Below are 119,365 nucleotides of genomic sequence, written 5' to 3'. Positions count from 1 at the left end.
AGGCAAGCAGCGCTGGTGGCCCCAGTCCGCCCTTTTCCGTCCTACCTCCCCAGTCACTCACACTTCTTTTCCCAGATTAGCTATTATCAAAATTTTAAAAATTCACTTCTCTCTATTTCCAGATTTTCAGTAGTGAGCATATATTTATAGTGGGAGAAAGGGACTTGTCAAAGCAAAGGCGTCAATATTATGAAGCAGAATCCACCTGACTCCTGTATAGGGGAGGTAGAATGTGATTTCTTATGGGGGACAGAGGCTGGGACAGTATGGCCCTATTTGTCTTTGTTAGCGTCTAGCAAGTGTTTCCGGGAAATTTCTGCCCTGGACTCACTGCAGGGACTCTACTCCTTAGGATGGTGAGGATGGAGGGAAACATTCCTTATTGGGGGGGATGGACTGGGGGCGAATAGGAGGTCTCACTTAGCTCAGATGATTCTGTGTGAAATTCCTGCAGTCCTGGCAGCCAGCCACCTCCCTCGATTCCTCCCCGCTTCCTCCTTCCCTCACTTGCTCACGCATCTCACCTGGAAGTTATGTGGATGCAGGGGGGAGAGTGGAGATCTCAAGTTGCAGGAATGAGACATCCTTTTACTTCCCAGCCGAGCTGATCAATTTAGATGGACAGGCGTGATCTAATCAATTGTCTTGTAAGGAAAGCAAGGTGTTCATCAAATTCGAATACATTTTCACCACACTGTTCTCCCTCTCACTTGTTATCTTGGGCTCAAATTAAACAGTGTAGATTGGACAAATATTTGGATAAATACAGTCACTTATCTTGAAGACCCTTGAGATTGTACACTTCTTTCCTTTCTCCCCCACCTCGTCTCTCCCACTCATTACTCATATAATTTATGTAATTAATTTATATCCCAAGTCATTCCAAAAAGGAGTTGTTGTGGCTTACCAAATGACAAAACCCAGATAATAAAACCAATGATATACGAACTCAAATAGGAAAACAGATTGGAGAAAAACATTAAAAACCAAAAGTTCATTCCAGTTACTCCAAGGGACCCTAATGCCAGATTTGAAGTGTTTTGCTGATCAGGGTGAAAAAGGAAACTGGATACACATCTCTCTTGATCAGAGAAAAGGATACATTGTGATTTTCTTTTTCAGGGAAGACTTAGCTTTTCTTGGTGCTAAACTTGGAAAGAAATTTCTCCTACAGTACCTGGTAGAGAGACAGAATGGACTATCTTGACAACCGTTTGGGGTCAAGTCAGAATTTTTTCCTAAAAGAAATTCATATGACTTATTCCAATAATGACTTTTGGTAACAGTCAAAATCCCTGACGCTGCAGATTTACCCAGAGATGCTGATTCAGTGTGAGCATTTGAAAGCACACTGGAGGAAGCTCAGACTGCCAAGAATTTTTGGAGGCAAAGGCTATTTTCTAATGTATTAGCCATTCTTTTATTTTGCATCTTTGAAAATGTAAACATTATGTCACCAGTGTTGTCATCCAAATCATTATGATTTTTAATAGGATGCAATTTTGGGTAAATCCTGTGACATGCAACTATAGACCTATCTCCATGATTAAGGAAGAACTGGGGATTTGATCATTCAGACACGAGTCCACTTAAGCTAATTCTCATCTGAACGATGTATTCATTTATACCATGTCTCTTTTCACAGTTGGGCCAGTGGGGCATACAGGAGATGCGTAATATAAAATGGTCAGCTATAAATTAAAAATCAAGGCAAGGGAAACATTAACTATGGAGTCAAGACCAGGGTGGGTATAGGGTGAGGTTGGACAGAGTGCAAATACGATGGCAATACAATCCTACTGTTGCTACAGACTGGTTGCAAATTTGTTTTGGGCTTTGGGGGTCGGGCAGTGATAAAGTTCACTTTTCCCCTGTGGACCACAAACGTCTTGCTGAAACACAACTATACTGTATCTCCATCATTCTCCTGATCTGTAGCCCGTTACCTCCACGAAAAACTAACTAGAGACAGTGCGATTTGCTCTTTGCCAACGAGGGCCCCCGGGGCCTTCACTTACGTTTGTGAGAGCTCTTGGGGTCTCTCTGTCTTGCTCTGTGCAGCTGTTCCGTTCTCACTTCTACCCCAGGCTTCCTTCCACTGCTCAGACTTTGTCCCCCCGCCCCCCCCCCCGACTTTAGCTCACCTATGGCTTTGCCCCACCATGGGCCCGATTCCACCTCAGGGCTTCTTTGCAGATCTGGCCGCCTCTACTACTGGCTCACGTGGTTCCTCCAGGAGTGATAATCTGGTTGGTCCAGTTCATCATTTGACACTTGGCCATGTTACAGGTTGTTGGCCTCTCTATGGACTGGTGGCCTGGGTCAGGTGCTCCAGTGCCGCCGGTCCAGTTAGCCATGGGTCAAGTCACATGGTCGAAAATATGAGCCAGGGAGTGGGGGGAAGGGACATGGAGGGACCTGTAGGTGAAACCATTTTCCTCGCGGCGACGTTCAAGTCCTGCAGGCAATCAAAGACCCGTCAGGTGGGCTGGCTCTGAACTCGGATTCGCCACTCCCTCTTGCATCTCCAGCCAGTTGTGGAACCTTTTCCCCATCTTATCAGTGAGGATACTGCACGCTCCTTGTGCTTCTTCTTTGGGGGGGGGGCTTGGTTTTGGTTTTAAGATTACTGAGCTACTACATATGATCTCACTTATAGGTGGAATCTAAAAAAGTGACACAAATGAACTTATTTAGAGAACAGAAACAGACTCACAGACACAGAAAACAAACTTGAGGTTACCAAAGGGGAAAGGGGTGGGGATAAATTAGTTCGGGATTAACAGATACACAAGACTATATATAAAATAGACAATCAACCAGGACCTACTGGATAGCACAGGGAACTCTACTTGATATTCTGTAATAACCTATATGGGAAAAGAATCTGAACAAGAATGGCTATATGTATACGTATAACTGAATCACTTTGCTGTACACCTGAAACTAACACAACATTGTAAATCAACTATACGCCAACATAAAATAAAAAATTTTAAAAAAGCACTTAGAACTATGACTGACAAGTGTCCTAGATGAGGGGGACATTGTAGGGTGGGGGACACGAATATGACTGGGACTCCGGACACCTGGATTCTGATCCCAAATCCATTGCTGATCCACTGGGGGACGTCAGGCAAGGCACAGGTGACACAAAGTGATACAGGTGGCCACTCTAGATATCTAAAGTTCTTTTCTAGTTTACAGAGCCCGTTCACATCTGTTAAGTAACTTACACAGCATAAATATCCAATGACTAGATGATCTTAAAGTTCTAGCTTTTCAATAAAATCCGATTCTCCAGTAAACACACACACACACACACACACACACACACACACACACACACACAATCTCATAATAGACAAATCACCATCTAACCTAATTGAGCAAAAAGAGAGAAAGCCCAAATCAACAAGAGAATGGGGAAACAATTACAGACACACATCAGTTTAAAATGATTCTGAAATTACTTTGCCCGTCCTGATGAATTTGGGAACCTGGACGAAATGGGCGGTTTCTCGCCCTCTGTCACGCACCATCGCGGCGGCCTCGCCAGGGAGGGCGCTGCATCTCATTGCTTTCTGGCAAGTCATTTCCCTGTGAATCAACCAGACCTCAGAGTCTGGCTTCTGAAACGCTTATACTAGCACTTTAACCCAGAGCTAAGATGTCAGAGTGGCGTGGCAGGAACTCGGCTCTTCCGCTGAGATGGGAACCAGATTATCAGAAGACTTGTTTGCTGACTGCCCGTCTGACGGCAACTGCGCACCTGCCCTCTTCTGACGTCAGCGTTATCTGCCACGCTCGGGCGCCCAGCTCTACAACGAAAAACAGTCAAGTCCCTGGCCCTGAGAATCCTGCCTGTTAGACCTGGGAGGTCTCACCCTGTCGGAGACTGGTTAGCTCTAGTCCCTCCTTTATAGATGAATAAATTGAGGACAGGGGAATGATGTAGTTGTCAAGTTGAGACTATTTTCATTCATTTTGTGCTCTTTCTATTACACTATCTTTAATGATACTAATATTAATAATAGTAACAACGGATATCTATTGATTTGTGTACTCCTTTACCTCCCCTTAACAACCCTGTTATCTAGGCGGTCATTGTGCCATTCCCATTTTACAGAAACTGAAGCACAGAGGGATTAAGTAACTTGCCCAAAGTCACACAGTTTGTTCATTAGTAAATAGCAGAGTTGAGATTTGATCCCACGTAATCTGACTCCAGAATCTGTACTCTTACCTCCATTGACTACTCCAAGACTTCTTGTATTATTCTGAGATAATATAGGTCTCGGACTATGGGTATAAAGAAGACACTAGGAATGGTAATTTTTAAGAATCCCAAGAGACATAAGAGAAACTATGGTTTATTTGACATTCACCGTGTGTCAGTCACGGTTCTGTTTTTTTTTTAATTTAATTTTTATTTTATATTGGAGTATAGTTGATTTACAACATTGGGTTAGTTTCAGGTGTACAACAAAGTGATTCCGTTATACAGATACATATATCCATTCTTTTTCAGGTTCTTTTCCCATATAGGTTATTACAGAATATTGAGTACAGTTCCCTGTGCTATCCAGTGGGTCCTTGTTGATCATCTCTTTTGTTAATATGTATAGCAGTGTGTATATGTTAATCCCAACCTCCTAATTTATCCCCACCCCTTTCCCTTTGGTAACCGTAAGTTTGTTTTCTGTGTCTGTGAGTCTGTTTCTGTTTTGTAAATAAGTTCATTTGTATCATTTTTTTTAGATTCCACCTATAAGTGAGATCATATGATATTGTCTAAGTGCTTTTTACATGTATTAGCTCAGTAATGTTAAACCCAAATCAACCCCCCCCACACACACACAAAGAAAAAGCACAGGGAGTGTGCACCATCCTCATTGACAAGATGGGGAAAAGGTTCCGTAACTGGCTTGAAACCGCACAGCCAGTGGAAATTCCGGGTTCGGAGCCAGCCCATCTGAGGAGCCGGGGCAGCATTCCTCCCCGCCAACCACACTCCACTGCCGGTTAGCCCGGTTACTCATTCCGTCCTCACAGTACCTGACACACAGGTGTCCCTTCCAACCCACTCACTTGCTTTTCTCCCGTGAGAAGAGGAGACCGATGCTCTTACGCAGTTTGCTAAGGCCCATGCAGGGAGCTGGTGGCAGCCCAGCCAGGGGGCCAACGCCCGTGATGCACTGTTTTCGCTCCCCGGGCTTTGGTGCTGCGGTCCAAGCTCATCCCCTGCCGCAGAGCCTCCCACGCGGGTCCCGGGCGCGCGGGGCTCACCTGCGGCTCCGTGGGCCCCGGCGGAGCCTGACACCGCCCCCTGGCGGCGGGTGGGCGCCGGCGCAGAGCACGCCCGGCCCGCGGCGCGGCGCGCTGATTGGCCGGCGCGGATTCGGGCAGCTTCCCGGGGGCGCCGCAGGCCGCACCACCCGGCCCTCGCACGGGGACGCCGGCGCGCTCTCCGGGGGCTTCCTCTTCCCTCCGGTGGTGTCCAGGTTCTGCGTCCGCCAGGGTCCAGGATGACAATCCGACACCAAGGTCAGCAGTACAGGCCGAGGATGGCATTTCTGCGGAAGGTGAGCGCGGCCCCATCACCTGGGCCCGGGAGGGGCGCGGGGACCAACTCCGGGAAGTGCCGGCGGCGATGTGGGCAGGGGCGGGGGGCAGCACTTGTGGTCTTAATAACCACAGGATCTCAGTTTCCAGGCTGCCTCTTGGTCCATGTAGGGCGGTGAGGAGCCCGTTACCAGAAGCTTCCTCCCCACTGGGGCCGCACTGTCCTGGGGGTGTTCTGCCCTCCACGCTCTTGTTCCCAGAGGCTCCCTGTAACCCCAGTGACCCACGGAGGCGGGGGGGAGCCTGCACACCTGCACAGGAATGCACGGGGTATTGCCCTTCTTTCTTTCCCCGGCTCCCTTTCCAACCCCTACGGCCACTTCTGGGCGTCAGTCCTCCCACTGACACTACAGCGATAGATTTGACAATTATCCCCATTTTACAGGTAAGGAAACTGAGGCGAGTAAGGACCAGCACTGGAAGAACGGTCGGTGTGATACAGTGAAGCTGGTCTCGCTACAATGCTAGGAACATAAAGTACAGAGTCTAGTGGGCAGGGGCTTCCGATTCTACTCCAGGAGCCGGGGAGGCCCAGCAGACCCTTGAATCTAAGACTGAAGGATGCTGCATCGGGGCTTCTGCTGGGCCCAGAAGAGGCGGAAGGAGACCCAGGCAGCGGGAGCAGCGTGCGTCAGAGCAGAGGTGTGTGCGAGTCTGGTGTGTTTAACGCAAGTTGTTCCTTGTTGCTGAGATTTTTATACACGGGGAGTGTGAGGTCAGACAGGCAGGCAAAGATACATGGTAAAAATCTCCTGTGCCTTTCAAAGGTGGTCTGATTTTTCCCAAAAGAAGCCACGGAGGCATATGAAGCAGGCAAGCAATGTCAGATTCAAGTTCAAAGGACCACTTGGCTGTGAGCCAGAGGAATGGATGGGGTCACTTTTCCCTGAGCTTAGAGAGTTTGCTCAGGGTCCTCCGGTGTCCACTCCAAGTCCAGCTGCTTAGGAAATGACAGGCTTGTGACAGGGCTGGGGGGAATGGTGCTGGTCAGAAGGGCCCTTCTTTCTCCTGTGGCTCCCAGGCTGCCCTCTCGGGCCCAGTGCCACCCCTACGTGGTCGTGACCACCAGCCCCATGTCTGATTTCTTTTTGCACAGCCTGGTGATGGGCGCCCACCACGGAGGGTCCTGGGCTTGTTTAAGATGTGGCAGAAAGAGGTGGGGCATCCAAAGCCAGGAGCTTCACCTGGTGGAGTAGCTGATGACACACAGTGTCCGCAGAATGTGGCCTCCGGCACCTTCAGGGCTCTGTTCCCGGCCCAGGCTGTCATTTCCTGTGTCCCGGCAGCCCTGACCATCTAGGGGGAGGTGGGAAAAAACTTGCTGCAGCCCTCCGAAAAGCTTTCCTCTTGATTTAGGGAAAAAGGTGGTCCTCGGCGAGGACTGCAAGGAATCGGGGTCATAATGAGGCTTTTGGGCTGATTTATTTATTTACTTATTGAAGTGCAGGTGATTTATAATGTGTTAGTTTCAGGTGTACAGAACAGTGATACATACATCTAATATATATGTGTATATATATACACATGTGGCCTTTCTCCGAGCCCCCCATCATCTCTGTGTTCTGTGTGCATCCCTCCTGCGGGTCTCCTTTCATCAGACACAGGGATGACCCCCTGTGTCTGGCCCTTTCCTAACACACAGACACACACACACACACAGACACACACACACACACACACACACACACCCCGAACTGACCCTGCTTTTTCAGATTCTTTTTCAGATTCTTTTCCCTTACTCTACAAAATACTGAGTAGAGTTTCCTATGCTGTGCAGTAGGTCCTTGTTGGTTAGCTCTTTTATATACAGTAGTGTGTATATGTTAATCCTAGACTCCTAATTTATCCTTCCCCCCCTTTCCCCTTTGGTGACCACAAGTTTGTTTTCTATGTCTGTGGGTCTATTTCTGTTTTGTAAATAAGTTCATTTCTATCTTTTTCTTTTTTTAGGATTCCGCGTATAAGCGATATCATATGATACTTGTCTCTCTCTGTCTGACTTACTTCACTTAGTATGATCATCTCTAGGTCCATCCATGTTGCTGCAAATGGCACGATTTCATTCGTTTTTATGGCTGAGTAATAGTCCCTAGTATATACATACACATATGTGTACATGTACCACATGGTCTTTATCTGTTCCTATGTCGATGAGCATGTAGGCTGCGTCCATGTCTTGGCCGTTGTGAATAGCGCTGCTATGCACATTGGTGTGCATGTATCTTTTCAAATTATAGTGTAGGGTTGGGCTGATTTAGAATTGCTGGTATCATTTATACAATCCTCCCACAACAAGCATTTATTAAGCACCTACTGTGTGTCAGACATCGTTAGATGCTGGATAACAAAGACAGTGGGGCCGTGGTCCCTGTCCTCAAGTGGCTTCTAGTCTAGTAGTGGGGGGCGGTCACGTACACCAAGCCTGTGGCACATCACGGGTGCAGTGGCAAACGCCTGGCGGGTAGAGGAAGCGCCCTTGCGGGCATTCACCTTATCCTGGGTGGAGTGTCACAGAAAGGTTCTGGAAGATTTGGTGGTGGCTTAGCTGGAGCTTGGAGGATGTTCTTGAGGGCGGAAGAGGACCAGGACACAGGAGGAGGGACGTGCACAGCGCCGTGGATCTGTGGCCTGTGTGTTGTTGACTGGGGCCCAATGGCGATGGCCAACAGGCAGTTTTGTTTCTAGAGGGAGGCCCTGGAAGACTTGACAGTGGTTCTCAGTGGTTACTGGGGATGTAACAAAAGTTTTATCGAGGCTGGATGCAGCTAAGAGGCCACATGGTGGGGGGCTTGGGCATTCGGGCTGTGGACGGCAGCGCTGTGGTTGGGACACGAGCCCTTATGAGGAAAGAAGGATCACTGCTTACAGCTTTGCACAGCAAAGGACGTGATGAGTCTTGTCGGCAGGGAGCCCTCTCTGGTTTATGGGAGCTCTGCTCGCTGAGAGCTCGTGGAGAGTGACAGCCATGTAATGTGAGGAGAAACCATGAGTGTGGGCAGATGGGTGTTGAAGCCATGGCTTCTGACACTTTGAGTGACTGGGTTCCTTGAAATGCTTGATGTCATACCTCAGTGAGCTGGAATCAGAGTGGAGACGCTAGGCCTACTGTGGGGTCTGACAGGCCAACGATGACCTCTTGTTACAGCCGGGAAGCTGAGGCTGTGGTCTGGTCAACTGTGTGTGTGTGTGTGTGTGTGTGTGTGTGTGTGTGTGTGTGTCTGTGTGTTGGGAAAGGGCCGGGGGGTCTTCCCTGTGTCTGATGAAAGGAGACCTGCAGGAGGGATGCACACAGAACACAGAGATGATGGGGGGCTCGGAGAAAGGCCACAGCATCATCCTTTCTGAAGAGCTTTAAAATCAAGGCAGTTTTCTGTTGTTGGTGGACAGAGTTTCTGCTTCAGAAAAGGAGGTGGCTGAGGCTGCCTCTCTGAGAGCCTAGGGGTCAGTCATATTTTGTTTTGCACTTTACATTTATTATAACTTTTTCAAAGGGAACCACTTAAGTGAATTTACCGAGGAAATTATTCTGTGCCCTAATGGGAAGACTCCTGTCTGAGTCCATTGGGACTGCTGTAACAAAATACCACAGCTTCCAAACAACAGACATTTATTTCTCCCTCTTCTGGAGGCTGGAGGTCTGAGATCAGGGTACCAGCAAGCAGGGTTGGGCTCTGGTGAGGACCCTCTTCCTGGCCGCAGACTTCCGGCTGTGTTCTCACATGGTAGAAGGGGCGAGGGAGCTTCCGGGTCTCCCTTATACGGGCACTGATCCCACACGTGAGGATTCCACCCTCGTCACCCCACCTACTGTGGGAGATGATTGCTTTGGGGGTTAGGTTGCATCTGGGGGGACACAAACATTCAGACCACGGTAACTCCCTAAGAACATACACGGTGCACACGCTCCCCTCTTCCTGGCAAACCCTTTGTGCAAAGTGGGCCCTCCCTGCTGGAAAGAAATTTGTCTCTGTTGCGTTTTTGAAAATAGCTCTTGTTAATCCCCTTTGAAGGGTTTCAAATTCTTTGTAGATTGATTTTTTTTAACACAAAGGGAAAGGAATGAGCCTGCTGATTTTTTTTTTTCATCAGAGGAGGTTACATTTCTAACTGGCAAAGCAGGTAAAACGCCGAACTAGCTCCCCCTGAGTTTCTACTAAGAAGCTGGTGGCTTCACCCAGCGAAGTACAGTATTTTCAGGAAGAGTTGTGTATAACTTGCAAAGCTGTGAGGGAGAGGATGGAGCTCTAAGCCCTGTCACCAGAAATGAGCGTAACAGTTGTGTGTGTGTGCGTGTGTGTGTGTGTGTGTGTGTGTGTTGGGGAAGGAGTGACCCCCCCCCTGCCGCCCCTCGGTCCCCGCCCGCGTCCGGGGGAAGCAGCCGCCCTCCGGCCACCTCCTGGGGTGTCCCGCGCCCTCTTCTCCGCTGGGAGCCGCTCGGTGCCCCCGTGGCCCGAGACGCCCCCAGGCCCCGACCTTGCAGGAGGCCAAGCACTGCAGCTCCGAGTGGAGCGGAAACGCGTCATTTCCGTTCCAGAAGGATCCCGCGAGCCGAGAGCGCGTCTGTGCGGACGGGCTCGCGCTGGGTCTTGCACGAGGAGCCCCGGGCGGCCCTGGGCCCCGGCCGGTCCCGCGGGCAGCTGAGGGTCCGGCGCTGGGCCCGGAGCGGCCGTGACCTTTGCCCCTGATCTCGGCCGCTTCTCGGGGTTGTGGTTCTGCTGCTGGTGCCGGTTTAGCAGCAGGTGGAAATAGGACAGCCCAGCCCTCGGCGCTGGCCTAGGACGTCGTGTGTCCCCCTCCTCCCGCCCTGGGGACGTGGGGGGCCTGCCAGCCTCCGGGGTGGCGGGTGGCGTGTCTCCAGTTCAGGGCTCCCCGCCTGACCTTTCACCTCCAGCGCACCCTGGCCTGGCCACATCGTGGGCTCCCTTCAAAGTCCACTCCCTCCAGGAAGCACCCGTTGACCATGCAGAAGATCTCCGCTCCCTCTGAGCCCCTGTGCAGCACCCCCGTACGCCCAGCTGCGACACGCTTTATCCTGTGCTGTGTCATCTCTACCTGTCTCCGTGTTTTGCTGCCCCAGCTCCCAGAGGACAGAGATTATGTTGTTTATTTGTAGCGATCATACAGTTGGCTCCAGAGGAAGCACTCAGTTCAGTCGCTCTCTTTGGATTCGGTTGTCTGGCTGAGCTTTTCTCATGTAACCTTATTGGTTGACCCCTAAAGGGCATCATGTGACAATAACTTCTATCACTGCCACTCACCCCAGATGTCACTGTTCCTGGATTGCCTTAGAGATGATAATGCTGTTTCACATTCGGTGTTTTCATTTGATCTTCACAACTGCTTGTTTAAGTACATGAAGCGGGTATTGCGTATTTCTGCAGTGGATGAAAACCCTGAGGTTCAGAGAAGTTAGATGACTGGCCCAGGGTCACAGAGCTGACATAGAAAGCGTCCGCGAGGCTGGGAAGACCACTGCCCCGTTCAGACCATGGGTACCTTCATGCCTGTAAAAGGGCCTTGTGAACCGAGGGTTTACACAAGGTTACATGGAACTGGATGAACTGCAGGAAAATCGCTAGAGTGAGACAGTGAGATAAGGAGGGAGCAATCGGTCTGGACGGCTTTGGACTAGGTGGGCAGGAGTCAGGGCGTTGGCCGCATTTGGGGGGCCCCCGGTGGACGTGTAGCAGCAGGAGGTAGTGGTGTGAGGGGGGGGAAGGGAGACCCGAGTTCCGAGGGCGGTCGTCTGCACACACGCTGACACCTGCAGCCCCATCCCTCTGCTTCTGCTCTGCCCTCCCCCTGGCTGCCCGTCCGCCCTCCTCCCCCGGAGCTGGGGGCGCTGTTTCCAGTCGTCCCCTAGACATTGTGATGCCACTCCAGCAGCACGGCGCAAACTGAAATCTTCCTCTTCCAAGACAGGCCGCTGCTTTTGTGCTTCCTGCGCTGGAGCCTGGACACCTTGCAGTCATGTTCTCCTCCCCTCTCCAAGGCGAATCCAGTCTCCAGGGACCAGCATGCCCCCATCCTCCCAGTCCTTGGGCTGCCGCCTGAACTGTTGCACTCACCCGCTCTCCGGGCTCCCACCTCTGCGTGCCCCCCTTTTTGTTGCCTTCTGTGATCTTGTGAATCAAGGCAAACTATGACGTTCCTCCCTGACAGCTTCCACGTGCCCGTTGTCATGGGCTGAATTGTGTCCCCCAGCTTCATGTGTCGAAGCCCTAACCCCCAGCTTCTCAGACTGTGACTGTGTTTGGAGACTGTCTTAGTCCGTTCAGGATAGCTACGTGCTGGGTGGCTTAAACAACAGAAATCTATTCTCTCGCCGTTCTGGAACTTCAAGATCGAGGGGCCGGCAAGGTGGGTCTCATTCTGAGGCATCTCTCTCTGGCTTGTAGGCAGCTGCCACCTCTCTGTGAGTTCCCAGGGAGAGAGAGGGAGAGAGCCAGCTCTCCGGTCTCTCTCCTCCTGAGCTCTAATCCTATCAGATCCAGGCCCCACCCTTATGACCTCATTTCACGTTAATAACTTCCGAGAGGCACCACCTCCAAATACAGTCACATCGGGTGTTAGGGCTTCAATATATGAATTTGGGGAAGATGCCAACATTCAATCTGTAACAGAGGTAAAGCCTTTAAAGAGGTGATTAAGGTCAGATGATGCCATTCATTTGGGCCCTAATCCAATTTGTCTGGTGTCCTAATGAGAGGAGATTAAGACACAGGGAGAGACACCAGGGGCACGTGGGCAGAGGGATGTCCGTCTGCAAGCCAAGGAGAGAGGCCTCAGGAGAAAACAACATTGCTGGTACCCCGACCTCAGACCTTCCGACCTCCAGAACTGTGAGAACATACGTTTCCAAAGTTTAAGCCCCACGGTCTGTGGTATTTTGTTACGGCAGCCCGAGCAAACTAATACACCTATGAAATGATCGTCCAGGCCTATTGGGTCCTAGGTCTCTTTGCTCTTAACGTTGCATACCATGCATTTTTATCCTCTCACGCCTTTGCACATGTTTGCTCCTCAGTCTGGAACGCCCCTTTTCTCAGTGGCAGAGGCTAAAAATTCTCACCCAATATCCCATGTGCTGTCTTAGAGCCAACAGGCTACAAGCAGTAGTGATATGTGTGGTTTCCAGGCTAAAAGCATTGAAAGACAGGTGCAAATTCTCCACTTTTGGTGTCTTCCCTGCACCACGCTCGTGAAGGCATGTGGACCATGGATGGTAGCAGCCTGCATCCCTGAGTCATGGCATTGGGGGAGTGCCCTGGACATTGCCAGGACAATGAATTAGCATTTGCATAAGAGAAACAAATCTTTGTTGTGTTAAACCTTTGTTACTGCAGCATAACCCAGTCTGTCCTGACTAACTCACCTTCATTCACTGCTGGTTAAAATTGTCGTCTTCTAAGTTCCAGTTTAAATGCTGCTTCTTTCTTTAAAGCTCTTCTAAACCAACCTACCCCCAGTCAAATTAATCTCTTTCCTTTACACTTTCACAGCAGGTGTAACTTATGTCAATTTGACACTTAAAGCTTAGTATTATGCTTAGTAATCCACACATAGAGTTAGTGACACAGAATAAATAAGACTATGAATTCGGGAACCAGACTGACTGCGTTCATATCTCAGCCCTGCCACGTATCAGCAGTGGACTTTTGATGAGTTACTTAATCTTCCAGGACCTTGATTGATATTTGTTTTTCTAGGACCTGCCAGAGCACCTGGTACAATAATTAATTGTTCAATAGTACCAGCTTGCTAGCCTCCTTCTGTTTTGTCTTGCAGATTGAAGCATCAGTAAAAGACATGCAGAACTAGAGATGGGGCTCAAAATGCAAAGCCAGAGGGTCCTGTAATCAGGGGTCCTTGTGACTTAACAGGTGATACCGCCTGTAGCTCAGGCCAGGCCAGGCCTAGAACAGACTGCAGTTTTCTCCTACAAATTAACTCAGACTGGAGGACTCAGAGGGCGGAAGGAAAGATGCATCTGATCTTGCTTCTTGAAACCACGTTCCCTGAGGTCATCACTTTCAGGTGTGCACCAACACGGTTTACGATTTTTTTTCCTACTAATGTGATGACTTACCTTGACTGACTTTAGTATATCGCATCACTTGCATTCCTGAAATAAACCCTAGCTGGATGCTTGGTTTTATTTGCTAGTAATTTATTTAGGATTTTGCATCTAATATTCACAAGTGAGGTTTTTTCCCCCTCCTGACACCAACCAGTTCTCTAATTCTCTGACACCAACTGGGTGTCTAACAATTCAACTCAATTTTGACACTGTCGACTGAAAGGAAAAAACGCACAACCTAAAAGTTGTGAGTTATGTTTTATTCCGGGACCTTACTGAGGACTATGGCCTGGGAGACAGCCTCTCACATAGCTCTGGAGAACATTCCAAAGAGGCAAGGAAGGAGTCAGGATATAGAGGAGTTTTTGCTGAAAAAAAAATTGTGTAGTCGAATGTCAAAAGATTACTGCTAATCACAAAAAACAGACGCGTCAAGCAAATGATTTTAGTCCTTTTCTGTGTATGGGAAGATGCGAGGGTCTGGGCTTATTGAAATTCCTTATATCTGCATCTTAACCCTCTGGGGCCAGGAGCCTGTTTTTCTGTATCCGGTGTTCCCCTCAGGGCAAACCACCAGGGTGGCCGCAGTGCCGCAGTGGCTGACGACTTGGCCGCGGGCACCATTCTTTGCTTGCTGAAATGGCCGGCCACTTTTTTTTGTCTGAAATACTAATTACCTGGAGTTAGGTGTAGGGGGCTCAGTCCCACAACACCACCCCCACTTCAGACACCAGTCCCAGGCTCAGGTCGCCAGTACTTCTGATCAACTGGCCGTAAACTGGGGGCTTCCACATGCCCGCCCCCCACCCCACCCACCAAGTTTAGATATTTCATTAAACGACTCACGGAACTCAGGGAAGTGCTTTACTTACTGCTACCGGTTTATTGTAAATGACAGCGTTCTGTAATAGGCAAATGGAAGAGAGGCATAGAGCAAGATATGGGGGTGAGGTAATGCTTGGAGCCTCCATGCTGTCTCCGGGCAAGTCACCTGCTGGTACCTTGATGTGCTCACCAACCCAGAAGCACTCTGAACCCTGTCGTTTAGGAGTTTTTATGGAGGTTTCATTATGTAGACACGATCGATTGAATCATTGGCCGTCGGTGATTAGCTCAATCTCCATCCCTCTTCCCTCCCTACGGTTTAGGGGTCTGGGCTGGAAGTTTCAATCCTCTAATCAGGCCTCTTTCTTTCTGGTGACCACCAAGGGCTTCCAGGCACCAGCCACCTCATCAGCATACAAGAGACACTCGTGTTACCCTGAGATTCCAAGGGGCTCAGAGCTGTGTGCCAGGAACCTGGGCAAAGGCCAAATATTTATTTTTATTATATCACAACGTGAGTGACTGGCCAGTGATTTTTCCTTCTTGTAAGATTCTAGTCCAATTTTCTATCAGGGTTATGTTGGCCACATAGAGTTGGGAAGTATACTCTGTTTTTCTGTTCTCGGGAAGAGTTTGTGCAAGATTTGTGTTATTTAAATATTTGTGAGAACTAACTGGTGAAGCCATGTACGCTTGGAGTTTTCTTTGTGGGAAGTTCTTCAATAACTTCAATTTATTTATTAGATATTAGATATTAAAATGTTCACTTTCTTCAGTGGGCTTTGGAAAGCTGGATTTTTCAAGAAAATTTTCCATTTCGTCTGAAATTTCAAAATTTTAGTGTGAAGTTTAAAAAATAATATGTTTATTAATCCTTTTGATGTCTGTAGGCTCTGTAGGGACATTCTTTTTCATTTCTAATATTGGGAATTTGTTTTGTTTTTGTAGGACAGTATTGTTAGTTTACCATTTAACGATATTTTCAAAGAGCCAGCTTTTGATTTTGTTGATTTTCCCCGTTGTATATTTGTGTTCTACTTCACTGTTTATCATCTTTCTCATTTACTTCCTTCTATTTTCCTTATATTTAATTTGCTGTTCTTTTAATACATTCTTGAAATAGAAGAATAAATCACTGATGTCCAGCCTACCATTTTTCTAACGTGTACATTTTTTTTGGATGTCTTTCTTCCAATGAATTCTTTTTTTTTTTTTTTTAAATATTTATTTGGTCGCACCAGGTGTTAGTTGCGGCTCTTGGGCTCCTTAGTCGTGCCATGTGAACTCTTAGTTGCGGCATGCATGTGAGATCTAGTTTCCTGACCAGGGGTGGAACCTGGGCCCCCTACATTGGGAGTGTGGAGTCTTATCCACTGCGCCACCAGGGAAGTCCCTCTAATGTGTACATTTTTAAGGTTATAAGTTTCTCTCTGTGCCCTGCATTAGCTGAATCCTGTGAGTTTTTATATAAGTTATGTCTTTATTATCATTCAATTAAAAATATTTTCTAATATCTGGGGGTTTTCTTTAGTTTATGAATTATTTAGGAATATATTTTAAAATTTCCAGACAATGCATATAATCTTTTTATTACTGATTTCTAAGCTTAATTCCACTGTGGTCAAATAACATTCTCTGAATGCTTTCAATGTTTTGAAATTGGTTGAGGCTTTCTTTATAATTCACTATACGGTCAATTCTGGTATATGTTTCACTTACACTTAAAAATGTAAATTCTGTCATTGTTGAGTACAGAATTCTACATATAGCCACCAGGTCAAGTTTGTTAATTGTGTGTTTTATCTTCTATATCCTGATTGGTCTTTTATCTGCTGGTTGTATAAGCTATTGAGGAAAGTGTGTTAGTTTTTCGCTATGATTGTGGATTTGTCTCTTCTTCGTTTAATTTTTGCTGTATGTATTTTGAAGTTATGTCATTGAATATGTACAGATTTGTGACTTGTTATCTTCTTGTTGGATTGACCCATTATGATATTTCTTTAGTTCTAGTAATGCTTCTTGCCTTAAAGTCTTATTTGATACTGGTATAGATACACTTGATTTCTTTTTGCTAGGGTTTGTGTATTCTATCTTTTCCCGTCCTTCTACTTTAATCATTCTGTCTCTGTATATTTAAAGTGTCTCTCCTAGAAGTTACATGTTTTCTTTTTCTTTATCCCATCTGACAATCTTAGTCTTTTTCTTGTATTATTTAGTCCATTTACATATAAAGTAACTGCTGATATAGTTGGATTTATTCCTACTTTCTATTTTTTTTTCTATTTGGCTAATCTGTTTTATGTTCCATTTTTCTTTTTTCTTGCCTTCTTGTGGATTAATACAATATTATCTCTTACTCTATTCCCCACCCCAAACTTGTAGGTTATATGTTCTGTTATTATATATTATTTTCTTTTAGTTGTTATCCTAGAGATTAGACAATATGTAATCTTGTCTTATTTCTGTCTAATACAATTTATTACTTTTACCAGTTTCCCAGTACTGCTAGAACCTTAGACAACTTTACCTTTCCTAAAAGTTTCTCCCTTTCCTCTTTTTGTGTTGTTTCATACATTTTTAGTTCTACACATAAATTTAACTCCACAAGACATGATAATTGTTGGGTTGACATTTAATATTTATTACTAATTCCCCATATTTTTATCCTTTCTGGTATTTTTCATTCCTTCCTGCATTTCCATGTTTCTGACTAGGATGATTCTTTTTTTTTTTTTTTTTTAATGATTTTATTTATTTTTGGCTGTGTTGGGTCTTCGTTGCTACGCGCGGACTTTCTCTAGTTGCGGTGAACGGGGGCTACTCTTCGTTGTGGTGCACGGGCTTCTCATTGTGGTGGCTTCTCTTGTTGCGGAGCAGGGGCTCTAGGCGCGCAGGCTCAGTAGTTGCAGCATGCAGGCTCAATAGTTGTGGCACATGGGCTTAGTTGCTCCACAGCATGTGGGATCTTCCCGGACCAGGGATCGAACCTGTGTCCCCTGCGTCGGTAGGCAGATTCTTAACCACTGTGCCAGCAGGGAAGTCCCAAGGATGATTCATTTTCATTCTGCATACCTATTGACAATGAATTCTCTCTTGCCTGTTGTGACCAGGAAATTATTTTTAAAATCTTTGCTGGTTGTTCTATGAAATTAATTAGCAGAAAAATTATATTTGGCCTTTCTCTTATGCCCCTTCCCTATTCAGACCGTTCTCAATCATAAAATTGGGGAACACTGTAATGCCTCTTATGGGGTGAAGGTCAAGGGCCTGAAAAACATCAATTGAGAATATATCAACAGATTGAAGGTGAGGGAGATCTCAGTAAAACGCATTTTGATTAGCATGTTATATGTACGTATATTTTAATCGAAATATAATATTCACTTAGAAAAGACAACGTATACAGATCTTTCGAACATGTTTTCACAACCATGATTTTCACGGACAGAATGTGGTGCATATACTTTAAATCATTAAATTCTGTTTAAAGAAGCAGAATTTTGCATCGCAGGCACACGTTACTCACTGTTCAAGCAGATGGCTTCCTGAAGAAACCTGTGTGACTTTGCACTATGTGGCCCTCTCCACCAGACCTCCCTGACTGCCCCAGCTGTGACCTTGCTTCTTGTCAAGGTGCCCTCCACAATCCAGTTCACCTGTGCTTCAGGCAGACAGAGACAGGGTCTCCCAAGCAAACTTCTGGCTTCCTCTGCCCCCAGGGAGGAAAGTCTCTGTGTGACCACTCAGTAGCCTATCTTTCTGCCCCAGGTGCAACTTCACGGAGGTCCAGCTGGATGGCGGCTGTAAACAGAAAAGATTGAACCAAGTCAGTTGCATTGTACTCCAGCTCGAGAAAGAATATGGGGCGAGCATCTCTGAAAGAGATGTTCAAAGAGATAAAATGGTTTATCTTGTCTCTAGCACCATGGATGAGAGTGCTTTTACCCAGGAAAAGGAAGATCTAGCTAACCTGACAGGTACATCTGTAGGGTGAAGACACCCAATGCCATTAAACTTGGGTATCATTCTGGTTCTGATTCCATGCCATGTGTCTCCTGTGTGATATACCCATAGTATATGAATCTGGACTCCCATGTAGATCTTCTTTCAAGAAGGAACACACTGTTGGTGAATAAAGTTTGCCAGCTGCCTGATAGTTACATTTTTCACTAGAAAGGAATTACCTTACACTCCGGGTTTATACATTGGTCCCTTCTGAGTTTGGTTAGCATTAGTGTGTCCTCTGGAGCCTGGTTATCTCTGTGCGAACCGTGTAGGTTTCTGGCCCAACAGGATGGAGGACCAGACACTGGAACAAGGACACTGTAATGTCTTGTTACTGTCACCCTTAGGCAGGTCCTGCTTGAAACTGCAGGTTTAGTAACATACTAAACTTCCAAGTCACTTCAAAGCTCCCCTTGATAGAGGTTTGCATCAAACACATGAATCAGCAGCTCAGTCATCGTGAATAAAGCTGAAGACAGTCCCTGTACTCAATTTTCTTCTATAATGTTAGGGGACGTTTCGCGTGAACGTCACTTCATATATACATACAACATACTTAAGCGTTTCTTAGCTGCATTCTATTTATAGCAGGAAATGTTAATCATGTTTTACTAAAGTAGGTCCTTCAACAAATGTCCAAGGTTTGTCATTCAGAAGCCCTGAATTGTAGAATTTCCACTTGGAACGATCTGTGTTTTTCAAAGTAATTATTCCTATTGCTTTATGAGTAATATGCTGACAATACGCTGATAATACCGGCGCAGTGATGTTAAGATGTTATTTACTGTCCATGATGCACGAAGGAGGAAGGGTGAGGAAGGTTCACTTCCTTTTCCAAATGTTAACAGCTTGTAGTACTTCATTATTTATGGACCAATTTCTCCAATGTCTGTAAAACTGAAACTATCCTTACTGAAATCCAGTCAGGTGATTTTCAAAAAGTTCTGAAATGTCTTTTGAGAAGTGAGAGTGACTGTTGCACAGGTCTGTGCTCACGCGAATGATTTATGTCAGCGTCTCCCAAAAATGTGTTCTGGTCAAAACCGCGTTGGGGAGATATTAATAGGGTGTTACTCAAGTTTCTGTGGTCAAATGCTGGAGAAACGCCCGCCTAAACAGAGTTAGGTGAGTTCCATTACTGCAAAGCTTCTCAGAACAATTTAATATTCTGTCAGTAACTGTGGCAAGAGACCGCAGTTCAAATCCCAAACTTGTCCATCTTTTATTTTCCCCTCAGGAACACACTGCGGTGAAAGTTTCTTTCTATGAAACATTCCCCCAACACGATCTTAGTGTCAGAGAAGGTAAATCCGGTTCACTAAAGAACATATGCCACAGTACAGTCACACGCAGTAGGACAGGATTACACACAGTAGGACAGGATCACATATGGTAGGACAGGATCACACAGTAGGATGGGATCCCACCCAGTAGGACAGGATCACACACAGTAGCATAAGATGATACGTAGTAGGACAGGATCCCCCCTTGCAGGACAGGATCCCACAGTAGAACAGGATGGCCGATACCATCCTCACTTTAAAATCGAGGACACTGAAGTCAAAAAGTCTAGGCAGTCAGCACCTGTAACGAGCGCGGTCCCGAAGAGGAAGAACCGCGGCCCGTGCTCCGCAGGGGTCTAATCGCCAGGCCCACTTCCGGGCGAGAGCTCGGTTCGGAGCCTCACCCACCCCGCCCCCCGCCCGGGGGAGGCCGTGCCGACCTTCCGGGCCGCCTTGTCCCCCGGCGCCCCGCTCCTTCCAGGGCGCAGGGCCAAGTCGTGCGCCCCAAGTCCTCCCCCCGCATCTGCACACGACGAAACACGAAGACACACTTCTTTGTTTTAGCTACTGGACTGTTTTTCACACAGGCAGCCGGTCGTTCTCTCAGATACCCCAAGACAAGCCTAAATCACGTATTTTTAGGGCGGGTTTCACCACGGCTCGAGGAGTTAAAACAAGGAAACAAGTCCACATCGCTGGGGGTTCGAGGGGCCGACCCCGATCCCCCACTTCGGGGAAGGGGCCCCAAACTTCCGGGGTCCGCGCCCCCCACCAACTCCCCGTTGGAAACCCACCCCCAGCTGGCACCCGGGCCCGGAGGGGCGGGGCCGGGAATGGCCGCCGGCGGAAGTCCGCCTCCGGGAGCCTGCGCTTCCTCCCTAGGACTTTGGAGGTATTCGCGCCTCTATGGTCTGGGCCGGGCCCGGCCCCTCTGCGGGAAGGGAGGGGGCGCTGGGGACCGCGGAACCCTTGCCTGACCTTTCGTGTCTGTGCGCACCTGGAAGCACTGCTAGCAGAGCGGCGGAAATTCCCCTTATCACGATGTTTAAAAATGGAGATGCAGGAACACAGTAGGGTACCCCCAAACTCCCCATCAGTTTTCTAGCCGGTTTTTTAACCAGTGCAGGCGCACATCCGTTTTTTAATGACGTGAAGTCTAGCTTTTATGCAATCACACAGCTGAAATGACGCTAAATAATTTTTTTAAAAAAAGGTTTTACACTGAAGTGCCTTTTGAACGTGAACCCCAGCCTGGGTGCTGGACCTGCGGCTCTTGTTTTCTTCTCCCAAACGCAGCCCTCTTCACCTCTAAAACGGCAGGGATGAACGGGCACACCTGTCCTTCCCTCCCACCGGGGCCCCTTCTGGCTCACCTGTGGATTCAGAGGGTCACCTTAACAACTTTGAGATAGTACCCTCTTATTTGGATTTTCTGGTCTAAAAAGGGAAAACTATGCACGTACAAATACAGAATCTAGGAAAAATTAGAATTGTCTACGTATAAGAAACTTAATAACACAAACAAGGGCGTGGTGAAATTAGTTCATTCTGGGCAAACAGAATGTAAATATGCAATCCTGCTGAAAAACTGCTTGGCGCTCTGTGTCAGAAGCCATTGAAGAAGTAAGTTCAGACTCTGACACGTGAGATAACCATCTGTGGAAAACTCATCCCAGGCCAACAATCCGAGAGAGAGGAAAAGCTGCATTTCTGAAGTGACTCTACCATGGACAGCTGTTGATTTTGCTTGCCCAGCACCCAGTTTTCTCTGTTTCTGGTTTAACACCATGAGTTTTCTGTGGGAAACCAGCTAGCTCTCAGTGCACGACTGAGGCGGGCACAGGACGCAGTTCCTGGCCGATCCGAGGACCCTGGCATCGCATGGAGGTGAGGTGTGAAGTCAGAGGCCAGGCTGCCTGGGTCCCAGTCCTGGCTCTGCTCTTAATAGGGGCAAAAACTTCAGCTTGTTATTTTTTCTCTTTACTCATTTAAAAATTTTTTTTTTAATTTTATATTGGAGTAGAGTTGACTTACAAGTGAGTCATATATGTACCTCTATTCTTTTTCAGATTCTTTCCCCATATAGGTTATTACAGAGTATTGAGTAGTGTTCCCTGTGCTATAGTAGGTCCTTGTTGCTTATCTATTTTATATACAGTAGTGTGTGCATGTTAATCCCAATCTCTTAATTTATCTCCCTCCCCGCCTTTCCCCTCTCTTTACTCATTTGTTGCCTGGGGGTCTTAATAATAGACAGCGACTCCTAGGTTGTTGCGAGCCCTCAGTGAATGGGCAGGTACACGAAGGCCTGTTACGCGAAACCATTATGATTTAATCTGAGCAGGCTCTTACCACCTTTCTGTTCTTTCCTTTTCTTTTTTGCCTTCCACATGCTCCCACACCATCCACTGCACTATCCCAGAATTATATTTTATGTCTTTCTTTTCTACCGGAGACATCTTCAAGGCAGGACCGTGTCTTATTCACCTTTATACCACGGGTGCTTGACATGGTTCCCAGCCCAGAAACGGTGCTCAGTCAAGGTTGGTTGAACAAAACTGAATACTCCCTGACACAGAGCAGAGAGTGCTGGAACAAGGAGTGAAAATGTCATGAACCCTAGAGGAGAAACAAAAGGGAAATGGCAAAAACCACATGAAACTAGAACAGTTTTCTTAACGAAAGAGGTGTGATCCCTGGAGACTGCAGACACCATTTCTTCCTGGCCCTGGACTTGCTCTCTTATGGTGGGCAGGTGAGTTCCAGCAATAGACTGGTACCCAAGACTGACTTTCTGAATTGCTGCTTCTTTTTTTCTGCCTTAGAACCTATTTCTTCCCTTGGCGACTGGCAGGCGAAATAACCACCGCCTTCAAGGAAGTCAAATCTACCCGCAAGATATCAGATACCACCCTGCAAGCCCAACGTTTGTGTGCAAAACTTCACACATACGATGCAGAGTGAAGAGTGTGCTTAAAAGGGCAGGCTTCCTTAGGTGCATGGAAGAGGTGGATCGGGGCAGCCAGAAAACCCTTTCTAAGGGGTGATTGCCCAGCTCTGAAGGTGATATTGGTGGAGTGATACCAGCCATACAAGACTCCCTTGGAACCACACCCATCTGAGACGCAATAATTCTCAGAGTCGGAAGAGATGCAGCCATTGAGTGTAGTGTAGGTCTTGTCTACAACATCCTAGACCATGGCCTCTTAAGCTGCGAATATTCCAATGACTCCCCGTTCCCTGGTCCATGAGATCACCTCTGAAGTTTCTGGAACAGTTCTAGTTGCTATAAAGTTTTTTTGTTGTTGGTGGTGGTTTTTTTTTTTTCTTTTGCGGTATGCGGGCCTCTCACTGTTGTGGCCTCTCCCGTTGCAGAGCACAGGTTCCAGATGCGCAGGCTCAGTGGCCATGGCTCATGGGCCCAGCCGTTCCGCGGCATGTGGGGTCTTCCCAGACCAGGGCACGAACCCGTGTCCCATGCACCGGCAGGCGGACTCTTAACCACTGCGCCACCAGGGAAGCCCCTAGTTGCTGTAAAGTTTTCTGCTCAGTGTTTATGTAACGATGCTCCAGTTCAGGTTTTGCTAATCCTTAGCAGTTTTTGGTGCTGCAAAATAATGAATCCAACAGATACAGAAGCATCTTCACGTCCCGTCCAGTGATTCTGTGGTCACTGATGTCACATTAACAGGAGTATTTACACCTCAGAAATTGGCAGTGCCACAGTCAGGTCTACCCCCGCCAGAACCAAAACCCAAACCCAGAGACCGCTGCTCACAAGCTGCTGGCTGACCTTATTCTTGGTGAAACTCATCGATTAGCAGGGGATGTAAGATGTTCACCAATGATGTCCCACCCAAATTTGTGCGTGAAAAAGTGCCACGGGAATGGCACCAACTCAGTGGTGAAGGAATGGGGAGGAGGGAGGTGTCAGCAGAACACCTGGTGGGAAAGACCTGAGGGGAGAAAATCCACCACAGGCTGGTGAAAAAGCAGACTTCAAGGCTGGCGAGAGAAAGAAACTCCATGTTGAGGGGCAGTGACACTGCAGGTGACAGTTCAGGTCGGGCCAGACTGGGAGAGAATTAATTTTATTAGGGAGGCGATAGGGAGCCGCTGAAGATTTTTGAGAAAGAGAGGGGGCCTCATAATAGCAAAACCTGGGGAAAATGATTTCTCTGAGCTTGCGCTTTAAAAAATTGAGGTATAATTCCCATACCATTACAGTTCACCGTTTTCAAGTGTACAGTTCAGTCCTTTTAGTCTATTCACAAGGTCGTGCAACCATCACCACTGTCTAATTCCAGAACATTTTGATTATCCCCAAGAAGCAACTCCATACTCATTAGCAGTCACTCCTTCCTCCCCTAAAGGTTTGCACTTCTTACAAAACACCAAATTTGGTTGTCTGTAAAGTGACTTGAGTTTGACCCCAGGAGGGCTGTGTACCAAACATAAAGAGGGAAAGGGAAAGAGCAGGACTGGCTTTTCTAAGGTTCAGGTGATGTAACCAGACATTATCTATCTATCTATCTATCTATCTATCTATCTATCTATCTATCTATCTATCATCTATCTACCTACCTACCTAGAAAGAGAAGAGAGAGAGAAGAGAGAGCAGTATTAGACCCACACACAGGAGCCAAGAGCATGGGTGAAGTTGATCTTCAAATGCAGCATCTGGGTGATGTGGAAGCAATGGATGTCAGAAGAAAATTCTTTTTTTTTTTTAACATCTTTATTGGAGTATAATTGCTTTACAATGGTGTGTTAGTTTCTGCTTTATAACAAAGTGAAATCAGTTATACATATACATATGTTCCCATATCTCTTTCAGAGAAACTTCTGTAGTAACAAACTATAAAAATGATCCCTGAAAGTATAGTCTTAGAAGAAAATTCTTGCATGGGCTAATATTTTTATTTCCCTGGCATCTCCTGTAGCATTCATCTTCCTGTACCCTTCCAGACATTGCTGTTCTGGGGAAACCAAGGGAAAGAGCAGACTGTGCAGGAACTTTGGAAAATCCCTTGCTTTGGAAAGCCCTAAGAAAGACACTTGCTCTCCGTGGACAGAGGTGGCTGCTGGGGCCAGGACGAGGGGCTGGGAACCCAGGGTTTTGGAGGCTGAGCCACCCCACCGGCAGGGGGAGCACCTGAGCATCAGTAGAGGACCCTCGCTGGCACGCTTTGGGTTTAAAAATCCTTCGCGGGATGGGCATGTTTGACAGAAGAGAAGGATTTCAGTACGATTGATACAGATGGGGTGCACCAAGTAATACATTTTCTTGGGGTCTCTTCTCCTAAGGTGGGTCCCTCTTGCCCCTCTCCCCCAACCCTCCCCGATCACGTGTGGCAGGAATGGTTGGGGGCACGTCCATGGTGGCACCCAGCTCTTCGGCTCTTTCGAATGTCTGCCACGTGGAATCCCGTTTTGGGATGGCCGGTCTAAGTCCAGAGAGGCCTCGCTTTGTAAGGAGCGCTAAATGCCACTTTGTTAAGGCTTCCCTGGTGGTGCAGTGGTTCTGAGTCTGCTTGACGATGTGGGGGACATGGGTTCGTGCCCCGGTCCGGGAGGATCCCGCTGGGCCCGTGAGCCACGGCCGCTGAGCCTGCGCGTCCGGAGCCTGTGCTCCGCAGAGAGGCCCGCGTACTGCAAAAAACAAACAAACAAACAAAAATCCCACCTTGCCAGCCTTCAGGCTGATTGAGCTGTGTATTTATTTCCGTTCACTAATTGAAGTCATGTGACTTTCAAATTGGAGGGGAATTTTGAATTCATCAAGTCGGGCTCTCTCTTATTACTACTGAGAAAGTAGAGACTTGGAGAGATCAGGTAACTTGATCAGATTCACCCCTCCCACTAATTCAGGGCGACAGAAAGCAGGTCGGGGGTTGCCTGGGGACAGCGCGGGGGAGGGATCACAAGGGGCATAAGGAAACTTCAGGGGGTAACAGATGTGCTCGCCGTCTTGACCGTGGGCGTAGTTTCACGGGGGTATACGTGTATCGAAACTCATCGAAGTGTGCACTTCAGACACACGCAGTTTAGTGTATGTCAGTTATCCCTCAGCAAAGCTGTTAGAAAAACGTCTCACGTCTGGTGAGAGGCAGAGCAGGGACCAGAGCACAGCCTGGAGGCCTTCACACGTCCCCTGAAGCCCTCAGCTGTCTTAAAACGAAAGCCTATTGCAAGCTGTGAAAACGCCTTTCCCCATAATGCCATTTTTTCCTTTTTTGAATTAAAATTTTTTTTAAAAAAATTGAAGTATAGTTGCTGTACAATATTATGTAAGTTACAGGTGCACAATGTAGTGATTCCCAATTTTTAAAGGTTATACACCATTGGTAGTTACTATAACATTTTGGCTATTATAAAGTATTCCCCATATTGTACAATGTATCCTTATAGTTTGTTTGATACCTAATAGTCTGTACCCCTTAATCCCCTACCCATATTGCCCCTCCCCTCATACCCCTCCCCACTAGTAATCACTAGTTTGTTCTCGGTATCTGTGCGTCTGCTTCTTTTTGTTACATTTACTAGTTTGTTGTAGTTTTCAGATTCCACATATAAGTGATATCACACAGAATTTTTCTTTCTTTGTCTGACTTATTTCACTAAGCATAATGCCCTCCATGCCCATCCATGTCGCTGCCAATGGCAAAATTTCATTCGTTTTTAATGGCTGAGTAATATTCCATTGTACATATGGGCCACATCTTCTCTATCCATTCCTCTGTCGATGGACATTTAGGTTGCTTCCATATCTTGGCTATTGTAAATAGAGCTGCTCTGAACATAGCGGTGCTTGTATCTTTTCGAATTAGTGGTTTTTTTTTTTCTTTTGGATAAATATCCAGGAGTGGAATTGTTGGGTCATATGGTAGTTCTGTTTTTAGTTTTTTTTTAATTGAAGTAGAGTTGATTTACAAAATTGCAGCAATCTCTGCTGTACAGTAAAGTGACTCAGTTACACAAATACCTACATTCGTTTTTTAAATATTCTTTCCCATTATGGTTTATCCCAGGAGATTGGATGTAGTTCTCTGTGTTATATAGTAGGACCTTGTTCTCCATTCTAAATGTAATAGTTTGCATCTACCAACCCCAAACTCCCAGTCCATCCCTCTCCCTCCCCCCCACCTTGGCAACCACAAGTCTGTTCTCTCTGTCTGTGAGTTTGTTTCTGTTTTGTAGATAGGTTCATTTGTGTCATATTTTAGATTCCACATGTAAGTGATATCATATGGTATTTGTCTTTTTCTTTCTGCCTTAGTATGATAATCTTTAGGTCCATCCACGTTGCTACAAATGGCATTTCATTCTTTTTTATGGCTTAGTAGTATTCCATTGAATATATAAACCACATGTCTTGGTTATTGTAAATAGTGCTGCTATGAACATAGGGTGCATGTATCTTTTAGAATTAGGGTTTTTTGGGGGGTTTTTTGCTTTTCTTTTTTGGATAAATACCCAGGAGTAGAATTGCTGGGTCCTATGGTAGTTCTGTTTTTAGTTTCCTGAGAAACCTCTATACTATTTTCCATGGTAGCTGTACCAATTTACATAATTGTCATTTTTAAAAGACCCATAGCTCCAAATCTTCTATAATGAGAAACAGTGCTGCCCTTAACAAAAACCAGTTCCAGCCTGACCTGCTCCACAGGTAGACAGAAGTGCACCCCACGGAGTTGGGAAGAGGGTGGAGCCAGAGGGAGGCGTGATCTTGTTCTGTTTTCCTGTGTTTATCTCTAGCCATGCTTGTGACAAGTATCACCTCTGGATGCATCCAATTCATTTAATTTAGGAGAAAAAAGATAAGGATGGGATTTTTATTCTAGGACTGTACTTGGTGGTGGTACCTGGTAGCCCCTGCTGGGCCAAAATAGTTTCCGAACAATCCCCAGTTGATGAAGAAGCTGGAAACCTTCCAGAAAAGTTCCCCGAAGTTCCTCTTTTTCTCTCTCTCTCCCAGGTCAAGCACTCAGAGCCACACCAGGTGTGGTCAGCTTCTGAAGGTCTCAAGTAGTTTCTTCTGGAGAAGGTGAAAGGCAGGGAGAAGCGTAGGTGTGGGCCATGGAGGGCTCCACCTACACTTCCTTCCCTTTATTGCTGAACTGGCGCTGACCAGTGGGTGTGCAGAGAGGGTCTGTCTGCGGGCCCAGTGTGCTCACTGCGTGGAAATTTAGGGCCTCTGAGTTCCCTCCCAGAATATGTTTTCATGAGCTATTGCCTCTCTCAGCGGAGCTAGGAAGAAACATTCATGCATCTAAGATTTTTTTATATATATATGACTTTTTAGAATCACCAGTGTAATACACATTTGTGACAAAATGCAAACGAGACAGAATTATATGAAATGCAAACATGGCCCAGAGCACGGGCAGTGGCCCAGGGAGTCAGGTGAATTCAACATGACTTCTGTCTGAGTCAGGGAGACGTCTGTGCGGGCTGGGTGGTGCTGTCACCGAGCTGTCCCGAGTGCTTGGGGACACAGAATCAACTCCAAGATCTGTGCTCTGGGCTTCCACGCTACCGAAGACATTTAACCCATGGTGCTGCTTCTTCACGATTTGCCTCCCCTAAGTCCTTCCCACCCCCAACCCTTTGCCCTTCTCTGCCTGGCTGTGTGCCCTGGGAGGCTGATCCGGACAGGCTGCATCCCCGGGCCTCTATCACCCTCTGGCTTCCGGTCAGGACTGACAAATGGGAAGCACTCAGAGGAGAGAGAGTCGGGGTATTTATTCCGCCAGCACCCTTTCTAGCCATGGCTGTGTCCCTCCAGGATGACAGCCCCTGCGTGACAGCCCCCCACCAGGGCTCCGGCTCACCATCCCTCGGGCCTGGGTGAGGGCCGTGGTGTCCCACGGCTGCTCTAACCCTGACCCCGCTAAGAAAGTCTGCCTGCAGGCAGTCTGAGGCATCCATCATGGAGAGATGAACTGTTGAGGATTCTGCCCCTCCTCCCAGTCTGGGAGGAGGGCACAAGGGCTGAGAGCAGGATGTTTTAAGTTTTATCTCCTGAGCACTAAGCACAGTGGACTGAACTTAGTTGTTGAGTTGACCAGAGGTGTTGGGACATTTTCCTGGGAGGTGACCTTGGAACTGGGGTTTAAAGGGCACTGCTGTGTAAATGACCATATCATTGTGCTTGGGTGAGGTTTATCCTACAGGGGCCAGGCTCATGGAGATCCCATTGTATGGTATCCAGGGCAGCAGGACCCCCATATAGGTCCTGAATCACACCTGTGTGTTGACGAAGAGGAGGCTGCAGATGACTATAGTGATGACGATGGTGATGGTGGCGATGATGATTAGATGTCCACTTACCTGACCGAGTCACAGGAGAATTTCATTTTAGCACGATGTCCCTCTGCCGTCTTGCAAGATAATACTTGCTTTTTTGGGTCAGTCTTTTTATTGAGGTGTAGTTTACAGACAATGTCATGCTCCAATTTTAAGAGTACAGTTGGATGAGTTTTGACAAACATGATTACCTGTGTATAACCATCACTCCCATCCAGATATAGAGCACCTTAAACAACAAGGATTTACTGTATAGCACAGGGAACTATATTCGATCTCTTGTAATAACGTATAACAGAAAAGAAACTGAAAAAATAGACCAGGCAGCTGGCCCAGCAGGGACTTCAACTTTCCTTCTTTATTCTTCACGTCCTTTCTTTTGTTAACCAACATCTTACCAATTCCACGTAGAATTTGCTTTTCCCCTAAACACTTCTAAACATTTTTAAAAATTTTAATTTTTTTATTGGAGTATAGTTGAGTTACAATGTTGTGTTAGTTTCAGGTGTATAGCAAAGTGATTCAGTTATACATATACATGTACTACCTATTCTTTTTCAAATTCTCTTCCCATTTAGGTTATTACAGAATATTAAGCAAAGTTCCCTGTGCTGTACAGTAGGTCTTTCAGGATTATCTATTTTATTTTATTTTTGCCATAAATGTCCTTTTTCTAAAAAATAATTTTTACTGGAGTATAGTCGTTTTATCTATTTTAAATATAGTGGTGTATATATGTTAATCCCAAACGCCGAAACTATCCCTTCTCTCCCTTTCCCGTGCCAGTCGCCCTTCCTAACCGAAGTCCCATCCTCCTTAAGGGCTCGCCCTCGGCCACAGACCCTCCCACGCGGGTCCCAGTCGCGCGGGGCTCACCTGCGGCTCCGCGGGCCCCGGCGGAGCCTGACACCGCCCCCTGGCGGCAGGTGGGCGCCGGCGCGGAGCACGCCCGGCCCGCGGCGCGGCGCGCTGATTGGCCGGCGCGGATTCGGGCAGCTTCCCGAGGGCGCGGGCGCGCGGGTCGGGGGCGCCGCGAGCAGCACAACCCAGCCCGGGCACGGGGACGCCGGCTCGCTCTCCGAGGGCTTCCTCTTCCCTCCGGTTGTGTCCAGGTTCTGCGTCCGCCAGGGTCCAGGATGACAATCCGACACCAAGGTCAGCAGTACAGGCCGAGGATGGCATTTCTGCGGAAGGTGAGCGCGGCCCCATCACCTGGGCCCGGGAGGGGCGCGGGGACCAACTCCGGGAAGTGCCGGCGGCGATGTGGGCAGGGGCGGGGGACAGCCCTTGTGGTCGCTTAGTGCCGCTTGATGTCATTAAGTGACTTATTTGCCTTGTGTTTCTGTCTGTCCGTCTTTTAAAGACTCTAATGATTAGGTTTCCTTGTTACCTGCTTATAGTGGGGAATCTGCAGCCGAGGGCGACTGCCGGCCGGAGGCTGAAAACAACCTGTTACTTGGGAGAGCAGGCGCAGGAAGGCAGTTCAGCGAGGCTGGGTCAGATTTGAGACAGTCTCCTGGTACTATTAGAGGCTCCCAGATGTTAAATTAACATGTTTGCTGTTTTTCTGATTCAACACTGCAGTATTTGAAAGCGTGTGTGTGTGGTGGGTGTGTACACATAGACCGTGAAAACGGTGTGATTTGCAGGCTAAAGGGACACCCCACTTGCAGCGCTCCTAGATTCCTTATTCAAGTGTGTGTGTTTGTGGATCTCAGGTCTCTCTGTGCGCAGCGGAAGTCAGGACCCTCCCCATGCAAAGGCTTTCTCAGAGCAAGTGGCTGGGCACAGGGGGTGTCCATACTGGCGACTTGTGCGGGGTGGAACGCACCTTGTGTGGTGATGTATTTGGGGATGAAATAGCTCATTTTGTTCTAGGCTTTTGAGATGACCGGTATCAGAAGGGGTCAGCAGAGGATTAGGTCCTGGGTCACTTGCCCGCCCTTCCTCCCACTTGCAGCCACTTTTCACAGTGTGGTGTCCACCGTCTTAGGCTTGTCTTGAGTAGAATTAGCTGAATGCTTTGTGACAGTAAGAGCCCTGCCCTGAGCCCTTGGAGCTCAGCAAATTGGCGTAGTCAAAACTGTCCTGATTTGTCTAAGACTTTCAACGCTAAAACCTGGCCAGTCCCGGGCACACTGGGACAGCTGGTCACCCTCGGTCCAGCTACTTGAATAAGCTTGTGCGTATTCCAGGTGGTAGAGGTGTGAGGATATAAAACAGAGGGGGAGTGTTGTCTCGCTGGGAAAGAGCCCTGAGAGCCTCTACTGCAGACACCACCTCCTAAAATCAGAGAAAACTGCCCAGACTGGATCTCTGAGAGCCATCAGGCATCTTCCAGGATTTCCCAGGACTGCCTTCTTCTCCCAGACAGGGCAGCTCGGGCGCTGAGGCTCTGAGAGCGATTGTCTGGAGACATTCTGTTTGTTTTTGAGCCTCAGACATTGTGTTTCATCAGGACTGTTATGTGGTAGACATTCCTGTCTTTACCTGGGCCTTCTGACTGGTGTGTTGGTCTCCAGCCCATCCTCCTCCACCGCTGCCTCCTCTTTTCCACCCCAGCCTCCCGTCCTCCACCCCTGCCTCCTCTCTTCCACCCCAGCCTCCTGTCTTCCACCCCACCTGCCGGCCTCCACAATACCATTCATCGGCATGTTGGGTTTCTTTCGCAAACCGACATGGATCCCCTCGCCCTGAAACCCTCCGCTGGATTCCCCCGTGCACAGGGTGACGTCCAGCCTTCCCAGCCTGGCCACTGAGGACCCTGCTCCCACTCACCCCTCTGACTTGACCTCCCGCCGGCCTCCCACACCTGCCCTGCAGGGACACAGAAGAGAGCAGCCCCCCTCACTCAGGGGGGCTCTGGCCTCAGCGACCTCCTCGTCTTTCCAGGAACCCTGTGCCCTTCAAGCCTCAGATCCCTCCACTGGGAAAGTCCTTCTTCCCCTTCTCACCGGCCGAGCCCCCGTCCCCCCCACTCCCGGGCCCAGCTCGGGGGCCCCTCCGCTGTGACGGCTGGCTCTCCCCACCCCCCCACCCCCCGCCCTGCAGACCCTGCCCGCACCACAGCCCTGCTCTCTCCCTTTGCCTTGTTGGATGGGGGGGAGACCCCCGTCTGTCTGTGTCTTCTGAGGTCCTCGGTCAGATCACAGAGCAGGTCCCAAGAGCCTGTGCCAGGGTGCCCTCAACCGTGAAGCAGCTGAACGAGGTGCCCAGCCTTTGGAGAGGAGCTCAGGCCTAAGGAATGTGGACTTGGGTGCAACTCTCACCCACCACTCAATGGATATTTTTGAAGTAGGCTGTGTCCCCAGTGGGGCCCTTACATGAGTGTTCTCATCTATTCCATGAGACAAAGTTATCATCACCATTTTACAGAGCGGGAAGCTCAGAGAGGTGAAGTCACTCGCCCCAGTCGTAGCCGCTAAGTGGTGGAACCAGGAAAAATACAGATTGTCGCCAAATGTGATCCAGTGCTGTAAGCTTTCCTGTGATGTTGGGGGCAGGAGAGGCCGTGGGAAGGCCTGCCCGAAGGTGCCTGGGGGACGCGGAGCTGAGAACTGAAGGATAAATAGGGGTTCTAGGCAGAGAGAAAGAAGGCTGTTCCAGACAGAGGAACGGCGTGTGCTAAGTGCGTGTGTGTGTGGGATGCCGCACAGTGGACCGCCTCCCGTGGCCCCTGTGAGCTCCTGTCCTAGTGCTGGCCCGTCCCCCCTCCATCCGCCCCTCCCCCGTGATGTCCCGATCTCCATACCAGCCAGGAACAGCTGTTGCTGCCCTTGGGATGCGCCTCAGGTCTGACTGTCTTGGTGCCTCATGGAGAAGCCTGGACTGCTTTGCTTTCCTGTGTGGCGTCCGGCATCTCCTTTTGCTGCGGGGCAAGGGGGGTGCGGAAACAAAAGGGAGGAGACCCGGGCAGAGCACGGGAGCTTTCGCTTGTATCATTCTTTCATTCAACACGTGCACAGAGTCGTGCGCGTCTGTGCTGGGCGCTGTGCCTGATGCTGGGGACACTGTGGGATTAGGACACGGCCCCTTCCTCCTGGAGCTTAGGGTCTAATAGAGAAGGATCGCTGTATAAGTAAGAAGAATGTTCTGCAGGTTGTGGGAGACGTCATTAGAGGAGATGCACGTATATAAAACGCAGAGCAGGGAGTGGTCAGTGCCATCTGGGTTGGGGACCAACAGCCTTCACAGGAGGGCTTGTAACTGAGTGAAGGTGTGAAAAATTAGTAGGTGTTTTTTTTTTTTTGCCAGGAGGACGGGAAGATGAGTGGCATTTGGGGGAATGCAGAGCTTGGAAGTGTGGAATAGCGTTGTGCCGTGGGAGAGTCTTCAGGGGTTGGGGTAGCTGGCCGGGGGGCAGGGGTGGGCAGGAAGTTGGTGATGGAAAGGCTGGTAGTGAAGGACGCTCCAGAACTGGGGGCTTCGCACATCCAGCCGGGGGTCTGACGCTTTCTGTGTTCGCTGAGAAGCCATTTGACGTTTTAAAATCGGGTACGAATAAAACGAGTTGGTTCCCATGTTAGAAAGATGATTCTGATTAGAGGGTAGGAGTGCTTCTCTACCCTGGCTGCACTTTAAAGAACATTGTTATCAGGTCACCTTCCTTAGAGTTTCTCATTTACTTAGGAGATAATTAAGTAGTCAAGTCAGATGGAGTCCAAACATTGGGTTTTTTTTAAAAAAAAATTTATTTATTTATTTGGCCACACCGGGTCTTAGCTGCGGCATGTGGGCTCTAGTTCCCTGACCAGGGATCGAACCCCCTGCATTGGGAGTGTGGAGTCTTAACCATTGGGCCACCAGGGAAGTCCCAAAACGTTGGTGTTTTCAAAGAAAAGCTTCCCACGGACTTCCCTGGCGGTCCAGTAGTTAAGACTCTGCACTTCCACTGCAGGGGGCAAAGTTTCCGTCCCTGATCAGTGAACTAAGATCCCACATGCTGTGCGGTGCGACCAAAAACCAATATATATATATGTATATGTATAAAATCAAATACAGAAAAGCTTCCCAGGTGATTTGAATGCACAGCCCAGAGGAAAGCCCCAGGACATTTGGTGACATCTGGAGATATTTGGGGTTGTCCCAGCTAGGGAGGGGGCTGCCCCTGGCAGCTGGAGGGAAGAGGCAGGAAAGCTGCTAGACACCTATGGTGCACAGGACAGCCGGCCCCAAATGTCAACAGCATCACCACTGGAGGGCGCCCTGGAGGCTGGGGACCTGCCAGGCCCAAGGCAGAGGCCGGGTGGGCCGAGCCGGACGGTCCAGGAGGGAGGTGAGACGTGCCACAGAGGCCTGTTAGGAGACAGGTCAGAAACAAAAGCAGAGTCCGCAGAAGCTGACCGGGGTCGTGGACGATGCTTCCTGGGCTTCTGGCTGGGGTGGCCTAAGCGCCGATCGAGCGTGTGTGGTGCCCCTGAGGGTCCGAGAGGCTTCGGGGTGAGATGGCCCAGGGGTCCGCTGGCCTCTGGGCGGACAGGCTGCTTAGTGGGAGCCCCTTCTGTTTGCCAGACAGCCCCGTGGTTGCAGGTCACTTGCTCCCTCTCTGTACAGAAAAGTACTGATTATTATCCCCCCGGGAACCTTCTCCGGCTCAGAGGAAAATCCCAGCCCGAGATCTTGCACAGGGAGTGACAGCGAGGGGCAGCGTGGGCGTGGAAGGTGGGATGTCGAGGCCTTCGGAGCCGTCGTTCCTGTTCCTTGGTGACACGCCTGCAGTCACGCAGAGGCACGTGGCATCTGACGCCCCCATCCCGCCCCCAGCTCGGCGTCACCCGGGGTTCAGCACTGCCTGGTTACCCCGCCGTCCTCGTGTGGCCCAGGATCGCGGGGAGCTGAGTGTGGGAGACGGGAGGGCGCCTGACGTTTGGGGCGGGGGTGGCCGTGCCTCCCTGTCTCCGGGGGGATGCCCACAAGGCGCGAGGAGGAGGGCGCGAGAGTTGGCAGCAGTTGGGAGCAGAAAGGCAAGGGCTCCTCACCCTCTGGGGACCTGGGGACACAACTCGGGTTGTCCCCTGTCTGTGGTGGGCAGAGGGGCTCTTCTGCTGGAAGCAGGGCTGGAGCCCAGAGCCTGTATGACTGGGCTGGGGCCGCCACGGCAGAGCACCGCCAGCCCGGGCACGGTGTGCGCAGCGTGCTTTCCGGCGGCCTCTGTCCGGGGCCTGCAGACGCCGTCTTCTCCGCGTGTCCCCACGTGCTCGCCCCCCGTGGTGTCCGTGTCCTCATCTCCTCTTCTTCAAAGGACACCAGTCACACTGTCACAGGGCCACCCTAGTGCCCTCCTTTTAACTCAGTTACCTTGTCAAGGGCCCTCTCTCCCAGTCCAGTCACATTCTGAGGTCCTGGGGCTTAGGTAGGACCCCCACCTATGAATTTGAGGGGTGGGCGCCGTCCAGCCCATAACAGAGACAGGACCAGCAGCCGGAGTCCTACGGTTTCCTTGTTGGGTGCCTGGGGAGACCCCTCAGAGGAACTGACACAAGGAAAGTTCTGAGGAAACTGGGTCCAAACCCCAATGGGCCGAACGCCCTCAGAATGTTCTCGAGGTCCCTGTGGTGTTCCCTGCTGCCCCCAGCCCTTCTCTTCTGTGAAGGTGACACACCTGCCAGAAAGAAATCTGACTCCCCTCATTGTGTTCCTAAAATAGCTCTCATTATTCCTCCTCTGAAGGTTATTTTCAAACTCTTTATAACTAGATTTTTTTTTTTTCTAATGCAGAGAGAAGGAATCAAACCCCCTGACTTTCTATTGGAGAAGCTCAGGTTTCTAACTCAGAGCGGGGGTTTCTCTTTCTTCTCCAATATATGGGCGCCCTGACGCCATGAAATGCTGCTGTTTCAGCTGATAAAAGTTTTGGAGCAAATGTGGACTTTCCTCCGGCAGTTACCCTGGGAAGGGGGAGGCCCGGGCTCCCACGTCAGAATGGCGGGCACTTCTGGGAGGAGCAGGTGAATCCGAGGCTCACGGCCAGCCAAGAATTCCAGAAAAGCATAACGGGAGAGGATGTGCATAAAAAAGAATGTCTGTGTGTGTGTAACTGAGTCACTTTGCTGCACAGCAGAGACCGGCACAACACTGCAAATCCACTGTGATTCAGTTAGAAAAAACAACTCCAGAAAAGGTGACCCCTGCCGCCCGTGGCCCCTCGGTCCCCGCCCGCGTCCGGGGGAAGCAGCCGCCCTCCGGCCACCTCCTGGGGTGTCCCGCGCCCCCTTCTCCGCTGGGAGCCGCTCGGTGCCCCCGTGGCCCGAGACGCCCCCAGGCCCCGACCTTGCAGGAGGCCAAGCACTGCAGCTCCGAGTGGAGCGGAAACGCGTCATTTCCGTTACAGAAGGATCCCGCGAGCCGAGAGCGCGTCTGTGCGGACGGGCTCGCGGTGGGTCTTGCACGAGGAGCCCCGGGCGGCCCTGGGCCCCGGCCGGTCCCGCGGGCAGCTGAGGGGCCGGCGCTGGGCCCGGAGCGGCCGTGACCTTTGCCCCTGATCTCGGCCGCTTCTCGGGGTTGTGGTTCTGCTGCTGGTGCCGGTTTAGCAGCAGGTGGAAATAGGACAGCCCAGCCCTCGGCGCTGACCTAGGACGTCGTGTGTCCCCCTCCTCCCGCCCTGGGGACGTGGGGGGCCTGCCAGCCTCCGGGGTGGCGGGTGCCGTGTCTCCAGTTCAGGGCTCCCCGCCTGACCTTTCCCCTCCAGCGCAGCCTGGCCATCTCTCTTTCTCTCTCTTTTAAAAAAAATTCTGTTTTATTGTGGTGAGAACACATCACACAAGAAACTACCCTCCTACATTTTTCTAAGTGTATAATTCACAATGTTGTTAATTATAGAAACAATATTGCAGGGCAGGTTTCTAGAACTTACTTCATCTTCTTGACTGTAACCTCATGCCCAGTGATTGCATCTCCCCGTCTCCCCCTCCCCCAGGCCCTGGCAACTGCCCTTCCACTGGTTCCGTGAATTAGCCGATTTTAGGTAGTGGAATCGTGCGGTCCTTCCGAGACCGGCTTACGCACTTAGCATAACGTCCTTCAGGTTCATCCAGGCTGTCGGAGATTCCAGAATTTCCTTCCTTTCTTTAGGGCTAAGTCATAATCCCTGGATGTGCCACATTTTCTTTACCTGTTCACCCACCAGTGGACACTTAGGTGGTTCCACATCTTGGCTGTTGACCACGGTGCTGCTGTGAACCGGGGAGGGTCCATATCTCTTCGCCATCCTTATTTTGATTCTTTTCGATAAATACCCAGAAATAGGATTGTTGGATCATCTGGTAGTTCTGTCACTGACCAGGGTTCTTGGCCTCCTTGAGCAACAGAAATTGAACAGAGACCAGACAAGAGATTCAGGCAAGGCTTTACTGGGGCCGCTGCTGCAGCAGGGGGACTGAGAACAAACAACAGGTCCCCTTGCTGGCTGGCTGGGGGGGGGGGGCAGCTGGCTCCTTACGTGGGGTGAGGGTAGGGGTGCGTCCGGGGGTCGGGCGGGAGTGGTGGCTCAGGCGTTCTGCCCACCTCTTGGTGGTGTCGAGTGCAGAGGGCCTGCGCAGCACCCTGCTGTCGCTCCCGGCTCCTTGGAAGTGGCAGCTGGGTTCTTTGGGCCTTTTTGTATCTTGTCCAGAATTTGCCCCAACTGGGCATGCGTGCAGTCTTTTTTCGTCCCTTATAGTTTCTTTGTATTTTGTTGCTTGAGGTGACGTGTGTCCAGGTGTGGGCACTGCAGCAAAGGGCCCCAGGTCCCAGCCTGTCTCAGTTCTATTTTTCATTTTGGGAGGAACCTGCATACATTTTGCATTCCCACCAACCGTGCCCGAGGGTTCCAAATTCAGCCTTTCACTTTCCTGCGTCAGCCAGCGCGGGGCCCCTCGCACCGTCCCTCCCTTGCAGTACGGCGGCCGGCTGGGAAAATCCTTCTCGCTCTGTGTGATGTTTGGGGATCATCTCAGCCATCCTCTCCTCCTCCCGGCTCTTACTCCCATCCCTGCTTTCCCTATTTTTTGGTGCATAATTCGGTCTGCAGTTGCTGTCTAATAGATTCTTTGTGCACAGCATGGTATTAGGTGCTTTCGCTGCTTCATCTCCCTTGATCTTCACAACATCCGTCTGACGTCGTAGGTACTGTGCTCATCTCTGCTTTACAGAGGATGAGCCTTAGTGAAGTTTAGTGATTCACCTCGCCTGCTCATTGGAGGATGATTTGAACTGAACTTTATTCGCACCCAGATCCCTAGTGTTTATCTTAGTTCATTTGTTTATCTTCACACCAATATCTTCCCAACTCTCTGAGGCCCGGGAGGCTGTCTTTTATCTTCCTGTACCAACCCGCCTGCCAGGGCTGGGCACCTAATACACGCTCAGTAAACATCTATATTTGGATGATTGGTAGAGCAGGGTTTTTATTCCCAGGCGTCTAAAGACAGCTCTGCATGCAAAATTTTAAAGATGCGCTGATTATACGAACACTACAGATGTTAATGATTCCAACCCACAAACACTAACAAATCTCTCTCCTTATAAAGTATGTATCTTTTTTTATTATTATGCTGTATTATTTGACCTACATGTTATTTATGATTGTATTGATTAATTTTAAATTCTTTTCCTTTTTTCTTTTTTAAACCCCGCATTTGTTTATTTATTTATTTTTTTGGCTGTGTTGGGTCTTCGTTTCTGTGCGAGGGCTTTCTCTAGTTGCGGCGAGCGGGGGCCCCTCTTCGTCGCGGTGCGCAGGCCTCTCACTATCGTGGCCTCTCACGTTGTGGAGCACAGGCTCCAGACGCGCAGGCTCAGTAGTTGTGGCTCACGGGCTTAGTTGCCCCGCGGCATGTGGGATCTTCCCAGACCAGGGCTCGAACCCGTGTCCCCTGCATTAGCAGGCAGATTCTCAACCACTGCGCCACCAGGAAAGCCCAAGTATATATCTTTCTGCTTATATATCTTTATATATCTGTCCTTACAAAGCATTTTTACACAATTACTTAGATTCTAAGAGGTAACAAAATGCTATCAATTGTGAATATACTGTCATTTTATGGTAGAGGAAGGGAATTCAGAGAGGTTGAGTGGACTCCTGCAGTTACGAGAGAACCTTGAGGACATGAGAATCTTGGGTTCCTTTTCTTTGGGCCACAAGCACACGCAAACTCTAAAAGGACTTTGGAAATTGTAAAGGTCTGTACAGTGTGAGGATGAGTTATTTTATGAAGCAGCAGGAGAGAAAGGATCATGTAACCAAGCTAGTTAAACCGGGGGAAGAGCGGCGCAATGAGCCATTTTGCTTTGGGTTGTGGTTGGGACGTGGACAGGTTGGGTTTGAGGGGAGACCCTCCGTGAGCATCTATCCAGCCGTGCGCAGCTGCCCTGACCTCAGGAGAGGGCTTCCAGCCGGAGGAGGACAGGAGAGGTCTTCGTTTCCACTTACTCGTTCGTATTCTGTGTTTCTGCTTTTGCTGCTCACTGAGCCTTAGGGTCCTCACCTGCCATCCTTTGCCCTTTCTGCCTCCTCATTCCTATTCGTCATTTTATGACCACTCCAGGAGTGTCTCTCCCGGCCACCTCCTCCCTGGCACAGGTGTGTTGTCAGGACACCGTGGCCTCACCCTGGTCACTGTACTTCCCGTATCGTCCTGTAATATCCTTGCACTAGACGGTGAACTCCTTAAGCTCAGGGACCAGAGCTCTTTACCTTTGGTTCCCTGAGTCCACCATGGCTGCCTGGTTGTTGAATGACGGACTGATCGTTTGCAGGCACCTGGGGGGGCTGGGGGTGTGCACGGTTTTCCCCTCGCGAGGAGTTTCCTGGAGCATGAACTTTGAAGCGTCTGCACGTGAGGCTTTGTCGATGCCTGTCATCAGCGTTGACCAGAGAAGTGCTTGGTGTCTTTTTTCAATTGTGTCAACCCATCCAGTTTGTTTTAAAATATCCTTCAGTTAATTTTACTCCTATTAATTTTTTCAAGTGGAAAAATGTTTTGTACTCATCAATGTTAAAAAAAAGTACTCTAAAGACAATCAGGGCTGTCCTTGTGGGTGTCTCCCTGCAGTTCCAGCTTCCTCCGATGGTTCGTGGATTCTCTCTGGTGTCAACTCTCTCGTCGATGTTCGTGAATCGAGTTCTTATCTCTGACGGTCGTGTCCTTTGAAGTTGGGACATTTCGTTTCCAATCCCCTTCCAGACGTCGTGGCTATCTCAGCAGCCCTTCGCAGTCAGCATTCCAAAAGCAGAAGTGTCTGCTCTCTCAAAGCGCTCCTCCTTTTGAAATTTCTATTTTTGTAACTGGCAACTCCGATCGTCTAAGTTATAAACTTTGCCGTTATTCTTTGCCACCCTCACTGCACCAGTCAGTCACTTGCACGTACAGTTAATCCTAGGTAATTAGAGTCAGAACGAGGGCTCTAAAAGCCATGCATTCTTGTTATCTTCTCTGCCCCTGCCTTTATTTATTTATTAATTCATGCGCCGGCTGTTTACTGGGTACTGTCCACGTGCTGGGCGCTGTTCCAGGCAGTCAGAATACAGCAGCAGACAGCAACAGACAAAAGCTTTGCCCTCGGGACTTCCCTGGCGGCCCAGTGGTCAAGATTCTGTGCTTCCGCTGCACGGGACGCGGGTTTGATCCCTGGTCGGGGAACTAAGAACTCACATGTTGTGCAGCGCGGCCAAAAAATTAAAAAAAGAAAAAGGAAGATTTGCTCTTGAAGACCTTACTTTCTAGGAGTGAGGGAGACACATGGCAAACGTTATGATCAGCAGGTAGATTATTTCGGACGTCGGAAGGTGAGTGCTATAGGAATGGGGGGGGACGTTCGAGGTTGCAGCACGAGGGAGGATGCAGCTGGGCGTGGCTCCTGAGCCTATGAGGGGGAGAGTCGGGGGGAAGTGATCCCAGCCATGTAGACCAGTAGGAGAGCTTGGCCACTGACTGAGTGGAATGGCCCTTGCGGAGTTTCAAGCGGAGGAGAGATACAGCCTAAAATAATTGAAAGTCTCGCACGGGCTGCCCTGCTGAGGACAGACCGAGGGGCAGAAGTGGGAGGGGTGGAAGCGCCATCATCCTGTGCCCGGACGGTCGCAATGGTGGTGAACTGGCCCCTGCTTTTCCCTGTTGGGGCGGGTTTCTTCGTGCTTCAGTGCTCCTCTCTCAGGTGCGGGCCCGATGACACCGCTCCCCAGCCAGAGCTGCTGGGACAGAGCCCACCCTCTGTGGCCCCCCTGAGACCTGGCCCCTCCCCTACCCCCATCCCACTCCCACCCTGGGCGCTGTCGTTCTCCCGTGCCTTGTAGCTCTCTCACTTTCTAACCAACAAAACCCTTTTTTTTGCCAAGTCCCATCTTCTCCTAAAAGCCTCTGCAGCATCTCCTTGGCAGAATGAATCCGTCCGAGCTCTCACACCTGGGGAGGTGTTTGTGCCTCTGACGCACGCGTTTAGTTCTCAGCTGCACGCTGCCCACCTAGGCGGTGGGCTCCTGGTTATAAGGGCCCCGTGTTCCTCTTTGCATCTTTTGCTCCCTCGGTGCTGCCAGAAGGGCCTCACTCAGCCTTCGAGATGGTTCTGCTTAGCCAGCTTTGGCGGTTCTGTCTTGCAGATTGAAGCCCTCGTCAAGGACATGCAGGACCCAGAGATGGGGGTCAGAGTGCAGAACCAGAAGGTCGCGGTCATCAGCGTCCCTCACGCCATGACGGGTAATGTATCTTGTGATTTGGTCTTGGCCTGGAACAGACCGTGCACAGAGGTTGGCAGACTATAGCTCGTGGGCCAGATGCGCCCCGTGTTCTGTATCTGTGAATAAAGGTTTATTGGAACAGATACACGTCCTCATTTATGTATTGTCTGCAATGGCAGAGTTAAGTAGCTGTGCAGAGACCGTGACGTGGCCCACAAAGCCGCGTATACTTACTGCTTACTTGCCCATTCGTGCAGGCTCCTTCTGGGCGAGGAGTCAGAAAGGAAAGAGAAAGGAATCCAGTAGGTCCCCTTGTGAAGCCATTCCTCGTCCCCAGGAGGTCATTTTAAAAACTTCTACTGTTGTTTTTTATTTGATTGTCTTGTTTGATTTGTTTTAATAAAATCAAGTAGCAGAAAAAATACTATTTGGCAAAAAAAAAAAAAAAAAAAAAAGAATTGGCCTTTGTTTTCTCCATCCTTCCCTGTCTTCTAATTAACATTCAGACCCTTCTTGACTCCCCCAAGGGCAGGGCACCTTAGTCTCCTTTCTCTGGAGGCGGGATAAAGGGCGTCATTTCAGGATATCGGCAGAAGGGGCTGGACCCCCAAATAAGAATGCATTTTGATCCATGCGTTGCGATGGTTTTGTGATTTTGGTAAAATCCGTGCGTTGCGTTTGTTTTGTGATGTTTGCAGTAAGGAGTCCCTTTCCCACCGAGTCGTGTTGTTGGCAGAGGGGGGCAGCTTCTCAGAGCGCGAGCCTGGGACTCGCCGCTGTGCTGAGTCCCCTGTGAGCCCTCGCTCTTGACCCCATCCATGACCTGAGTATTTGTCACTCAAGGCACTGGGGTCTCTGCAGAGGCAAGCCGGCCGGAAGGAGGCGTGTCCCAGCCAGCACAGCGTCTCTCGGGGCTCTCAGAGTGTGAGTGACAGACGGCGGAATGATTGGCATGCGACAGGCTAGCTCACAGAAGAAAAGAAAACTCCAATGGTCTAGACTTGGGAAAGACTAGGACCCAGAGCAGCCTGGGCGCCCCAGGACGTTGCAGGCTGCCTCTGACCCCTGACCCCACCCGCTCCCAGCTCCTGGTTGTCATGAATTCTGGTTGAATTCTCCACTGGATTGGGCAACCCTCGAGGGGAGAGATCTCGTCTAGCTCATCTGAGTAACCCCTGCGCTTAGTGCAGCTGGGGGTCAGGGTGGAAGTTTAACAAAAGTTTATCGAGCGCGTGAATCAATCCTGGTCTCGAACTGTCCAAAGGGCGCTGGACGTTGACTCAGGCACCCTGGGATTGAATCCTTTGGGTGCCTTTTTTTTTTTTTTTTTTTTCCGTGTAGCCCTAGTCTCCATTTCCTCATTTGACAAGCAGAAGTAGTGATCCCTGCCCCAGGGGGTGCCTGCAGGAACCAGACAAGGCTCTAGTGTGCACTGGCCGGTGCTCAGTGACTCCCCACGGGGCCCATAGCTGGCTGTGTCACCACGATAAGCGTAGGGAGAGATGTGACCCCCCAGCCCTTTCTTGCAGCCGGGGACACGGAGACGCAGAGTTCTAGCATCTTGTCCCCAGGTCTCTAAACGCATCCAGGGCTGAGCGTGGGCTTGAGCCCGGCTACACCGCTCCAGCGTCCATGCTCTCATCCCCCGTCCGGGATTGCAAGCTGCTTTCCTTCCTGGCAGGTGGGGCCCCTGGTTCCCTGGATTTGGTGGGGGGCCGCCCACCCAGCCACGTTCTGCCTTGTTCATCCTACTCGGGTGAGTCCCAGCTGCGGTCGGAGCCCAGGAGGAGCCCTGTCCTGCAGTATCGGCCCTAATCAAAGCAACCGGGATCAGTGCCACCCGACTCCTCAGAGGGCAGGGGACTCAGGACTTAAGGGGACGACGGTGGCCGACGTGGGCTCTGAGCAGCCTGTGGTGCTGTTGGCACAGATCACGTGGTGGACACACCGGGGCCCCCGTAACCTCATTCGACCCATTTCAGGAAGCGGTCAAGTGGATGAGAAAACCTTCAGCGCCTTGGTGGGGAGCGCTAACCTGTCTGCTCTCCGCCGGGGGCTCTCTTTCCTGGTCTGCACACCACCGTGTAGAGACTTGGGGTGGAGAGTCTAAAACACCCAGTCCTGGGATTTTTAAGTAGGGGTTTAGGTGAAGAATTTTGCTTTTGAATAAGCAAAGCGCTGACTAAAGCCAGGAGCCACAGGGGAGCCTCTGAAAGCCGTCGCGGTGGGCATGTGGGCGTGGAGAGCTGATAGCTGGATATCTGTGGCCCGGGGCGTGCGCAGGAAGGGCAGTTACAGGGGGTCCACCCTCAGCCACACTGCGGGCAGCTCCTTCAGCCCAGAGAGTGGGGGAGGGGCCCTAAGCCCTCCCACCCCCCCGCGGGTGTCAGAAGAAACGCCCCTTGGCCACCCCCAAGTGAGCGAGGAAGTGTCCTTTGCGACAGTCCAGCTACAAGGACACAGGCAGCGGGGTTTCAGACCCTGACCCTCCTCCTTGGTGTGTTTCGTGGGCCGGTTACCACACAGGCAGGGGACCCAGCTCGGCCTCTGGAAAGCAGGCCGGGGTGGCTGGAAAATATGGTTGTTGGCATTTGCAAGATGACGTCGGAGTTGGGGTGCATCTTTCTCCCGAGATGATCCCGCCCGCCTCCTGCAAGGAGTGTGTTCTGCCGATGGGGCCAGAGGGCCCGGGCCGAGTGGGAGGCCGCGGCTTCCCTGGGGTCCTGCATCAGCTCTGGACTTGGTGGGACCCGGCTTGCCTTGGCCCTTAGATCAATCTGAACACTTGCTGGGGGCGGAGGGGTGCACATTCCCTCCTGCTCTTGTCCCCGTGTGCCTCCCCTGGTTTCTTCCACGCCGGCCTGCAGTCTGCGTCGCTCCCAGGCCAGCCCCTCGGCCTCGCAGGGCCCAGGGCGAGAGGGCGCACGGAGCCCGCATTCCACGGTCTGAAGTTGTACATCACCCCACAAAGTGTTCCTAAAAAAGCGGCTCATCTTAACCGCTTCGACAAAAGCGTCATTACAATGACCTGGAAAGCCAGGTTTCGCTTTAGAATTCTCTGACTCCCCAGAGTTCTGCCTGGGAACTTGGGGGTGTGGGAGAACCAGCCCTGCCCTTGGCGCACCCCTTTCCCCTCCCGTCCCTGGCTCCGGGCTCCATTTGAGTTCCATGGACAGCTTGCTTTGGGTCTGTTTTTTTTTTTTTCATTGTTAAGTCTTAGTCTGTTTACTTCCTACTCGGTGAGTGACAGTCCAGGCACCAATTATTGTAAGGAAAGAGAATAAGTATCACAAGAGAGGTGAAGCCTGAAGGGTGTAGGGGACGTTAGGCTGGAAACCTGGCCAGAGTCGGATCATGGACGGCCCCGAATTATGGGCTGCAGGGTTCGGACTGAACTTTGCTGGGGGGAGGGGAGGAGGGGCATCCCTGAAGCTTTTGAGCAGAAGGACGAGATCACGGCTGAACAGGGAGGAGGCCGGCTGGGCGACCGTGTGGAGGGGGGCGTGGAGGTCGGGGAGGCTCTGACGGTGGCCAAATGCTTCTGCTTTGCAGGGAGTGATGTTCTGCAGTGGATCACCCAGCGGCTGTGGGTCTCCAGTCTGGGTGAGAGCTCGTCTTTTCCTCCGAGACCAAGGGCTGCTGTGTGCGCGTCACCCTGGGGGCATCTCTGGAGGGTAGAAGCTAAACGGGGGTCAGCCCGCGTCTCTGAGAAATTGACATTTTAATTGGAGAGATGAGAACTTCATGGGTAATCAAGAAAGACTTCCTGGAGGGGGTGATGCATACGTACCCTTGGTCGCCAAACAAGGGATGCCTGTGAATCCTGGAGGGAAGCTCAGAGGGTCTGTCTTCCCAGCGGGGAAATTAGCAAAGACGTAAACATGGAATGAACCAGGAATGGAGCGGTAACAGGGGAAATGGGGAGTAGTGACTTCAGCTGGGTGTGGAGGGCAGTGGACAGGTGGGGTGCACCTGGTACATTCTTGGATTCCAAATTTTATCTGGGAGAGAGGCAGTGTAACCCACGCAGGGTTTTGCAGCGTGGCGGTGTGTACGGTAATCAGATTTAAGCTGGGATGTTGGGCAGCAGCCTGAAGGATGGATTGGAGCAGAAAGCCTCAGGGACCTGACTTGCCACGAGCGAAAAGGCTGTTGGTACAACGAGGGTCTGGTCTCTGACAGAGGGAGGGAGATATGAAGAGGGAGGGTGGGGAGGAAGCCTCCCTGCTCCTGGGAGGCTGAGCTGTGGGATAGGATGTGGGTTGGGTCATTGGGCCTGCAGGATGGGAGGGCTGGGATTCTGTCTTGATGGTAGAAAGACACCTGCTCTCACTGGTGCCTCTGAGAATGAACCAGGACAGTTATCCTTTAATCGCTGCAAATCCAGAACCAAGACTGTGTTTCTGAGCAGACTGGAGGCGGGTGGGAGCTGAAGGGACGTGGGGAGGAGCCTGGGATCTGGACCCAGGGTGCAGACAGAGCTGAGCTTGGGGTAGAAGTTGACCATAAACACAGCCTCACCTTCCTGCCCCTCGGGATGAAGAGGTGTCTGTTGGTCAAGCAGAAGCCTCTGGACTTCTCCAGACCCAAAGGGCCCAGCGATGCTCGTCCAGGATTTCCCCACCTGTCACCCCAAACGCCTGCAGTGGATGACCTGTGGCACCATCAACACTGGGGTCACTGACTGCCCTCCAGACTTACTTACATTCGGGGGCTGGGCTGGGGGACCCTCCTTTTAGCCGTGGCTACCCAGCTGGTACCTGTCCACAGCTAAGTTCAGGAGCCACTGTCCCCACTTCTCGGCTGAAGTGCTGTTAGGATGGGGGTACCTGCCCTGAGTTTGGGGTGCTCTGCGGGGGCGGGGCATGAGCGTCTGCGCTTGGCCCCTGCTCTTAACTGCCTTGGCTCAACCCCTTCTCCCCAGAGGCACAGAACTTGGGCAACTTTATTGTCAAGTACGGCTACATCTACCCCCTGCAAGACCCCAAGAACCTCGTTCTCAAGCCTGACAACAGCCTCTATCGATTTCAGGTGAGCCTTGGCCTTGACCTTGGGTGTTAACAGGGGGTTAGTGTCATCTGAAAAGGTAACTGGTTGGCTTCACATCCTCACAGATCTTTAGAAACAGTGGAGGGGGCTAAGGCAGCTTTATGTTTTAAGCTAGAGGGCTGGGGCCGGGGGTTCACAGCCCCGTGTGTAAGCCTGCTTCCCTGGTTTCTCTTGTAGACACCGTACTTCTGGCCCACCCAGCAGTGGCCGGCTGAAGACACAGACTATGGTAAAGCTCCCCCCCTCCTCCTATGCCCTGGGGAGGGCTTGCCTTGCCGCTTACTTACTTGCTGCGTTTTGGTGACACTTGTCTTGCTGTCATCACGACCTTTATGTCAGTTCTCATCTGTATTGGGAGTGATTCCCAGGGGAGGGACTGGGTCAGCTGAGTGTTCTCTTCACTAAGCTGAGCACGACAGTCTCATGCCTAGAGGGGTTTTGAAATATGAGGATGATGGGAAATGTCATTGTTTTCTTTTCCAGCCATCTATCTGGCCAAGAGAAATATCAAGAAGAGAGGGATTTTAGAAGAATATGAAAAGGTACAGAGATGCTTTCAAGTATAGGTTCTTATAATTGAGTGGAATATAGTCCTGAGCTGTTTTCCCCTGTTCCCCCCATTAATCGATTCATAGGTACCCTCATCCATCCCTCCATCCCTCATCCATCCATTCCTCCATCCCTCATCCATCCATGTCTCATCCATCCATCCATCCCTCATCCATCCATCCCTCCATCCCTCATCCATGCATCCATCCATCCATCCATCCCTCATCCATCCAACCACCCATCCATCCCTCCATCCCTCATCCATCCATCCCTCATCCATCCCTCATCCATCCATCCCTCATCCATCCATCCCTCCATCCCTCATCCATCCATCCATCCATCCCTCATCCATCCATCCCTCATCCATCCATCCACCCATCCATCCACCCATCCATCCCTCCATCCCTCATCCATCCATCCCTCATCCATCCATCCATCCATCCCTCATCCATCTATCCCTCCATCCCTCATCCATCCATCCATCCATCCCTCATCCATCCATCCCTCCATCCCTCATCCATCCCTCCATCCATCCATCCATGCCTCATCCATCCATCCACCCATCCATCCCTCCATCCCTCATCCATCCATCCCTCATCCATCCATCCCTCATCCATCCATCCATCCATCCCTCATCCATCCATCCCTCATCCATCCATCCCTCCATCCCTCATCCATCCATCCCTCATCCATCCATCCATCCCTCCATCCCTCATCCATCCATCCCTCCATCCCTCATCCATCCATCCCTCATCCATCCATCCATCCATCCATCCCTCATCCATCCATCCCTCCATCCCTCATCCATCCATCCATCCCTCATCCATCCCTCATCCATCCATCCATCCATCCATCCATCCATCCCTCATCCATCCATCCATCCGTCCCTCATCCATCCATATATTTAGAAGCAGCCGGCTGAAGTAAATTCTCCTCCGTGTTGAGGTTCAGCTTCTCCTGCTGTAACTTAAGGCCTTGCCTCAGTAACTACTGGGCGCACAGTAGCTACCACTTTCCTCTTGCTGTCCTGCAATAACAGGACTTCATTAATATGTGTGATGATGCATATTACAGGACGGACACATTTGAACTTGAGTTGAGACGGGGAGACACGAGTGCAGACTTGTTTTAGGCAGCATGAGTCATACTCTCAAGGAGCACACCCTAACCCTCACAAGGCTAGACTTCTGGGCAGGCGGCGACAATCTTGCTGCTTTTTGCCGTTTACAAACATGTTTGCAGAAAGCCAGCGCCACAGCATCTTTGTGGGTTTGTTGTGCTCTGTGGCTGAATATTAAGCTCCCATATTCTCCTGCACACTGCCCCCCTCTTCCTTATCAGATTTGGGGTACACTTATTAAAAAAAAAACAAGCCAACTTGTGGCTTCTGTGGTGAAGGCTTGTGGAGAGTTCGGTGCCGCCCTGTGAATGACTGCCTCTGCACAGCTGGGCTGGGAGACCGTCTGGCTGGGTCTCGTTGTTGACTTAAGGCTTCCTGCCCTCTGCACGCAGCATAGGTTGTGGGGCTCAGTGTTCTCATTTTGTTTTCCTCCTCTAGGAAAATTATAATTTCTTGAACAAAAAAATTAACTACAAGTGGGACTTTGTCATCATGCAGGCCAAAGAGCAGTACCGGTGAGTCAAAGATCTTGTTGGTCCCCTGGTTGTCTCTCCTCCTCCCTTTCTTCTTTGTTTCTTTTTAATAAAATAAACTTTTATTGAGTGTTTATGTGTTAAACAGTGGGTGAGGCATAGGGAAGGTAGAGGCATCGTCTAGTGAGCCCAGCAGACAAGCAGACAGGCCATGGTGCCTCAGTGAGTTGAGAGCCCCACGTCGGGGTTTGGAGAAGGAGCTGCAGAAACAGCATTGAATCTGGAGGCTGCAGAGGGTGTATCCAGGTGAGGGATGGTGATGGTGGATGGAGGGGAGAGGAGAGGAGAGGTGGGAGGGAGGGTGCTCTAAGCAGACAACCAGAGTCTGGGGGCATGGGAGTGCCCGCCTGATGCCGTCCCTTGGAGCTGGTACAGAGAGTGCAAAGCCCCAAACTGGCGGAACTGAGGCTGGATGTGTTAGCAGGAGCGGATCGGGAGAAGGTTTTGTGCTCAGGGCCGTGGGGAGCCATGGAAGGATCTTAAACATGGGAGAGCTGTCATCAGAGTCACCTGTTAGAGCCCACTCACCGCTCACCCTCATTTGCCGGTTCAAAACTGGGCCTGAAGTTCCCCCTGGGGGCCCTGCCTTGTCTGTAAGGGCCAGCTGTACATGTTGGGGAGCGTGTATCAGTCAGGACGAGGTTAGGCTGTCGTAACAAACGTCACCCAGCAATCAGAGGCATGCAACCACAAGGCTTATTTCTTGCTCGTGTCACGTGTCCACCGTGGGCCAGCTGGGGCCCTGACATGCCTGCAGCCACTCCAGGACTCACATCACTTCTGCTCACAGTTCACTAGCCAAGGCAGCTCACGTGGTTGTGCCTGCTTCAAAGGAGGGCACACGGGGCGTGCAGTCCTCCTGTGTGTCTGAGATGCAGGAGAGTCAGGAATATCTGGGGACCAATACCCGTGATCACCAGAGCAGTGAGTCCAGCCGGCCCGGCCTCACTCACCCTGGCAGGTCCAGACCCCAGGAGGTCTAGAGCGGCTGGCACATGGGCTGGATGGTGGAGACCCCGTCCTCCTGAAGCAGCCCTGGAAGAAGTGTAGTGGTGGGTGAGTCAAGGTTCTCCAGAGAAACAGAATCTCTGTGTATTGATCTAGCTAGAGAAGAGGTGGGGGAGGGGAAGGAGGGGGGAGAGAGAGTAGAGAGATTGAGATTTGTTACAAGGAATTAGGTCACACAGTTATGGAGGCTGAGCCGTCCCAGTACCTGCAGTCGGCCAGCTGGACCCCCAGGAGAGCTGATGTTTCAGCTGGAGCCTGAGGGCAGGAAGAGACCAATGTCCCAGCTCGAGGCCACCAGGCAGAGGGCACGTCCCCTTATTTGCAGGAGGATCAACCTTTCTGTTCTATTCAGGTCTTCAACTGAAAGCACCCTCATCCGAGGACATCCTCACAGACACTCCCAGAATAATGCTGACCTATCACCTGGGCACCCCTGGGCCCATAAAATTAACCATACCAAGCGGTGAGCACCGTTACGCAGGACTGCCGTCTGGGCAGACAGGAATCCGGAAGGCAGGATGGCTTTATTGCTCACGGTGGGGGGGCGGGGGGAATTTGTTCTCAGGCCTGAATTCACGCGGAGGCGCATTATGGGGAGAGCTGGCTCTGCCCTTTCACCGTGAACGTGCCTCTGCCTGGGTGTTTTTCAGACAGAGCGGCGGGGGGAGCGGCGGGGGGGAGGGGGCAGTTTGCTAACCTTTGTCACGTGCACTTGTGTGTGAGGCTCCACTGGGTGGGTTCCATGCACTGTCTCATCCCACGCTGGGGAGAGGAAATGCCGGGAGCAGTAATTCTTGTCGCCTCTCACATCTGCAGCTGGGGAAACGGAGGCTTAGAGGGGTCAGAATACTTGGCCAAGGTCACTTGGTGGGGTCGTGGTCCAGCCTGGCCTAGTGCTACTTCCACTCAGTGGGCGGTTTTTAGTGCCTACTGGGTTCCAGCACTGGGCCGGGCCCCAGGGACACAGAGTTGACTGGGATGTGCCCCCGCCCCACCCCTGACCCCTCTCCATCTTCCTCTGCCTCTCTGCTCCAAGCAGGATGAGCCCATGACCCAGAGGACTGTGGACCCCCGAGCTGCCTTGCAGCACAGAGGTACCCCCAGTGGCCCCCGCAAGCCCCACCACTCAGGCCTTGGCCTCAGCCTGGGTAGAGCTCTGAGCTGCCCACATCATGGGGCAGCCCCTTGGCCATTCGCTTCTAGACGCCTTGGGCTGAGCACTTCCTGAAAGCCACTCTCCTGCTGAGGTGCTGGCTTTTCCCCACTGATTCTGTTGCTTCCCTCAAAGGCTGCCTCAGATTTCAGGTTTAGGATCTGTGATGGCTAATTTTGTGTGTCCGCTTGGCTGGGCCACAGTGCCTAGAGAGTTGGTCCAGTACCCATCTCAGATGTCACTGTGAAGGTGTTTTTTAGGTAAGATTAGTATTGAATCAATAGACTTTAAGTAGAGCGGATGACTCCCCCCAATGTGGGTGGGCCTCATCCAAACAGTTGAAAGCGTTACGAGACTGAGGTTCCCAGAGGAAGAAGCAGTTCTGCCTCTAGACGGGCTTGGACTTGAGCTGCCGCATCAGCTCCTCCCTAGTCCTCCAGCCTGCTGGCGCGTCCTGCAGAATTTGGACTTGCTAACCTCCCCAATCGTGTGAGCGAATTCCTTGGAATAGATAAATTCTGTCTCTGTCTCTCTCTATTTATCCTCCTACTGCTTCTGTTTCTCTGGAGAAGCCTAACTAATACAAGTACAAGGTCTCACCACAAAATCAGGTGGCCATGTAGTCTGGCTCACGAGGCACCCATTTCGTTCCCCTGAGTCTCTGCGCACAGACCTCTCTCGTGAATCCCAGACTCAGCATCTCAGCTATAAACTCAACATCTCACGTTGACATCACACCTCAGCCTAACTTTGTCCATACTTGAATGTTTTCCCCTCGCTCCCCAAGCCTTCTCTCCCTTCAGCATTACGCATATCAGTACAACGAACCCCCATTCACCTCTCCCTGACCCGTGTCCTGTGTTCAGTCATCCAGTCCCGCTGGTACTGCTGGCAGAATCCCTTCTGCCACACCTGTCCACTTCTGTCTACTTCCATCACCCTGGAGCCAACGTCACTGTCAGCTGGGCCACGGCAGCATCCTCTGCTCCCATATGCCCCCAGTTTTGAAACACAAACAGGATCCAGTCCCACCCTTTCGAGAGAGAACCCTCAGTTCAAATGTCATGTGCTCAAAGAAGCTTTTATTCCTTTTTTCTTGTTTAATTTTTATTGGGGTATAGTTGGTTTACAATGTTTTGCTAGTTTCAGGTGTATAGCAAAGTGAATCAGTTAGACATAGGCATATATACAATCTTTTTAAGGTTCTTTTCCCATCTAGGTCATTACGGAGTACTGAGCAGAGTTCCCTGTGCTGTACAGTAGGGCTTTATTAGTTATCTGGTTTATATACAGAAGTGTGTGTATATCAATCCCAATCAAATAAGCTTTTCTGATGAGCTGTTATTCTGCACACAATCATCCTGAAACTCCATGGCTCAGAGCGGCAACAGTACTTTATTATCTCTCAAGGGTTCTGTGGGTCTGGAGTTTGGGACGGCTGGGCTGGGCAGTTGTGGATCAGAGCCTCTCAAGTGCTTGCAGCCAGAGGGCTGGAAGGTCTGCCCTGGGCTTCCTCACAGCACCAGGCCTATAACACTGCCTACAGGTGGTTGGAAGCCCCAGGGGCAAATACTTCACTGAGGAGGGTGGCAGCTGCCCCACCTTCGATGGCCCAACCTCAGAAATCACACGGTGTCATTTGTGATATACTCAGTTGGTCAACACAGCCACAAACCCCACCTGGTCTCAGTGGGGGAAGACATAGACCCACCTGGCAGTGGAAGGAGGGTCACAGGACTGTAGACATACTATTTAAAAAGTACCACACTGGCCATCCCTGATTCTGCACTCTAGTGCACTGAATGTGTCCTCACAGCTCACGACACAATTTGTAATTTTATATTTACTTCTTGGCTATTTGTGGAATGTTTAGACCTAAAGGTACTCAAGGAAGGGCAGGAAATATGTCTGTGTGTCAGTCTGCTCAGGCTGCCGTATCAGAGCATCGTAGACTGGGTGTCTTAAACAACAGACATTTATTTTCTCAGAGGTCTGGAGCGGGGGAAGTTCAAGATCAAGGTTGTGGCAGGGTTTGGTTTCTGATGAGGGCTCTCGTCTCAGCTTGCAGACAGCTGCCTTTTTGTTGTGCTCTCACATGGGGGAGAGAGATGGACAGAGAGACTCTTCTGTTATCTCCTATTACCAGGGCGCTAATCCTGTCATAAGGGCCCCACTCTCATGACCTCATCTAATTACTTCTAAACCCTAATTCCTTCTTAAAGGCCCCATCTCCAGATACTGTCGCACTGGGAGTTAGGGCTTCAACGTGTGAGTTTTGGGGGGATGCAAACGTTCAGTCCATTACAGTCTATTTGGTTCGCCCGAATTCTCCCAGTGTTTGGAACATAGTGGAGATCAGTGAATACATGATTGAGTCAAAGTGTCATCGACTAAGGGATACTGTTGCTATAAAGATCACAACATGACAAACTAAGATAATTCTTTGTTTACTGGTTCTCTTGAACGCCGTTCATCACCACTCTCCTCCAATAACCTCTGTCACACAAGAGCAAAGCCAGAAAGGGCATTGCAGTAAATTAGCGATCAACTCTATTGCCAAGGTGGTCCAGCATTATGGAAAGTCCACAGTGCCTCAGGCCATCTGCAGCCCACCTTCCTGAGGACACGGGGTAGTTAACCCGGTAGAAAATCCATTTCAGTTGGCAAGGGGGAAGTTGGAGTGACAGTGTTTATAGTTAATTTCCAGAGGACGTTGGCAAACACCCCCCTGGAAGAGCACTCTCCACCCACCTGGCTCTCTGGATATTATGTTACTCACAATACATGAGCTGGCACGTAAATCCGCCGACTCTGTCTCGAGGAGGGCGTGTGCGTCATCCTGCGTTGCCTGGGCAAACAAGCATCGCCTAGCGGAGTGCAGGTCGCCGTGGCAATGGCGCTGGATGGGGTATGATAATGAACACGCCCTCACCCCTGTCATTTCCTACCTGTGATGGGAAAGAGGGAGACTGAGAGATGAGAGGGAGCATGAATAGCCTTTCACAGAAATCAGCTGGGCTCAGAGAAACCCTGACTTGCTGCGAACTCTTTGAAGTGACAGAGTGGCACTGACGGCTAGAGAGAAACCAGAACTCCCCAGGGCCCGCGTTTTCCCCATCCCAGGCTCTGGCATTGCCGTTGCCTCCTGACTCCGGTGTTGATTATGTTGTTTATCAGAGCAGGGAAACATCCGGAAGCCAGGTGGGCCGAGAATGTCATCCACGCTCACTCCAGTGGAGACGCTGGGGGAGACGGTCTGATCCTCGGGCTGGTCATGGTGGCACGATCGCATCACACGCTGGTGCTCTCGGGGGGAGCTGGACTCGGGGACCAGATCCCTGGTTCGGGTCCCACCTCTGCCCCCTGGTGACAGCATGACCCTCAGTGGGACATTCAACCTCTCTTTGCTTCAGCCCCTGAACTGCAAATTGAGAATTGCTCACTGGGAGGGTTCGAGTTAATACGTATAAAAGTATGTTGCAGGGTACTTAGCACATAAGGATAATATTAATGTTCGCTATTTTCATTATTCTCATTATGGCAAAAGCACAGATTACTTGGGCAGATTGGGAGAGTGGTCCGGAATGGGGCTCAGCAGGAAGGGCGTCCATCCGTGAGCAACAGATGCAAAACCTTACTGGCCTTTAACGTGGGTTTTGGCTTTTCAGGGCTGGAAAGGAAAGGAATAAAGCGGACAGGTACGCGCTGGATCGCCAGGAGAAGGCGTACTGGCTGGTGCACCGATGCCCCGTGAGTGCCACCTCCCCCCTGGTTTCACCCGTCTCTTCCTGCGCCCGACCACTCCCAACCTTGCTCCCCATCCCCCTTTTGTGGCTCATCTCTGCCTGGAGCTAGAATTGAATCTGCAGGAGCTGTTGCTCGCTGTGGAGTAACATCCATGGGCCTCTGGCTGCAAGAGGAAATTCACCGTCTGGATGGAGTCCGCCCGTGGCCCATCCGTTGCTGTTAGGACTGAGCGCATTTCCGTAGCGGAGGGACCTGAATGAGTCTGCCTCGTGTGAGGGCTAGGACTCGATGCCTTAGAAGAGGAGTGTAAGAAGGAAAAGGTGGGACACGTGTAGGGAACCGGAAGCCGTGCGTCTCTTGCTGCTGTCCTTTTCCTCTCCGGATCCGGTCCCCGGCAGAGATGGGGGCGGGGATAAACGTGTGCTCGGCCTCAGGGCTTAGAACACGTGGCGTCTCTGGCTTCGGGACGTTAGGTGGCCTAGAGGCACAAGCTGGACGTACGAGATGCGACTTGTAGCGGCTCCTTACTTGGGAGGGAAGCCGCGTCCCCAGCGCGGAGAAGCAGGCTGTAACCGCCACCCACCGCGGGCGCCTCTGCCGCCTCGGTTCCCTCCCGCGTCAGACCCGTGCGCTGCCTGCCGGGCACTGGAGGTGGGAGAAGCGGAAGGAATTCTGCGAAGTGGAGCATTCGGAACACACGTTCCTCGTCTTTCCCCTTTAGTTTTCTTGCCTGACCGAGAACCAAGTTCTCAGAACCGGAGAGCGGACTGCGTCCCTCACGGGGCCAAAGCTTCTGGAGTTTTGAACTTGGAGCCCATCAGACTTGGGCCGTTTTGCTACTTTTCTTTCTGCATCCAAGACAGGCAGCCCGTAAGGTGTTCCAGCTGCGAGGACGTTGGTTGCGATGCCTTGTCGCCGAGGTTAAGGCCCTGGGGTTGAGGCGTGTTTGCTTTTGCTTGGTTTCAGGGCACCTCCTCCAGTTAGACCACGTGGCCGACGCCCGACGCAGGTCCCCGGGGGCCTGAGCGGAAGGCTGCTTGGCCGAGCACAGGGTCCTGGAGGTCAGAGCCCACACCCGCCGTCCCGCGGGTAGCAGGAGTGAGATCTTTGTGTGCGAGGGAGGCAGGCCGTGCTCAGCCCATATTGTCATCACATCCTGAAGCCGGGGGGGACCCTTGGTGAGGAGAATGGCGAATGGTGGATAAGGCTCTCAGGTGGTAAGAGGCGCTGGTGCCCCGTGGCACCCGTGACCGAGGCGGTCCTGCTCCTTGTAGGGTGGAAAACGGCCTCTGTATCACGTGTGGAGACTCCGTGCTGTGGGACGCCCGTGTGCCTGCATCCCTTGCCAGGCGACAGAGTCTGTGCACGCGAGCTGCCCTGGGACCCTCTCCTCCCCTCTGTCCCTGCAGCCAGGAGGTCTACAGGGACACGACGAGAAGCAGATTATCCGCGTTGTTCCCAGGCCTCCCGGGGCAGCTCTCGGCCCCGACGCCGGGCAGGTGGCCGAGTGGCTCTTCCCTGTGTGATACAGAAGCACAGACGTTCAACAGTGTGTCCCTGACAGTGGCTTCTACCACCACCTCCCGCACGGTCCCCACTTCCTCCACCTCCATCACCTGCGTTGTCACGGTCACCGTCACCGCAGACCTGAGTGGAGAACTTGCGGTGCCCCGGGCTGTGCGCCAAGCATCGTTCTGCACGCGCTTTCTCGTTCCATCTCTGCGGCCCTACCTGAGACGCTACGTAATTAGTCCCGTTTTGCTGATGAGGAAGCAGAGGCCCAGGGCTGCTGCTGACTTGCCAGTGACAGCCAGTGAGCGAGCACCGGGCCACCTGGACCCACAGACTGCAGAGCCTTCCCTCCTGGTCTCCATGCTCCTTTGCCTCCGGTGACAGTGTCACGTGATGTTGTTGTGCATTTAAGGCCTTTTGTCACCTCCTTGGTCACTAGAGCATCACGTGGTTGCTGCCACTCTCACGCACATGGTGCCGGGTTCAGAGGTGCCTGTCCCTCACTGGCGGCACCGGGGGGGCCACGTGCAGAAGGAAGCCTGCTGTGCTTGGAGCAGACATGAAGCTCCCCGGACACAAAACCTCTCTCCCCGCCCCGGCCCCCTCACTGCCGATCCCCTCGCCCAAAACCGGACCAGGAGTGGGGGCCGGGCCGGGTGGCCCTCGCTCCTTCTCTCCCTGACTTTCTAAAGCCTTCAGCCTCTCGGTGGCCCAAGGGCGTCAGGATGACGGATGCGTCCCGTTTGAAGAGCATCCGGTTTGAAGTCTGTCTCGGCTGGAAACTGAGCAATCTGACTGACAACGCAGCAGCCCAGGCGCTTGGGGGCCGTCAGACCGTCTCCAGGGGCCCCAGACACACTGTCAGCTGGGTGGGAAGGAGCCAGCCGGGCAGACAAAGCATTTGGCTGGGTGGGGTGACTGTAGCCAGCTGCCGTACTTACCGAGCACATTCATCCCCTGTTCGTTTGTCTGGCCCTGGATCCGCGAAACCTTCCCGGGGCTCTGAGTCTGCACCAGCCGGGGAGCCGGGCACCGGGCGTGATGTAACAGCCGAAGGCCGCTGAGCACCTGCCACGCGCCCGGGTTAAGCCCTGAGCCTGGCTGATCCCAGGGACCTGACGGAAATGCTGTGACATAGGGGTGTCATTGCCCCGTCGTTCAGGTGGGGACATCGAGGCTCAGGAAGCCGCAGCGGCCTGGGCAGCGCTGGGACATGAACACACCTCTGTCTGACATGCTGCTGCCACGGAAGGTGCGCCCACGGATGGGCCCCTCTCTCAGCTCAGGCAGCTCCAAGTGCAAACTGCTGACACTGGAGAGCCATGTTCCTCTCACACTTTTCCCCAGCGGAACAGGGTGCAGATCTGGGCACGAAGCAAACGAAGGTTCATTGTGTAAACGGACAGAAGGAGAAACGGTTCCTTTAGAAAAGTCATCTCGGGGCCCCCCGTGCATTGTTGCTGTGCCATCTGTGGCATCCGTGTCTCCCCAGGATACAGGCCGCTGACACGTGGACCATGGGTACAAGGAGGATGTGGTCCGGGGACAGAGGCGGCCTGTGGCACGTGCGCTCTAAGTCAGGCGGTTGCTGGTCTGAGCGTTGAGCTAAACGGCCTTTGTTTCAACCACAAGTGCAGACACTCACCCGAGAGGATGTCTGTCCTCCACTTCCTGCTGAGGGTGGACTGAATGTCCAGAGAGGGGCAAAGTAAATTAAGTTACAGCTCCGTGACTGAACACTGTGACACTGTGAAAATAATATTTTCAAAGGCCATTTATGAACCTAGGAAAGGGGTCTGACATACAACGTTTTACCATTAAAACAGGATGGGAGAGTCCATCGACTCTGATCCAGATTAAGAAAAGAAGCCCCAAACATCTGTTTTGTGAATTTCCACCCTGTGCCAGGGGCCTAGGAGGCAATGGGGGTCTTTCCACTGGGAGCCGAGACAGACGTGGCCCTCAGGGAGCTCACAGTCTGGTGGAGGGGCTGAGACTGGAACACACAGATGAATGTACCCTGCACGGGTGCGGGGACAGCTGTGAGGGCCGGGGTCCTGCTTCAGACCAGGGGTCTGGGGCCAGCTGTCCGCGGAAGTAACGTTCACGCCAAGATCAGGCTCCTCCAACCCTTCCCTCGAATTCTGTGTCTCCCTGTGTCAACCTCATCTCTCTCTCTGTCCCCTGTTTTGTTTTGTTTTTAAAACTATCTGGTGTTTTATTCATTCTTTGTTTTCTGTGCCGTGCACCAAAAAGGTCCAAACTGTACGTCAGGGGAGAGAGTAATGGTGAGAAGAGGAGAGAACAAGACAAGGGACGGGAGGGATGCGGTGCAGCCACGTGTCACCGGGACGTGGCACCAGCGCCCACCCCGGCCCTCTCCGGATGCCGGCTCTGGGACTGTCCCCTCCTCGTGGGCAGCCCTTGGGGGTACGAGGGTCCTTTCCTAACCTGAGTTAAGGAGCCGTTAGCAGATTGTCTCTTCGGCTTTTGCGTCGGGGATGTTCTCGGGCACCACGCCTTGGCGTTCACACTTCCTCCAGCTGGAGGGGGTGGTGGTGGGCTTGGCGTCTCTGGGCAGGCGGGGCTTCCTGCACTTGGCCCGGGCTGCACGCTGCTGCGCGGCTCCCTGTCTGCTGACAGCCCACCGCCAGGCCACCGTGGCCCTTGTGTCCTGTGCGCCAACGGTCAGCTCTGCGGTATCTGCGTTCCAGCTGCCTCTTGCATCCCAGAAACTGTGTCAGTGGTGGCTCTGGTGACTGTTGTGGAAAACAGAGACCCCCATGCTACCTGGTGAATGAGTGGATGAATGAATGAGTGCGTGAGTGAATGAGTGAGTGAGTGGGTGAATGAATGCATGCATGAATGAATGAGTGAATGATGAATGAGTGAGTACATGAGTGAATGAATGAGTGGATAAGGGAATGAGTGAATGAATGAATGAGTGCGTGAGTGAATGAATGAGTGTATAAGGGAAGGAGTGAATGAATGAATGAGTGCGTGAGCAAATGCAGCCTGGGAGTCTCCCCAAACAGCAGCAGGAGAAAGGCAGCCCTGTGGAGAGTTCTGAAGGCAGGGCCCCGGGGTGGGACCGCAGCTCGATGGGAGCAGCTGAGGGGTGGGGAGGGCCGGCGGGGACCGGCCGCAGGACAAGGCCCGCGGGCGGCTCCAGCTCAGGGTCCTGCGCCGGTTACACAGGTGCACCGTGGAGCAGCTGAATTCACATCAGAGTGTGGATCAAATTCAGAGCCAAGAGTTGGAGAAGGGGTCCAAGACACGAGCAGACGACTGCACGGAAGCCCCTGAGGCTGGAGGGCCTGCTGGGGGGCAGGGGCCCCAAGGGGGGCAGCGTGTGTGTGTGCGTGTGTGTGTGTGCGTGTGGCTGTGCCGGTACATATGTGTGTGAGCTGCAGATGTGAGCACATGTGGCTGCGTTCGGGTGTGAGTGCATACCTGTGAGAGTGCGAAAGAGTGATGATGTGAGCTGTGAGTGGGAGGGGGTGTGTGCACGTGAGCGAGTCCTTGAGTGTGAGAGTGAGTGTGTACATGTGAGGAGTGTGGGAGTATGTGAGTGTGTGTGTGTGATGTCTGTCTTCCGTCACCCTGGGGGGATTTCTTTGTACCAGACGGGTGTCCGCACCAAACAGAGGAGGTGGAAGACCCGAATCGCTGGCCTCGAGGGGCTGAGAGACCGAGCGGGGCTGGCTGGGGAGGCCGGATGGAGACAGGCACACTGAGGCCAGCTTTGGGCCAGGTGTTCACACACGCGCCCTTACGATGCACACAGCCGTTGCTTGGTAACGGTGACGCCCTGCTGACAGCTTCGTACTCCATCGTGTGCTAAACCCTCACAAGAACCCGACAGGCAGGAGGGATCGTCTGCAGTTCCCAGGGTGGGAAGGGCAGAGAGGAGAATAGTTTCCAAGATCTTCCTCACAGCTGGGAAGTGGCAGAACCGGGATTGGAACCTCTGGGTGCCTGACGGAAGCCTGGACTCTCCAACACAATGAACTGTAGAGCGAGAAGGGAGTCGGGAGTCCCACGTGCCAATCCCAGTGAACTCTGATTGAGTTTGCAGGTTGTTTATCCATCTGTGCACCCACCCTCCATCCATCCATCCACCTACCCACCCCTCATCCACCCATCTATCCATCCATCACTTATCCATCCATCCATCCATCCATCCGTCCACCTACCCACCCTCCCTCCCTCCATCCATCCATCCATCCATCCATCACCTACCCACTCTCCATCCATCCATCCATCCATCACTTATCCATCCATCCATCCGTCCACCTACCCACCCTCCATCCATCCATCCATCCACCCATCCATCCATCCATCCATCCATCACTTATCCGTCCATCCATCCGTCCACCTACCCACTCTTCCTCCCTCCCTCCCTCCATCCATCCATCCATCACCTACCCACCCCTCATCCACCCATCCATCCATCCATCCATCCATCCATCACTTATCCATCCATCCATCCGTCCACCTACCCACCCTCCCTCCCTCCCTCCATCCATCCATCCATCCGTCCACCTACCCACCCTCCATCCATCCATCACTTATCCATCTATCCATCCGTCCACCTACCCACCCTTCCTCCCTCCCTCCCTCCCTCCCTCCCTCCATCCATCCATCCATCCATCACTTATCCATCTATCCATCCGTCCACCTACCCACCCTCCATCCATCCATCCATCACTTATCCATCTATCCATCCGTCCACCTACCCACCCTCCCTCCCTCCCTCCATCCATCCATCCATCCATCACTTATCCATCCATCCATCCGTCCACCTACCCACCCTCCCTCCATCCATCCATCACTTATCCATCCATCCATCCGTCCACCTACCCACCCATCCATCCATCCATCCATCCATCCACCTACCCACCCTCCCTCCCTCCCTCCATCCATCCATCCATCCATCCATCACCTACCCACCCTCCCTCCATCCATCCATCCTCCCTCCCTCCATCCCTCTCTCCATCCCTCTGTTTTAGGTTCTGGGGATGCTGTGGTGGTGGAACAGCCCCATGAAACTCACCAGCTCACCTGGAGAATCGTGCACACCCCTGTAGCTCCCCACAGGCTGGGCCACGCCCCTCAGCTTGGCCTCACGATCGGCGGCTTGACCAAGGTCCAGAGTTAATCAGAAACCGGAGACTCTGCCAGCAGCGGTTCTTATGTCGTTTTTCTTTTTGTTTCCCCACTCAGCCGGGAATGAACGACGTGCTGGACTATGGCCTGGACCGAGTGACCGATCCAAGTGAAGTTCAGGTAAAACAGGTAGGTCTCTGCTGCGTACGCTGGGCGGGGCCTAGGTCAGGGTCTCAGGCTGGGAGGGTGTCCACGTGTCTGTTGTCTGTTTGTGTCTGTGGGGCACTGGTACCTCCCCTTTGAGACTGCCAGAGAGGGGAGGCCTATGGGCTGTGTGGTGTCAGAGCAGGGAGGCCATGGCAGGGGTTCTGGTCAAGAGAGACTGGAGTCGGCAGTGTGCAGGTCAGAGCCAATGGGATCTAGGTGGCTGGCTTTCAGACTTTTCTGAGTCACTTCCCCCTTTGAAAACCCGATGAAAGTTATGAACCCATTTCACCCAGGGTTGTGCAGACAGGCATTTCAAACACAATTTCTGCCAGTCCCCCCTCCCCCGCCCCGAAGTCTATAGGCCCCAGGCTCACAGCCCTTGAATCAACTTTGGGTTTAAACCTTAATCCGCGTGACAGGACCTGGACTGTCCCACTTCCTTTTGCATCTCGTTGGGTGGGATCTTTGCAAAGATTCTCCTGTGCTTTTTATTTTAAAAGGACCCTTTCCCCCCAGTAGGCCACCATTGATGATGGATGGCAGATTTCCTAAGATGGGTTTTTATTTAAAGAAAGCTGGTGCAGAAGCTGCTGAAAGAGTGGGCATCCCGGTTAGGGTTTCCCGACCATAGCACTGTTACTCGGGGCCAGACCGTGCTCTGGGGGCTGTCCTGTGCATTGTGGAGTGTTCAGCAGCATCTCTGGCCTGAACCCCCTGGAAGCCAGTAGCTCCGAGCCTTTCCCTGCCTGCCCCTCAGTCCCAACTATCAAAACTGTCTCCAGACTTTGTCCGGTGCCCCCCGGCGGGGCTGAGAACCACAGATGCCAGTAAACCAGCCTAAGCCCACGTAAACTGGCGGTAGGTGGTTTCCTTGCTTTCTGTCTACCGTTGTCTTTGGGCAGCAAGGGGTCAGGGGCCTTGTTAGCCTAGTGTGTCATCCGTGAGCCAGTGCCTGAAGCCCTGGGCGGGAGCCGGGGGGGTGAGCCCGGAAAGGAGGAGGAAGGACGTCGAGGGGCAAGAGGAGGGCGCAGGCCAAAGCTGGCCCGGAGGCTCTGACTCGTGTGTGCTGCCCACCGGGACCTGGAACTCAGGATGGCTTTGGGGACCCCCCCAGTGTGTGGGCTGGAGGCTTCGGCTGGAGTCCCCCTGGAGGGGACGTCGCGTCCCCAGAGGGCATCCCCCGGGGCCGTTGCTGGGACCCTCATCCGTAATTCAGAGTCACCCTTCCTTTGATGCACGCTTGGCACTGTCAGCCTTCAGCGGCCTTTCCTACGTTCCTCTCGTCAGATAACAGATCATTGCCAGGGCCTTGTCAGGCCCGGTTACCAAGGAAACAGAGTCATCAAGGAAAATACTGAACCCGGCTGGGAGATTTGCAGTTATTAGGAATCAGGCAGCTGTGGAAACCTCTGTGGTGTGGCGGGGGGGAGGGGGGAGGGGGAAGGCCCATCGCTCGCTCGGACCAGGCGCTGCTGTGTGTGTTTGTGTGTGTGTGTCTGTGTATATGTGTGTGTATGTGTATCTGTGTGTATATGTGTGTGTCTGTGTCTCTGTATGTGTCTGTGTGTCTGCGTGCGTATGTGTGTATATGTATGTGTCTGTGTACGTATTTGTATGTGTGTGTGTGTGTATGTATGTGTCTGTGTGTATATGTGTGTGTCTGTGTGTGTGTGTCTGTGTGTATGTATGTGTCTGTTTGTGTACGTGTGTGTATGTGTGTATGTGTCTGTGCGCATGTCTGTGTGTCTCTGTGTATGTGTGTCTGTGTGTGCACATCTGTGTGTGTATGTATTTATGTGTATGCGTCTGTGTACGTGTGTGCATGTGTCGTGTGCGCGTCTGTGTGTGTCTGTGCGTTGTATGCATGTGTCTGTGTGTGCGCCTGTGCACGTGTGTGCGCGCATGTGTGCATGGGGCGGGATCTCTAGCTTCAGCCCTGGCAGGACAGCGCAGATGCTGAGTGAGCTGCTTCCTCTCGGGCACTATCTGGGGTGCCTTCACAGGAGGGCGCCAGGCCCCGCCGCTGAGGAAGTGTATCCAGGCTCCCTGGCGGGCAGGCTCGGGGCCGAGATGCTCTCAGCCCGGAGTCTGCGCAGGGGCGGGGGGTGAGGCTGCGGCCGCGGCACTGTGTGTCCGGGGCGCTGTCACTGCTGTTTACTCTCTGCCTTCTGTGTCTCTCTCCCACCAGCTCTCTCTCTCCTGTCTGCACTCTGGCTGCCCTGGTGCATTAAGAAGAACAAAGAACCGTAATCCTCGTGCGCACGGGGCCCCTCCGTCCTCCCCTCGGCCAGCGCGGGTCACAGCCAGCTGTTAGGGGCTGGGCTTTACCTGTGTGACCCTCCCCACAGTGGGACCCAGTGTCCCCTGTTTATCTGGCCTGAGAGGAGAGGGTCCAGAGGACGGGGCTTGTGTCCAGGAGGCCTTGGGGGTGCAGAGGCGTCGGATGCTGCCTCGTTCAGAGAAGATCTCGGTGCCGCTTTGAAGAGATGACCCATTTCCGAGAATTCGTAAATTCGTGAAAAGATCTCTTTTTCCTTAAACAGGGGAAAATGATCCAAGAGCCACAAACACCATCGAGCACAGGAAGGAGGCTGTGGGGTTGGCAGGTGTCCACGACCCTGGGTGACCCACTTCCTCAAGCTGATGGCCACTGGCCGCTGGGGCACCCAGCCCTGGGAGGAGCCAGCCAGAGTCAGGGTGACACACAGGGAGCGTGTCCTCTCTCAGTCCTGATGCCTGGAGGTGGGGGGCCACCTTCCCGTTATCAGAGGATTTGGCCCTGCAGGGAGGGGCTGAGTGGTGGCCGGGCCCCAGCCTGCTGTGGGCAGCAGTGCCCGGGGCCGGCCCTCCCTCCCCGACCCCGACAGGGTCACCAGGGTCGTTTTGTGACGAGGGCCAGTGCCGTGTGCTCGAGGGAGCTCTGACACCAGAGTGACTACAGCTCCGCCACCCCCTGGAGCTGTGACCTTGGACAAGCTCTTGAGCTCAAGGTCTCAGTTTCCTCATCTATAAAATGGGAATAAGAGTAGTTCCTTCCTCAGGGGCCTCAGCGAGGTCGTTTATGTGAAGGGTCTAGAACGGGATCCGACGTGTACACTGCAGCTTTCACTGTCATTACAACTGTCTCCCTGCTGCCAGAGAGCGTTTATGGGGTCTGGAGGCCCTCGACCCTGCTTGGGGGACTGTCCCTCGCCAGTTTCCTTCTTGTCCTTGTCTCTTCTCATCCTGCTGCCCTGGCTGGGGGTGGGGGGAGGCAGGCACACACCAGTGTCCACACCCCTGCCTGGTGCGTCCAGTATTAAGTACTGTGCTCTGCAGAGCCCCCGCCTGGAGCCCTCCGTGAGCAATAACCCCTCCCGCCATGTATTCCCCCAGCTGGGGACACACGGCTGTCTTCCTGGGGCTCCTGCGTGACCGGTGGTGGCAGGGGCAGGGCTGAGGCTTGCCCACAGCTCCCTGTGTGCCGGCCACGGGGCTGGCCGCTTCACCCCTGGTCGGGGCTCTGTGCAGGTTCAGCAGCTCACGAGGTAGAAGCTTTAGCATCTCTGCTCCACAGTTGAGACAGGCCGAGGGACCAGGCAACGTACCCGAGTCACACGTCTCGGAGACGGTGAGGCTGGGGTTTGCGCCCCAGCGGACGGGCCCCTGAGCCCACTCTGTGTCCTGCTGACGGGCCCTGATGTCCGTCACGCAGCTTCTAGAAGCTTTGCTGGATTTTATTACCTTCTTCCAGCAGCTTGGGAAGTGAGGCTTATATAAGTTCCCTTTTTCAGAGGACAAAACGGAAACAGACAGATTGAGCCGTTTGCCCAGGCTGGGCCAGCCCCGGGGACATTTAGGTCCTCCGGGTACCACCTCTGCTCCCCGACCACACCCTTCGGTCCTGCACCCAGGGCCCCTTTCAGGAGCAGACGGCCTGTGCTCAGGCCCCCAGCTCCACGCTCAGCAGCCCCGCACCTGCCTTGATGTTCTGCTGTCTTAGAATTCTTACTACTTTTTCGGACCAGGGGCCGGGCGCTTTCATCTTGCCTTGGGCCCTGGAAGCTGTGTGGTCACCCCCCCCCCCCCGCCCCAGCCTGATCGGGAAGGACATGGCAGGACAGACCTCGTTCGGAGGCTCACAGCCTTGGATTCTCGGCTCCTTGGCCAGCCGGCTGCCCCCATCTCTTTCCTGTGTCTGCTTTGCGTTAACGGCCTCCGTTCCCGGATTTCCTGGTTTCTGGCCTTTGACCCATTCTCTGCTCTCCAGGCCTGTGTTCCCCGGTTCCCTGTGGTTCTCCCCGCCTTGTGTTTCACTCCATGGCTTGCTGGGCTCTCAGCCCTGTTTGCACAGATTCCCGCCTGGCTGCCTGACCCCAGGGTCCCTGCCCAGCCCTGTCTGGGGCTCCCGCGCCACTGTCCACTGTCACCCCAGGGTCTTCCAGGGCACGGCCTTGAGCCCTCCTGCCCTGTGACAGTCGTCTGCAGCCTGCATCTGGGTTTCAGGGCCGGCAAGCTGGCTGCAGAGCTGTGTAAACAAGATCTGGATGCGTCCCTATGTGGGCAGCTCTGCGAGTGAAAAGTCCGAAGTCAGAACCCCAAGACTGCGGAGTATTTGACAGTCCCTTAGGCGAGTGTTCCTGCTGTAGCGACACCTGTCACTGGGATGAAGGATAAAGAAGTGAGTTCATCCCAGGTGGACCAGCTGCCGAGAAAGCCAGGGTTGTGCGTCCTTCCACGGCGCGACCAATGTGTGTGTGTGTGTGTGTGTGTGTGTGTATTTTTTTTTTTTTTTTGCGGTACGTGGACCTCCCACTGCTGTGACCTCTCCCGTTGCGGAGCACAGGCTCCGGACGCGCAGGCTCAGCGGCCATGGCTCACGGGCCCAGCCCCTCCGCGGCATGTGGGATCTTCCCGGACCGGGGCACGAACCCGCGTCCCCTGCATCGGCAGGCGGACTCCCAAGCACTGCGCCACCAGGGAAGCCCGTGTATTTTTTAATAACTGCACGTTAATGTTTCTTATGGCCTTTGGCTAGGTGATAATCGTATTGAAAGTAGGTTGTGAGGTTTAGCAAGTAAGATACAGGATGCCCAGTTAAATTTAAATTTCACATAAGCAGCGAATAACTTTTGTTGGCGTGAATATGTCCCCAGTATTGCCTGGGCATCCTGTATTTTATCTCGTAATTGGAGCTAATGCCATACCCTGAATCTTCTCAGCAGCAGTATCTGAACCCTGATCAGTAGCCAGGGTACGTTGAGTCCCCGCCTTATGCCAGTCACTTAAGGATTCTGTCATTTGATCCCCCCTTTTCTCTTCCCTTTTACGAATGAGAAAACAGAGGCTTTGAGATGCCAAATATGTCATCCAAAGTCAGGTCACCGATTAGTGACAGAACAGGGATTTTGACCTCTCTGACCCCAAAGTCGATACTCTTTCTTATAACAACTCCCACCCCATCAAATTCTCTCTCCGTCTTTCAGAAAAGTCCGGAACCCTCTCCCTCACTTCCCGGATACACGTGCACTCCTAAAAGCACAGAGATACCCTATATGTCAATCCACAGGAGGCAGATCCTATGTACAGCTTTTTTTTTTTTTTTTTAGTATTTATTTGGTTGCATTGGGTCTTTAGTTGTGGCAGGTGGGCTCCTTAGTCATGGCTCGCGGGCTCCTTAGTTGTATTATGCGAACTCTTAGTTGAGGCATGCATGTGGGATCTAGTTCCCTGACCAGGGATCGAACCCAGGCCCCCTTCATTGGGAGTGCGGAGTCTTAACCACCGCACTACCAGGGAAGTCCCTGGACGGCTGTTTTTAGAAATGCTGAAATCCACACGGACAATCCAGGGTGGAGGTGGGCAAACTCTTAGACTCAATCAAATCCACTGCAGTCTGATTCCCAGGAGATAGCTGGTAATTTGGGGACTCAGGAAAACCCACAGCAAACCACACCTTCGACGCAGAGCCCTAAAAGGACAGCAAAGTCCAGAAGGGAATTAAAATATAAAGATTTTAAAACCCTGAAGCCTGAGATAATGACCCCAGAAATAAAGGTATTAAACCAAAGTCAGACCACACTGAATAGACTAGAAATGGGGGTGCTGGTGACCGGTTTGCAAGGACAGCTCCCCGGGGAGCCCAGAGACCATCGGACAGGCCGAGAGTCTGCCTGTCTTGTCTGTGTTCGTCCACGCAGGGTCCCCAAGGCCAGAGGCCAGTGGCCCACAGGACGGCTCATCCTGGGGCCTGGGCGCTTCAAAGGAGGGTGTTTACGGTGGTACCTGCTTTATAGTACAGTCGCCGTCTTTATACCAGCGCTCGTGTTTCCGGACTCCAGCTTCACGGAAGTATCATTGGCACAAAACACATGTAGGTTTCAGGTGTACAGTGTGTGACTGGATGCATGTAGATATTGCAGGATGGTTACCGCCAATAAGGTGAGGTAACACCTCCACCCCCTGACGTAATTGCGATTTTTGTGGTGATAACGGTTAAGCTCTACTTTCTGACCAACTCACAAGTATCGTTAATTGTAGTCACCGTGCTGTGCTTTAGGTCCCCAGATCTTATTTCCCTTCTAGCTGGGAGTGTGTTTTACCATCACCAGTGTTACTTACAGAGTGTCTTCTGTGTGTGTGCTTCCTCTTGTGATTGGGGCCCTGGCACTCTGTTTTGTTTTAATTTTAAACTAAATGGCCGGACAGAGAAGACATTTCCTTCGGCGGTATCCTCAGCTTCAGGGCAAGGAGGAAGGCATTGGTGAAGAGAGCAGATCATTTTCTGTCTTTCCTGGATCACTCCTTGGCTTTGCAAAGGGCAGATCTGGGTTTGAATCCTGCCTCAGCCGGTTACTGACCAGGAGATCTCAGGGCCTTGGTTTCCTCAGCTGAAAATCAGAAAAATAAAACCTTTCTCCCTCAAACTCTGTAAGGGCTCAGAGAGGTGTAAATTGCTTTGTACTATTGCTTGGTGGTTATTGTTACACAAAAGTCCAGCTCCCCTACTCTGACCCCAGGGTTCTTTTCTACCTGAAACATGTGTCTTCTAAAACAGCCCTATGTTAGGGCTGTTAGAGAATTGGAACAGATAATCAGTGTGATTGCCAAAATATTTGGGGAGGGTTCTCAATTTTTTAAGTGGAAAAATATTCTGTTAACCTTAAAATACATCTCCATTTTTCTAGGCCTCCAAGCACACTGCAGTCATCATTTGTGTGACATTTAATGAGCATCTACTCTGTGCCATACATTATGCTCAGGAAGATAAACATGGTCTTCCTGCTCTTAATGGTGCTTAATGGGTGATACATAGATTAAACAAAGAGTCACACAAACAAATATCTAATTATACTTATGATCAGTGCTATGAAGAAGGAAGTTTGGGAAGGGGTGGCAGATTAGAGAGGCCTACCTGAGCATTACCTTTCTGAGTTAACTCTCCCTACCCCACCCAGGAAGAAGGATTTCCTGCGAAAAGCAAGCCCATAAAAACAATCTAATGATGCAAAATGAAACCCAGCGTGGATTAGAAAGGAGAGACTTGCGCATGACGTCCCAGATCAGACCTTCCTTCATTCCTCGTTAATGGGCTCTGGGCCAGTACTTACTTTACTAACTGGCTAAGGGAGATCATGTCCTCCTTGGACTTCTGACTCTATTTCAAGCACAAACCTGGCTGCACTCAGCAGCACGGGTTTTAGCAGCCAGCCATTAGATGCTCAGCTTGAAGTGTAAGAGTCAGCTCCAGGCAGCCCCTGGACCAGACCTAGGAAGACTGAATTGGCATCACCCACCGTGCCCAGCCTCCAAGATTTGCATGGGGCAGACAAGTGGTACCAGGGAAGCATGTCAGATGGTAGGAGGGTTTAGTAGGAGACGGGTCTGAATGGTTTCCAGGAGCTTCCAAGACCCTAAACATGGCGCCCCTCTTGGAGCCATCCTTCCTCGACTATGACTCGAAAAGTCCAGAGAGGGGACGCAAACTTGCTTCAGTGGCTTCAGAGAGGACAGGGCCCGGTGTGAGCTCTTCCATGTCACAGCTCAGCTCTTGGACTCAGCTTGCAGCGGAGGCTTCTTTTGAGTCTTTTAATTGTGTGCTTTGTTTTTGACAGCGTGGCTTTCCCCCCGCAACATATGGTATTGGTCAAGTCGCTAGTTTCTCCCCCCCGCCCCCCGTTCCATTTCAGACGTTCTGTAGGCGCTACGCCGGGTTGGGAGCGATCCCGAGCTCTGTCTTGAACTCATCTTGGCTTTTAGGAGAGTAGGATGAAGTTACAGTGGTAAAGCATCCCCTTCCCTCAGCACACCTCTTAGCCGGTCTTATTCTCTAGAAGTTGTGTAGAATAGGGTGGAAGGGCTGGTGATGGGGAAATTCTATCCTTTAAGTCAAAAGAGACGGGCAGTTTTCTCTTGGGGAAGGGTTTTTGTTTTTCAAATGGGTAATTGGACTGTAATGATTTCATGACATCTGTTTAATGGTTTTTGCTTCTTTCTTTTACAGAAACAAACAGTGGTTTCTGTCAGAAAAGAGGTAATTAGTCTCCCAGTTTCAAGGGAATCTGATTTTTAATCCTCTTACAAATCATATGTACTTTGGCTTCATGCTCTGCACTCAGTGATGAAATGAAAACCATGTGTAACGTTCAAACAGCTGTTTCCCAATTAACGGATGGCACAGAAGCCAAAGCATCTCATGTAAGATCTGGCTGGGGCTGACGCTGAGGGTCAGGGTGCGAGATGCCCTCCGACGGCACAGAACTGGGGGGCGTGGAGCGGATGCCTCCACCCTGGTCCCTGCTGCTACAGTGACAGGGCCGCTCAGCATCTGTCCAGGGTGACAAGCGACCTGTGTTGGCAAATCTTGTATCCGGGGTGCAAGACAGAGAGCCCTGGGAAGGGTTGGCCGTGAGGTTAGTTAGATCTGCTTCTGTGAGTCAGAGGCATTTGGGGGAAAAGCTAAGCTTCTGTGTCTATCCCATGTCTCACTTTAACGCACCTTAGAACTTTTTTTTTCCCAGTTGGTGCCTTTTCCGAGACTAATACACGATGAGATGAGTGAAGGAGGCTCCTCATTTGGAGTTGGGGGCCACCCGTCTGCTGCAGACCTGAGCCCTGCTGGTCCCGGGGTGGCCGGCTTGAGGGAACGGAATGGGGTGCTTTGATGGGGACATGGCTTCTGGCCTGGAGCCATACGTACGTGTCGGCATTGGTGACACCCCCGTGGGGCAGTTGGACATCTAACAACTGTTTCTCTTCCAGATCATGTATTACCGACAGGCCTTACTGAGGTCCACGGTGAAGTCTTCCGTGTCCCTTGGCGGGTACGTCCCTGCTTTGCTGGTCTTGGTGGGGTTTGCACAATAGTTAGGAGGGGGACTGCTTCAAGGCGAACTTGACGAGTCATAGGTTGACGTAAGAACCTGAAGGACTCACGGGGACAAAAGCAGTCTCTTGGGGGTTTAGTTCCTGGTTCTTCGCTCAGTGCTAGTCTTCAGGTCTCGGGCCAGGCAAGATCAGGGTTGGCTGAGGCCCTAGACCAGCCTGTCTGTGTGGATGGGAAAGTGGGAAGAGTCAGAAGTTCACCGGCTGGATTCTGTGTTCAATGTACTGATAAGTATCCGTTGTTAATGTTTGAGTTAAAATCCCGTTGGGAGAAACTGGAAATTTATGTTGGATTCTTGAACGTTCAGGCTACTTGGATCCAGTCTCCCAGAGGGCATTGTTTGGAAGACATGAAAAGGTTTAGTGCCCCCCAAATGTAAGCAATTACCCTTTCAAAATGTGGAATCCCTTGGAGGCGCACCTTTCTAGCTCTGCAATTTTTCTGCACACTTGAAAATGGACTTGGATGATCTCTGGGGACACACGACATGACTAGTCATTTATTCTGCCCACAGGTACCGATCGGGGTGGGAGATACTGTGTTTTGTCCAGTGCCTTTCTTCCAGTGCGGTTAGGGTTAGGCTCTTGTCAAAATCTCCAAATATCTTTTGACATCCTCCCAAGCCCGTAGTTTGCAAAGCTACCACCTGCCCGAAAATACGTGCCCTGACCTCACCCACCATTTGCAGTGACTTCTGTCTGCGGCTGCTGAGTCAGATGGGTCTGCACGCGGGTACTCAGTGGGCGCTCACTTTGGATTCTAATGATGCTTATTGTTCTGTGATAAAGCCAGACCCATCTGCTCTGATGTTCCAGAAACCCAGTTTCATGAAACCAAACAGAAAGTCCATTAGAGGCGGTTCAGAGGCTACACTGGAGACTTCGTAGGCCCACTTTCCAATTTTTGTTTGTCTCAGAGCCTCATTACCATAATTTTGACATCATTATAGTGTTTGGACCTGTGGATGCATTTTTTCCCCTTCCCTTCAGCTGCTCCACTGTAAAGGTCTGATAAGAATAAGAAGGTCATGGGGGAAATGGAGCCCAGGGGCTTGAGTTCCGCACGGAACTGTAAACCGAGAGCTCTGGTGTATCTCTCGGGCATGGTCCTGCTCCATCAAACTCTCATGGCTGTGGGCAGACTTCGTGGCAGGTGCCTTACGTGTATACTACGGATGCAATCCCCACCTATAGGGTGAAGGCATGCCAGGTTTTTTCCAAACTGCCAGATACCAGGACACGTGTTGACTCAGAATGTCTAACCCGACCAGGAGGAATTAGCTCTTGCCCACGTTTGTCTCAGTGAGACCACTGCTGTGAATACTGGGTCTGAGTTCCCAAATGCAGGCATTATTTGACCAAGGGTGGACCCCAGGGTGGCACAACAGAATCTCACCGAGTCCGTGGCGACCTTGTGCTTCCAAGATGGTGCCAAGACACCTGTTTGAACACGTGCAAAGAGTCAGCTTTGCATTTTGAAAACTCATGATCCAATGTAAAGAGGCTGTATTTTAATGAAATACGTACAGAGGAGTCACAAAGAACTGGTTTGGGAGACGACGTTTCACTTTACAACTAGAATAGGACAGGTCTTGGTGAGGTTTCATTTCACAACTAGAATAGGACAGATCTTGTTTAACACCTGCCAATCCCGAGGGCTGTTAGAGCGTTTTTCTAAGAAGACAGTAACAAGTATGTAACTAAATCCATCAAGTTGAAGGAGGGCAGGCTGGTCGATCAACCTGACTGTTGATTTGGTCTCTGGGGTGTTGAACTTCTAGGGAATCGCTTTCCGTTTGCTTTTCAGGATCGTCAAGTACAGTGAGCAGTTTTCGTCCAATGACGCCATCATGTCGGGCTGCCTTCCTAGCAATCCTTGGGTCACGGATGACACCCAGTTCTGGGATTTAAATGCCAAACTGTATGTATTCGAGATATCGGGGTCCTTTTAAAAGTAACTTTTTGAGTTAGAATTCACACACCATATAATTCACCCACTTGAAGTGTACAGTCCAACGGTTTTTACTATATTCATAGACTTGTACAGCCATCACCACAATTTTAAAATATTTTCATCACCCAAATAGGAAACCCCCTGCCCTTTAGCCATTACCCTCCAAATCCCCTCCCCCCAAACCCTCCAGTCCTAGGCAACCGCTAAACCTTCTGTCTCTACAGGTTTGCCTATTAGGGACATTCACATCAACGGAATCACACAATCTGTGGTCTTTTGTGATTAGCTTTTTTCACTTAGCATAATGCCTTCAAAGTTTATCCATGCTGAAGCAGGTATTCATACTCAGTCCCGAGTTACGGCTGAAAAATATTAATGTACCTGCACACACCACATCTCGTTTATCCATCCATCAGCTGAGGGACGTTTGGCTTGTCTCTGCCATTTAGCGATTGGGAATAATGCTGCTGTGAACATTCGTGTGCTAGTTTTTATGTGGACATATGTTTTGCATTTCTCTGGAGTATGGAACTGCTGGGTCAAGTGGTAACTCTGCTTTAACAATACATAGATCGTTTTTTTTGTGGTACGTGGGCCTCTCACTGTTGTGGCCTCTCCCGCTGCGGAGCACAGGCTCCGGACGTGCAGGCTCAGCGGCCATGGCTCACGGGCCCAGCCGCTCCGCGGCATGTGGGATCTTCCTGGACCGGGGCACGAACCCACGTCCCCTGCATCGGCAGGCGGACTCTCAACCACTGCGCCACCAGGGAAGCCCATAGAGCGTTTTTGAAAAGAAAACAATCATCTTCGTGGCTTTGCAGTTTTGACTTCTGACTAGAGTAAAAATAAGTTCCTGGAAGGCAGAGCCCTAAAGCTGCCTTAGGGATTACTGTTTATGAAATTTGAACAGTTGTTGCTGCTACCTGTGCCTGCATAAATCTGTCGTCTGGAAGAGGGGGCAGAGGCCAAGATGCAGGGGGGAAAAGCCCAAGCTAACATAGGGGGCAAGAAGAGGGGGACAGCTCAGGGAAAGCTGGAGCAGGAGGGGCAGAAGGGGCTGGAAGGAGCATGTGGGGTGGGGGGGGCTGGAAGAAGAGAGAGCGTCAGGTGCATGCCCAGCGGGGTCAACGCCAAGGCCATCACCACCTAAGGCACGAGGATCACCCAGGTGGCACAGATCCGGCCAGGTGAGCAGGCGTAGCAGCGGAGGCCTTTCACCCCTCCGCGTGGCCTGCTATGGGCAGCGGACAGGTGAAGGAGGGCGCTCACCGGGAGTCGGGGGTCAACCGCAGAGCCCAAGACTCTAGAACCATCTTCTGGGGAGTCTTCCGGGGCCTCTAGTTATTAGGACGGTTTTCTGGAGCTTGTGTCTCTCGCGCAGTTATCAGGGAGAGGCAGGCTGCACCTCCCTGTGCACAAGGACGTGCAGAAGTCGGCTCTTGTGGGGGAAAAGGCAGGGCCACCTGGCCAGGACAGGGACCGTCCTGAGAGGGTTTGGGAAGGAGGCGTGGGTGCTGCCGGAGGCTACGTGCAATGGAGAGTATGGAAGCTCGAGGTAGAGATTTGCTGGTGAAGAAAAGAGGTGATGCTTATGTAGGAGCCCTTGATCGGAGGGTACTGGGCGGATGCCAGATGAGCCCCGCCCCCCAAAAGCGGGAGGCCTTCTTCCTAATGGTTTAGATTTTAGAACGATATTAACATTACCTGGGAAGCTTAAAAAAAAACAAAAACAGGGACTTTCCTGGTGGTCCAGTGGTAAAGACTCCACGCTTCCAGTGCTGGGGACGCGGGTTCAAACCTTGGTCTGGGAACTAAGATCCCACATTGCCGTGCAGTGCGGCCAAACAAACAAAACATAGCAGACAGAAACCCAGTACCCAGCCCTTATCTCCAAAGCCTCTGGTTAATTGGCTGGCTTACCTCCTGAGCCCCAGTAGCCCACTGATTTCAGTGAGCAGCGAGGGTTCACAAGACCGGCTCGGAGCGTCCGCTCCCAGGGTTGGCCATGGGCCGGCCGCATCAACGTCCTCCAGGCGCTCGTGGGAGATGCAAGCTCTGGGGCCGCACCCGAGCCTGAGTCAGGAAGTTGGGGGGTGGCGCCCAGCAGTTCGTGTTTTAATGAGTCTCCCAGGGGGTTCTGCTGTCCGCTGAACTTGGCACACCCGTTTGATGCCGGGCCCTGCTTCTTACTGTGTGGGCCCGGGCAAGGGTTTACCCTCTCTGAGCCTCCGTCGTCTTGGAAGTGCTATCCAGCTGGCCGTGTTCCCTTAGGGACCCAGCGATGGGTGTGTGTGTAAAGCACAGTGCGTCACAGATGGTGACTCCGTAAGTGGTAGCTGTTATTCCGGGATCCTTATTGTTTCCACGCTGACGTTAGGGAAGCGTGAGCTCGCCTGACCGACTCGAGATCCCACAGACATCACTTGTACCCAGTCATGGTCTCAGCTGTTGCACCAGTGGGCAACGTGGTGTCTGGGACTTGGGAACCTCTGTTTCCCAGGGGCTGTGTTGGGTTACGGAGAATTCCATAAGGAATAGGAGAAAAGCCAACAGTTTTCTGGATTTTCTAGACCGTGAGACCCACACTAGCTGGGCTCGCTAGCTAGTGTTAGCTGGGCTCGCGTGTCCTTCCTGAGATCGAAGCGTGTTCAGAATGAGCGGCGGTGGAGTGGGCCTGGCGTCGTAGGGGAGGCTCTGGGAGAGGGTGCACGGCCGGCAGGGCCTGTGGGGTGTCTGCCTGGAGGCACGGGGCCTGAAGCAGGGCAGGAAGGGTCACCAGATGTTCCCGTGGGAAAGGGGTGTGGAGGGGGTGGCCGTGGCCGCAGCACCCATCACCGGGGCCGTTCTGGGATTCTCTCTGGTCAGGTGTGGCAGGCTGGCCCCCTGGCCTCCACAGGCCTTCGAGGAGGCGTGCATGTCCCTCTGCCCTGAAGGGTTAGCGTGAGGCTCTCTGCTGGGGGCCTCCTTCCCCCCGCTGGGGAGGCCAAATCCTGAGACGAGGCCCAGGGGATGTGTCCGAGGCTGCATTTTCCAAGCAAGGGGTTACTCGGCTTGTTTGTGCGGGTACGGAGGAGGGGAGGGTTGGGTCGCGCCCTGGGCGGGGGGACTCGCGGAGGTTAGCAGGGGCTGAAGCCCCCTCGCCGCACGCAGGCCCCCTGGGTGCGGCCTGAGTATCCGGAGCATTTACAAACTGTGGTCCTTGCAGGGTGGAATTCCCAACCAGGATGCGGGTGGAACGATGGGCTTTCAACTTCAGCGAGCTGATCCGAGACCCCAAGGGTCGACAGAGCTTCCAGTACTTTCTCAAGAAAGAATTCAGTGGTGGGTCTCTGAGTTTTTTAAATAAAACATTTGCTTTTAGAAATACTCCTGAATGTCCAGCCTGGGGCTCCGAGGTTGCTCGGCAGGTGTTTGCATAGCTCTGCTTGGGCCGACTCCATCCTGGACCCAGTCTCTCCACTGGCTCCCGGGGGCCCCGCAGTCGGGGGAATCGCTTTGCTCACAGAATCCACGTGGACACGACTCAGGTTTCCAAGGCTCCACCCCCTCTGGCTGCCCTCACTGGCTCGCCCTGATCCCTGGGTCTCCCACCCCCGAGCTCCCGGGTCTGCTGCGCCACGTCCCTGGTTCTCTTCAGCTCAGGGCTCCTCTGCCGTGGCCGCCCGTGCAGTTCACCTGGATCCCATCCCCAGAGGTTCCTTTTTAATTGGTTTGGGGCGGAATCTCTGAAGTCTTGAAAACCCCCCAGGTGATTCTGACATGCGGCCATGATCGAGAGCCACTGTCTCAGCTCCTGGTCTACTTCCTTGGAGGATTTGAATGGAATGGATGGGGCCACATTTTATACCCCAGCCGTCCGGAGGCCCCTGCAGCCTCGTGAATACACTGCAGTGGGAGACACCTGGGAAGAGCAAAGGCCAGACGGGACCAGCTTCCCTATAGGCGGAGCATTCCATGGGCTTCACCACCCTCCCTGAAAAGTTTACTTTTATGGGGTTCCTTTATTTCTCTCCAAGTCCCCAGTCGTGGGGAGCATCGCATTTGAGCCTTGACACGGCCTGGCTCCCCAGGACCCACTGGCCTGTGAGAGTGCACCTGAAGGTATCCCACGGGACTTGCCGTGAGCCTGTTCGACTGCCGGATGCACACATCACATGCTAAGATGGATTCTTGAACATCGCTTTTTTCTGATTAAGCCTAACTGCCGCGAGGTGATAAAGCCCAGAACAGTTGGATGGGAAAGGGAGCTGCTTTTAGAACAGGCCGGAAGCAACTGGTGAATAAGTGGATCCGCCGCCATCTAGTGGTCGGCTAACAAACTACACTCTGAGCTTATCCCACCCAGGCGTTACTTAGTGTTGGTAAGAATCCATCCCCAAGATTTCCCTGCGTTATTAAAAGAGCGCTATTGGTGATCTCGGGATTAGATTCCCGAGGCTTCCGGTACGAACAGAACACGTAAATAATCAGTTCATTTAATTAAAATTGAAAAAATTGAGATATGCTTCACATGCTAGAAATTCACAGACCGTATCATTCACATGCCCTTTTAAAGTGTGCCGTTCAGTGCTGTGTCACAGAGTTGCGCAACGATCACCACTATATAATTCTAGAACCTTTTCACCACCTCAAAAAGAAACCCCTGACCCATAGAAGTCACTCCCTATTTCTCTGTCTTCCTCTGCTCCCAACTCCCCAGCACACCCCCAGCCCTAGGCAACCACTAATTTACTTTCTATTTTCATGGACTTGCCTGTTCTGGACATTTCCTATGAATGGAATCATACCATATGTGGCTTTCTGTCCTCTTTCACTTAGCGTAGTATTTTCAAAGTCCGGCCACGTTGGAGCATGTAACGATGCTTCATTCCTTTTCATGACCAAATAATACTCCATTCTGTGAAGATACCACATTTTGTTTATCTACTTCTCAGGTGGTGGACATTTGGGTTGTTTCAACTTTTTGGCTATTATGGGTAGTACTGCTATGAACATTCATGTAGACATTTTTCTGTGCTCATTTAATTTTTTTTTTTTTACCCTGGTAAAATATTCATAACGTAAGACTTACCATTTTATTTTTTTTTATTTTTTTTATTTATTTATTTTTTTTGCGGTACGCGGGTCTCTCACCGCTGCGGCCTCTCCCGCTGCGGAGCACAGGCTCCGGACGCGCAGGCCCAGCGGCCATGGCTCACGGGCCCAGCCGCTGCGCGGCATAGTGGGATCTTCCCGGACTGGGGCATGAACCCGTGTCCCCTGCATCGGCAGGCGGACTCTCAACCACTGCGCCACCAGGGAAGCCCAAGACTTACCATTTTAACCATTCTAAGTGTAGAGTTCAGTGACGTTAACATCATTGTGCACCTGTCATCACCACCGGTCTCCGGAACTTTTTTATCTTCCCAAACCGAAACTCTACCCCCATTAAACACTAACTCCCCACTCCTCCACTCCCCGCCAGCTCCTGGGAACCATTCTACTTTCTGTTTCCATGAACTTGACGACTCTGGGAGCCACATATAAATGGAATCAGACTGTAATCGTCCTTCTGTGTCTGGCTTGTTTCACGGTGCACGCTCTCTTCAAGGTTCATCCACATTGTAGCTATGTCAGAACTTCCTTTTTAAGGCTGAATAATACTCATTGTACGTATGCACCACATTTTGTTTATCCATTCATCTGCTGATGAACGTGTGGGTTGTTTCCGCCTTTTGACTAGTGTGAATAATTGCTCATTTAATTTTGCCCTTCAGCAATTAACCGTCTTGCCGTGGGCAAGGTGGTCTACAGGGCACTTGCTGTAAGACCAATGGCTGTCACTTAAGAGCACTGCTGGCCTGTTTACTCATGCTTGTGACCTCGGTCCCAGGAGCACCCTGAATTTCATGCTGAAGAGGAAGGATCTCTATGGAGTTATGGGACAGAGGTCAACTAGCTTAGGATCGTGCAAACTTTTCCAGTCTAAAATACCTGGGAGCCTTCCAGAGAATACTGGGAATGGAGAGGCTGTGATTCACCTCCCCCCTGCCCCACATGCACACACAGGCACACACACACATGCACACACGCGAATACACAGACACGTGTGCACGCACAACGTACACACACACACATGCACACATAAGCTCTTGCTCTCCCACTGGACTGACCCCGTTTATTTTCTCAGGCGAAAACTGGCCACCTGGGATGGTGCACCAAGGCGTTCCCACTACTGGGGGCTGGGAGAATCCCCCTTCCAGTTAGAGAAGGTGGAAGGAAACGGGGTGGGGCAGAAGCTGGCTTTCCCCCTGGGCCCAGAGGCGCAGACTCTCCGGCTCAGGTGACCAGGCCTTCCTGAGAGCCAGCCCGTCAGCATCGCTGCTTCGGCAGCGTCTCCGTGAGGGTCTTTGGCTGGAATACGCCCCGCGAGGAGCCCTAAGAGACGGGCTCTCTGTGCACAAAGGAGGTGGGAGTCACGTGCGTCATCGACCAGGCGCAAAGTCACCAGGACCCTTCACGGAGAAAACCGACAGAGCAGAGACGCATGCGTCCCAGCCTAATCAGATGTCACTTGTCCAAGCAAGGTGTGCGACCTCCTGGATGAAGAGGAACGAGACCGCCTCTGGCGCTTCATCTGAGCTCTGACTCGTGTGCCCCGGGGGAAAGCGCAGGTTCCCGGCAGACACGTGGGCTGCACACACAGGGCACGTGGCCCCCTGGAGCACGTAGGTGTGCTCGCTGGGGTAACAAGCCTCTCGGGGCCCTGGACAGAGGTCTTGTCCCCGCCGTAGTCGCTGCTCCAGGATGGGATGCACCCCAGCTGACCCGTTTCTCTTCTTTCCTCCCTTCCCCTCCCATCTGGACTCCTGTCCGGCTGTCCCCGTGGACCCTCCCCCCTCCCCCGACCCCTCCCCCCCCGCCCCCCCCCCCCCCCCCCCCCCGCACAGGGGAGAATCTGGGATTCTGGGAAGCCTGTGAGGATCTGAAGTACGGAGATCAGTCCAAGGTCAAGGAGAAAGCGGAGGAGATTTACAAGTGAGGATGAGCCAGATTGGTGGGGAGGTCTCCCCCCGGCACCCCAGCTGCCCCCCCCCGCGGTTACGCTTGAGGTCGGAGACTGGATAGAGGCCCCCCACGCCTCGCGTGCCCATCAGTCACCTCACCTCGCGCTGTGGACACCTCACCCCTGCTCCGGGAGGCTGGGGGTCCTGGGAGAAAGCTGGGGGAGGGTCAGCCCACCCACTTTTTGCTCTCTCTCTGCCAGAGGTTGGGAATTCCAAAGTCAAACACAAGTTCACATTCCCGATGCTGGCAGGGCTGTTTTCTTGCTTCTAGGAAATGTTGCTTGATGGCCTGTTCAAATGCTTTAGTGTCTCCTAAAAAGACCACTTTCACCCCGGGGGACCCAACCCACGAGTGTCAATCCCTCGCTCCCAAGCAGCTGTGAACTTTTCATTCACTGACCTGGTCTGGCTACTTTTGCTGACGTCTTCCTCCCCGTCTCAGGCTGTTCCTGGCCCCAGGGGCGAGGCGGTGGATAAACATAGACGGCAAAACCATGGACATCACAGTCAAGGGGCTGAAGCATCCCCACCGCTACGTGCTGGACGCCGCGCAGACCCACATCTACATGCTCATGAAGAAGGTAGGCGCGGCCGTGGTGAGGGTGCGCGGAGGCCTGGAAGCGCTTCCCTCCCCAGGTACCGGGAGGGTTCTTTAGATGTGGGGAAAAGGGAGAGAATGCGTGGTTACTGCTTTGCGGTGTTAGATGCAGGGCTGTCAGCTGTCTCTCCCTCCTGCCCGCTGGGCTGGCCCCTCCTTGTGCTCCTGGGCCCTCTGGCCAGGGAGGGCTGCCTGCAGAGGCTGTGTGCCCTGTTTGTTTTTTTTTTAATCTATTTTTAAAAATTTATTTATTATTTTTGGCTGTGTTGGGTCTTTGTTACTGCGTGCAGGCTTTCTCTAGTTGCTGCGAGCGGGGGCTACTCTTCATTGCGGTGCGCGGGCTTCTCATTGCGGTGGCTTCTCTGTTGCAGAGCACGGGCTCTAGGCACGTGGGCTCAGTAGTTGTGGCTCATGGGCTCAGTAGTTGTGGCACGTGGGCTCAGTAGTTGTGGCTCGTGGGCTCAGTAGTTGTGGCACGTGGGCTCAGTAGTTGTGGCACGTGGGCTCAGTAGTTGTGGCTCGCGGGCTCCAGAGCGCAGGCTCAGTAGTCGTGGCGCACGGATTTAGTTGCTCCGCGGCATGTGGGGTCTTCCCGGACCAGGGCTCGAACCCATGACCCCTGCATTGGCAGGTGGACTCCCAACCACTGTGCCACCAGGGGAGCCCCTGCGTGCCTTCTTAAGGCTTCTCACTCTGCAGTCGTCGCATAGACCGTCATGACATAGTGGCTGCACCAATGTACATTCCCCCCACCGTGTAGGAGGTTTCCCTTTTCTCCACGCCCTCTCCAGCATTTGTTATCTGTAGACTTTTTGAGGATGGCCATTCTGACCGGTGTGAGGTGATACCTCACGGTGGTCCTGATTTGCATTCTCTAATGATTAGCGACAGCTTTTCATGTCCCTGTCGGCCATCTGTGTGTCTTTTTTGGAGAAATGTCTGTTTAGGTCTTCTGTCCACAGTTCTCATGACCTTGACTGCTACTACTTAGTCTTTAGAATGGTACCGTTTCAATAAATTTTTTAAAATTCTCAATTGGTCGTTGAGAACTTCTCCTAGATGTTTCTGTGGGCTTTGTCCCTTGGATGTTACGACTAGAGTTTGCAGTCGGCTTGCGGGGAGCAGGCGTTCAGGAAGCGGCTTCCCTGAACCTGCCGAGGGTCCCAGCAAACAGCCACACAAGAGGAGTCCGAGCCTGGGGCTGTTTTAGGTTGAGCTGGGTTTGGTATCCTCTTGCCTTTCTACTGAAATTCGGGGGAGAAGGGCTTGTGAGTGGGCTTCGAAGTGGAGGTAGCGGGTGGGCAAGGTTGGAAGCAAGGGTCTGCTGTTTCGTGCGTACTTCGCTGGAGAGCCCTCGAGATTCTTTGGGGGCGGCTGTGGACCAGGGTTCTCTAGCGTGAGGGGCGGCAGCACGTCCCACTCCCCGGGGCTCCGAGAACGTGCATTTCTAGCAAGTGGCCAGGTGAAATGGACGCTGCCGGCATGGGGACCACACGTGAGCACCGTGGCTGTAGACACACGTCTGAATGCCTTGCACACAAGGGTACAAATCCTCTTCACTTTGCAATCTCACTGCCGAGGGGAGGCTGGGGAAACGGCCAGTGGATTCGTTTGATGTGACGCTTTCCCTCTCATGATAACTGCTTTTCTCTTGTTCCCGCTAGGACTCTTATGCCCGCTACTTGAAATCCCCAGTCTATAAGGAAATGCTGGCCAGAGCAGTTGAACCTCAGGAAGCGACCAAGAGAAGGCAAGTGGAATGGGCTGAAGCCACTCGTGGCCTGCTGCTTCATGTACGGGGAAAGGAGGGTCTCTTCCAGCCACACGGCTGTTATCAAGATATTTGCTGGATGAAAATATTGGGGACTGGGAAGTATTTCTTACCATGCGCTGAAATCATGCTGGCAAGATGCAGACAGTAATTACTGCCAGTAACTTCTGTTTCCCTAACACTGGTTTCAGAGAGTTTTGATTATGAGCTGGGATAATGACCTTTATTACAGATGGAAGCATCTCATTGGCTTTTTAATTGCTACGCTTCTCCGCCTCCAAACTGATGTGTAGGAATTAACTTAGCTACATCCTGGTAATGTCCTTTGTAATGGCCTAAGACCGTGGAGAGGAGAGCAGATTGCACCCCAGGAAAAATATAGACTCTTAGGGAAAATGTACAGGGAAACGCTAAGTATTCTTGCTGAGCCGGGGGACGGCCTTCTTTATTCATTCTCACCTTCCTCGTTGGAGATATGGAGCACATCCCATCTGGCAGAGCCCTTGGGCAAAGGATGAAATGTTCTGAGGGGCAGTTTGAGCTCCTTTTTTTGGGGAAAAAGAAAACTCAACAGGGACTGAAGATTCAAAAGAGTATCCAAACGGCAGCTTGAACAAAGACGCAGGACTTTGGCGGAGGTTTTCCCAGCGCCAGCGCATGTCCTGTCCGCCCCTCCCCCGGCCCCCCCTTAGTAGATGTTCCCCGCCCCGTTTGCCAGCTCAGCCCACGCTGGGCTCTTTTTCCAGAGTCTCCAGTCAATTCAAAAGAGGGGTGGTTGGACCAGAGCCTTTGTCAAAGGAGCTTAAAAAAAAAACCCAACTTGGTTTCATTCTTGAGGATAATGGCCCTGTTATGAAAAGGAGAGAAAGGAGGTCTTTGTGGTGCTATTCTTCTAGGTTCACGGGGTAAGGAAGGGAGTTCAGTGTCCCTGGGGACTTGAAAGCTTTTCTTTAAGCCACAAGAAAGGGTCATAATAGCTCCAGAAGTTCTGCCAGGAAGTAGTGGGGAAGGGAGGAGAGCTTCGCATGTCTCTCTCCAGATGCTTTTTAAGTTGGCGGGAAGGGAGGAGAGCTTCGCATGTCTCTCTCCAGATGCTTTTTAAGTTGGCACAGACCTGAGAAATCAGCTGAGATCTTTTGTGGGGCATCCGGGTGCTTGGCTGGGACGGCACTAGACCACAGGTGCAGTGCTCGGCTGTGAGGTCGGGTACCGCTGTCCGGTGATGCTGTCACCGCTACCGCGAGTGAGAACACCCCCGTGGGACGTGGGAAGCCCGGCCTGGAACTCTGTGGGGATGGCAGGGCGGGTATGAGTTTGCCCCGTGACTCTCAGGCGTGAGACAGTGCACAAAACTTAATTTTTCCAGAACAAGTTAAATGGAGCTCCAGGCAGGCAGGGCTGGTGGGAGCCCTGACTTACGGGTAGGGGAGCCCTCTTCCTCCCTAGAGTGGATGCTAGAGTTCCAGGGGCTTACGTGGTCCTGAAATTTGGGGAGGTCCTAGGTTTTAAGTCTCCCCTTGCTGCTGAAATGCTCATTTTCCAAGCCTGCTTTCCATCGCCTGCCTCACTCAGAGCTTTGTCGTGGCTCCCGAGGTCGTGGTGGAGAGTTTGGGGTCGGGGATCCACGATTGGCTTTTGTTGAAGGGGCTGACGGCTCGCGCATGCGCACAGTGCTTTGGAGGAAAGGTCCGCCGGGTCTGGTGCAGGCGCACATCGCACGCCTGCTCAGCCCTCTTCAGGACCCGTCCCCTTGCTCTGCCCGTGCAGGCTCGCTCTTCGATGGCCCCACTCTTTCCTTCCTTTTTAGAACTTTGGCTTTTGTGGGTTTTTTTTTTTTTTTTTTGCGGTACGCGGGCCTCTCACTGCTGTGGCCTCTCCCGTTGCGGAGCGCAGGCTCCGGACGCGCAGGCTCAGCGGCCATGGCTCACGGGCCCAACCGCTCCGCGGCACGTGGGACCCTCCCGGACCGGGGCACGAACCCGTGTCCCCCGCATCGGCAGGCGGACTCTCAACCACCGCGCCACCAGGGAAGCCCCAGAATCTTGGCTTTTGAAAACAAGCGTTCCAATTCTCCCTGGGGGCCAGAGCCCCTGGGTTTCCAGTATCCAGACCCTCCTTGTCCGCTTCTTTCTGGAAGGGCCTTTCAGGAAGATAAGATGCCTCGTTGATTTCTAAACCTCATGAACGGTAGTCTGTACTTGGCACCATCTGAGTCTTCCTGGCCGCGTCTAAGCCTAAGATATGATGGCGCTGGTCCTCAGTCTGGTCCCATCCTCCCAGAGGGGAGAAAAGAGCCATGGCTGGATGTGCCTCTGAGGGCCCCCCGTGAGGTTCCCCGCGGGGATAAGGGGCCGATCCGGAGTCCGGCCTCACCTCCCGCCAGGTGTGCCAGTGTCGCTCCGGGGAGCGCGTGGCCCTCCACCAGCCACTGTTCTCTCCTCCCTTTCAGCTCGAGCCTCCGGTTCATGCGGCGTACCCTGCGCTCCAGCCCAAGCCCCGTCATCCTCAGGCAGCTGGAAGAAGAAGCCAAGGCTCGGGAAGCGGCCAACACGGTGGACATCACCCAGGTCATGAGCAAACTGGATCGCAGGAGCCAACTCAGAAAAGAGCTGCCTCCCAAATAAATGCACAGTTACTTATTTATTCCTGGGGGTGGGGGAGAGTCTAGAGGGTTCTGCGCCCCATTCAGGGGGCGGTGGGCCAGTCGGGGTCACCCCCGATTCCTCGGACCCCTGTCTTGGGCTTCCTCCTATCCCTCCAGATCGCCAAGGGGCCGGGCAGGCACGGGGGAGGGGGGGAGAGGAGGGCTGCACCTGACTCCGTTGCTGTGACATCGCCTGTCTTACCCTCCGGAGTCCTTGGGGGTGAGAACCAGAGAGAAAAGCAGCTTCGTGAACCGCCACTGGCGAGAAGGGCGTGGTTAACTACCCCCAGGGCGTCGTTCCGCATGTTTGTTTCCAGTAGCGTCCAGAAGCTCCTCCTCCCGTCTCTCCAATTTAGACTCTGCCTCTAGAGCAGCGGGGACGGGGCGCCCCAACCAGGGGCTGGCTGCAGGGCTCCGCTGTAGATGCCCTTTCCTGGGGCCCCTCTGTCACACCTGCCTGGAGAAACTCTGCTGAGACTTTTCTTTTGAGCTTGTTCTTAGTCCTAAGTTTTGAGGGTTGGTGGGCTCTCTCCTTCGCTTTTGCCTCCCCATCCCCCTTTTACATGATGCCAGGGGAATTAGTAGCTTGTAGGAATGAAGGCCTTAGGCCAGAGGCCTCCAGAGAAGTCCAGGTAAAATGGAGCATCTTTTTGGTTAAAGGACGAAGGGGCCGATGTCTTCATTCATGGGAGGAGGGATGGTTAGAGGTCTGTGACATTTTCAAAATGAGTCAGGGTCAAAGATAGTACTCTGGGATATTACCTAGATGTTGGTGCTTCCCTCCTCCATAGCTTTAGATTAGACCAGCCTGTGGTCAGGGGTGGGGGGTGGGGTGGTCAGGATAGTTCCAGCTCTGACCTTGGAGGCCTAAAGGTAATTCCTGAAGTTGGGTTTGCTCCTGTACACCTGTGTAAGAATGCAAAAGAGATAAAGCAAGCGGATGAGCAGGTACTGACCTTCTACATCAAAAAGACTCACTCAGCAAATTAACTGAGCACCTATTATGTGCCAGGCATTGGTGAATAAAATAGACATGTTCCCTGCCTCATGGAGCTTATAGTCCAGGACTGACAAAAAAATAAGGAAGCCAAGTGTATCAGGTAGCTGCTGCTGTGTAACAAACAAACACACAGCTAGAGTGGTATAGAAGAATAAGTGTTCATGGCTTATGTATATGGGGTCATCTCTGTGGTTCTGTTGATCTTGGTGGGGCTCCTTCGCACGCCTGGTGAGGGTTGATCTGTGGCAGCCTAGGCCGGGATGGGTTGAAGGATTCTGCTCACATGTTTCTTATCCTTCAACAGCCTGGCCTGGGCATGATCCTATGAGGATGGCAAAATTGCAAGGGAGTCGGGGGAAGCACATAAGATTCTTGAGATGAAGGCCTGGAACTGGTGCCTCATCTTAATAACCAAAGCAAGTCACAAATCCAGCCTAGAATCAAGGGCTGGGGAAATCGATTCTACCTCTTCAGTGAGAGAAATTTCAAAGCCTGCTGGCAAAAGACAGGGAGATGTGGAGGGCTGAAGAACTGAGGCCATCCTTGTAATCGGCAACTCAAACAAAAATATGATAAAACCCATAGAATGTGCTTTAATGCATACAGTGCCGTAGTAGGAAGGATGCGGCGTGTGTGGACTCAGGGGGACTCTCTGAGGTGGCGGCGGATAAGCAGAGGATGAAAAAGATTTGGCCATAGAAGGAGTGCAGGTGAGGCAGGAAGAACTTTCCAGGCAGAGGGAGCTGCATGAGCAAAGGCCCAGAGGTGGGAAATGGCTCAGACTGAAAGGCCAGATGAAAGGAGCCTGGTAGACAAAGGGGCAGTGGTACAAGATGAGGTCCAAGGGGTGGGCAGGCAGGCCATCGCGGGCTTTCCAGGCCATCGTAAAAGGTTTGAGGCTCTTGGTTTCATGTTAGCAAAGGGATTCTATTACTCTCCCGTCTTCCCCAGTCACAGACTAGTTTACACTCTGGAAGAGCGACTACAGAGATGTTTTGTTCATCTCTCTTTGAAGAATGCTGGAGTCCTCCAACTCAGGGGGAGCGCCTCAAGCAGAAATTTCAGGTGATGAACCATTGTAAACTGAGTGACATGAGGGAAGGGACCATATCTCACTCGCTGTTTGGAATCTGATGCTTTATACCTAGTGAATTCTGCATAAGCATATTACATGGATGGATGGGTGGATGGATGATGGATGGATGGTGGGTGGAAAGAGCCCTGGGTTTGGACAAGGCCTCTTAGGCTCTTGTCCTCATTCTGTCGCTAGCCATGTGGTCTTGAGCAAGTCACTTCACCTCTCTGCTTCATAATTTTTGAAATGAGGGGTTGGGACCAGATCCATGTTTCTCAAACCAGAGTCAGTGAATTCCAGGAGCACACCCAGCCTGGGCCATCAATTTTACTTGAAGATTTGCAATGGGAGGGAAGTTAGATAGTTTTTTAAATTTCACATTAAAATAATCATGAATATATTACGAATTAGACTGCAAGCTGTACATGAATTTTTTAAGATAAAAGCTGAGACGTCAAAGATATCTCATGCCTGGCTGTGGCGGACTCAGGCTTTTGCCCTCAGACTCCTGGGAGAGCATGGTTGCCCAGTTCTCCTGCTGTTTGGCCTACTTCTGTGGGAAAGTTTGAGAAGCATGGAACTGGAGGTATTTGCCCTCCATCCTAGTTACCCCTGTATGAGCTGAGGTTACACACCTAGCAAAATGGTGGTAGGGTGGTGGGAGAGTTGAAATGCACCTTGAATTCTTCAGGACACAGAGTGTGTCTTGTTCATCTTTGACTCAACGATTCACCAGCCCACTCCTCACTCATGAGACATGTCTGCTTCATGTGCCTGTCATCCTCCTGCAGAGTACCCAGTGCTCTGTGTCAGACGCATTGATGGAAACCTTCTCAGTGTCAGACACACAAGAATCCCCAGTCAAAGGAGAGGCACAGACATGTCAACAAAGTAGGTTATCGTTCCTTATTGGATGGATGAGTGCTTCCACATTACCCTTCTGAAGGAAGGGAGATGACACATGGCTTCACTTCTGGATGTGTTCCACAAGTGTATTCTATATATTTTTTATTATTAAAGTATAGTTGGTTTACAATATTATATTATTTTCAGGTATACAACAGTGATTCAATATTTTTATAGATTATACTCCACTTAAACTTATTATAAAATGCTGGCTATATTCCCTGTGCTGTACGTTACATCCTGGTATCATTTATTTTATACCTAGTAGTTTGTACCTCTTCATCTCCATCCACAAATGTATTTTAAACACCTGTTTTGTGTGAGAGCCCATGGCACAGATGCAAAAATGGACGAGGTGTTCTCTGCCCTCAAGGGGCTGACAAGGGTACACGGAGGCGACATAGGCTGGGTGGTGTGCAACACACTAGCGGAGCACAGAGATGGGGGAGAATTGTCTGGCCTGGGGGGTCGAGGGGGATCCACCAGGAAATTCTCATGTTTGGTAGAAAGGAGCCCTACCCAGTTTTGAGGTTTTGGAAGTGTGTCTGCTTCTAGACTCCAGCCACTGGTATCTGCTCCTGCCAGCTTTGATGCACTAACAGTAGCCCCACAGGGTCCATCTGAATCTCAAATGGTGTAAAAATAGTATTTATTTGGACAATAGTATTGATACATTTAAATTACTATGATATTCTCTATCCTGCCACGTACTTAGGCACCATCTTAATTCCACTAATGCCATATTGTAAACAGCTTGAGTTTCTCCACCCATGTGGTGTATATCTGATGCTAGAATGTAAGTTATGCCATAAGGTACCAGGATTCATTTTCAGGCTTGGCTTTTAGAGAAAAGACTGCTTTTGTTGTGAGGGTTGAGTGGAAATACAAGGGCTCGGGAGCAGAGTGCTTAGGAAAATGCCTGGCACATAAGTGCTCAGTAAATGCCAGCTGCCGTGATCGTCATCACAGCCATCATTATTATTACCATCACCACCATCATCCCCATCATCCTTACCATCACCATCACCACCATCATCATCACCATCATCACCATCACCACCATCACCACCACCATCATCACCATCACCATCATCATCACCACCATCACCATCATCATCATCACCACCATCAACACCATCATCACCATCACCATCACCACCATCATCACCATCATCATCACCATCAACACCATCACCGTCACCATCATCATCACCAACACCATCACCATCATCACCGTCATCACCATCACCACCACCATCGTCACCGTCATCACCACCACCATCATCACCATCATCATCACCAACACCATCACCATCACCACCATCATCACCATCATCATCACCATCACCACCACCATCACCATCATCATCACCAACACCATCACCATCATCATCACCAACACCATCACCATCATCATCACCATCAACACCATCACCATCACCATCACCATCACCACCACCATCATCACCGTCATCACCATCACCATCACCACCACCATCATCACCATCACCATCGTCACATCACCATCGTCACCATGATCACCATCACCACCAACACCACCACCATCGTCACCATCACCACCATCACCGTCGTCACCATCAGCATCGTCGCCGTCATCGCCATCACTGTCGTCACCATCAGCATCGTCGCCATCATCGCCATCACCGTCGTCACCATCAGCATCGTCGCCGTCATCGCCATCACTGTCGTCACCATCATCAGCATCGTCGCCATCATCGCCATCACCGTCGTCACCATCATCAGCATCATCATCACCGTCATCACCATCACCACCACCATCATCACCGTCATCATCAGCATCGTCGCCATCATCGCCATCACTGTCGTCACCATCAGCATCGTCGCCGTCACCGCCATCGCCGTCACCATCAGCATCGTCGCCGCCATCGCCGTCGTCATTGTTGTCGTCAGTGCCGTCCCCAGCCCTAGTGGCCCCCTGGTCTTAGAGTAGGCTTGTCCTTGCAGAGCCAGTGTTGCCGGTACAGTGGTTCGTGGTTCTTTAGGGCATTTCCTGAGGTGTATTTACAGGCTCGTTGGCCCAAACCATCTTACTTTCTCTTCTCTCTCAGAGTCTAGCTCTCCAGGGACCATTAGGATATATTTGAGGGGAAGAGAGTGGGGAATTGATGTCACGTCGTATGTCTGCAGTTCCTAGGAGAGGGCTGACCAGCAGCAGTGTAGTGACTGGTCAGTCCATGGGTCCCCAGTTTTGTCTGTTCAAGACGGGAAGGTCTTGTGCTGGGCGGTGGCAGATGAGCTGACCGGTAGGAGAAATGGGGTGTTCGCCCACATGGATTTTTCCCCACGGGGCCAACTGTGCTCATTCGCTTTTGGGGGCAGCAGGGAAAGGGCGAACGAGAGGGGCTGGGAAGGGGGGACTGGTGCATGGCATGTGGCCCCCGGAAGGTGGCCCTCTCCGCCTACCTGCTCCCAGGAAGTGGCTACAGGGTCTCCTGCAAATTCTCAGCCAGTTTCTGTACGGAAAGTGAGTCGCGTCTCTGCATCATCTGCTTTGCCTTTCATTGAAAGCCTGTGCTCGTGTTCTCGTGCCGCCGAACGCGCTCCGTGTCATGCTCCTTCTGCAGCAGAATAAAACAGCAGCACAAAACAAAGCCAAGCACTGCTTCACTGTGTCTGTGTTGTGTCATTTCTTTGCCACATGCCTCGCACGCCGCTGCTTTGCTGCTTCACACCCGTGGTGGGTATGGGAGGGGCCAGGGTCGCGGGGGGAGTGGGTAGAAAAAGGCATCTTGCTCAGAGTGTCCAGGGCCAGTCGGGCTGATGCCTGTTTGCCCAGAAGAAGGGACTTTCTCAGGCCAGGTAAGTGAAGTAGGACAGTAGCCACCTTCCTAACGTGTCCTGTCATTCATCCTGGAATAAAGCAGGTGCTGGGCAGAGGAGTGGGGTGGAGAGGAAGGGCCAGAATTGGGCGGGGGGATGTGGCGGGGCTTGGCTGTCCTAAGCTGTATCGTCTTGGTCGAGCTGCATCATCTCCATGAGCCTCTGTTTTTTTATCTGTAAAGTGAGGATTATAGCAGGAGTTGACCGCAAATTCTGAGTGAGTGGGATTTAAGGTAATGAACCGGGGGTGGGTGTGTCCTCGCTTAACTCGATGGCTCTCCATCTCTCTGAATAAAGCCTGGTTCCTAGGTTGGCGTTTTGGCCCAGGACCCCAAGTCCCATACAAAACCCCCAGGCTATGGGCTGGCAGCGTGGATAAGTAGGAAAAGCAAAGCCTTTGGGGTTAGACGGACCTGGAGTCAGAGTCTTATTTGGTCACTGTATTAGTTAGCGATCCCTGAGGGACAAATTAGCACCAACAAGCACCATTTACCAGCTCATAGGTGGCCAGGTGAGACTGGGCAGGTCTCTCTGTTCAGGGTACACAGTCGAGGTGTCACGAGGCTGTGTGCCTCTCCTCTGGAGGCTCTTCCACGTTGTTGGAAGGATTCCGTCTCTTGTCACGGGACTGAGGCCCCATTTTTTTTGCCAGCTGTCGGCGGAGAGCTGCTCTCAGCTTCCAGAAGCCGCCCGAACTCCTTGCTGCACGCTCCCCACCCTCCATCTTCCAAGCCAACCATGAACTCCTCCCTTGTCGAATTCCTAATCGTGCTCCGCACCTCTCTGACTTCTGTCTCTCTGGCTTCCAGACTCAGATTTGAAGGGATCAGCGTCGCCAGGATAATTCCTTTTAGAGTCACCTATGCCGTATGTCATAGCCTGACCTTGGGGATGACTGCCCCGTGGCATCCACAGCTCACACCCATCCTGAAGGGCAGGGGCGGGCATCTTGGTGCCCCCTTAGAGTTCTGTGTTCCACACTCACGGGTTTGTGGTGGGAGCATGGGGACGGTACTGAACCCCTCTGGTCCTCAGTATTCTGGTCTCTAAAATGGGGTGGTAATAGATGCTTTGCGCACCTGGCACATCGTAAGTGCTTCATAAACTGCAGGGCCGTACACCTGACAGTCACCTCCCAAACCCTTCATCAGGGCCCAGCCACCCCTCTTGTTATTCTCCTTTGCAGACTGTGCCCTGTAGGACACAGGTGTCGGAAGCGCAGTGCACACTGGGTACTTACTTACTGGGTCTTGCTTACTTGCAAAGCATCTCCTTCTCACAAGCAAAGTTTGCGAGACTTTGCTTTCCCTGAGTGCCCCCCATGAGGTTCTCCTCCAGTGGGTCTGGGGTGGGCCTGGGATCTGCATTTGTAACGGGCACCCTGCGTGATTCTGACCTGCAGCCTGCACTGAGACATCTGACTGGCGTGACACACGCAAACTACGGAGCCAGTGAGCCTGGTTTTGCAAAATCTGCTCACTGTTCCCCGCATTCTTGGGGCTTAGCTTCTGGAAGCCTTGGTTTTCTCATCTGTAAAATGGGCATAATAAGAGGTGCCTGCCTCACTGAGTGGCTCTGGGAGATAAATGCAATAGTCCACATAAAGTGCTCAGCCCAGAAACTCACATTTGCTAAGCTGTCACTGCGTGTTAGCAATAATCACGATGATGATTAGTGTAATAACCCAGTGGCCTCAGCTCCGGCCTCAGCTCTGGTTTGTCGGCCTGTCTGAGCAGTGGAACAGCATCAGTGCCTCCGAGCTGCTGTTTCAGAACCGAGTGTTGCTTGAGCTTCAGGGAGCCGGTGGGAGAGAGTGGAGACCGCCCTCCCCAACCCCGGGGGCAAAGGTCCCTGTGGCCCCCTGGCCTTGCTTTTCCTCTCAGGGCTGTTCTTGGATGTGCCCTTCCCTCTTCAGGTCGGGACCAGCACACTCCCCAGAAGCCAGCAGACTCCAGCTCAGCGCCCGGAGCTGCCCTCCTTGGGCCCCAGGGCAGTGCCCAGGCCCCCGGGGGCAGGTGGCTCCCTCTAGGCGGGACACCTGTGTGGCTGTGACAGTTTCAAAGAGGGTTTTTCTTCCCTGGAGGCATTTCTCTCTTGGAGGCAGTGTCGGTCCAGCTGTCCCAGGAGCCCTCTCCCCGCCAGGACCAGCACAGCCCCCAGCTCCATCCACACTGGGCTTTGATGTGGCACATGGCCAGGGCAGGCCTTCGGGGTGATGGGGGGACACAAAGCAGGCCGAGGAGAGGTGAGAGCAGAGAGATTTCCTGCTGAGGATTCGGATTCTCGCTTCTGCCGTTAGCTCAGATGAAGCTCTCCGGCTCCTTCCCGACAGCCTGCCTGACCCCACGCTGCTGCCCCCTGGTCGGCCCCCGTGGCCCAGGGAGGCTGATCTGCTGACCTACTTCCCCTTTCCCCACCGATAACCTCCTTGTCTGTGTTTCCAGGCTCCTTCTCCGCGGAAGGTCCAGGTCCTGCTGCGCTGCCTGCGGGGAAGGGCATGGGAAAGGGTGGGCCCAGTCATCCCCAGGGGTGACCCGCGGACGTGGGTCGGGGCTCAGGACAAGACGGGTGGTCTTAGGCCTGGAAGGATCAGCTCTCCTCCTGGCACCTCCGCTGCTCTGTGAAAAGGGTGTTAGATGCGTCCAGACTTCAGGCGGTCCCGAGGATGGAGCAGGGAGGGCATGATGGACGGTGGGTGCAGGCGTTGCTCGTTGGGGGCGGAGTCCAAGGCCGACTGGAAGTCCAGCCTGGCCACACCCTGTGCCCCAGGCCTGGAAGAAGGGCCGTCTGTGCCCTGGGATGCAAATCCCAGCCCTGGGGACGTGGCCAGGGCTTGGGGACGGGCAGGCCCCTTGGTGGGAGGTCTGTGTGCCGCGTGCCGTCGGCCCAGGTGGCTGAGTCAGCCGAGCGCGGCCCGCGGGCCGTGGACCGGCCACGCCGCTCACTACGCGCTCTCTCCCTCCTTCTCCGCAGCCGGACCAGCGCGCGGCCCCCAGCCCTCACCTGACCGTGTACACCGGGGCCCCCCTGCCCCCCTCTCCGTCCAGCCCCCGCTCCCCGCGCTGCCGCTCGCCGCGGAGGCCCTTCCCCTCGCCCGGCCGCTTCCTCCGGCGGCCCAGCAGCACCGTCTGCCCCTCGCCCATCAAGGTGGCCTTGGAGGGCTCCCCGGGCGAGGAGCCGAAGCGGGAGGCCGCCCGCGGGCGCTCGGATGCTGAGACCGGAGGGGCCTCCGCGGACCAGCCCCGGCCCCGGGCCCCTCCCAAGGCCCGCGTGGCCCTGTCCCTCGGCCGGTTCCTGAGACGAGGCTGTTTGGCCTCCCCGGTCTTTGCCAGGCTCTCCCCCAGGTGCCCCCCTGTGCCCCACGGGAAGGTGCAGCCGCTGGGGGAGGCGGGCCGGCAGCTGCCACGACCGAGGTCCCGGAGAGCAGCCAAGTAAGGATGGAGGGGTGTGTGTGTGTGTGTGTGTGAGATGCAGGGGTGTGTGTGTGTGATGCAGGTGCGTGTGTGTGTGTGATGGAGGTGTGTGTGTGTGTGTGATGGAGGTGTGTGTGTGTGATGGAGGTGTGTGTGTGTGTGATGGAGGGGTGTGTGTGTGTGTGTGTGTGTGTGTGCACGCGCGGGTGTGCGTGGATGTCTGGTGAGGACCGAGGCTCTGTGGTCTGGGGGCTGTGGGGGCTGGGCTAGGGGGGCAGTAGGGGGCTGGGTAAGGAGGATTCTGGGAGAACAGATACAACCCACAGGCCCATTAAACCCCTCGGCCTCTGGGTAGTTTCCAGACACTCAGTGCTGCCCTCTCCTGTCTTTCTGAGGAAAAGGAGAAGAGTGTCTTTCTTTTCCATCTTCTTTTCCCCTTTTTATACTCTTCCACCCACCCTGCTCCACCCCTAAAACGTTAATCTAATGAATCCATCGCATTTTTTAAAGGGCCGGAAAGCTCAGTGGCAGCAGTGGGACCCACAGATGGTGCTGGGGCCCCGCACTCCCTCCCCTCCCCCACCCCCTCCTGCACACACCTGCCCGGTGGCTCAGAGGGGCTGCAGGGGTGCTAACAGTGTCCAGTCTCTGTGCAGGGGCGGCCCCTCTAAACCCCATCGTGGGTGCTGCTGTTCCCACCTCTGAGGACCCCCTGCCCCGAAGCAGCTCCTGGGTGCAGAACAGAGGCTCTGAGGGGCGCTTGATCACTCCCGGACCAGGGCAGAAAGAAAAGTTACAGACAATGCAAAACAAAGAATCAGCCCCCATCTTTATTTGGTTTTGGGGGGAGACAGCAGGTGGGGGGGCAACCTTGCACCAAGCAACAGGCTCCTGCGTTGGGCCCTGCCAGGTCTGGTTGAAAGAAGGCGCCTGCTGAGGTCCTAGGTTGCCATGGATACCCAAGTATCCGGCTTCGGCTGTGCACTGTGCATCCGGGGATGGGGGAGGGGAGGGGTCAGGATCCAGGGCGAACATATCTGTTGATTCCTTCCAACTGGCTCTGCTGAGGGAATGTTCTAGCTTTGTGGCCACAGCCAGGCCACACATACAGGCTTGGGGCTTTTAAAACCTCTGTTCTCAGTGGCCACCACTTCATGAGAAGGCAGTTTAAAGGGGCTGAGATTAAGTCCCGGCATGTTCTATAGGAACATCCTGAATTCATCAAAGCCATACAAACTCAAAAGCCCCTTGAAAATGAAAGTAAAGCATTTTCTGAATTATTCTTCATTCAGCAAGAAAATAGGAGTCTCCCTCCTTCCCCAATGAAAGGGATCCGCCCAGCCAGTCCCTGCACACACAGCCTTTGGCAAATGCACCTGTGTCCACGGCCCTTCAGGGATGTCAGGGTGAGCTGGGGACTTGGTGACCTCCTATCCCCACCCACCTGCTTTCCTCTTGTGCCTGAAGCTTCTTCCAGATCAAAATGGATGTGCCTACGGGGAGCGGGACCTGCCTGGTGGACTCAGAGGACACGAGGACAGGAGAACGGAGTGACCAGGCCATAGAAAAGGAGGTCATCTGCCCCTGGGAGAGCCTGGCCGAGGGCAAAGCTAGCTGAGCCCGGGACCTCGGGCTAGGCAGTCGCTCCTGCACACTCGGCTGGATGGGGCCGCGGGACATGCTTGCTCTAAACCAAAGTGCATTAAGATCGTATTTGGGGACTGGAGAGACAGGATGGTTGGATGATGGAGAAGAGTGCTCTGGCTGGGCTCCCCCTGGCCAACCCCTTCCCTCAACCCGGACCCTTGGTCAGAAGAAAGGCATGTGGACCAGAGGACTTGACTTGCCGCCTTAAAACCGATAAAAGGTTACCTTGTCAAAGTGTTTTTGGATTGGAATGTTAGTGTGTGTCTGGTTTTATTAGCTATTTATGAGATAATCTCAAGTCTTCTTTGGTTTTCTGGACAAAGGGAACTGAATCACTTCAAAGAACTCCCTCCCTGTCTAAACTGGTTTTTATGTGATGCTCTCATCAACGGACCCCCCCTCCCCCGGGAGGAAGCCCCAGGCTGTGGCATCACACAGGAAGAGGGGGCTGGGGAAAGGCATCCTTCTAGAATGCCAGGTGTGCTCCGATCCCCCCAGAAGCAGAGGCCAAGATGGGATGAGGTGGGCAAGGGGATTGCTGGGGGAGACACCTGTGAAGGATGATGGGTGGAGGCTGGAGAACAGGGTGAGGGCTCTCGGACCATGGTGCGGGGCTGACCTCTGGGGAGGCGGTGGGCAGGGAGTCTCAGATGGCGGAGCATTTCCAAGAAAGTTTTGGCCAGGCTGCCCGGGTGTCCTTGAGCCTGTGTCTTGTGAGAATGGTTCTGCCTTAGGACCCCCACCAAGCAAGGTCATTGGCTGGGAGCCCCTGTGGGCAGCCTGGCCGTGGTGTGGACGTGCTGGGGACCCTCGGTCCATTTGCCCCCTGAGCGCACATTTTCACGTCCGCTGCACGAACATAGGAGGCACTTCTGGAGGTTTGCGCCTCGGTGCGCCCCGCCCACCTCTTCTCCAGTTATTAACTCCACACGCCTTGATGGAGCCCCAACGAGCATTGACGGAGCGCACCCTATCGGTGCAGTCTGCGCTGAGCCCTTGTGGACTCAGCTGTGACTTCTCAATTCGTGGAATTCATCTAGAGCACCGGTTCTCAGCCAGGGTCCAGCTCTGCCCGCAGGGAACCTTGAGCAGGGCCTGGAGACATTTTCAGACGCCATGACTAGGGCGGGGAGTGATCCCGGTATCGAGTGGGCAGAGGCCAGGGACTCTGCTAAACATCCTACAGTGCACGGGGCAGCCCACACCCCATGACAGAAGACGTTCTGGTCTAAAATGTCAATGCCGCCGTGGAGAAGCCCTGGAATAGGAGTTACGGGTGACTCCCTGTGCTGCTCGACACTGTCATTGGTTTCTGCCCAAAGCCCTGAAATGTTGCCCCAAAGGGTCCCGCTGGGCTCATACTTGGATTGGACAGTGGGTTGAGATTAAGGGTTACATGGTGAATAAAACATTTCTTAAAAGTTGCCTGCAAAGTCCTCGTAGGAAAAAAGATAGTAAGTGATTTGCCAAACCCTCATGCTCTCTTCACTTTTAATCCTCAGCTTCATCAGAATCCAATTAGCAGGTAGGAGCCCCTCACTTGCTTTTAACCTCAGACAACTTATCTTATTTAGCCCATAAGTACTGGGGCCGCTGAGCCATCTCTCTGCACGCCTCTAAAGGTGAATGCAGGTAGGTGTGTGCCCAAGACCTCGACTCACTGCCCCTGCAGGGAACACAGATGCTTCACCACTGAAAGAGTGTCTCATCTTAGATTCTACAGAATCCACTCTTCGGGGCTCACAAGAGTCCCTCGTCTAAGGGAAAGGAAACATTTCTCCCAGAGAGTAAGCGAAATCGGCCCGATCTTTCTTGGAAGGCGAGCAGGCCGATTAATTTGATGCCTTTACTTGCCAAGCTCGTCTACGGTGAGATTAAAGGCAAATCCATACCCTACCAGCAGCCAGTGTGTCTCGAAATCAGGAGCATTTCAACCCTGGACTTGCATACTTGTGTTAGGCGGCTGTACTCCTAGGCCCCCAGGGTCCCACGGAGAAACAAAGCCCACACGCTCCCAGCATCAATGATGGGAGACTGGAGGATTCCCGGGTTGGACTAGGTGAGGTCCGGGCCAAAGAGCAGTAACAAAGAACGCTGGAAGGGAGGCAGTGGTTCACACGTGGAGGAGTTTCTGTCTCTGTCACATCCTTGCTCAAAGGCAGGAGGCGGCCCAGGTGAGTGCGCGCCCAGGAAGAGCGGAAATCCAGGGACCGAGGTGTTTCCACCTTGCTGCTCCACCCCACCCCCACCCCCGGCGCTGGTATGATTATTCTCTGTCTTGTCTGGACATTAGAATCTTCTGGTCCAATCAAGTCAGAATCTGGAAGTGGAGCCCTGGCATCAGAGGGCTGTTTTAGAGCCTTTGCCCAGGTGATCCCAAGGTCCAGACAAGGTGGACAACCACGGCCCTGGGGTAGTGACTGAAGCTGATTCACCACCCCCATGTCCATGGTCATGCCTGGAAGACAGTGGGAAGAGAGGAGGGGAGGGTGTCATTTCCACCCACCTCCCATTGGCCTGTACTTGGTCACGTGGCCACACCTGGGTGCAAAGGAGGCTGGGAATTGTAGTCTTTCGTCAGTCCAGCTTGTGTCCAGCTGAACTTCCGGAGGTTCTAATACTGGGAAGGAAGGTGGGGAGAACGGATATTGGTGGACACATAGGCACTCCCACACTGGAATGGTTACACTGGCTTGGTTGGGGGATGGGAAAATGGGAGGATGCAGGAGGTGGGGCAGGAGAGGATTGGAATGCTATTTAGTTTTTAGGTAGCCAAACAGTTCGTAAATACCTCTGAAATGCAGCCATGCTCTGTCCCATGGCTGGGTGGCTTTTCATTCATTCAGATGCAATGCCTGTGAGGTGCCAAACACCACGAAAGGGGGTAGGAAACCTGCTTACCTATGGAGCTCTGTTTTTGCTCAGGAGAAGCGGGGGAAGTTGGGTCTGTGGGTCCTTGGTGGAGCGTAGGGTTGGAGATGCTTGAGCTCCCCTGCGCCTTTCCAGCTTGGGACGGCTCCTTGATTTCTGTGAACCCAAAGTGATCATTTGACTTTCTTCCTAGGGTTATTTGGAGATACATAAAATGAGGTGATACACATGTAACTTTTTGACTGTTCAGAACTTTATAGGGTGCAAGAAGAAAACAACTGTATTTCCCCCCCAACACACACACACACCCCATTCTCCCTTTATTTTTATTTTTATTTTTTGCGGTACGCGGGCCTCTCACCGCTGCGGCCTCTCCCGTTGCGGAGCACAGGGTCCAGACGACGCAGGCCCAGCGGCCACGGTTCACGGGCCCGGCTGCTCCGCGGCACGTAGGACCCTCCGGGACCGGGGCACGAACCCGCGCCCCCTGCATTAGCAGGCAGACTCCCAACCACTGCGCCACCAGGGAAGCCCCCCATTCTCCCTTTAAACCTACACTGTGCATTCTTTCTTTTCCTAACCCTGAATGAAAGCTCTGGGGAGTCCCGTATCTTTTCTGGTCCCTTTCAGAAAACAAATCCTCCAAGCACTGTCGGTGACAAAAACCATCTCGATCTAATTCTGTTTGCAGTTCAAACGTTAGCGTAATGAGCAAACTCAGCACTTCGTCCGGAGGTCCAGCTCCTTCCTTCCTGCAGCCTCTGCGCTGCTCCGGGCTGGGCCGCCTGGGGTGCCCGGGCTGCGGAGACAGGGGTCAGCTTCTTCCCTCTTGTCTGCCCTGCGCTTCTTTTCCTCCTTTCCCGCTCACTGTGGAGCCTCTGGCCCCTGGAGCAGGGAGGTGGGAGAACAGGGAAGCACTTAGTTGACTGACGCAGAAACCACCGGTCCTGCTGACTCTTACTTGGGTGGGGGTTTCCTCGATCCTTGAGGGCTTTCTGGCTTCGGCTTCCATAGTCAGAAGGGACCACGAGTCCCCTTGCTGGTTGCATGAGGACCTCTCTGGGCCCTTGAGCGTCCCCTGGTCCACATCTTAGTTGTGGTCACGTCTCTGGTTGCCTGGGGCGAGATTCAAATGGCTGCAGCCACTCCTTTCAGTGCAGCCCCTCCAACTCCAGCATCCTTTTGCCCCAACAGGGCACCTGGTCCTCCCTCCGTCCCCTCTGCTTCGTGGCCTCAACTGACCTTCACTTTCCTCCAGTCCTGCCCTTCTCACTCTGGAGCACAGCCAAGCCCCCTGAATGGCCCTGTGATACCCCCTCACTTAACTGAAGAGAGGGCACAACCGCTCTTCCCCAACAGGCTGGACTGCAAGGATGCCTTTTGGTCTACCAGGTGGGCACACCTGTCCAGCACCTTGTCTGGACCTGGGCGAGTGGTGGGCACCTACCGGTTTATTCTCAGTCTTTGGGGCCACAGCAGAAACAGAGACAGAATCCCGTTACCTTTGTCAGAGTTTTGGGAATGTGCTTATTTTCCTCCTTTTGACAATTGACCACCAGGGCCATTTCTCCAGGAGTCCTCAGGCGTTCGTCCCTTGGCCCTCTGGGGAGGGGACCATCAGTGGCCCCCTGGAGGCTGTGAAATCGTTTATCCTTAGAGGAGACAATGCTGCCCGTTGCTAGTTTTAGGAAACGGAAGACGGACCGTGACGTCTGCGTCAGCCGAGGGCTCTGGGGTCCCAGGGTGCAGAGAAGGCGAGCTGGGGGTCTGTGTGTCTGGGGACACGGGGCCTCCATCCCCTCAGCCTCAGAGGCCCCGCCCTTCGCTCTGGGGACAGTCCCCTCCCCACACTTCACCAGAAGGGGGCGTCCCAGGCTCATGGCTCCCCAAAGAGAGGCGGCTGGGCTTTCCCCTTAGGGATTCAGGGACCTGTTGTGGAGAAAGTCCTTTGCTTGTTGGAAAGCCGGATTGGGGTGGCGTGGGGAGCAGAGGGGACTGGGCTTCCCCACGCACCCCGTCCTCAGCCCCAGAGCCCCCGGAGCCGGCGAGGTGGGAGCTGATGGTGGCTGGGGGGTGGGGGGTGGGTCGCCGCACGGTCTCCTGGCTGCTGTGCCCTGAGGGGATGAGGAGCCTGTGACCTGTTTCTAGAGGCTTCGGATAAGTGTTGAGACTCTGCCGAAAACCTCGTGCAGAAAGAAAACTCCCTCCCTGGCCTGTGGACCACGCCAAGAGAATTCCTCCCTTTGAGGGTCATCTCTCCGTGTCCAGCTCCAACTCCTGGCACCGCAACCTGATTAAGCCCCCTTCATCTCCCCCTCCTCAGCCTGAGTGATTCGTCAGCTCCTCCGTTGAGCAGGTGAGGTTGGAGGCTGGGGCATCCGGAGGCGCCTGCGCGGGGTGATGTACGGGGGTAATAAATGGTGTCAGAAAACAAGCTTTTTCCACTTCTGGTGGGAGGGCGCTGTATGGCCACACGTTGATGACGAATGCCTCTGTCTTCCTTCGATTCTTTCCCTTCCATCCCTCATTATTTAATTTATTATTATTATTATTTTTATTTCTTGTGGCACGCGGGCTCCGTAGGTGTGGTACGTGGGCTCTAGAGCGCAGGCTCGGTAGTTGTGGCGCACAGGCTTAGATGTTCCGCGGCATGCAGGATCCTCCCGGACCAGGGATCGAACCCGTGTCCCCTGCATTGGCAGGCAGATTCTTAACCACTGCCCCACCAGGCAAGTCCCTGCCTCTGTCTTCCTGATACCAAATGTTTAGGGAGAGGGGGCACTGCGTGTGAGACAGTGTGCTGGGGTCCAGTGAGATTCGACTGACGTGACCAAGCCCATGCTCTGGGCTGGTCCTGGGCAGAATTCCTGCAGGACTCTGTTCAGAACTTTGAGAAAGAAATCCTTTCTCCATCTTCTAACCGGCTCTTCTTCCTCAACCCGTAGGCAGCCGCCAAGCTGTGTTGTCCTGAAGTTCCCTGTCTTGGGGAATTAGGGCTTTGGACAACCACAGCTTCCAGGCTTACCTGAAAGAGTCCCTCCATGAATTCTTGCTTCATTTCATTCTCACTACAGCGCTGTGGGGGAGAGCACCTCTACCTTCATTCTGCAGGTGTGATTTCCCCACTTGTAACAGGTAGAAGCACTCCAATGGAATCTAATGCACCTTATTTTCTTTGTGGGTGTGTTCATTAAAATTCAATTTTGGAATTAAAAATCCATAAAAATACAATGAATACCATGACCAACATCCATATGCACATGACCCAGAATTAACTCATGTTAACATTTCGCCCAGATTACTTCTAATACTTAATAAAGAAGCAGAACAATACTTCTATACTCCTCCCTGCATCCATCCTCCCTTCCATCTTCTGTGTCAGCAAAAATGAACAGACAATAAAGATATGAACGGGTGCTTAACACCACTAATCTTTATGTAAATGCAAGTTCAAACCACAACGAGGTGCCGCCTCACCTCTGTTAGGAGGGCTACGATCAAAGACCCCGGAAAACAACAAGGGTTGGCAAGGATGTGGAGAAATGGGAGCCCTTGTGTATTGTTGGTGGAAACGTAAAATGGTGCAGCCGCTCTGGAAAACAGTAGGGTTGTTCCTCAGAAAATCAAAAAACAGAATTGCCATATGGTCCAGCAATTCAGTTCCTTGGTCTACACCCCCAAGAACTGAGATCATGGATTTGGACAGATATTTGCATATTCATGCTCATAGCAGCTTTATCTGCAAGACCCAAAAGGTGGAAACAACTCAAGTGTCCATCAGTGGAAGAATGGATAACTGAAATGTGGTCTACCCATACAGTGGAATTTTTTTTTTCTTTTTTCTTTTTCTTTTTGCGGTACACGGGCCTCTCATTGTTGTGGCCTCTCCCGTTGCAGAGCACAGGCACTGGACGCGCAGGCTCAACGGCCATGGCTTACGGGCCCAGCCGCTCCGCAGCATGTGGGATCTTCCCGGACCGGGGCACGAACCCGCGTCCCCTGCATCGGCAGGCGGACTCTCAACCACTGCGCCACCAGGGAAGCCCGATACAGTGGAATATTATTCAACCTTATGAAGGAAGAAGATGCTGACACAGGCCACAACATGGATGAACCTTGAGGACGTTACACTGAGTGAAGTAAGCCAGTCGCAAAAGAACAAATACGGTATGATTCCAGTTATATGTGGTCCCTGGAGTCGTCAAATTCATAGAAACAGAAAGCAGAGGGGTGGTTGCCAGGGCCTGAGGGTCAGAGGGGAATGGGATAGAGTTCCAGTGTGGGAAGATGAAGAAAGTTCTGGAGATGGATGGTGGTGAGGGTTACACAACAACGTGAATATACCTAATGCCACTGAACTGTTAAAAATTGTTAAAATGGGGCTTCCCTGGTGGCGCAGTGGTTGGGAGTCCGCCTGCCGATGCAGGGGACACGGGTTCGTGCCCCGGTCCGGGAGGATCCCACATGCCGCGGAGCGGCTGGGCCCGTGAGCCATGGCCGCTGAGCCTGCGCGTCCACAGCCTGTGCTCCGCAACGGGAGAGGCCACAACAGTGAGAGGCCCGCGTACCGCAAAAAAAAAAAAAATTGTTAAAATGGTCATTTTTATGTCATGTATTTTACCACCACACAAAAAATGGAAAAACCATTTGTACCACAAGGGCCATATGAAAACAGGCTGTTGGCTGGATTTAGCTCCAGAGTCAAAGTTTGCCAACCTTGATGTTATTATTAGTACCATTACGGTTTTAAACAAATGAGTCACTGTGATTGTTATTATTGTTTGTTATAGTCAATGCTGATTTAGCTTCAACTGCATGTTTACCCAGCTCTTTGCTCACCGTCACCCCTAGGATCCCACTTCCTCTTTCCAGGTCCACTTTCTTTTTACTAGAGTGCATCTTTTAGTGATCTTTCATCAATGGCTTTGATTAGGAAACTGAGTTTTTTGTCTGAAAATGTCTCTGTTTTACCCTCATTCTTATTGTACCCTAACAGTATTTTTTTCTTTGAGTATTGCTTTAATTTATTTTTTATATTTATTATTATTTTTTTATTGAAGTATAGTTGATTACAATGTTGTGTTAATTTCTGCTATACAGCAAAGTGATTCAGTTATGCACGTATATATATATATATATTCTTTTTTTTCATATTCTTTTCCATTATGGTTTATCATAGGATATGGATATAATTCTCTGTGCTATACAGTAGGGCTTTGTTGTTTATCCATTCTATTTGTATAATAAAAGCCTAAATCTGCTCATCCCACCCTCCCACTCCATCCCTCCCCCAACCCCCTCCCCCTTGGCCACCACCAGTCTGTTCTCTATGTCCACGTGTCACGATTTTTATCATTACCTTTAAATGATTATTTAGCGGAATAAAGAATAAGTTGAGAGTAATTTCCTCTCTGCGTTTCAGATATTAGTTCATCCTTCTGCCCTGTCTTGCTGCTGATGAGAAGTCCAGTTGTTGTTGTTTTATAGATTTTCTTCCCCCTTTCACTTCCAAGAAGAGGTCTTTATCTTGAGGGTCCTGCAGCTTCCCTGCCGTGTGTCTAGAGGTGGGCACGCTTCTGTGTGTCCTGCTCAGGATGGTGCTTCTTCAACCTGAGGAGTCATGTCTTGTTTCCATTCTCAAAATTCTCATCCACTGTCCTTTGAGTAAGGTTCCTCTGCCCTCTTTCAGCAGCTCCTATTATATGTTTGTTATACCTTAGGGAGGAGTCCTGTCTTTTATCTGATCCCCCTTTTCCTGTCCTGGGCAGCCCTTCAGGTATTCCACTTGATGGAGGGAACCTAGGTCTGATTCACCAAGTCTCTGAGCCTCCTGTTGTTCTCCCCCAGGGCCTATGTAATTGTTATCTTCATTTAGTATTATTTCTGCATTTTATAACAGAAGGGAGTCCGTGTTAGCTCAGCTGTCCTGTTGCTGGAACTAGAAGTTCATCCGGGGTCTTCTTTTCCACTGCAGCACAGCTGTCTGACATATATATATATATATATACACACACACATATAGATAGATATGTATATATATAGTATATATGTATATATACAATATAACATATATAATATATATGTATATATACAATATAACATATATAAAATATATTATTATACACATATATTTATAAGTATACATTTCATATAAATTCTCAAATTATACTATTTCCCTCTCTGTTGTAGCTCATTTAAACAGGGATCTCTGGCTCAAGAAAATGCATCTCCAAACTTAGAACTGTGGTCACCTCAGCGAGCTGTGGATGCGATTTGGTGGCAGGGAGATTTATACGGAACGTCTTGTGAGGCTGACTGTGGCTCTGGCCCTGCTGTAAAATGCCTCTTTACTCTCCACCCCAGATGCACAGATGAGTTTATACCATTCACTTTCATCATTCCATCCACCCATCCATCCACCCACCAATCCACTCATCCATCCATCTATCCAACCATCCATCTGATAGCATCCACTTGGACCCACCAATGAGATATGAAGCCTATTTTAAGCTGAAAATATCTGAACAAACAGCAGTAGCAGCAAAAACCTTACCTGGTTTTTTTTTTCTTTCTGACTTAAACAAAGCCTCAAAAATACGGCTGCCATAAATCCCCTCTCTGGGAGGTTTACAGCCAGAAAGGAGATGGACCACTTGCACCTGCCTGAGAAATTACATAAACAAAGCCTTATCAAAACTTTCCATACCCTTTGCTTGTTTCTCCTATTTGTTTCTCGTTAGTTTCCCACCATTTGCTTTCGCTTGAAGTCCTAACCTCCCTTTTGATTAAGATGACATATAGACCCTTAACTAGCTGTTCAGGAGCCATTTCTTTGGGTACTCTCATGCTCATGAATAAACTTTGTCTTTTCTCTGTCAATCTGAGGATTAACCTCCCTTAATTAATCTGTTAATCTGTTCTTTTGTCAGTTAATTTGCAGGCCCCCAAGCAATGGACATAAATTGGTAGAGGGAAAAGGTTTTTCCTTCCTATCTTTTCCATCCATCCATCCATCCAATTTCATAGGCCAACTAGGCATTTGGTATGTTGCCATGAATAAAATTAGGTCCTGCTCTCAAGAGTTTATAGTTTAGTTGGGAAACATACTTTCAAACTAAGAATCAGAATACACTCTATTAAGAGGGGGGGGCAGAGCATCACAGCTAGAAGCCCACTGCCTGGTGCACAGCACCTCAGGGCAGATCCAGGTTCTACCCTTTCCTAGCTGAGTGACCTTAAACATTTGATAAAACTCTCCAAACTTGGTTCTCTCATCCATAAAATTGGGATCTGTGTAATACCTGCCTCATACAGGGGTATGAAAATTATGGGAAATGTTATGTAAAAAAAACCTCCGTTCAGTGCCTGGTACCTAGTGAATGCTCGATGACTATTTGCAATTTTTACATGCAAGGTTGTACTGACGCAAGGAAGAGCCTTCATAAAGTCTTTCTGACCCCAGAATGTGGCTCTCTGTGAGTTGGGCTTCTGTGGGGAAGGATTTCGTTCCCTTCAGGAACATGTGAAACACATCAAAATAATCTCAGAGCTCTGACCTTCAATAAAATGCAAAACAACGTGGTGAGCTGTTATCCATATAAAATGAGAAGGCATGGAATGAAGGAGACACCCATCTCGGTGAGGAGCTGGCATAAAACACCTTCTGGGATCCAGTTTCTAGAAGCCCAGAGGATGAGGACAGACCAGAGCCTATTTCAGCCAGCAGGGAGGCATGGCTACCTATTCTGGGAGGAGAGCAAGCTTCATTCCCAGTAGGGCGCAAACCTTTGACCCAAGCCGTTAGCTTCTAGTATGTATTGATATGCTATTAATTAGACGTTAGAGAGACTTAGGTTATGGGTTTCTACTTTCCTTACAGCATCCCTGGTGCTGGTCCTTCCCTGTATTAATCCTCTATACTCTCATTCTTTGGCTTTGAGGCAAGGAGAACTTGAAGCATTTATACTGCATATTACTCTCACCTCAATCAGTTTCAACAAAGGGGACTTCTCCAGGGCAGGAGTCACGTCTATAACCTCATCTTTGTACAGACCCCAAGGCAGTACCACACTTAGTTTGGGGTTTAGGGGGTTGAGGATGTCGGGTCACCTATTAAAATAAAAATCTCATGATTACACAGCAAATGTCCAGATACGTCACTATACGTTGAGACTCATACTGTGAATTGGTGGCCCTAATATTACCTCACTTTTACATCTCATATTACTTTCTATTATTTTTGTTGAAATAGGTGAAAAGTCAATGACTTCACAGCAGTTATGGGTGTCCAAATTTTTATGTCTTTAAAAAAAACAAAAATCCCGTGACTTCTCCGGTGGTCCAGTGGTTAAGACTCCGCGCTTCCAATGCAGGGGGCACTGGTTCGATCCTGGTCAGGGAACTAAGATCCCAAATGCTGTGCCGTGCAGTCAAAAAAACAAAAAAAATCCCTGATGGTGAATTTACTGAAACGTTAGTCATGCTGGATTCGGTCGGGCCCTAAATCCAATGAATGGAGTCCTAAGAAGAGGAGATGATACACAGAGACACACCGAGGGAACTTGAAGACAGAGGCAGAGACCGGAGCTATGCAGCGACAAGCCAGGGGATGCTGTGAGTTGCCAGGGCAATCAGAAACTGGAAGAGGCGAACAAGGACACTCCCCAGAGCCTGCAGAGGGACACTCCGCTCTGAAAACAAGGCCGCTGCCCTGCCTGCACCTTGATTCCAGACTTCTGGCCTCCAGAGCTATGAGAGAATGCATTTCTGTTATTTTAAGCCCCCTAGTTTGTAGTACTTTGTCACAGCAGCGCTGGGAAACCAATACATTTAGTTTGTATCATGGTTTGAATATTCTCCTGTAGGTGAACTTTAAGTTGTTTCCAAGTTTTCATGAAAACAAACAATGTTGCAACCAACACCCTGGTGCCTTCCTCTCTGGGCACATCTGCAAGTACCTCTCCAGGACAGAAACAAAAAAAGAATCCCTGGGTTAAAAAGTATGCATATTTTAAAGACCAGTCCACCATAACAAATTGCCTTTTTAAAAAAATTTTTTTGGCTGCAGTGGGTCTTCGTTGTGGAGCGTGGGCTTCTCATTGTGGTGGCTTCTCTTGTTGTGGAGCACGGGCTTCTCATTGTGGTGGCTTCTCTTGTTATGGAGCACGGGCTCTAGGCGCGCAGGCTTCCGTAGCTGGGGCGCACATGGGCTTAGCTGCTCCGCAGCATGTGGGCTCTTCCTGGACCAGGGATCAAACCTGTGTCCCGTGCATTGGCAGGTGGATTCTTAACCACTGCGCCACCAGGGAAGTCCCCAAACTGGCTTCTTAAAACTCTGCACTAATTCAGATTTCTACCGACCTGAAGGTCTGCGGGGCAATCATTTCCTTGCACGCTAGCCAGAGCTGATATTGACACTGTTACATTGTCTGTGCTGCATCTGCTCAGCGCTGAGACCGCCTGGGCTCCAGCACTGTTTTCTAGAGTCTAGGGCAGGAGGCCAAGTGTGCTGGGGCCTCAGTCTCTCTGAGCACCCCTGACCCCTGGGGGACAGGACAGTGGGGACGGTCACAGAGACTGAAGGACATGTGCCTCCCTGCCTCTCCTCTGGGGCATCCCAGCCTCGCTGGGGCTGTGGGTGTTTGTTGTTTGGTGTCACTGTCACCCGGGGTCCCAGCCTACAGCTTAACAGGAAGTGGAGGAGCCTTTATTATGACCTCAGTTACAACGTGTTTTGTGTTGTTTCAATATGTGGTTTATTTTCCCTAGAAGCAGCGATGTCCTTGGGATCACGTACAGGTCAGTCATCTTTGCATGGATGCAAAAGATACAGAAGGGTCCGGTTCCTGGAGGGCAGAGGAGTGAGACTCTGTTTCCAGCCTTCTTTTGGGTGTGATTCCCTTGAGGCTGCTGGTGCCTCCTCATCTTCCCCAGCAACAAACTCTATGTCTGGAGCCGTAAGTGTGACCCAGACGTCACACTTAACAGGTTTCAGGGTATCAGTTACCAGGTCGGGCCGTCCTGACCCCAGAAAGTGACTCAGGTCCCTCGAGTGCAGCCGGCACGCTCATAGTGGGAAGACCCACCCGGGAGAGGCTGGCTCCAGGGTTGCTGAAACAGGAGAGGCAGGTTCTGCGATGACTGCTTAAAATTCATGTTGCCATGGCAGCGTGGCATTAGGCCACGGGTGATCCGGCTGCACAGAGCTTTCATCTCGGGGAAGGCAGGGTTTCTTTTGCTCTCGAGCTGGTTCCGAAGGGACCCTGCCTTGGGGCCAAGCTTTGGCTTTGCTCTTGCGCCTGGGGGTTGTCCCAGAAGTGAAAAGCTGGGGACGAGAAGACAAAGAAAGAGGCCCTAAGAAGTCATCTAAGCCCTGAGACTGAGATTCTAGTCTGGGGGTGTTGGCCGGAAACCCTCAGGGCAAGAGATCTGGGTCTGAAGAGAGAGCAGTTGGGCGGGTCTGTAATGAGGGATGCGTCTGCGCTGCTTGACTTGTGAGGAAACGCCAGTGAGCTGGTGTGTGTGTGCGCTTAGCAGCAGAGCCAGGGAAGAGTTCTTTATCCACACACGTGGCCTGGCTCGGCAAGTCTCAACAACCTGAGTAATTTAAGGGTTCACTGAACACCCGTTACGAGGATTTACTGCATGGCTGTTGCTGGAAGGTGCAAGAACGGATCGCATGGCCTCAGCCCTCAAGGGCTTTCTGGGTAGTCAGAGCGCTAAAACCTGCATTAAAATGATACAAAGCAGAATGTGATGAATTGCCTGGAGAGCACAGAGCTGCAGAGAAGGGAGAATCACCCCACTGGTACCGTCAGGGTTTCCATAGATGAGCTTAGGTTGAAACTTAAATGATGGGAAGAGGAGAAGGAAAGGGTTCCAGTTCTAGAGGGACCCACAAGGACAATGCGGTGGCCAGAGGGTAGAGGGGGGAAGCATTCCAGAACAGTGAGGAGCTCGGTTTACTGAAGGGCCAGGAGGAGATGATATTGTAACTTAGTTGGACCCCAGAGCGGAGCTCAGGAGGATGGACTTAACTTGATAGGTGATGGGAGAGTCACAGGAAGCTTTTGAGCCTGACAGTGGCTGACAAGAGCCACACTTTGGAAGAATAAATCTGGGGACAGGGTTTGAGATGGATAGAACCACAGCAAGCTTGTGAAATCTCCATAGGGCTGGAGAGGTAAGGGGACTGCACAAGGGTGACAGCAATGGGACTAGAAAGGAAAGAGCAGCCCAGAGGTCAAACAGGCATGAAACATGTCATCAGGGGAAAGGAGAGGATGAAGGCAAAGGCGCTGACACTGGGGAACCCTGTGAGTTAGAGAACGGAGCTGCCTTTGATGGGACCAGGAAACCAAGAGGAGGAGGTGGTTTGGGGGAGATAAATTCATGACGTTGAGTCTGAAGACACCGAATGGGTTCCTGGGAGAGGAGACGGGAAGGGTGATGTAGCTTTTGTGGGCTTCCTCAGAGACATGATGGGAGCGTTGAAGGCCTGGTGTTCGAGGAGGATATTGAGGGACAGAGCAGAGGGCGAGAAGAGAAGAGATTCAAGCGCAGAATCTGGAGGAGAATGAAGTGAGAAAGGGCCAGAGGAATGCGGAGGGTGCCTGGCAGCATTGAGGACCCACTGGTGGTTAGAGACCATGAGTGCACGTTGATGGTGCCCAGGGAGGATGTGTGTTGTGTGGCCACTCGATGTCACAAGAGTTTTCATAGGCAAATGCCTCAGCCCCACCACTTACTTATGTGTCTAAATATGTGCTCGTTAGTCCTCTCTCCCTGTAGGCTGACTCTGCATATTTGACCTCATAAGCCACATTTTTGGTGACTTTCAACTCTTTCTTCTTTTTCCCAAGACAAAATTGAAATTCCCTGGTGTTATCACTCCTATGTAGATACAGAAAAAAATGCTTAGTCCTCAAACAACTTTTTCTTTCACCTTTCTCTTCACCCACGTGACCCACCATGTATGATGAGGGGTATACAGGTCATAATATTATTTTTTCCTTCCCTCATTGGTATTTATGATCATCTATGTTCTGTGTGTATCTCAGTGGTTCTTAAACTTGGCACTAAAGGCCTTTTCATTATTCCATCAACATCCTGGTGTCCATCAACAGGAGAATGAATAAACAAACTTTGGTATATTCATACAGTAGAATGCAATAAAAAAGCAATAAAAAGAAATGAACTATTGATATATACAACAGCATTTCTAAATCTTGATATGAATTTAGAGCTTAAAAAAATTTCTTACAAAGTAATTCCACACCTAGGAGTCTAGTTGGAGGAAATTATCTGAAATGCAGTGTTATTTCCTAAAGTAAAAACAAACAAACAAATAAAAATCCCCAAACAAACAAACAAAAAGTCCCTAGCACTTTAAGTACTTCTGTAATATTGCCATTAAAATTATTTTCATAGGGCTTCCCTGGTGGCGCAGTGGTTGAGAGTCCGCCTGCTGATGCAGGGGACACGGGTCCGTGCCCCGGTCCAGGAAAATCCCACATGCCGCAGAGCGGCTGGGCCCGTGAGCCATGGCCGCTGAGCCTGCGCGTCCGGAGCCTGTGCTCTGCAACGGGAGAGGCCACAGGGGTGAGAGGCCCGTGTACCGCAAAAAAAAAAAAAAATATATATATATATATTATTTTCATAGGTGACATTTAATGGTGTTAGAAAACGCTTGTGATAAATGAAAATAGAAGATAAAGCGGACTGTACAATACGCATTTAGCAATAGACAAATGCAGTGAAAAGGTAAATTGTGCGAGGTAGCTTTTCGGTTGGCTTATTTGAAGAGCATGCCTCATTTTTCCCTTTCTCTGCATTATTTCCCCCCCTAGAACAGTGGTGGCAAATTGTTAGTCATGGGTTGAATTTGGCCCACAATCATATTTGTTTGGCCTGGTGTTTTAAAAACAAAAAAGATTTCCAGTATTTAAAAATTGAGATATTTTACATATAAATTCTGATTTTCAGGTCCTCTTGAAGATCTGGCAACAATGTTCCCACATGGCAGCTCCTCATTGGAGCTGTGTAGTGGCTCCCACAGGAAGTGCGCCCTCCGATCATTTTTGTTCTCACTGGTGCCTCGTGTGCACCACCTTGCCTCCACAGGCGTCTGCTTGTGCCATCCCTGATTACATGCTGAATTTAAACCTTGGATTGTATCAGAGCATCTTTTCCTCAGCCACGCCACTTCAGCCCTTTGCCTTCAGCTATGGACTTTGTTACTGTAATCACTGCAGGCAGTTGTTGAGAAGGTGGCTGTCTGCAAGTCACAGGGTAAATGTTTCTCTGCACTCAATGCTAGAACATACCTCTGCTTCTTTCCAGCTATGTTTTCTTTTTTTTAATCCCATGGATGCCTTGAATCATGTGACCAATCATGGCTCTCTCAGCGCTGGCTTCTGGGAAGATCAGAGCCAAGTTGTCCGTAAAGTACAGCGTGTCAGAGCCATGCAACACGTGCTGTATGTATAGAGAAAAGAAGGGAAGGAGGTGCATTTGAGCATCAACAGCAACAACATAGCTGTTTTCCTAAAAGCAGACCCTGAGATGGAGATTCGTGTGCAGGTGCTTGACTACGGAAGTGCTTCCAGGAGAACCTGGTCAGGGAGGGGGAAGCAGGATAGGGATGGGGAGGAAGCCAAGTCAGAATGCAGTCTCAGTATAGTTAAGAGTAGCTGCAGTCTCCTCCCACAGGGAAGCTCAGGAGTGTAGATTATGCCTCACTGCATGTTCTACTCCCTCGCGTATAGTCTGCCCAGCCACCTCTCCCTCTCTGCACACTCGGGCAAAGCAGCTGCAGGATCCTGAAGGTAGCCCTTCAAAGAGAGTCACAGGTGCTGGTGGTGAGAAGCAAAGCCACGCTGGACCCAGGAGAGGAGCTCCAGAAAAGGTCGGAGGAATCTGTGGGCTCTCAGTGGAGCACCAGAGTCCACTCCCCAGTGATCATTTCTGAGAGGCAGGCTTATGTGTGATGATTACACTTTCTGTACATTTTAGTAATGTTCAGATTTCTACATGATTAGAATATATTATTTTAGAATTGGAATAAAGACTAAAATAAAATGTTGAACCATCTCTTGATACTATTTTCCTCTGGCTACTGGTCTTTCTTCTTTCCCTCTTTGATAAGCTCCCTTTAAAGAACATTTAAGATAAATTTAAGATAAACTTTATTTTTCATATTAAAAGCGTGACAAAAGTACTCCACAGTCATTGTAGAAAAGATAGAAAATCCAGATAAGTAAAAAGAAGAAAATAAGTGCCCCTGATCCTACCACACAGAATAACCACTAGGATCACCTTCAAATATATTCTTCAGTGTGTATGTCAAATATCAGTACAAATAAGACAGTGCTGTAAATATCTGGTTTTTAAGGTATTTAGACAAACTTTTACATTTGAGAATAGTTTTAGATTTACAGAAAAGTTGTGAAGTAGTACAGAGAGTTCCCACGTACCTTTCACCCAGTTTAATACCTACTTTTTTCACTTAATTTGTCATGAACACTTTCCCATGACAATAAATATTCATCTCAACATCATTTTAAATAATCAGATTGTATTCAATTGTAGAGAATATAGCATATTTATTGAACTAATCCCATTTTGTTGGCTATTTGGGATATTTCTAATTTTTCACCTTTACGGGCGTTTCTTACCAAAAAAATTCCTAGAAGTATTGCTTGTCAAGTGAGCGGAAAAATTCAAATGCTCTTCATGCCTGTTGGTCATTTGCCTTCCAGGAAAATACTCTCAGCAGAATATGTAAGCACCCATTTCACCTACTGTGGGTACTACAATTTTAAACGTACATTTTTTAAAAACACCACTTTAAGTTTGGTTCCCTAAACCCATCATGCCACTTCCTTCTTCTAGAAATGTTCTCACACTCTTTTATCATCCTGCCTGGTAAACACTCATCCACTTTCCCAAGACTCACTTCCAGCAGCACCTTCTCTAGGAAGATCTTAGGTACCCCTCTTCTCTCCCCTTCCAGCCCCCTACTTGGCCTTCTTCTCCTTTGTGCTCAGCTCTTGAGGTCACCTCAGGCAAGGTCAAGTTCTCAGCTTCCGTCTGCCAACATGTAACACATGTGCCGTAGGTCCCTAATGTGGTGGGAAGACAGAGTCTGGTCATGTGTTGAGTGCAGTGATCCAGGTAAGAAGATGGCGTGGATGGGATGGTGTGGGTGGGAAAGAGGGATTGATTCTGGAGATAATAGAGAGGTGAAAGCAAAGAGTTTGGTGACCGGGTTGTGGGGGGGTGGGGGTGAGTGAAAAGGGAGAATCTAGGTGTCATTAATCAGTGTTCTCTAGAGAAACAGAACCAAAAGGAGATACACAGATAGGTGTGTAGGTAGGTAGATAGACAGATATCGAGAGAGAGATTTTTAGGAATTGGCTCACATGATAGTGGAGACTTGGTGAGTCTAACATCTGATGGGGGAGGGAGGCCGGGGAGAGCTGCAGTTTGAGTCCAAAAGCTGTCTTCTGGCAGATTTCCTTCTTGCCCGGGGGAGGTCAGCCTGTTCTTCTGAGGTCTTTGATTGGATGAGGCTTACCCACCTTATAGAGGGCAATCTGCTGTACTCAAAATCCACTCGTTGACATGTTCATCTAATCCCCAAACACCTCCACAGAAACATCTAGAATAATGCTTGACCAGATACCCAGGTACCGTGACCCTAAACATCACACAGGGGCAGGTCCCGCTTCCTGACTCGGTCTTTGATCGGCCGCATGATGTTCTCAGGCTGGCGCCTTTTGCTTAGCCTTGTCTTCTGATCAGATCATCAGTACCTCAACGCCCTGATTGCCCACAGCACCAAGCGCCATGTCAAGCATCCAGTAGGTGCTCAGTGATCCCCCCGCCCCCGTGGTTCATAAACTGGTTCCAAATTCAACTCGCCCTTTGTTGAGTAGCCATTCCAGGCCAGCACTCTGCTGGGCTCATTGACCTACGTGGGCTTCTGCTGTGCCAACGTCACTACCTTGTAAGGTAAGTGTAGTGAGTCAGTGAATGTAGTTGATACAGAGCTTTGGAGAAAAGTCTAGAAGGCTTAAAGAATACTCCAGGGGTAGGGGTGATGGATCTCTGACCTTCATCTTCTAGGGCAGGGATGTTCGGACTGTTCTGACTGCCATCCACGATACAAAATACATCTTACGTGGTGGAGCAGAGGAGGCTGTGCTCCGTGTACATTCCCTTGGTCTCCCCTAGCGACATCACAGACTGTTTCTCTCCACTCTGTCCCATCCCTCTGCCTGAAGGGGCTCTCTGGCCACGGGGGCGTATTTGGTCTATGTATGGAGCCTCCTAGAAGCGACAGGGAGCTAATATCCAGGCGAGACCCTGACCGACGGAGGACAAGAGCTCCAGTGGCCCATGGTGGCAGCCCAGTAATTAACTTGCAGTTCATTGGCTTTCTTCCTTCTTCTCTCACTTACCCCGCCTAGCACAGAACTTTCTGGAATCAACCCCCCCCAGATAAGCGACTTGCCCCCAGATCCTTGTCTCAAGGTTTTTCTGGTGGTGATTCTGTATGTTGACCCAGGGCACTCAGATCTGAAATAGAGTTTCAAGGAACAATCCTTAGCCTAATACATCCAATGCATTCTGATCTCTCCTTTTCTCTTCTCTTCAGTTCTGCTGGACACAATCCACTACATTGATTAGATGACTCACGCATGGGTCTCAGCCTGCAGATGGAAACATCACCATCCCAGAGGGCGGGTGTATTCAAAGGAACTGGGTCTTGATCAGAAGGGCGGTTTGATAGCTGACCTCTTCCTTGGGGGGTACAGCGGGCAGCTGAGGTCAGCCAGGGCGGGGGTGTTCTAACAGCCCGGGGACGCCTCCGTTTCATCAGATTTCAAACCAACACTTCTTGTCAAGGGGCTACTTCACTGGCCTCTGCTGACCATCCTGGCACGAAGCCAGATAGAAACAATGCCCCTGTTTTCTCTGCAGTCCTCCGGGTCACCTCGAAGAGGACCAAGGCTCCGAGTGAGGGTGGGGAAGCAATTAGTGAGGAGGAGATGTGACCTTTCAAAGGTCATCAGCTGGGGTATGATTAGCAGACGCTCGGAGGTTTATTCCAAGGGCCTTTCCTGACTGGAAAAACAACAATAAAAGAAAAAAATGCCCCAATCCCACAAATGGGGTGGAAGTTGAACACTTTAATTCATAAGGAAAAGGACTTGAATAATTGATGCTGCTGCCATGCCAAAGATAATTCCAGCTCGCTCTCTATCTCACAAAGACACTTAGCATTGATTGAGATCAAAGCCCCTAGAACCCCTGCTGCTGGGCTGAACGGCAGAGCTCGCCGCCGCCTTTCTCCGCTCTGATAATGTCGTCTTTATGTACTTAATAAACTGCACACTTCAGTCAAACGACATCATTACAGAAGACTTAGGGAGCTAATAATTTAAAAGCAGAGAATTGCCTCTGTTCCTCACTTTGAACCAAACAACATTCTGTTGAATAAGGAGCACATCAAAGTCTTGTCACTATTACCAGTGTGGATTGAGCAGAAGGCCGTACAGAGTGGGTACTTCAGTCATCGAGGGGGAGAGAGAGAGAGAGAGAGACAGAGACAGAGACAGAGACAGAGACAGAGACAGAGACAGAGACTGAGAGAGAAACCGAGACAGAGAGAGACAGAGAGAGACAGATAGAGAGAGACAAACACACAGAGAGAGAATAAAGATGTTGGCTGATCTACCCAAAGGCAGTGCCAGGTGTTTTATTATTATTTTTCCTACCATGCAAGCATCAGGTGGTCTGCGTATTCAATGAGCATCTTTGTTGCACGGATGTACTTGACCGAGGTCACGGTGCCCGCTTTGCACCTTGGCCCCATTCTGGACTCCGTCTCAGCTGCCTCAGCCTGCCCACCCCCTCACGCTCCTGGACCCCCAGGTTCTGTCTGCTGCCTTCCTCGGCCTCTCTCCGTGAAGGGCAGTGAAGCTCCCTGCCGCCTTCTCATAGCGCTGGCTTGTTTGTTACTGCATGGCTTGTCTGTTCCTACTTCGCCCCGAGGCTCACTGGCTCGCTGGGTGAGGGCAGCCCGTGCACGTGTGTTGGGTGAGATGCGTCCATTCAGAGCAGGGTGTCCTGGGATGGAGACCCCCATTCTACCAGCGCACACGCTCGTGCTGCCTAGCTGTGTGGTCACGCGCCTTAAAGAGTGACAACCACACAAGGCACCTAAGACCTCCCACCTGACGCCCCCCACTGCTATTGGATGGGTGTTTCAAGATGGATTCTCTGGAAGGGGTTCCCAGGGAAATGATCTACTGATCGACGAAGGCTCTTAGGAGAAAAGCCTTTAAGGAAGTGAAGGAAGCGGCTAGAGCCACGATGTGGTTCAGCTGAAGTCCGGTCTTAACCTGATCCCGTGCGGAGCTTGGGAGCAGGAATGGAAACACGGGTTGTCCCACCTTGAGGCCGGGGAGCTGGCCTTGGCACCCCGTGTCAGTCAGCCGCTGGCTGCGGCCCGCCCTGGGGGCGGGGCTAACCTGCCAGGCGCTTCTCACGTGGGTGGCTCCCACAGGCCAAGGGCGACGCTCCAAATGACGGTGCAGCCGTGAGCCCTTTGCAGTCAACGCGCCCAACAGGCGGGAGACAGGTGCACCGGGCTGGCAACGGAGTTCTGGGCAGGGACCGTGGAGGGTAAATCAAAATAGTTCTCAGAAGATGTTAGAAAATGTACCTATCGTTTAACCCAGCCGTTTTGTTTTCTCGGCCCTTGTTTATCTATTTTACATATAGTAGTGTGTGTCTGCTGATCCCAGACTCCTAATCGATCCCTCCTCCCCTCTCTTTCCCCTTTGGTAACCTGAAGTTTGTTTTCTTTTTTAAAAAATTTATTTATTTATTTATTTTTGGCTGCGTTGGGTCTTCGTTGCTGCGCGTGGGCTTTCTCTAGTTGCGGCGAGCGGGGGCTACTCTTCGTTGCGGAGCACAGGCTCTCGGCATGCGGGCTTCAGTAGTTGTGGCGCGGGGGCTCAGTAGTTGTGGCTCACGGACTTAGCTGCTCCGCGGCACCTGGGATCTTCCTGGACCAGATATCGAACCCGTGTCCCCTGCATTGGCAAGCGGATTCTCAACCACTGCACCACCAGGGAAGCCCCATAAGTTTGTTTTCTATGTGGATCTATTTCTGTTTTATAAATAAGTTAATTTGTAACATTTTTTTTAGATTCCATGTATAAGTGATATCATATGATATTTGTCTTTCTCTGTCTGACTTACTTCACTTAGTATGATCATCTCTAGGTCCATTCATGTTGCTGCAAAGGCATTATTTCATTCTTCTTTATGGCTGAGTAATATTCCATTGTATTTATATACTATATCTTCTTTATTCCTCTGTTGATGGACATTTAGGTTGCTTCCATGTCTTGGCTATTGTGAATAATGCTGCTGTGAACACTGGGATGCATGTATCTTCTTGAATTAGAGTTTTCTATGGATATATGCCCAGGAGTGGGATTGCTGGATCATATGGTAGCTCTATTTTTAGTTTTTTAAGGAACCTCTAACCCAGCAGTTTTGTTTTTAGGTTTTCATCCTGAGAAAAATAGAGATGTGTAAGAAGTTGTGTGACTGCCATCGTCACCATCATCACCATCTTCATCATCCTTGAACGAACACGTTTTTGTCGCGCACTTTACATCTTTACATCTACCATCTTATTTAATTCTTCCAATGACTCTGTGAGGTAGTGCCAGTGTTTTATAAATCAACACACTAAGGCTTAGAGAGATAATGACCCTTGTCTTAGAACCCACAGCTGAGCGTGGCCTGCCCATGGGACGTGCGTGGCAGTTATTTACGGTAATAAAGATTTGGAGATTCAGACAGTCCCCGACTTACAGTGGTTTGACTTATGATTTCTCAACTTTAAGGTGGTGAGAATTTGGATCTTTTCCTGGGCTGGCGACGTGAGGTCCGATCCTCCCTTTTGAACCTGCGCAGAGGCAGCCCCTGCGGCGCCCAGGCAGCCGGGGGATCACGAGGGTAAACAGCCAACACACCGACAACCACACTGGATCCAGACAACCATTCTGGTTTTTGCTTTCAGTCCAGGATTCAATAAATGACACGAGATATCCAACACTTTATTATAAACTGGCTTTGTGTTAGATGAGTTTGCCCGACTGCAGGCTACCGTTAAGTGCTCCAAGCACTTTTAGGGTGGGCCGGGCTAAGCTGTGATGTTTGGTAGGTGAGGTGATTTAAATGCATTTTTGACTTAAGATGTTTTCAATTTACAGTGGGCTTATTGGGATGTAAAGCCATCATAGCTCAAGGAAGATGTGTCATGTATTTCTCCAACGCTGGGTGCACTAAGGTAAGTGACTGCACCCCATGCAATGGCACAGCATGAAGTCAATAAGATGCCATCATGACACAGGCATGGGTC

General features: G+C 51.6%; 1 protein-coding gene across 1 annotated transcript; it reads left to right on the top strand.

Annotated features, from left to right (window-relative positions):
- Positions 1-30,263: 30,263 nt before the first annotated feature.
- Positions 30,264-85,122, top strand: RGS9 (regulator of G protein signaling 9; the record flags this gene model as incomplete). Its single annotated transcript, XM_082679480.1, has 17 exons — positions 30,264-30,320; positions 41,702-41,798; positions 45,332-45,382; positions 46,704-46,810; positions 47,006-47,057; positions 47,312-47,370; positions 48,936-49,012; positions 54,860-54,941; positions 61,677-61,739; positions 70,249-70,278; positions 71,007-71,068; positions 72,937-73,050; positions 76,289-76,404; positions 80,013-80,100; positions 80,572-80,710; positions 82,392-82,477; positions 84,948-85,122. The coding sequence occupies 17 exons, from the start codon at positions 30,264-30,266 to the stop codon at positions 85,120-85,122; spliced, it is 1,455 nt and encodes a 484-aa protein (XP_082535606.1).
- Positions 85,123-119,365: the final 34,243 nt, after the last annotated feature.

The sequence above is a fragment of the Grampus griseus genome, assembly GCF_964374135.1.
Source record: "Grampus griseus genome assembly, chromosome: 20".
Taxonomy (NCBI): Eukaryota; Metazoa; Chordata; class Mammalia; order Artiodactyla; family Delphinidae; genus Grampus; species Grampus griseus.
Note: the sequence above shows the minus strand (reverse complement) of the source record. Positions and strands in the feature narration are given on the sequence as shown.